Raw genomic sequence first — 144179 nt, 5'->3', positions numbered from 1 at the left:
ACAACATCCACTGCCTTGCCTTCATCAACTTTCCTGGTAATTACCTCGAAGAACTCTATGTTTGGTTAGACATGACCTACCACACACAAAGCCGTGTTGACTATCCCTAATCAGTACCTGTCTATCAAAATACTTATGAATATCTAATCCCTTAGAATACCGGCATCTGGAGAGGTGTGTTGCCTTAGAATACCTTCCAATGACTTTCCCACTACTGATGTCAGGCTCACCGGCCTATAATTTCCTGGCTTATTGTTGGTAGCTTTCTTAAACAACGGAACAATACCAGCAATCCTCCAGACCTCTGGCACCTCACCCATGGTTCAGGATGCTTTATATATTGTTGTTAGGGCCCCTGCAATTTCTGCACTATCCTCCCACAGGGTCCGAGGGAACAGCTTATCAGGCCTAGGGATTTATCCACCTTAATTTGTCAAGACAGCCAGCACCTGTAATCTGCATTGGATCCATGACCTCGCTGCTGCATTGCCTCACGTCTGCAGATTCTGTGTCCATCACTCACATAAATACAGATGAAAAGAAATCCCTTTAAGATCTCCCCCATCTACTTTGGCTCCACACATGGATTGCCACTCTGAGCTTTCAGAGGACCAGTTTTCTCCCTTGCTCTCTTTTTTGCTCTTAACATATCTGCAGAAGGCCTTAGGATTCTCCTTCTCCTTGTCTGCTAGAGCAAACTCGTACCTTCTTTTAGCCCTTCTGATTTAAATACAGCAAGTTTTCTTCGTGCACTGTTGAAGGGGGGTGAAAGTCCAGTAACGTCAACCATTGTGAGGCCCTGTGTTGGTCAGGGTCAACCATGGTTGCAACCCGGCTGTCTATGTGATACACAAGCCAGGGCAGTATGATACGGAGCGCAAGCCCATGCAGCAAGCTTTCTCTCTCCACACAACTGATGAACCCAAAGGAACGGCAGAGACCAACACAATTTGGGACCAGCAGCATCGCAGGAGTTGCCAGTCAGCATTTAACTCAACACAGGACTGCCTTGGAGATTCCAGCTCCAGATTCTTCCTTGGGATTTATTCCTGCAGCCTTCCCCGCAGCAGCAGAGGTTTGAGATCAGAGTCTTCCTTCTCTCAGGTGAGTTTCCAGCCATTGTTGACAAGCTCCATCTGCCTGGAGAGTCTGGTTTTAAGGCACCAGTAACCCACCTTTGCCCCTTCTGCTATCACCAGAATCGGTCCCACCAGGCTTAACAGGTAAGCCACACGTGAAGGTCAGGAGCTGGACTTGGTTGTCAGAGGCCTTTTGAGACACGTCCCTTTGGGAGTATTTAATTGATAGTGGGAGCTTATCCCCACTACCACCCCCAGCTATAACAACCTTAAGGAATGAGGTGTGAAGCCCAATAAAGTAAACCATTAACCTTACATAAATATATTTGTCTCTCGTACCTCCATTACGATTATTTCTAAAAAAGCTTAGTTTTCAAAGCACATTAATTATCAATGTATACTGTACACAACCTCGAGATTCTACTTCTTGCAGGCAGCCACAGAACAAAGGAACGCAATAGAATCCACAAAAAAACCATACAACAAATGCTGACAAACACCCAATGTGCAAAAAAAAAGAACAAATCATGCAATCAATACGAAAAGTAAGCAAATAACACACAATACACGAATCACAGAGTCCTCCAAAAGTGAGTCCACAGCCACAGAGCCAGTTCTAGTAAAAGAGGATTTCTGCATTTCTGAATTTGTGGGAATTTCCACTGCAAATTTCAGGTGTAATTGCAAATGATCAAAAATATTCTTACTTAAGAGATGCTTCTCTGTAATACTTACTTCGAAGTAAAATAAATAATAATCTCAAATATAGTTCCTGAACCTGCCCTGACCCACAAAATACATTATACAATTAATTAGTCTTGAACTACGATGCCCTATAAATATTTACTGATACACTGTGCTGGGAAGTGCCACGAATATCAATATGATTATTAAAAAGCTTTAAAAAAACCTGAGATGCTGTTAACCTGAAATGAAGGCATTTTCCCCTAAAGATGATGCTTGACCAGCTGAGTTCCTCCAGCATTTTGTGTGTGATTCTAGGATCTCCAGCACCTACAGATTTTCTCTTGTTCATGATATTTCGGTGTTGCCTTCCGGTGCTCGCTTGGTGCTGCCCTCTGGTGTTCGCTCTGGAAGAACAAGCTGGACCAGGACAACTCAGGGACTTGTTTTTTTTCTCTCATTGTGACTGTATATTTTTTCCTGAACTGAACAATACGTGCTATTCGTGCAACATTCAGTGTGCTGTTTGCCGCTGGTGTTTTGTAACTTGAAGGAATGCTGCTTCATTTAGGTACATTCACGTACGGTTGAATGATAATGAAACCTTAAGATTTCCTGCATCTGCAGAATCTCTTGTATTAACTCTGCTCTCCACCCTATTGCATACGTTCCCTTGGTTCTCCCCACCTCTGCAAGTAAAACCAAATTTTATTTTGTATTTGATGTTATTTAACTGCTTATCCAGTTAAAATTGTACTTTCTCCCCCAAAGTTAACAATTACAGGAAAAACCTTATATGCACTAGAGATTCCATAAAGGCTGATTTATACTTGTGCGTCAAATGTACGCCGTAGGTACGGCGTAGCGGCATACCCTACGCTGTACTCTACGCCGAACCCTACGCCGTAGTTAAACACTCACTTTTCCCAAAATGTAACTACGCGTCGCGGCGTTGCAGACCACAACAACTGTGATTGGTCCGCTTGGTAGCATCGCATTTCCTCCTACGCTGTAATAGCTTCCCACTGGGCGACTGTAGGGCAGGGAAGGAACTCTGGCTGCAATGCTTTCCTTAAAGCTTTACAGACCTCTGAAATTATGGAGGATTCTGCGCTTGACCAGTGGAGGACCAGTTTGTAACTAGGTGCTACAGCCTGTTGACTTCCACCTGAAGCGAAAACCCGAATGGTGATTGCCAGTCTCTGAGTATACTGTGCGTACCCTGACGCGAAATAAGTGGTTGGAGACGATGAACCAAATCGTCAAATCTACCTGCCGACATCCGAACATATTTGAAATGCATTTCCTCGTCCATGTCTCTCAGTGGCCGGACAAGCACAGAAAATTCACCCTCCTTCAGTTTCAGTCGCCATTGTTTGAAGTTTGAGTTTCCTCGTGTTGAGCTTAAACACAAAGAATCTCAACACAGTGGCATAGAAACCCCACTGCCAACTAGCGTTTTGGCAGTGAATTGCAGAGCGACGCAGACACACCAACGCACAAGTATAAATGATCACAACGGCATAGCCCACTTGTGTAGGCTATGGTGTAAGCTAGTATGCACAAGTATAAATCACTACAACCATCATGCTCAAAAATCAGCATGGATAACACCACTCACCTCAACGCTAAACTGTCACAGTAGCGTAGCGGGTGGTGTGACACGAATACAGCTTGGAGTTCAGAATTCAATTTTGGCATCTTCTGTTTGTAGGTTCTTCCTGTGACCGCGTGTGTTTCCTCCGGGTGCTCCGGTTTCCTCCCACAGTCTAAAGACGTGCTGATTAGCAGGTTAATTGGTCAATGTAAATTGTCCTGTGATTGGGCTGGGGTTAAATCGGTGAATTGCTGGACCGACCTGTTCTGGACTACATCTCTAAGTGAAAATACAAACTGATTCCACAACCTATGGACTCTACAACTCATGTTCTCTGTATGTACATATGCATTCACGCACGGCTTGTCTTCTTCTAAACAATAAACAATAGGTGCAGGAGTAGGCCATTCGGCCCTTCGAGCCAGCACCGCCATTCATTGTGATGATGGCTGATCATTCACAATCAGTATCCAGTTCCTGCCTTATCCCCATAACCTCTGATTCCGCTATCTTTAAGAGCTCTATCCATCTCTTTCTTGAAAGCATCCAGAGACTTGGCCTCCACAGCCTTCTGGGGCAGAGCATTCCATATATCCACCACTCTCTGGGTGAAAAAGTTTTTCCTCAACTCCGTTCTAAATGGCCTACCCCTTATTCTTAAACTGTGGCCTCTGGTTCTGGACTCACCCATCAGCGGGAACATGCTTCCTGCCTCCAGTTTGTCCAATCCCTTAATAATCTTATATGTTTCAATAAGATCTGCACATTCCCGTATAAGATGGAGTTGCTGAAGCAGAGCGATGACTTGCTGGTAGCAAACCGAACAAACGATACTGTAAATTACTGTATTCATCACACTTTTTCTCAGGTACAATGTTTGCAGTCGATAGCCTGTAACTTCCCTTATGGAGTTGAGCTTTTGAATCACCTGTACAAACTGGCACTTTTGTGGTGTAAACTGAGGTCTCGAAGGTGGAGGATGGTTGCGGCTTGGTGGTTATGGACCAAATTGAGGCTGTGGGGCCCGGGCCCAGACCCGAGAGTGGGGTATGACCCACTGTTTGGTCGATTTAAGTGCCGGGCCAAGATCAGGGTCGGGTACGGCCCGGGCCTGAAAGTACATCGAGGCGGCAGGGCCTGGGTCTGAGACTGAGGAAGGTCCCGAGTTTTGGCCAACCCAAGCACCAGGTCAGATTGAGAAGGTGAGGTGAGAATCGCGACAAGCTGATGTTCAGCTCACCGCTCTAAGAGGCCTACTGTTCTCTGCGCTGAACGGAGGCCGTGGCCTGAAACTCATGAGCCACTGGATCAGCTGCAGTGATGACCAGCTTTGTGGCTGTGGATTCACTTTCCTGAACTTCAGTTCTGAACTAGTAGAGTGGATAGGAGAGAACCAGTGGATGTGGTATATTTGGATTTTCAAAAGGCTTTTGACAAGGTCCCACACAGGAGATTAGTGTGCAAACTTAAAGGACACGGTATTGGGGGTATGGTATTGATGTGGATAGAGAATTGGTTGGCAGACAGGAAGCAAAGAGTAGGAATAAACGGGACCTTTTCAGAATGGCAGGCAGTAACTAGTGGGGTACCGCAAGGCTCTGTGCTGGGACCCCAGTTGTTTACAATATATATTAATGACTTGGATGAGGGAATTAAATGCAGCATCTCCAAGTTTGCGGATGACACGAAGATGGGCGGCAGTGTTAGCTGTGAGGAGGATGCTAAGAGGACGCAGGGTGACTTGGATAGGTTAGGTGAGTGGGCAAATTCATGGCAGATGCAATTTAATGTGGATAAATGTGAAGTTATCCACTTTGGTGGCAAAAACAGGAAAACAGATTATTATCTGAATGGCGGCCAATTAGGAAAAGGGGAGGTGCAACGAGACCTGGGTGTCATTATACACCAGTCATTGAAAGTGGGCATGCAGGTACAGCAGGCGGTGAAAAAGGCGAATGGTATGCTGGCATTTATAGCAAGAGGATTCGAGTACAGGAGCAGGGAGGTACTACTGCAGTTGTACAAGGCCTTGGTGAGACCACAGCTGGAGTATTGTGTGCAGTTTTGGTCCCCTAATCTGAGGAAAGACATCCTTGCCATAGAGGGAGTACAAAGAAGGTTCACCAGATTGATTCCTGGGATGGCAGGACTTTCATATGAAGAAAGACTGGATGAACTGGTCTTGTACTCGTTGGAATTTAGAAGATTGAGGGGGGATCTGATTGAAACGTAAAAAATCCTAAAGGGATTGGACAGGCTAGATGCAGGAAGATTGTTCCTGATGTTGGGGAAGTCCAGAACGAGGGGTCACAGTTTGAGGATAAAGGGGAAGCCTTTTAGGACCGAGATTAGGAAAAACTTCTTCACACAGAGAGTGGTGAATCTGTGGAATTCTCCGCCACAGGAAACAGTTGAGGCCAGTTCATTGACTATATTTAAGAGAGAGTTAGATATGGCCCTTGTGGCTAAAGGGATCGGGTGGTATGGAGGGAAGGCTGGTGCAGGGTTCTGAGTTGGATGATCAGCCATGATCATACTGAATGGCGGTGCAGGCTCGAAGGGCTGAATGGCCTACTCCTGCACCTATTTTCTATGTTTTCTATGTTTCTATGAATGTCATTTGCTTACTTTTATTGTTTGTACGGTTTGATTTTTTTCCCTGCACATGGGGTATCTGACCGTCTTCTTTTAATGGGTTCCATTGGGATTTTTTTTTGGGCTGCCTGTAAGGAGATAAATCTCAAGGTTGTATTAATATACATACTTCGATAATAAATGTACTTTGAACTTGGGTTGTTTGTCAGTCTTTATTTATGTATAGCTTTTCATGAATTCTATTGTGTTGCTTTACTCTCCTGTGGATGCCTGCAGGAAAGTGAATCTCAGGGTACTATATGGTAAGATAATACATTCACTTTGAACTTTGAAATGCTGGAGGCACTCAGCAAGTCTGGCAGCATCTGTGGAGGGGGAAGCATAAAATACTGGAGGGAGGGGGGGAGTTTTGCTATGCTTCTACTGGATAAAGCGTTGCGGAGAGAGCAACTGAAGGAGGAGCAGAGCGGCTGGGCTGAGTGGTGGGCTGCGTTCCTGGGGCACTTTCCGCACACTGCTCAACATTTCTAGCGTCTGCGGTCACTTAGCGTGCTTAACCCGCTGCTCTGCTGCCTTTCCACCCTCAGCTGCGGCCAGGCACAGCTCCAACTCCATTTGCAGGCCACGCAGCTATAGTTGGTATGAATTTCTGATGCGCCAGGGAGCCGTACAGGGGCGAGACAGATCAGCTGGTTGAGTGGTGTTGAAACAAAACAAGCTTGCACTTAGCGTCAGTAAGACCAAGAAATTGATTGTGAGGCTTCAGAAGGGGATGTCGGGGGAAGCTAATTCTCCATCGAGGAATTAGGAGTAGAAAGAGTGAGCAGTTTCAGATTCCTGGGTGTCAACATCCCTGAGGATTTATCCTGGGCCCAACATACAGTATTATGATTATGAAGACACGCAGTCCTCTTTTATTGTCATTTAGTAATGCATGCATTAAGAAATAATACATTATTTCCTCCAGTGTGATATCACAAAACACAGGACAAACCAAGACTGAAAAAACTGACAAAACCACGTAATTATAATATATGGTTACAAACAGTGTAACAATACCATAACTTGATGAAGAAGTCCGTGAGCACAGTAAAGTTCAGAGTTTCTCAAATGTCCCACATCTCATGCAGACGGGAGAAGGAAGAAAAACTCTCCCTGCCATGCCGACCACAATCTGACTCTGAGTCATCCGAAAACTTCGAGCTCTGATCAGCTCTCCCACAGAGTACTGAGCGCCATCTCTGCCCGAACGATTCGACCTCCTTCTCAGTCGCCAAAAGCAGACAAGGCCGGGGATTTTGAGGCCTACCCTCCGAAAGATTCACGATCACACAGTATTGATGTAACCACAAAGAAGGCGTGACAGTGGTTATATTTTATGAGTTTGAGGAGAATTTGTACCGTACGTCACCAAAGAATTGCGATTTTTTTTATAGATGCATTGTGGAGAGCATTCCAACAGGCTATATTATCGTCTTGTATGGAAGGGCCACTGCACAGGGTCGGAAAAAGATGCAGAAAGTTGCAAACTGAGCCAGCTCTATCGTGGACACTCCCGCCCCCAGCATCGAGGACAACTTCAAAAGGAGATTTTTTTTTAAAATTTCAAAATATACTTTATTCAAAAATAAAATTATGTACAATAAACCATTCAATGACTGTTTGTGGAACAATCTATGTTCCGTGCCTATTCTGGTATCTGTCCCCCACTTTTCCTTCGCTACATCGACGACTGCATTGGCGCTGCTTCCTGCAAGCATGCAGAACTCGTTGACTTTATTAACTTTGCCTCCAACTTTCACCCTGCCCTCAAGTTTACCTGGTCCATTTCCGACACCTCCCTCCCCTTTCTAGATCTTTCTGTCTCGGTCTCTGGAGACAGCTTATCCACTGATGTCTACTATAAGCCTACTGACTCTCACAGATATCTGGACTATTCCCCTTCTCACCCTGTCTCTTGCAAAAACGCCATCCCCTTCTCGCAATTCCTCCGTCTCCGCCGCATCTGCTCTCAGGATGAGGCTTTTCATTCTAGGACGAGGGAGATGTCTTCCTTTTTTAAAGAAAGGGGCTTCCCTTCCTCCACTATCAACTCTGCTCTTAAACGCATCTCCCCCATTTCACGTACATCTGCTCTCACTCCAAACTCCCGCCACCCCACTAGGAATAGGGCTCCCCTGGTCCTCACCTACCACCCCACCAGCCTCCGGGTCCAACATATTATTCTCCGTAACTTCCGCCACCTCCAACGGGATCCCACCACTAAGCACATCTTTCCCACCTCCCTCTCTCTGCATTCCGCAGGGATCGCTCCCTACGCAACTCACTTGTCCATTCGTCCCCCCAATTCCTCCACACTGATCTCCCTCCTGGCACTTATCCATGTAAGCGGAACAAGTGCTACACATGCCCTTACACTTCCTCCCTTACCACCATTCAGGGCCCCAAACAGTCCTTCCAGGTGAGGCAACACTTCACCTGTGAGTCGACTGGGGTGATATACTGCGTCCGGTTCTCCTGATGTGGCCTTTTATATATTTCTGAGACCCGACGCAGACTGGGAGACCGCTTTGCTGAACATCTATGCTCTGTCCGCCAGAGAAAGCAGGATCTCCCAGTGGCCACACATTTTAATTTCACATCCCATTCCCATTCTGACATGTCTATCCACGGCCTCCTCTACTGTAAAGATGAAGCCACACTCAGGTTGGAGGAACAACACCTTATATTCCGTCTGGGTAGCCTCCAACCTGATGGCATGAACATCGACTTCTCTAACTTCCGCTAAGGCCCCACCTCCCCCTCGTACCCCATCTGTTACTCATTTTTATGCATACATTCTTTCTCTCACTCTCCTTTTTCTCCCTCTGTCCCTCTGAATATACCTCTTGCCCATCCTCTGGGTCCCCCCCTCCTTGTCTTTCTCCCTGGGCCTCCTGCCCCATGATCCTCTCATATCCCCTTTTGCCAATCACCTGTCCAGTTCTTGGCTCCATCCCTCCCCCTCCCGTCTTCTCCTGTCATTTTGGATCTCCCCCTCCCCCTCCCACTTTCAAATCCCTTACTCACTCTTCCTTCAGTTAGTCCTGACGAAGGGTCTCGGCCTGAAATGTCGACTGTACCTCTTCCTACAGATGCTGCCTGGCCTGCTGCGTTCACCAGCAACTTTGATGTGTGTTGTCAATCCTTTACAGATGTTTCCATTCCGGTCTATACATTTCCACACTTCTAGCCACCCACGTGGCGCTCTGTTGTTTCACCTTTGCACACCATTGTTGAAGGGTATACCCGACCCCTCCCCTCAACAAGGAGGCATCCATTGCTTAGGACCTCCGTCATCCCGGAAGGATGATTACTACCACCAAGGTCGGAGTACGAGACTGAACGTGTCCAGGACAGCTCCTTCCCCTCCACCATTAGATTTCAGAATGAACAACCTCACTGCTTTGGTCTTTAATACAGTGCTGAGGCCTCCGACGGTCAGAGTTGATCAGTGGGCTGTCTGGATATGCAGACTAGGACAGGACAATATGGAGAGCAAGCTGTTGCCCATGTAGCAAGCTCCCCCTCTCCATACATCTGATGAACCCAAAGGAACGGCAGAGACCAGCAGCGTCTGAGGAGTTGCCAGTCAGCATTGAACTCAGCCTTAGGGACTCCAGCTCCGGATGTTTCTTACTCCCGAAGCCTTCCCCATGAGCGGTTATAGCCAACAGGCAGCCGAGGTTTCAGATCAGAGTTTTCCTTCTCCCGGCTGAGCTGCCAACCGCAGCTGACGAGATCCGTCTGCCCGAAGCGACTGGTTTGAAGGCGCCAGTAACCGGCCTTTGCCACTTCTCCTGTCAGTAGGAACGGTTCCGCTCCGCCACACGTGAAGACCGGGAGCCGGACTCGGTTGTCAGAGGCCATTTTCAATCGGTAGTGGGAGCTTGTCCTCATTACCACCCCCGGCTATAACTTTCAGCAACCTTGTTTGCACTTCTTATTTAAATTAAAGTTATCTGTATTTCTTACTGTAATTTATATAAACCTAATTTCAACCAATAAACCTAAAACAACACATTTCACGGCGTATCGCGGTGATATTGACCCCGATTCTGATGTCTGTCCGGGGGCCGAGCTGTCGGCTGCCCGTGTTTCCGCCGGATTGTAATCGGAGCGGAGCCGAGCCGCGGCCGGAGAGCGCTGGGGGTGGGACGTGTGCGGCGCCCGCCGTCTCTCCGCGGTGCGATGGCTCTGCGGGCTCGCTGTTCGGGGCTCCGGCTCCGGCTCCGGCTCCGGCTCGGGCTATGGGCGAACTTCGGAGCATCGCCGCCGGCGATCGGGCAGCGGGGGCCCCCGGCGGGGAGAGGCTGCGGCGAGGCGCGGAGCACGGCCGGCGTCCGGTGAGAAACTCCCCTCTCCCTCCAGGACCGACCCCCACCCCACCCCACCCTGACCTCACCCCGACCCTAACCTCAGCCCCACCACCACCCTGACCTGGCCCACCCCCACCCTGACCTCACCCCGACCCTAACAGCCCCACCACCACCCTGACCTGGCCCACCCCCCAACCCCCACCCCACCCCACCCTGACCTCACCCCCCACCCCACCCTGACCTCACCCCCCACCCCACCCTGACCTCACCCCGACCCTAACCTCAGCCCCACCACCACCCTGACCTGGCCCACCCCCACCCTGACCTCACCCCGACCCTAACAGCCCCACCACCACCCTGACCTGGCCCACCCCCCAACCCCCACCCCACCCCACCCTGACCTCACCCCCCACCCCACCCTGACCTCACCCCGACCCTAACCTCAGCCCCACCACCACCCTGACCTGGCCCACCCCCCAACCCCCACCCCACCCCACCCTGACCTCACCCCCCACCCCACCCTGACCTCACCCCGACCCTAACCTCAGCCCCACCACCACCCTGACCTGGCCCACCCCCACCTCCACCCCCACCCCCACCCCCACCCCCACCCCCACCCTCACCTCACCCGCACCCCCACCCCCCACCCAGGGGTGAGCAGTTTTTCAGCGGGATCATTTGTGGACGATCTCGCCTTCCGGAGCTTTCGGCAGCTGCCTCGTCGGTGTCAAATGCCCTTTACGAAGAGCAATCGTCCTTGCAGCTGGCAAATTAGGTCATTGGGTGGCGACTACAGCGAAAAATGTGGCAAGAAGTTTACAGACACAAAGGTTTCTGCAGATGCTGGAAATCCAGAAACAAACAAAAACAAAAACATACACATACATACATACACATACATACACACACATACATGCACATACATACACACACATACATACACACACATACATACACACACACACATACGTACACCCACACATACACATACACACACACACACACATACACATACATACACACACACACCCACCCACCCACCCCCACCCCACCTCAACAGGTCAGGCAGCACCTATGGTGAGGAATAAACAGTCGACGTTTCGGCCTGAGGCCGTTCATTCGGACTGGAAAGGAAGGGGTGAAGAAGCCAGATAAGAAGGTAGACTGGGGGGGTGGGGGGGTGTTTTAGGACAAGCTGGTAGATGATAGGTGAGACCAGGTGAGGGGGATGGTAGGTGGGGGTGGCAATGACGCGGGAAGCTGGGAGGCGATAGGTGGGAGAGGCAGGAATTGCCTAGGAGAGGAGAATGGATCTTGGGAGAAAGTGAAGGACAAGGGACACCAGAGGGAGGTCATGAGGGTGGGGGGAGGGGAAGAGAAGAGGTGAGACCCTACCAGAATGAGGATGGTAGGGATAACAGAGGGTAGTGGAGAGGAATCAATGTTGGTGCATCAGGTTGGAGGCTGCCCAGAGGCAATACAAGGTGTTCCTCTTCCAACCTGCGTTTGACCTTAGCATGGCAGTACAAGAGGGCATGGATGGAGATATTAGTGTGGGAATGGTGTCCAGGCCTTGTGGTAGTCTCTCCCCTTTGTTTGTCCCTTTATTTCTGCCCCCCCCCCATTCTTGTAGTCCCTCACCCCTTCTTTTCCCCTCCCCTGCCCACAACCTTTCTTTCTTTCTCTGCCTTCTTCCCTTAATTCCCTGATCCTCAGTGGTGGAGAGGCTCATGCCTGAGTCTGTAACCCTACACAGCCTCTTGTGATCCTGTACATTGGTGCCTCCACACCAGGCCATGACAGAAGTGGTTATAGATTGCTTTTATAGATTCCATGAGAAATATCATTTCACCTTTCGCTGTGGTAAGCTTTTAAAAGCTCTTGTCAACTCTGCAGACGGCTAAGCTGAAGAACTCTTGATGTCACAATCTGCCTTGTGCCTGCCTGCTCGTTCTCTGTAACTGTGAGTTTATTGCGAATTCTGTTTTAATTTTCCCCTGATGTACTGGTGTACGGACTGAGCTATCACAATCTCCCCTGTTAGGAGCTTACGCTTTACTGTCTGCCTGCACTGCACTTTTTCTATAGCTGTTACACTTTATTCTGCATTGTTGTTGTCTTATCTCATCTCTCTCGACGGAAGAAGCCAGAGAGTGGTAGTGGAGGATTGCTTCTCCGAGTGGAGGCCTGTGACTAGTGGTGTGCCACAGGGATCAGTGCTGGGTCCATTGTTATTTGTCATCTATATCAATGATCTGGATGATAATGTGGTAAATTGGATCAGCAAATTTGCTGATGATACAAAGATTGGAGGAGCAGTGGACAGTAAGGAATGTTTTCAAAGTTTGCGGAGGGATTTAGACCAGCTGGAAAAATGGCAGTTGGAGTTTAATACAGACAAGTGTGAGGTATTGCACTTTGGAAGGACAAACCAAGGTAGAACATACAGGGTGAATGGTAGGGCACTGAGGAGTGCAGTAGAACAGAGGGATCTGGGAATACAGATACAAAATTCCCTAAAAGTGGCATCACAGGTAGATAGGGTCGTAAAGAGAGCTTTTGGTACATTGGCCTTTATTAATCAAAGTGTTGAGTATAAGAGTTGGAATGTTATGATGAGGTTGTATAAGGCACTGATGAGGCCGAATCTGGAGTATTGTGTGCAGTTTCGGTCACCTAATTACACGAAGGATATTAATAAGGTTGAAAGAGTGCAGAGAAGGTTTACAAGGATGTTGCCGGGACTTGAGAAACTCAGTTACAGAGAAAGGTTGAATAGGTTAGGACTTTATTCCCTGGAGCATAGAAGAATGAGGGGAGATTTGATAGAGGTATATAAAATTATGATGGGTATAGACAGAGTGAATACAAGCAGGCTTTTTCCACTGAGGCAAGGGGAGAAAAAAACCAGAGGACATGGGTTAAGGGTGAAGGGGGAAAAGTTTAAAGGGAACATGGGGGGGGGGCTTCCTCACACAGAGAGTGGTGGGAGTGTGGAATGAGCTGCCAGATGAAGTGGTAAATGCAGGCTCACTTTTAACATTTAAGAAAAACTTGAACAGGTACACGGATGAGAGGTCTATGGAGGGATATGGTCCGTGTGCAGGACAGTGGGAGTAGGCAGAAAAATGGTTCAGCACAGCCAAGAAGGGCCAAAAGGCCTGTTTCTGTGCTGCAATGTTCTATGGTTCCATCTTGCTCTACCTCACCGCACTGTGTCATGAATTGATCTGTATGGACAGTATGCAAAACAAGTCTTTCATTGTACCTCAGTGCATGTGACAATAATAAATCTATTTACCAGTTCAGATTTGACAACAGAATCTTACACCTACGGCAGCCTCCCGCTATCAAGGACATATATACAGAAAGGTGCTGGAAAAGGGCCAGTAACTCAATAAGGGATCCCACCTACCCTGCTCGTGGACTGTTTGTCCCTCTCACATCAGGGACGAGGCTGTGTAGCATCTACACCAGGACCACCTGGTTCAAAAACAGTTTCTTTCCCCAAGCAGTAAGGCAGATCAACACCTCCCCACCCCAACCACCAATACTTTATCATTCCCTGTCAGTCACCTTACGTTCAGATGCTCCTGTGCCTAGTGTCACTTTATGGACATACAATCAATCCATGTGTAGAAGCTATTAAATGTATTTATATTTATTGTGTTTTCTCTTTATCATTGTGTTCTTTACTGTGATTTTTTTTTTGTGCTGAATTAGATCCAGAATAACAATTACTTCATTCTCCTTTACGTTTGTGTACAGAAAATGACTTTAAATAGTCTTGAATCTTGAACTTATACCATCTTGATAGGAAAACTGTGTTAGATCTGAAGAAGTCCTGAGACCATTGTGATGTTGCTTCTTTGCTTTATTAGGATGTATAGTGCATCAAAGACAACTGTGGAACCTGGCGAAATGAAGAAGTTTCAGGCCTTGTCACAAAAATGGTGGGACAGAAATGGAGAATTTGCAGCTCTACATTCATTGAATGATCTCCGTGTTCCTTTTATCCGGTACGATCACCTTCCCATTCACAGCTTGTGTTAGTTGTAAATGTAGGAATTGCTTGGCTCACCCAGACTCCCTATCACAGACATGTGTCCTTCCCTGGTTGTCCGTTTCAATTCTGCTTCTCGTTCCCATTCCAATTTGCCTGCTCTGCTTCCACGATGAGGCCACACTCAGGTTGGAGGAACAACACCTCGTATTCTATCTGGGTAGCCTCCATCCAGATAGCATGAACAGATCAAATAGTCCAACTTCTGGTTATTTCTCCCCTTCCCCCTTCTCTCTTTTTTCCATTCCCCCCATTCTTGCTCCCCTCTTATCCCTACTCTTTTCCTTACCTGCCCGTCACCTTCCTCTGGTGCCCCTTCTCCCATTGGCAACACTCTCTCATTAGATTCCTTCTTCAGCCCTTTACTTCTTCCACCTGTCACCTCCCAACTTCATACTTCATCCACCCACCTTACCCACAAATCTGCTCTCCCTATCACCTGGCAGCTAGTACTCCCTCCCCTCCCTCCACTCCTTATTCTGGCTCCCCCTCCTTCCTTTCCAGGCTCTCAACCCAAAACATCAACCGTTTATTCCCCTCCATAGACGCTGCCTGACCTGCTGAGTTCCTCCAGCATTTTGTGTGTGTTGCTCTGGATCTCTAGCATCTATAGAATCTTGTGTTTATGATGTGCTTAATACTTGTTGCAAAAAAGTTACTTTGTTGTATGCAAGGCCATAGTAGCGCTATTCTTTGTAGAGATTCATGTGAGAATTTATGCTTTTCATTGTTTATTTTATTAAAATGTTTTGTCTTCCATTATTTTGATTGCTTAATATTTATTGGTTCCAATAGACAAGTTTCTAACACTGTAATTTCATCTTTTTACACAACATGAACAGTGCCTTGCATACAAACAAAGATCTGTGTGCTTGTCTTACGTAAAAAATAGGACTTTACACCTTCGAGTCTGCTCCACCATTCAATATGATAAAGACTATATTACCACTCAACAATGCCTTGATGTCTTTTCCTTCTGAAAAGTTGATTGGGTGGTTGAGAAGGCAGCTGGTGTGTTGGCCTTCATTAGTCAGGAGATTGAGTTCCCGGGGTAATGTTGCAGTTCTATAAAACTCCGGCTAGACCTCACTTGGAATATTGGGTTCAGTTCTTGAAGCTTCATTCTAGAAACATAGAAAACCTACAGCACAATACAGGCCCTTCGACCCACAAAGCTGTACCGAACGTGTCCTTACCTTAGAAATTACTTAGGGTTACCCATAGCCCTCTATTTTTCTAAGCTCCGTGTACCTGTCCAGGAGTCTATTAAAAGACCCTGTGGTATCCGCCTCCACCACCATCACCGGCAGCCCATTCCATGCACTCACCACTCTCTGCGTAAAAAACTTACCCCTGACATCTCTGGGAGAATGTGGAAGCTTTAGAGCGAGTGCAGAGGAGATTTACCAGGATTAGTGAGTATGCCTTATGAGGATAGGTTGAGTGAGCTAGGGCTTTTCTCTTTGGGGTGAAGGAGGATGAGAGATGATTTGACAGACGTCTACAAGATGATAAGCAGCATAGATAGAGTGGACAATGGAGATTTTTTTTTCCCAGGCCAGAAATGGCTAATACGAGAGGGCATAATTTTAAGGTGATTGGAGAAAACTATAGGGCAAATGTGAGGGGCTGGGGTTTTACAACATGGAGAGTGGTGGGTGTGTGGAATGCATTGCCGGAGTGGTGGTAGGGACAGTTACATACATTGGGGACATTTAATAAACTCTTAGATAGGCACATGGATGAAAAAAAAATGGAGGGCTATGTAGGAGGGAAGGGTTAGATGGATCTTGGAGCGGGTTTAGAAGCTGGCACAACATCTTGGGCTGTACTGTACTGTAATGTTCTACGCTCTGTGTTCTCCTCAAGCAAATTGATTTCTGCAGATTCACACTCCCTGAGTGAAAAAACTTCTCTTCACCGGAGTCCTGAATCTCGTGCTGCAGAACCTGAGGCAGTGAGCCCTTGCTCAAGACTTCCTACCCAGGAGAAGCCAGTGCAGACTTATTTATTTTCAGCATATTTATGTTCAAACCCATAATCATCTCCTGAACTTTCAAGCTAGGTCAAATTCAGACCAAATATAATAAGCTCAACACTATTGTCATTTTGTTATCTTCTAGACTGTTCTAGGAGGTTTCAGTCTTGGTTTTATTTTGCAAAATATTGCAAAACCTATATACTGTATCACTGTAGCTATTACTTTATAAGTTGATATAAACTTTTTATTTTTGCTTAAATGTGATCAATTATTGATTATCATTTCTGAATATGGACATTTACTGTAACAAGTGTACAGTCAGAATTTGAAACCGCAGACCTAAGATATAATTTTATTTATTTTTTTTGTAATTTATTTTTTATTGAATTTCATCATCAAACATTTCCATAAGATGTATTTCAGATACTGTACATTTATATCATATAATCATATTTGTCACAAATCTCCACATAATATTTATCTGAGGTATACACTTATAGAAAGGAGAGGAAAGAAAGAACAATCGAAAGAAGAAAACTACGTACATAGTAGGGAGTGATTTTTTTTTACAACATATTCATTGACTTGTGAGAATAAAATGAGGTGATATGTAGTTAAACCATTTTTTCCAGTATGAATAACACTGTTCCAACTTATGATTAACAGATGCTGTTATCTTCTCCATTTTGTAAATGTCCATTGTAATTTCCATCCATCCATTTAAAGTTGGGCTCTCCTGAGATAACTATTTCCTGGTAAGCGTCTTTTTACCAGCCACCAGCAGTACATTCATAGAAACGTAGAAAATAGGTGCAGGAGTAGGCCATTCGGCCCTTCGAGCCTGCACCGCCATTCAGTATGATCATGGCTGATCATCCAACTCAGAACCCTGTACCTGCCTTCTCTCCATACCCCCTGATCCCTTTAGCCACAAGGACCATATCTAACTCCCTCTTAGATATAGCCAATGAACTGGCCTCAACTGTTTCCTGTGGCAGAGAATTCCACAGATTCACCACTCTCTGTGTGAAGAAGTTTTTCCTCATCTCGGTTTCATTAAATATTTATCTCTTTTCAACCATTCTTGAGGTATATACCCAAAATATATGGTCTTACTCTCTAAGGGTATTTCACATTTAAAGATGTCTTGTAGGGCATTATGTATCCCAGTCCAATAGTCTTTGATAACAGGGCATTCCCAGAAAATATAGTGGTTTGCATTTTGATTTTCACAGTTTCTTCAGCAAGCAGGGGAGTTACTATTATAATGGGATTTCTGAGAGGGTGTAATAAAATATCTTATCAAGTTTTTCCACCGAACTCCCTCCATTTCTGTGAACTGGTACACTTCCATTGATACCTCCATATTATTGTCCAGTCTTCCTCAGATATTATTATCCCTCCTTCCTTCTCCCATTTTGTTTTAATGTGTGAAATCGAATGTTTTTTAAGATTTGACAAACCCGTATAAACACTTGAAATTATTCTGCTGCTGTTGTCTGAATTATATGCTTTTCTAAATAGCTCTATCAGACATGAACTTGCCTTGGTTACATTTTTAACCCTCCTATTAACATACTGTCGCATCTGTAAATACCGGTAAAAGTCTTGTTTTTCTAATAAGTGTTTCTCTTTGAGCATTTCAAAACTGAACAGTGTTCCTTCTTTCATTATATTGCAAATAGCTGTTATTCCTTTAGCTGTCCAGTCCTTAAATCTAACATCCAGCTTATTCAGCGTAAAATCCGAGTCATATGCACACCATTTAAGAATTGCAATGTCTAGTTTTATTTTTCACATTGTTGTATTTTGAAGCTGCTTGCTGGAGAAAGGTGGTTGATTTTGTTTTTTTAATTTCTTTCTAGAGACAGATTATTAATGTACAGTGAGAAAACACATTTAGGATATCCCCTTGATGGTTTCCGGATTTTAGACGTTGGCTGTGGAGGAGGACTACTATGTGAGGTACAGAAATTGCCTGTGAAAGTGATGAACCGATTCACTGACTGTGTACAGATTACTAATATTAGTAATAATCAGTACCAAAATATCTGAATCAGATTTAATATCACTGGCAAATGTCATGAAATATGTTGTATTGCAGTAGCAGTACAGTCTAAAGCATAAAAAAAATAAGTTATAATAAGAAAGACTGCATATATAAAAATAATTAAGCAGTGCAAAACTGTGCAAAACAAAAAAGAAGAAAATCTTGAGGTACATGGGTTCATTGTCCATTCAGAAATCTGGTGGTGGAGGGGAAGAAGCTGTTTCTAAAACGTTGGGTATGTGCCTTCATGCTTCATCCTTGATGCTAGCCATGAGAAGGCAGCATGTCCTGGGTGATGGGGGTCCTTAAAGGTTGATGCTGCATTTTGAAGCATCACCTTTTGGAGGTGTCCTCGATGCTGGGGGTCGGGGAGGGGGCTGGTGCCCATGATAGAGCTGGCTGAGTTTACAACTTTCTGCAGCTTTTTCTGATCCTGTGCAGTGGCCCCTCCATACGAGATGGTGTTGCAGCCTGTTAGAATGCTCTCCACAGTACATCTGTAGAAATTTGTGAGAATCTTTGGTGACATGGCAAGACTAGATGGAATAGAGTTTGTCAACTGTGTTCAGGAAGGTTTCCTTAATCAGTGCATAGAAGTCCCAGCAAGAGAAAGTGCGATACTAATCTCCTATTGGGGAATGAGAAAGGGCAGGTGACAGAAATTTGTGTAAGGAAACATTTTGCATCTAGTGATCATAATACCAGCACTTTTTAAAGTAAATATGGAAAAATATAGGTATGGTCTGCAGGTTGTGATTATAAATTGGAGAAAGGCCAAATTTGATGGTATCAGAAAGGATCTGGCAAGTGTGGATTCAGACAGGCTGTTTTCTGGCAAGGGTGTACTTGGTAAGTGGGAGCCCATCAAAAGTGAAATTTTGAGAGCACAAAGCTTGTATATACCTGTCAGAATAAAAGGTAAAGATAACATGTTTAGGGAATCTTGCTTTTCAAGAAATGTTGAAGTCCTGGTTAAGAAACAAAAATGAGGTGCGTAGGCTGGTATAGGGAAGTGGAAACAAATGAGGTGCCTGTGGAGTATAGGAAGTGCAAGAGAACACCTGAAGGAATCAGGACGTCTAAAAGAAGGCATGAGGTAGCCCTAGCAGACAAGGTAAAGGAGAATCCCAAGGGATTCTACAGATACTTTAAGAGCAAAAGGATTGTAAGGGGCAAAGTTGATCTTCTGGAAGATTAGAATGGTAATCTATTTGTAGTCAAAAGAGATGGGGGAGATCTTAAGTGGATTTTTTGCATCTGTATTTACTTGGGAAACGGACAGATATATAGACTCCAAGTGAGGCAAAGCAGCACTGAGGTCGTGGACCCGATACAGATTACAGAGGAGGAGGTCTTTGCTGTCTTGATAAATCCCAACGGCCTGACAGGTTGTTGCCCGGACCCTGTGGGAGGCAGGTCCTGAAGCTGCAGGGACACTAGCAGAGAAATTTAAATCAACTGTAGCGACAGGAGAGATACTGGAGGATTGGAAGCTAATAGTGTTGTTCCTCTGTCTAAGGAAGGCTCTAAACATAAACCAGGAAATTATAGATTGGTGAGCCTGATATCAGTTGTGGGAAAGTTATTGGAAGGTATTCTAAGGGACCGTGCATATGAGTGTTTGAATAGACAGGGACTGATTGGCATAGTCAGCATGGCTTTGTGTATGGTAGGTCATGTCTAAGCAAACTTAATGATTTTTTCTGAGGAAGTTACCAAGAATATTGATAAAGGCAAGGGAGTGGATGTTGTCTACATGGATGTTAGCAAGGCATCTGACAAGTTCCCATATGGAAGGTTGGTCAGGAAGGTTGAGTCACTTGATATTCAAGGTCGGGTAGTAAATTGGACTAGACACTTGTTTAGTGGGAGAAGCTGGAGAGTGGTAGTAGATGGCTGCCTCTCTGACTGGGGCCTGTGACTAGTGGAGTGCCGCAGCGATCGGTGCTGGGTCCATTGTTGTTTGCCATTGATACCAACGATCTGGATGATCATGTGGTTAACTGGATCAGCAAACTTGCAGATGACACAAAGGTTGGGGAGTAGTGGACAGTGAGGAAGACTATCAGAAATTGCAGCTGGATCTGGACCAGCTGGAAAAAGGGGCTGAAAAGTGGCAGATGGAATATAATGCAGACAAGTGCGAGGTGTTGCACTTTGGTAGGACCAACCAGGGTAGTGAATGTTAGGGCACTGAGGAGTGCAGTAGAACAGAGCATTTGGGAATACGGGTCCATAATTCAATGAAAGTGGCAGGACAGGTAGATAAGGTTGTAAAGAAAGTTTTTGGCACATTGGCCTTCATAAATCAAAGTATTGAGTACAGGAGATGGGATGTTGGTGAGGCCTAATTTGGAGCATTGTGTGCAGTTTTGGTCACTTACCTGCAGGAAAGATTTAAATAAGGTTAAAAGAGAGCAGAGAAAATTTACAAGGATGTTGCGGGGACTAGTGGACCTGAGTTATAAGGAACTTTTTAATTGGTTAGTACTTTATTCCTTTGAATGAAGAAGATTGAGGGGAGATTTGATAAAGCCTTACAAAATGATGAGTGATATAGATAGGGTAAATGCAAGCAGGCTTTTTCCACTGAGGTTAGGTGGGCCCACAACAGGAGGTCATAGGTTGAGGGTGAAAGGTGAAATGATTAAGGTATGCAAGAGGGGAACCTTTTTCACTCAGAGGGTGGTGAGAGCGTGGAATGAGCTGCCAGCACATGCGAGATCGGTTTGAATATTTAAGAGAAGTTTGGCTAGGTACATGGATGATAGTGGAATGGAGGGCTATTGTCCTTGTGCGGGTCAGTGGGGGTAGGCACTTTAAATTGTTCAGCATGGACTAGATGGGCTGAAAGGCTTGTTTCTGTGCTGTTCTTCTCTCTAACTCTATTACATTCCAATTCTCCTCAAACTCCAAATGAAGTACAGCCGTTGTTGTGCCTTCTTTGTAACTGCATATGTTGGGCCCAGGATAGATCTTCAGAGATGTTGACACCGAGAAACTTGAAACTGCTCACCATTTTCACTCCTGATCCTTCGATGAGGACTGGTGTGCGTTCCCTCGACTTCCCCTCCTGAAGTCCACAATCAATTCCTTGGTTTTACTGACACTGACTGCAAGGTTGTTGTTTCGACACCACTCAACCAGCTGATTTATCTCACTGCTGTACACCTTCTCGTCACCGTCCAAAGTAGTTGTGTCGTCAGCAAGTTTATCGATGTCGTTTGAGCCGTGCCTAGCCACACAGTTGTTGAAGTAGAGAAGAGGACGGTCGGTTAAGCATGTATCCTTGAGGTGCACCTGTGTTGATTGTCAGCGAGGAGGAATGTTATTCACAGTCTGCACTGACAGTTGTCTTCCGATGACATAGTCGAGGAACCTGTTGACAGGAAGTTACAGAGGCCCAGCTTTTGGAGCTCGTTGATTAGAACTGAGATTATGATAGTGTTGAACTCGGAGCTGTAGTCAATAAACAGCAGCCTGCCCTAGGTATTGCTATTATCCAGGTGATCCAGTGCTGAGCGGAGAGCCAGTGAGACTGTATCTGCTGTAGACCTGTTGTCGGGATAGGCATTTACAGCCGGTCCAGGTCCTTGTTTAGGCAGGGGTTGATTCTGGCCATGACAAACCTGTCAAAGCACGTCATCAGAGTAGACGTGAGTGCAACTGGGCGATGGTGGTTAAAGCAGCTCACTCTGCTCTGGTACGATTGTTGCCCTATTGAAGCAGGTGGGAACTTCTGACTGTGGCAGTGAGAGACTGAAGATGTCTGTGAACACCCCTGCCAGATTGTTGGCACAGATTTTCAGTGCCCTACTACGTACACCATCAGAGTCTGAGGCCCTGCAAGAGTTCACCCTCATGAAAGGTGTTCTGACGTCAGCCTCCGAGGCAGAGATCGCAGATCACCAGATGCTGCAGGGATTTGCACAGATGTAGTTTTATTTTCCTAAGCCATTAAATAAATAAATACGTTAAGGCATTTAAATTGAAGTACAATGTATGAAGGATAAATCTGTTCAATACAGAGGCTCCAATGTGCACGATTGAAAAAAGCTGCAAGGGTTGTGTTCGTAGCCAGCTCTGGCACAGGGACAGCCCTCCCCACCAACAAGGGCATCTTCAAAAGCTGAAGAAGGCAGTGCGTCAAGAGGGCATGTCCTGGGTGGTGTGCGCCCTTAATGATGGTGACAACCAACACACGTGGATATGCTAGGGATAGCCCACAAGAGTCGCCACACATTTCAGCATCAGTGTAACATCTACGGGACAACCCAAGCAGCAGCAACAGAACAACAGCGAAACAAACCCAGTTCAGACATTGGGCCTTCGACTTCCCTAGCGGACTCGAGCCGCAATCTTTTGTGCTGGTTTCGATCAGATTTATTTCACAGAACATTAGAACATTACAGCATAGTGCGGGTCCTCCAGCCTACAATGTCCTTGTGTACTCGAAGGTCAAGTATTCCGTGCACCCACCACCACTGTGTAAAGAATTTATCTCTGATATCCCCCATATGCCTTCGTCCATTCACTCCTCCCCATATTAGCCACTTATGCCCTGGAAAAGGTCTCTGGCTGTCCACTCGATGTCGTCGTTGTGGCTATCCCTTGAGGTCGAGGATGGTGGCCTTCGTTCTGTTGATCTACTTATGGGCTCTCAGGTGGCTTATGAGCTCAAGTCATCTCTCATGCTCCTCTGCTCCAAAGGGAAAAGCCCGAGCTACCCTCATAAGTCATGTCCTCTAATCCAGGCAGCATCCTGGTAAGTCTCCTCTGCACCCTGTCTAAAGCTTCCATGTCCTTCCTCTAATGAGGCGACCAGAATTGAGCACAATATTCCAAGAGCTGCAACATTACCTTGCTTAAGAAACTTGAACTCAATTCCTTAATTCCTTAAAAAACCTGTACTAACTTAGCGAGAGACCTCCGACACCCGTCTGGTCTCATCTACCACCTGCCAGCTTGTACTCTTTCTCCTCTCTCCACCTTCTTATTCTGGCTTCTTCCCCCTTCCTTTCCAGTCCTGTTGAAGGGTCTTAGGCCGAAATGTTGACTGTTTATTCACTTCCATGGATGTCCTGATGAAGGGTCTTTCCGGTCCTGTTAAAGGGTCTGGGGCCGAAATGTTGACCGCTTATTCATTTCCATGGATGTCCTGATGAAAGGTCATTCCAATCTTTCCATGGATGTCCTGATGAAGGGTCTTTCCAGTCCTGTTGAATGATCTGGGGCCGAAATGTTGACCGCTTGTTCATTTCCATGGATGTCCTGATGAAAGGTTCTTTCCAATCTTTCCATGGATGTCCTGATGAAGGGTCTTTCCAGTCCTGTTGAAGGATCTGGGGCCGAAATGTTGACCATTTATTCATTTCTATGGATGTTCTGATGAAGGGTATTTCCACTCCTGTTGAAGGGTCTGGGGCCAAAATGTTGACTGTTTATTCATTTCCATGGATGTCCTGATGATGATTTTGACTTTTTGCTCATTCAGCCACTAGGTCGTCTTGGAGCACTGGTCGTTGGAATTGATCCTTTGGAAGAGAACATCAGAACAGCAGAGCTGCACCGGTCATTTGATCCCGTACTGACGAGACAGGTGGAGTACACTGCCTGTGCTCTGGAGGAAATGGCAATGGAGGCTACGGGTACGTTTGATGCCGTTGTAGCTTCTGAAGTTGTAGAACATGTTAATGACGTGGGGACATTTATTGGATGTGCTGCACAAGTGTTAAAGGTAAGATTTTGGGGAAAAAAGTCTTAATTGTATTCTATTTGCTCTACTCCCTTCACACCCATCACTGTGTGGCTTGGCACAGGTCAAATCACATCTATAAATTTGCTGATGACACAACCAATGTTGGCAGAATTTCAGATGGTGATGAGAGGGTCTGTAGGAATGAGATGTATCAGCTAGTGGAGTGGTGTCACAGCAATAACCTTGCACTCAATGTTAGTAAGACCAAAGAATTGATTGTGGACTTCAGAAAGTGTAAGACAAGGGAACATGCACCAGTCCTCATAGAGGGGTTGGAAGTGGAAAGAGTGAACAATTTCAAGTTCCTGGGTGTCAACATCTCTGTGGATCTAACCTGCGCCCAACATATCGATGTAGCTACGAAGAAATCATCACATGGCTATATTTCATTAGGAGTTTGAGGAAATTATTAGGAGTTTCAGGGCTGTCAGAGATTACAGCAGGACACCAATAGGTTGCAAAACTGGGCTGAGAAGTGGCAGATGGAGTTTAACCCGGATAAGTGTGAGGTGGTTCATTTTTGTAGGTTAAATATGATGGCAGAATATAGTATTAATAGTAAAACTCTTGGCATTGTGGAGGATCAGAGGGATCTTGGGGCCCAAGTCCAGAGGATACTCAAAGCTGCTGCGCAGGTTGACTGTGTGGTTAAGGTAAATTGGCCTTCATCAACCGTGGGATTGAGCTCAAGAGCCGAGAAGTAATGTTACAACTACATAGGACACTGGTCAGACCCCGCTTGGTGTACGGTGCTCGGTTCTGGTCACCTCACTACAGGAAGGATGTGGAAACTATAGAAAGGGGGGCAGAGGAGATTTACAAGAATGATGCCTGGATTGGGGACCATGCCTTATGAGAATAGGTTGAGTAAACTTGGCCTTTTCTCCTTGGAGCAGCGGAGGATGAGAGGTGTATAAGATGATTAGAGGCATTGATCATGTGGATAGTCAGAGACTTTTCCCCAGGACTGAAATGGTTATCACGAGAGGGCACAGTTTTAAGGTGCTTGGAAGTCGGTACAGAGGAGATGTCAGGGGTAAGTTTTTTTACGCAGAGAGTGGTGAGTGTGTGGAATGGGCTACCAGCAGCAGTGGTGGAGGTGGATACGATAGGGTCTTTTAAGAGACTCTTGGATAGGTACATGGAGCTTGGAAAAATAGAGGGCTGTGGGTAACCCGAGGTAATTTCTAAAGTAAGTGCATTTGGCACAGCGTAGTGGCCTGACGGGCCTGTTTCTGCTTCAGGTTTTCTATGTTTCTATGAGATTTGGTACGTCACCAAAGACATTCACATATTTCTATAGATGTACTGTGGAGAGCATTCTAACTGGTTGCATCACTGTCTGGTATGGAGGGGAAGGGCTACTACACAGGATTGATATAAGCTACAGGCAGTTGTAAAATTAGTCCGCTTCCTCCTGGGTGCTGGCCTCTGTAGGATCAAGGACATCTTCAAGGAGCGATGCCTCAAAAGGTGGTGTCCATCATTAAGGACCCCTACCACCCAGGGCTATCATCAGGAGGAAACATAGAAAATAGGTGCAGGAGTAGGCCATTCGGCCCTTCAAGCCTGCACCACCATTCAGTATGATCATGGCTGATCATCCAACTCAGAACCCTGTGCCAGCCTTCGCCCCCCATACCCCCGATCCCTTTAGCCACAAGGGCCATATCTAACTCCCTCTTAAATATAGCCAATGTACTGGCTTCAACTGTTTCCTGTGGCAGAGAATTCCACAGATTCACCACTCTCTGTGTGAAGAAGTTTTTCCTAATCTCGGTCCTAAAGGGCTTCCCCTTTATCCTCAAACTGTGACCCCCTCGTTCTGGACTTCCCCAACATTGGGAACAATCTTCCTGCATCTAGCCTGTCCAATCCCTTTAGGATTTTATATGTTTCAATAAGATCCCCCCTCAATCTTCTAAATTCCAACGAGTATAAGCCTAGTCGATCCAGTCTTTCATCATATGAAAGTCCTGCCATCCCAGGAATCAATCTGGTGAACCTTCTTTGTACTCCCTCTATGGCAAGGATGTCTTTCCTCAGATTAGGGGACCAAAACTGCACACAATACTCCAGGTGTGGTCTCACCAAGGCCTTGTACAACTGCAGTAGTACCTCCCTGCTCCTGTACTCAAATCCTCTTGCTATGAATGCCAGCAGACCATTCGCCTTTTTCACCGCCTGCTGTACCTGCATGCCCACTTTCAATGACTGGTGTATAATGACACCTAGGTCTCGTTGCACCTCCCCTTTTCCTAATCGGCCTCCATTCAGATAATACAGGAGACTGAAGACGTGCACTCAGTGATTCAGGAACAGCTTCTTCCCCTCTGCCATCCGATTTCTGAATGGACATTAAACCCATGAACACTACCTCACTACTGAATATCCCTTGGAGTACAGTTAAGTCAATCGTTAAGGAATGGAAAGAATATGGCACAGCTGTAAATCTGCCTAGAGCAGGCCATCCCCAAAAACTGAGTGACTGTGCAAGAAGGGGACTAGTGAGGGAGGCCACCAAGAGACCTTTAACAACCCTGGAGGATTTACAAGCTTCAGTGGCTGAGATGGGAGAGGTTGTGCATACAACAACTGTTGCCCGGGTGCTTCACCAGTTGCAGCTTTATGGGAGAGTGTTCTTTGGCCATTTTCATTGTGAAGTGGAATAGCCAAGATTACTCTGCTTCCCCATCTTGGGACAGTATTAGGATTAGAGGATGTTTCTGAGATAGTAAATCTGCTTGAAAGTACCGTGGTTCTGAGAGTCTTGTTTGTAATGCTATAAACAACCATTTATGGACACTGTTTATGATGAGAGACCTGTAAAGATCTTGAGCTTTCTTTTACAATTTGTAGACAGAATCAGCTTTTGTCTTGAGCTTTCTTTTACAATTTGTAGACAGAATCAACTTTTGTCTAGAGGCGAAACGAGTTAATTACATGCTTTAGGTCATTGTACAAGATGATAAGAGGCACAGATCAAGATAAGAGACACAGATCAAGTAGACTGCCGGAGACACTTTCTCAGAGCAGAAATGGCTTATATGAGGGGATGTACTTTTAAGATAATTGGAGGAAAGTATAGAGAGGATGTCAGAGGTAAGTATTTACACAGAGAGTAGTGGGTGTGTGGAGCACCCTGCCAGGGATGGAGGTAGAAGCAGATACGTTAGGCCCTAATGATTAGGGGCATAGAGAAGACCCTTGGATTGGCACATGGATGATAGGAAAAGGGAGGGCTACGTGGAAGGGATGGGTAGATTGATCATAGAGTAGGTTAAAGGATAGGCATGGCATTGTGGGCCGAAGGGCCTGTACTGTGCTGTAATGTTCTATGTAAATCATTTTTGCTCTTTGATATAGCCTGAAGGATCGCTCTTTATCACAACAATAAACCGAACGTTCCTGTCCTATGCAATGGCAATCGTAGCAGCTGAGCACGTATTGAGAATTGTACCGAGTGGGACACACGAATGGGACAAGTTCATTAGCCCTGAAGATCTGGAGACTTTTCTAACATCCAGTGAGTAATGTGAATTATTAAATTTTAGTTTTATTTGTCAGAGAAAGGCAGAAGTATAGATTAATGCAATTTAGATTGAAAAGGTTTTTATGGTTAAGGTGAAACTGTAATCACCCAACATGGTTTATTTTATTAATGGATATATTAATATCTTTTAAAATTGATGGACTGGAAAAATTCATTGGCCCTGAAGAGCTGGACAAATTTCTAGCATCCAGTGGGTCATAGAGTTTGTGCTGAACTATTAATCTGCCTCATTCTATCGACTTGCACCTGGACCATAGCCATCCATACCCCTCCATGTACCTATCCAAATTTCTCTGAAATGTTGAAATCGAAGCTACATTCACCACTTCCACTGGCAGCTCGTTCCACACTCTCTGAGTGAAGAAGTTTCCCCTCATGTTCCCCCTAAACATTTCACCTTTCACCCTTAACCCATGACCTCTATTGTAGTCTCACCCAACCTCAGCTGAAAAAAACCTGCTTGCCTTTACCCTATCTATACCTTTCATAACTTTGTAAACCTCTTTATGGGTAAGGAGGTCAAATTATTTATTGTAATTCAAGTAATGACCCAACATGGTTTAGTTAAAATGTTCAGATTCAGATTCATTTATTTATCACATGTACATTGAGTGAAATCATCGTTTGCGTTAATAACCAACACAACCTTACGATGTGCTGGGACAGCTTGCAAGTGTTGGCACACATTCCACTGCCAACATGCCCATCATATTCAGCAGGAGCACACAAAGCAAAACAACAACGGCAAAAACTTTTTTTTAAAATACATAGGCACCCGTTAGTCTCGTGAGACCATGGATTTGTGCTTTGGAAGGTTTCCAGGGCGCAGGCCTGGGCAAGGTTGTATGGAAGACCAGCAGTGGCCCATGCTGCAAGTCTCTCCTCTCCACGACACCAATGTTGTCCAAGGGAAGGGCCTTAGGACCCATACAGCTTGGCACCAGTGTCGTCGCAGAGCAATGTGTGGTTAAGTACCTTGCTCAAGGACACAACACGCTGCCTCAGCTGAGGCTTGAACTAGCGACCTTCAGATCACTAGACCAATGCCGTAATCACTTGGCCATGCACCAAACCATTAGCGATATGATATGATAAAAACAAGAAATTCTGCAGATGCTGGAAATCCAAGGCAATGCATTCAAAATGCTGGAGGAGCTCAGCAGATCAGACAGCGTTGATGGAACTGAACAAACAGGTGACGTTTTGTGCCAAGACCCTTCGTCAGGACTGGAAAGGAAGGGAGATAATGCCCAGAATAGAAAAGTGCAGGGAGGGGAAGAAGGACGGCTGGAAGGTGATAGGTGAAGCCAGCTGAGTGGGAAAGGTCAAGGGCTGGAGGAAAAGGGATCTGATCAGGGAGGAGAGTGGCCCATAAGAGAAGGGGAAGAACAGGGGGCACCAAGGAGAAGTGATAGGTAGGTGAGAAGAGGTAAAAGGCCAGAGTGGGGAATAGAAGAAGAGGAGGGAGGGAATTTTTTTACTGGAAGGAGAAATCAATATTCTTACTGAAGTTCTAATGAAGTGTTTCGCCCCAAAACGTCAACTGTTTACTCATTTTCCTGGTCTGCTGAGTCTCTCCAGCATTTTGTACCTATTACTTTGATATGCAGCACCTGCAGTTTTCTTTTGTTCATACCATCAGGTTGGAGGCTTCCCTGATGGAATATAACGTCTTGTTCCTCCACTCTGAGGGTGGCCTCGTTGTGCCACAAGAGGAGGCTGTGGACTGATATGTCAGAAAGGGAATGTTGGGAGTTCTGCTTCTGGTGGATGAAGCAGAGGTGCTTGACAAAGTGCTGCCCCAATGAACAATATTATCAAGGAGCAGAGGAGCAAGTTTTGGCTTGTTTGTCTCAAGCTAACTACAGAAGAACAAGTCTGTTTTTTTTGTCCTTTTGTTTTATTTACTCGAATGGAGTTTATGGAATGGTTTCATCGCACTGAGAGCTGAGAATGCTGAGCAAACAATTGTGAGAGACATGAAGCTGAAGATCCTTAAGAGCCACTGCAGCAGTCCTGCTATATGTAATCACTTGAATAAGCAGTACCATTTTTGCTTGGAACAGTAACATGAATTTCCTTTTTACAAATTCTTTTGGAATAAAGTATTGCAGTCTGTCAAAGCTCAAAGTACATTTATTATCAAAGTATGTATACCATATGCAAACGAGATTCATCTTGCAGGCAACCACAAAACAAAGAAATACAATAGAATCGGCAATTCTCTGCTATACTCTCCAAAGTTAAAGTAAATTCATTATGAAGGTGCATACAGTATATTTTACCATACACTACCTTGAGGTTCATTTTCTTGCATTTACAGGAAAATAAAGAAATACAATAGAATCTATACATAAAGACCGAGAAACAACCAATGTGCAAAAGAAGACACATTGTGCAAACAAAACAGAATAAATAACACTGAGAACATGAGTTGTAGGGACCTTGAAAGTGAGTCCCTAGGTTGTGGAATCAGTCCAGTGTTGAGGTGAGTGAAGTTATCCACCCCGGTTCAGGAGCCTGCTGATTGAAGGGTAATAACTGTTCCAGATCCTGGTGGTGTGGGACCTGAGGGTTCTGTACTTCCTGCCCAGTGGTAGTAGCGAGAAGAGAGCATGGCCTGGATGCTGATTTCTTGTTCAGTAACACAAACAGTTCACTGGTAATTTATGGTTATGGTGTTTCATTTATTGCTACAGGAATGTTCATCGCGTCAACATTCATATTTTATGAAAGCGAAATATTTAACTATGCTTTACTTGTCCCAGGTGGATTCTCAGTGGAAGCTGTCAATGGAATGCTGTTTAATCCGCTGTTTGGTTCCTGGACTTGGATCAGTAACTGTAGTGTCAATTATGCACTGCACGCAGTGAAAAAGAAGCAGTCAGATGTTGTCTCAGGAAGAACTAATGGCCAAGAGCATGGTTCCGACTGATCAGAATCCAGTGGTTCGCCCACAGACAAGTTGTAGAAGGAACTGTTTAATTTAATTGCCCCTCAGAAAAGCTGCTCAGCAAACAGATTATCACCATCTACATCAGGCACTAAATATTTTCCCAAGTGGCATAAAGATATTTTTACAAGGATAAAGTACCCCACCTTTTTAAAAAATATAGCTTATGGGCGTGCTGACTGATATCACGATACAAATTACTGTATTTTTGAAATCTAATCTTTAGATGTGCTTTTGTTTCAATGTGTTTATTTGAAATCTTAAATGGAACCTACAGACTTATTTCATTGTCATTTTCTCAGTCGTTCTGCTCTTCATTAAAGCCCTTTTCCTTCCTCCTCCTGTTCCTTATAACAGTTATTCCCAGAACTGTTCCGAATAAAAATAAATTATGTTTGTATATCAAATTTATCAGTAATAATGCCAAGATTACAGAATTTTGTTTATCAGGGATTATTTTAACATTAAACAACCAGTGTGGATCTGCTTTTGGGTGTTGATGTATTTTTCATTATTATGGGGATCTTTGATTTATTGAATTCTTTAAATTTGATGTATTTTTTAATAATGCTGGTAGCTAAAACTTATAATTTTCCATATGGCTAAGCTATGGCATGATACTGCATGTCCCCTGGGTACTTTGGCTCTTTATGTACCATGGCTTTGACCTCTGCACCTTTGAAGGTGGTGAAATGTCAGTTTGAGTGATTTCAGAAAGGTACAGTACTCATAAAAATTATTCTTCCCCCCCCCCCCAGAGGTTTTCATGTTTTATTGTTTTACAACATTGAATCACAGTAGATTTAATTTGGCTTTTTTGACATTGATCAACAGAAAAAGACTCTTTCGTGTCAAAGTGAAATCAGATCTCTACAAAGTGATCTGATTTAGTTACAAATGGAAAACACAAAATAATTGATTGCATAAGTACTTACCCCCCCCCACCCCCCCAATATGACACACCAAGTCATCACCGGCGCAGCCACTTGGTTTTAGAAGTCACGTAATTAGTTATATGGAGATCTATTTTCGGAGACCTGTGTGTGGTCAGGGTGTTTCAATTGACTGTAGTAAAAATACACCTTATCTGGAAAGTCCAACTGCACAGTATCAGTTGTCAGTATCCTGGCAAAAACTACACCATGAAGATAAAGGAATACTCCAAGCAACTCCGCAAAAAGGTTAGGAGATGGATATAAGAGAAATTCCAAGTCACTGAGATGTCCCTTGGAGTACAGTTGGGTTAATCATCAGGAAATGGAAAGAATATGGCACAGCTGTAAATCTGCCTAGAGCAGGCTGTCCTCAAAAACTGAGTGACCGTGCAAGAAGGGGACTCGTGAGGAAAGCCACCAAAAGACCTATGACAACAGGCTGCAGTGGTTGAGATGGGAGAGACTGGAATACGACAACTGTTGCCCGGGTGCTTCGCTAGTTGCAGCTTTATGGGAGAGTGGCAAAGAGAAAGCCATTGTTGAAAAAAAAATGCTGAAATTTCAGCTAGAGTTTGCCAGAAGGCATGTGGAAGTCAGCTGGAAGTAGGTTCTAGGATCTGACAATCCCAGAATTGAGCTTTTTGGCCATCAGACTAAACGCTATGTTTGGTGTAAGCCAAACACTGCACATCATCAAAACCACACCATCCCTACCGTGAAGCATGGTGGTAGCTGCATCATGCTGTGGGGATGTTTCACTGACAGCAGACCCTGGAAGGCTTGTGAAGATATGAAGTAAATGTAGCAAAAACAGGGAAATCCTGGAGGAAAACCTGATGCAGTCTGTAAGAGAACTGTGACTTGGGAGAAGATTTGTTTTCCAGCAAGACAATGACCCCAAGCATAAAGCCGAAGCTACACAGGAACAGTTTAAAAACAACAAAGTTAATGTCCTGGAGTGACCAAGTCAGAGTCCAGTCTTCAATCCAATTGAGAACTTGCGGCCGGACCTGTAAACAGATGTTCACTCATGACCCCCATGCAATCTGACAGAGCTTGTGCAGTTTTGTAAAGAATAATCAGGAACAACTACAGGGTCCAGATGTGCAAAGCTGATAGAGGCCTATCCATACAGACTCAAGGCTGTAATTGCTACCAAAGGTGCATCTACTAAATATTGCCTTGAAGGGGGTGAATACTTACGCAATCAATTATTTTATGTTGTATACTTGTAACTAATTTAGATTACTTTGTAGAGATCTGTTTTCACTTTGACATGAAAGAGTCTTTTTCTGTTGATCAGTGTCAACAAAAGCCAAATTAAATTCACTGTGATTCAATGTTGTAAGACAATATAAGGGAGGGGGTGAACTCACTTTTTAGGCACTGTACCTAGCAGCAGCAACATGTTTAATGGTAAGACTGTGATGCGCTTTACAGTCACTTGTTGGAGCACTGCTAACTTTATTTCAGAGTACATGTCTATTATTGTTCAAAGGTCAGAAAGGAAAGTTATTTTCAAAGTATGTTTGTGTTACTATATACTACCTTGAGGTTAATTTTCTTGCAGGCAATTACAGGTACAAAGAAACACAATAGAATTTAATGAAACTATACATAAACGATTCAGCAGATATAATAAGACTATAAAACATAGGAGCAGAATTAGGCCATTCGGCCCATTGAGTCTGCTCTGCCATTCCATCATGACAGGTTTATTATTCCTCTCAACCTCATTCTCATGCCTTCTCCCCATAACCATTGAGACCATTACTAATCAAGAACCTATCAATCTCTGCTTTAAATATACCCAATGACTTGGCCCTCACGGCTGTCTGTGACAATGACTTCCCAGACTCACCACCCACTCACAAAAGAATTTCCTCCTCTTTTTTAAATGAACGTCCCTCTATTCTGAGGCTATACCCTCTGGTTCTAGACTCTCCCACTATTGCAAATATCTTCTCCAAGTCCACTCTATCCAGGCCTTTCAATGTTTGGTAGGTTTCGATGAAATTACCTGCTCATTATTCTAAACTCTAGTGAGTACAGGCCTTGGGCTTTCAAATGCTCCTCATATGTTAACCTTTTCATTCCCAGGATCATTGTCCTAAACTTCCTCTGGATCCTTGCTGTTGTGTACTGTTCAGCCAGGTCTTCTAAATATACAGTAACAGACTGCAGCAAACACAGATTGGATCAAATTATTAGCATGTTTATTACTTGCAAGGGAAGTCTACCTCCATATGGTAAGTCATCGGGATGTGGCTTCAATCTTATGGCTCAAAGCAGATCATTTTTATATGTTTACAGATTCCAGTACTTCATCAACTTCATGTCTTTGAGGTTGTTGAATCCCTTAATTGCATTCCTGCCTTATCTCACATCTGAATTAAATGAGCCCATTTGTCTTTGGGGCTTCTTCCTTCCCCCCACCCCACCCCCACCTCCCAACGGCCGTGTTCTGTTTTCCTCTGCTTTCAATCACGCAATGTCAAAGTACCCCCTGCAGTAAACCAAACACAGTAACAAACCAGCAAAATACTCTGGGATAACACAGGTTCCATTTTGTCATATTATGTTTTACAAAAGTTATAAATTCCTAAAGACTTCGGGGTTACAGATATATTTCCACATCTCCAGCGCCAACACAAACTTTCTTAATATGGGTTCCAAAATTGCTCACAGTATGCTAAATGTGGTCCAACCAATGCCTTCTAAAGTCTCAGTATGTGTCCCATGACAGCCTGACACCAAGAGATTTTGTTTGGTAAAGTTAACAAAAGGTGTTGGGGATCTGGTTTGGAGGGGCTGAGGCGTGCAACAAGGACTGGCAGGAGCGGACTGCCAGGGTGAAACAGAAACTGGTTCTGTGGGGAGGGTGCTCCCTATCGATAACGGGCAAGAACCTGGTCATCAGGTGTGAGGTGCTCTCAGGGCTGCTGTACTTGGCGCAGGTGTGACCCGTCCCCCGCTCCTACAGCTCGGAAATCACCCGGGCTGTCTTCAGATTTGTCTGGGGATCCAAGATGGAGCGGGTGAAACGGACCGTCATGCACAAGTCCCTGGACAATGGGGGCAAGAACGTCCCCAATGTTGCCCTCACCCTGATGGCCAGCTTTGTGTGTGGCTGCATCAGGTTGTGTATAGAACCCAGGTATGTGGGCACCAAGTACCACTATGTGCCCAGGTTCTACCTGTAGCCCTGGCTATGAAGGATGGGTCAGGTCCCACTCCCGTGCAACGCCCCAGTCAGCTGGTCATTGCCGGCATACCTGTCCTTCGTAGAAAAGTTCTTCCAGGACAACGCCTTTGACCACAGGGCCATCAGGCAGTTGTCGGCACATAATGTCCTGCAGGCACTGCAGGAGAAGGACGAGATGGGCACAGTGGGGTGGTTCCCCGAGCAGACCGTCCAGTTCATCTGGCAAAATGCCTCATCACCAGATCGCACCAACAGGCACCAGGACCTCACCTGGCTGGTGATGAGAGAGGCCCTCCCCGTCAGATCCCTCCTGTACGCCCGGAACATCGTCTCCACACCCCACTGCCCACTGCCCACGAGAGGACTGCAGTGAGGAGTCTCTGACCCACCTCTTTGCACACTGTCAGTTCACGGAGAAGGTGTGGAGGAGGATGGACGGGCTAGTGTCACGTTTCATCCCCAGCAGCTGCATAACAGAGGACTCTCTGATCTACGGGCTGTTCCCGGGGACGCACATGGAGACCAACATCTGGTGCTGCTGGCAGATCATCATCTCGGTGAAAGACGCTCTTTGGTCAGCCCGAAACTTGATGATCTACCAGCACATGGAGATGCCCGTGGGAGAATGCTGCCGACTGGCACATTCTCGGCTGCAGGAGTACGTGCTGAGGGACGCACTGAAACTCGGTGCAGCCACCGCAGGGGCCCAGTGGGGAAGGACCACGGTTTAGGTCTCTTTACCGGCGGGAGTGGGAGGGGTCGGGGGGCGGGAAGTATACCCTTCAACAATGATGTGGTAAGCTGAACAACTGGAGTGCCACGTGGGTGGCCATAAGTACGGATATGTATAGACCATAAGGGAAACGTATGTAAAGGATGGAAAGTTATTGAATGGTTTATTGCATATAATTTTATTTTTGAATAAAGTATATTTTGAAATAAAAAAAAACAAGAGGTATGATACAAAGGGGAACAGTTTGACATCTGCAGGATGTATGACCTAATTCAAGCCAGGGCTAAAAGGCGCTTCCTGCAACGAGAGAGTAGACAAACTTGGGTTGTTTTCTCTGGACTGGTGGAGGCTGCGTGGTAATATAATAAAGATTTATAAGATGATGAGGGGTAAAGATAAACAGATACACACTGTCTTTCCCCAGTGTTAGAATGTCTAATACCAGAGTGCATGCATTTAAGGTGAGAGGAGGCAGTTTCAAAGGAGATGGGAGGGGCAAGTTTTTTTTCACACAGAGAGTGGTGGGTGTCTAGAACACGCTGCCTGGGGTGGGGGTAGAGGCAGAAACATTAGAGACTTTTAAGAGCTGTTTGGATAGGCACATTAATGTGAGGAAAGTGGAAGGATATGGATATAGTGTGGGCAGAAGAATTTAGTTGTGCACAACATTGTGGGCTGAAGGGCCTGTTCTATATTCTTCCTGTTCTCCAAGCAGATACAGATGAGTCATGAGTATCTTTTTTTATTAATGGATGCTGCCAAAGCTTGGAAACGAAAGCACAAATCTGGATTTTTGTATTTTAAGCCTCTCATCAAATCAGAAAGAAATTAAGTGACCCAGATAAGAAATGCAATAGATATGCAGATGCTGGAAACCCAGAGCAATTCATGTCGGAGGAATTCAGCAGGTCAGGGAGCATCAATAAGAAGCAAATAAACAGTTGATGCTTCGGGCCAGGACCCTTCATCAGGGCCCCAGATAATGGCTACTTTAGATGAGTTTTCAGAATTTATTTCCAGTACACAAGTGTTAAGGCGAATGAAATAATTGTTACTCCAGAGCTTATGCAGCGTAAAAACCAATAAGACCATAAGACACAGGAGCAAAATTAGGCCATTCGGCCCATCAAGTCTGTTCCACCATCCAGTCATGGCTGATTCCTTTTTCCTCTCCTCAACTCCCCTCCCCGACCTTCTCTCCTTAACTTTTGATGCAGTGTCCAATCAAGAATCTATCAATCTCTGCCTTAAATACACCCAGCGACCTGGCCTCCACAGCTGCACATGGCAACAAATCCCTCAAATTCACTACCTTGTAGCTAAAGAAATTTCTCTGCATCTCTGTTTTAAATGGATGCCCCTCTATCCTGAGGCTGTGCCCTCTTGTCCTAGACTTCCCCCACCATCTACATCTACTCTGTCTAGGCCTTTCAATGAGATCCCCCCTTCATCTTTCTAAATTCCAGTGAGACAGACCCAGAACTATCAAACGTTCCTCATATGATAACCCTTTCATTCCCAGAATCATTCTTGTAAACTGCCTGTGGACCCTCTCCAATACCAGCACATCTTTTCTTCAATGAGGAGCCAAAAACTGTTCACAATACTGAAGGTGATGCCTCACCATTGCCTTATAAAGCCTCAGCATCACATCCCTGCTCTTGTATTCTAGACCTCTTGAAAGGAATGCTAACATTGCATTTGCCTTCCTCACCACCAACTCAACCTGCAAGTTAACCTTTAGGTTGTTCTGCACAAGGACTCCCAAGTCACTTTGCATCTCAGATTTTTGGATTTTCTTCCCATTTAGAAAATAGTCTGTGCATTATTTCTACTACTAAAGTGCATGACCATGCATTTTCCAACATTGTATTTCATTTGCCACTTTCTTGCCCATTCTCCTAATCTGCCTAAGTCCTTCTGTAGCCTACCCATTTCCTCAACACTACCTCCCCCACCACTAGTCTTCATATCATCTGCCAACTTTGCAACAAAGCTATCTATTCCATCATTTATATACAGCATCAAAGAAGTGGTTTCAACACTGACCCCTGCGGAACACCACTAGTCACTGGCAGCCACCTGTAAGATCCTTTTATTCCCATTCACTACCTCCTACCAATCAGACAATCCTCTGACCATGCCAGGAACTTTCCGGTAATACCATGGGCTCTTGGTAAGCAGCCTCATATGTGGCACCTTGTCAAAGGCCTTCTGAAAGTCCAAATATACAACATCCACTGCATCCCCTTTATCTATCCTACTTGTAATCTCCTCAAAAGAATTCCAACAGGTTCATCACGCAAGATTTTCTCTTAAGGCGACCATGCTGACTTTGTCCTATCTTGTCCTGTGTCACTCCATAACCTCGTCCTTAACAATTGACTCCAGCATCCTCCCAACCACTGAGTTCAGGTTAACTGGTCTATAATTTCCTTTCTGTTGCCTTCCTCCTTTCTTAAAGAGTGGAGTGACATTTGCAATTTTCCAGTCCTCTGCCACCATGCCAGAGTCGAATGATTTTTGAAAAATCATTGCTAACACCCCCACAGTCGCTGCTACTCCCTCCTTCAGAACCATAGGCTGCAGTTCATTTGGTCTGGGTGACTCAGGTCTTTCAGCTTTTTGAGCACCTTCTCCCTTGTTATAGTAACTGCACCCACTTTTCTTCCCTCACACCCTTCAACATCTGACACTTTGCTAGTATCATCCACAGTAAAGGCTGATGCAAAATACTCATTTAGTTCATCTGCCATCTCCTTGTGCCCCGTTATTATTTCTCTGGTCTCATTTTCTAGCGGTCCCATATCCACTCTCATCTCTCCTTTATTCTTTACATACTTGAAAAAGCTTTTACTATCCACTTTGATATTGTTTGCTAGCTTGCTTTTATATTTCATCTTTCCCTTCTAATAATTCTTTTAGTTGCTCTCTGTAGTGTTTTAAAAGCTTCCCAATCCTCTATCTTTCCACTAATTTTTGCCTTGTTGTATGCCCTCTCTTTTGTTTTTACATTAGCGTTGTCTGCCACGGTTGTACTCTCTTGCCATTTGATTATGCCCTGAAAAATGATACATTTAGTTCACACACACAGTCCTGCTGAAGGGTCTCAGCCCGAAATGTCGACTGTACTTTTTTCCATAGATGCTGAGTTCCTCCGGCATTTTGTGCGTGTTGCTTGGATTCCAGATTCTGCAGATTTTCTCTTGTTTGCATTTGGTTTACAATTGGAAGCTATAATGAAACTTGGCAAAAGGACAATTTTGTCTCAAACAGAATAATCCTTCTGCAGTCTTCAGGAAAATAATTCACAGAAAAACAGAGGCCACCCTTGTGCCTCAATAGGAACAATAAAAGCTATTCTTAGAGCAACGAAAATGTCCATGGAGAAGATGGTAGTGGACAGCTGTCATGAGCATGCTGAAGGGCTTTTTCCCACCATGTCGGGAGTCAGAATGCTATTAAAGATGCATAAAGGATTTATTAAAGCAGATTTGAATGGACTCTCAGAGTATGATTAAAGACATAAGTGATGACATCAAATTCAGTAAGTAGCAATCATTAACTGGTACTATGAACACTGAAAATATTAAAAGCAATATGTTTATTTTGTTTAGAGATACTGTACAGCCTGCACTGCCCAATTACACCTATGTGACCATTAACCTACTAACTTGCACGTCTTTGGAGCGAGGGGGGAAACCGGAGCACCCAGAGGAAACCCATTCAATCACAGGGAGAGTGAGTGTACAATTCCTTACCGACACCGGCAGGAAAGGAACTACGACTGCCGGTGCTGTAAAGCGCTACGCTACCATGCCACCTCTAACATGGAATGATTCGAGCACGATAACCTCAATCAACTCTGTGTCTGTTTCCTTATTATCTACTGGGACTTAATTCTCTCCTCAGCCCAGAACTAGTTTAATTCATCAAAAAGCAGCACCAAGGAACTGTAGACACATTGGCAGAATCCCAAAAGGATTATCGTAGCTTTCAGTAAACATCTAGATTTGATAAATAGAGTTATATATAAAAGATCTTAAGAGTAGATTAAGGGTTGGCACAACGTTGTGGGCTGGAGGGCCTGTACTTTGCTCTAGTGTTCTATGTTCTATCAGGAATGATAAGCATAGCCTCTGGGTCTAAAGAAAGTGTTTTGCAACATTGATTAATATTCTTTGGAGGTGTTTTGGTCTACGGGGATTTCAGAAAGTAATTTGGAAAGATATTTTAACCTAATAAGATCATGGAATTGGCAGCTATTTGCCCTGGTGAGTAAAGATTTGGTTACAAAGTATTGATTATTAATGATTGTGGAAACCAGTTACCAACAACAACTGGCAGGATTCGTCGGTTCTTTAGGTTAATTACTATTTTCTATCTTTAATAATGAAAAGAGAATAAATAAGCTTTATCTGTCATACGTACACCGAGACATACATCGTTTATGTCAATGACCAACACGGTCTGGGGATGTGCTGGGGGCAGCTGGCAAGTGCTGCCACGCTTCTGGTGCCAAAGTAGCATGCCCGTAACCCTAACTGGTACTCCTCTGAAACGTGGGAGGAAACTGCAGCATCTGGAGAAAATGCACGCAGTCACAGGGAGAATGTACAAACTCCTTACAGACAGCATTGGGAATTAAAACTTGATCATCGGTGCTGTAAAGCATTACGCTAATCACTATGCTGCCATGTTGCCCCTAAGGTAATGGCTTTTATAGACAGAGACATTTTAGATTTAGTGCTTTTATATAATAAAAATGTTTGTGAATGATTGGATTGAGAATTACAGCCACGGTACTGGAAATGGAATTGATGGACTGAGATCATAGGTGCACTCTACGCAATCACAACATCTAAAGCTATTAGGTTTATAGAGCTGATACTGGGCAACAACTACTGAAAGTAGAGGCCTTGGTAAGCAACACACACAGGATGCTGGGGAACTCAGCAAGGCAGGCAACATCTATAAACTGTTGACGTTTCAGGCCGAGGCCCCTCGTCAGCACTGGAAAGGAAGGGGTAAGAAGGTGGGAGGAAAGGAAGGAGAACAAACTAGAAGGTGGGAGGTGAAGCCAGGTAGGTGGGGGGAGCGGGGTTGAAGTAGGAAGCTGGAAGATAATTGGTGGAAAAGACAACAAGCCGAAGGAGGAATCTAACAGATGAGGAGAGTTGACCGTGAGAGAAAGGGAAGAAGGAGGGGAGTCAGAGAGAGGTGATGGCAGATGAGGAGAAGGGAAGGCATGAGAGGGTAACTAGAATTGGGAGTGGAAAAAGAGAAGAGGGAGGAGGAGGAGGTAGTTATTTTACCTCAATGTACTCTTTAGAGTCAAAGAAGCATAGAAAAGTACAGCACAGAAATAGGCCCTTTGACCTATTAGTCCACACCGAACCATTCAAACTGCTTACTTCCACTGACCTGCACCAGGACCATCACCCTCATATCCCAACCATCCATGTACCCATCCAAACTTCTCTTAAATGTTGAAATTGAGCTTGCATGTAGCACTTGGCACTGGCAGCTCGTTCCACACTCTCACGATCCTCAGAGTGAAGAAGTTTCCCTAATATTCTCCTTAAACTTTTCATCTTTCACCCTTAATCGATTACCTCTAGTTGTAATCCCACCCAACCTCAGTGGAAAAAGTCTGTTTTCATTTACCCTGTCTATATCTCTCATAATTTTGTATTCCTCTATTAACTCTCCCCTCAATTTTCCACATTCCAAGGAATAAAGTCCTAGCCTATTCAATCTTCCCTTATAACTCAGGTCCTTCAGTCCCAGCAACATCCTTGTAAATTTTTTCTGTACTCTTTTAACTTTATTTACATCTTTCCTGTAGGCAGGTGACCAAAATTGCATACAATATTCCAAATTAGGCCTCACAATGTCTTATACAACCTCAACATAACATCTCATCTCTTGTACTTTTATCAGTCTTATAGTTTTTATATTCTGTGTATTTTGCCCAATCTTTCTGGTGTATTTGTGCAGAGGAGGGAGTTTTGGTGGTTGGCAATTGTGCTGCTGTTCTTCTTTTCTTCTTGGTTTCATGGCTATCTGGAGAAGAAGAATTTCAGAGTTGTGTACTTTGATAATAAATGAATCTTTGAACTGTTGGTGAGGGGAATGTTTGGGTGACGGGTATGTTGAGGGCGATTGATGTGGGGCAAAGGGAGTCAGTCAATTAAAGGGTACAAACTGGAGACAAAGAGGAGATTTTGTCCATCTTTCTAAAATTAGAGTCCATTTGGTGGTAAGTTTGAAGATAAGTGTGTCATTTAAATCCGACAATGCAGGCTATAATTAACCTGTAATTATTGGAGTTTTGTAATTCAAAGATACACGTGAATGCAAATGAACCATAGTTGCTTTGTAAACTAATTTAAATTAAATACTGGAAAACGTTTAGTCTCCCTCTGGAGAGTATTCCTATGCTCCAAGTCTCTGTATGGCCTCCCTGTGGAATGTGTGTATTTCCTCTGGGTGCTCTGGTTTCCTCCCACAGTCCAAAGACCAAGCAGACAGGTTAATCGGTCATTGTAAATTGTCCTGTGATTAGGTTAGCATTAAAATGGGGGCTGTCGGGTGTTGCTGGGGCAGCACAACATGAAGGGATGACTCTGTGCCACACCACTAAATAAATAAATAAATAGACTTATCTAGGTAAATAAATAGGACTTTATTCCTTGCAACATAGAAGATTGAGAGGAGGTTTGATAGAGGAGTACAAAATTATGAGGGGTATGGACAGGGTAAATACAAACAGGCTTTTTCCACTGAGGTTGGGTGGGACTACAACCAGAGGTCATGGCTTAAGGGTGAAAGGTGAGAAGTTAAGGGGAACATGAGGGGAAACTTCTTCACACAGGGGCTTGAAAGAGTGTGTAAGGATCTGCGAGCGTAAGTTGTGCATGTGAGCTCGATTTCAACATTTACGAGACGTTTGGATCGGTACATAGATGGTAGGGGTTATGGAAGGTTATGGTCCTGGTGCAGGTCAATGAGAGTAGGCAGTTTAAATGTTTCAGCATGGACTTGATGGGCTGAATGGCTTGTTTCTGTGTTGTACTTTCCTGTGATGCTATGACCTATAAATAAAAAAATACACAGAGAGACAGAAAAATAGGTAAATAGATAAATAAATAGACAAGTGAGGAAGAAAGGGAGGCTATGAAGCAAACATTCTTATATGTTTCGTTTTCCTTTCAGGCCCACTTCATTCCATTCATTTTCTTGCTTACAGTACAGAGAAGCACGGTAGAACCCATCAACCTTGGCTTTAAAAACACACCCAGTGACTATGGTTCTACAGCCGTCTGTGGCAACGAATTGCGCGTATTCATCACCTTGTGTTATTCGAACATTGTTCCACTATAAATGCATACGGTGTATTATTCCGCAAAGTGGATTCTATATATTGCGATTTTCCTCAGATTGCTATCAGTACATGTTTGGGGTATTCGGGTCTTCGGGGAATCGGTATGACAAGTGATGACATCATTGACGGAGTCACCGGAGGGAAGAAAACACGGGAAGACAAAGGAAGGGATCGGGAGCCAGGCCAATATGCTGCTGTTTCTTCAACGATCCACGGGTAGTGTTCACACATTTGCTCTTTCGGCAACTTATATCAACATGACATCATTACATTTCCCCGGATATCTGCAATTATCTCGGATTTAAAAGGGCGCAGCCTCTCGGGCCGACCTGTCCGATCATCGGAGAATGTACTGGGGTGTCGGGTTTGCATCGTCCCGATCATGCGTGGTTGACCTGAGCAGGAATCACAGCTTTTCCCTGGGACTGTGCGGTCCTGATGACCACTACTCCTTCTATGGGTACATAATCACTTTCCCTCTGCAGGATTACTCTCACATCATGTCAGGGCTGGGCGCGGAGTCGTGGTGGAAGAAGACGTTGTGCCTTACCGGGGGCGCCTTGCTGGCAGCGGCTGCCTATCTCCTGCATGAATTACTGGCCATCAGGTAACGGCTTTCGCCGCCGCGCCCTCTCCCTCTCTCCCTCTTCCCTTCCCACCGGGCTGGGCGCAACGGCAGCGACCTTGTCCCGCAGGCAGGAGAAGGGACGAGAGGGCTGGTGTGTGGATGAAAAGGCAACGCCTTCACATACACCTCGAGACACAGAAACAGACACATACATACACACACACACACACACTCACACAGACACACACACACTCAGATTCACGCACAACACAGATTCACACACACACTCAGATTCACGCACAACACACACACACACACACACTGATTGACACACAACACACACACACACAATGATTGACACACAACACACACACTGATTCACACACAACACCCCCACACACACACACACTGACACACAACACACATGCAATGATTCACACACAACACACACACACAGGCACACTGATTCAGACACACACGCACTGATTGACACAACAGACACTGATTCACACACAACACACACTGATTCACACACAACACACACGCGCACACACACACACACACACACACACACACACACACACACACACACACTGATTCACACACACACACACACTGACTGACACACAACACACACACACCCAGATGTGGATCTCCCCCTCCCCCTCCCACTTTCAAATCTCTTACTAGCTCTTCCTTCAACTAGTCCTGACGAAGGGTCTCAGCCTGAAACGTCGACTGTACCTCTTCCTAGAGATGCTGCCTGGCCTGCTACGTTCACCAGCAACTTTGATGTGTGTTGCTTGAATTTCCAGCATCTGCAGAATTCCTCGTGTTTGCGTTTTTAAACATACACAGATTCACACACAACCCACACAATGATTCACACACACTGATTGACACACAGCACACACACACACACACACACACACACACACACACACTGATTCACACACACACGCATTGATTGACACAACGCACACTGATTCACACACAACACACTCACACTCGCACATATACATCGGACGGGCTGAGCGAGCTAGGACATTTATTTTTGGAGTGAAGGAGAAAGAGCGGTGACTTGATAAAGGTGTTCAAAATGATAAGGGGCATAGAGAGTCTCCCCCCCCCCGTAAGGAAATGGCAAATATGCGGGGGCATGATCTTAAGGTGACTGGAGGCAGGTGCAGGGGGATGTCAGAGGTAAATTCTTTACACAGGGGAAGGAGAGCGCATGAGAAGCCATAGGAGAGACAGGTATATTAGGGACATTTAAGAAATTCTTAGGCACACGGATGATAGAAAACTGCAGGGTTATTATGTAGGGAGGAAGGGTAGATCGATCTTAATGTAGGTTAAGATTAGGGGACGAAGGGCCCGTACTGTGTAGTAAAGTTCTGTGAAACAATTAACATGTCTTCCGATTGCTTCCAGGTAAGGTCCTCTACCCTTCTCAAAGGGCGATAGAATTTAGGTAAAATATCGGCACCTTATTTGTGCTGGTATACAGTGTCCGAAATACGAATTGTAATTCATCACTAACATCACTAAGTCTTTAACCATCAGTGTGGAATGGACAATTTAAACACTGTATCATGTTTCAATATCTTTTCGTTATGTATTAGAAGACTCAAATGATTTATCATCATTTGAGCCTTAAGTCAGAAATGATTTACTTTAGCGGCGGAATCATTCATTTTATAACTAAATAACTAATTCATTTTATAGACTAAATCCACACGTGCGCACGTAAATGGAGTCATTTACCAGCGTTACCTGCGTTCCCACTGCGGGAACGTAACTGAAATACCCACTTCTCATGTCTATACGGTAGGGAAGTTCTAGGCAGCTTCTAGAGTAGGTTACGTGGTCGGCACAACATTGTGGGCCGAAGGGCCTGTAATGTGCTGTAGATTTTCTGTGTTCATCAACTTACCGTCTGACACCATAATGTGACGTCATATTAACAACACAGCACTCCCATCTGCTCCCTTTACAATCATCATCATCATCAGGTGCTGTGCCCAGTTTGAGCTTTGACTGCCATGGCCCACACACTCCTGTTTCCGGTCAAGTGGATCGATTCATTGGTATTCATTTCCAGTTCTCTGGCTGCTGTCTCCATCATCATTTGTCTTTGCCTTCCTCTTGCTTTCTTCCTTTCAATCTTTCCCATAATTACCGTACATTCTAACTCCTCTTTCCTAATCACATGTCCAATGAAGTTATGTTGCCTTTTCATGATCTCATACATTATTTCTCTTTTTGTGTTTGCTCTGTTCATGACATCCTTGTTAGATATTCGTTTCGTCCATGATATTCTTTGCATCCTCCTCAAAAACCACATCTCTGCTGCTTCAATTCGTTTCCTCATGTTACTAGATATTGTCCAACATTTTGAGCCATATAACATAACTGGATAGACGTAACATTTCAGTACCCTGAGGTGGGTTGTCATGCCTAGATTAGTATTGGTCAGTATACTCTTCATTCTCATAAAGGTGTCTTTTGCCATCCCTGTTCTTCTTTTGATGTCCATGTCGCACCTGCCATCTGATGTCACCCAGCTTCCCAAGTAGCAAAAATTCCTTTCTTCAATTGTAAATTTTTGTCTTAAGTTTTCTTCTTTAATTAATTGCAAGTAGTCAAGGGATTGTTCAGGTTTTTGCTTCTTTAGTTTTTTTAAGTTTTACTTTTACTTGACATACTACTGTGTTATGGTCACTATTACAGTCTGCACCTGGATATGTTTTGCATTGAGTCACTGAGTTTCTAAATCTTTGGTTTATAGTAATAAAGTCAATTTGATTTCTAGTGTTATCACCTGGACTCTTCCAGGTCCACAAGCATCTTGGATGGTTTTTAAAGTAGGTATTCATAATGACCTGATTATTCATCTTGCACTATTCTACACATTTCTCACCTCTTTCATTTCTTTCCTCCAGTCCAAATTTTCCTATGGTATTTCCATCAGCACCTTGTCCTACTTTAGCATTTAGACCTCCCATGACAACTTGAGATTTGCATCCATTCTTTGCTTGTTCAAGCTCTTCATAGAATTATCTATATCCTCATTTGTTCCATCTGTTGTTGGTACATATACCTGTATAATTGCTAAATCAAATGATTGTCCTCTGAATCTAACAAGGAGCACTCTTTCTGATATTGTCCAATGTCCTAAAACACTTTTTCCCATGTTTTCATCCACAAGAATTCCTACTCCGTTAGTATGGGATGTTCCCCAGGAATAAATTAGTGTTTTATTTCTATTCTGGCATGTTCCAGCACCTATCCAACGAATTTCGCTAATCCCCATGATGTTAATCTTTAGTCTTTCCATTTCATTTATCACATTGTACAATCTTCTTGCTTGATATAGGGTTCTTACATTCCAAGTGGCAATAATTTTCTTCTGTTTTACGTGAATTTTATGAGCAGTAGCTTGATGATGGTCGGGGATAACCTGCTGCCCAGAATCAACCCTACCGAGCGAAGCATCTTCAGAATTGTCCTGAAGATCCTCTTGATGCTGTTGTTGTGGAATACATTTTGTGAGTTTGACCATGGTTTTCTTAGCAAATAGATTCTAGGAAACCTAGTATCTAGCAATGGTGGTTTGCGAACTAAAGAAATCGCCATTTCTCTTCCCAAATGTTCATCTGCCTGTACTATAGCCGTTGACATTTGAGGTCCTAGCTCATCTGCCTTCTCTGTCATAAGTTCAGTTACTGAACCTACCGGATCTGCTGTTGTCCTTCGCTCGTATCCTGAGCAGGAACCCTTGCAGGTGCTACTGTTCCGGGTCAGAGCGGCCCTGGGAGCAATGAATGACTAAGGGGTAACTCCACTTTCCCCAAAGCTCTGAAAGTCCCCAATCAGAGCCTCATCACTGGTTGCAGTTTAGAGTCATACCCAGGACCACCTTTTACAATAACCATCTAAAAATGCAGTTTAGTAAAATATTATTAGACAAGAGAAGTCATTAACTACATTGACCAAAAATGAGTGGAATAAAAATCTGATGAAAATAAGACCCTAGGGATATTGGAAATCTGAAATAGAAACTGAGCAGTATCTCTGGAGAGAGAACCAGTTAATATTTCACCTCTAAGGGTATCAGGAATGGATAGGAAGAAAACAAATTGGATTCAGAAGTTGCAGATATCATTATATTTATTTATTTGATTTAGAGATTCTTCTGGACCAGGCCCTTCCAGCTCAACAAACCGCACCACCCAGTAACCCACCTATTTAACCCCAGCCTAATCACAGGACAATTTACAATGACCAATTAATGTACTAACCGGTATGTCTTTAGACTGCGGGAGGAAACCGGAGCATCTGGAGGAAACCCACGTAGTCATGGGGAGAAAGGCTAAACTCCTTAGAGGGGGCCCTGGGATTGTGCTCCAAACTCCGAACACCCTGAGCTATGACAGTCGGGCTACCCACTGCATTTACCACGGTGCTCTGGACAAGGCAAATGGAATATCTCTAATGGGGAGAGATCAGATAGGCGATTAGCTTTATTCCTCACATGTACATTCCAACATACAGCGAAATGTGTCACTTGCATCAACAACAGTTCAGAAGCGTATGGGACAGTGGCGGGAAACCCGACTGCTGGAGCTGTAAAACATTATGCTAACGGCTACACTACCCTGCCACCGCCTGCACCCTTACAGTGGCAAGGATTAAGACCATAAGACATAGGAGCAGTCGAGTTTACTCCGCCATTCCATCATGGCTGATTTATTATCCCTCTCAACCCCATTCATCTGCCTCCTCTCCGTAGCCTTACTAATTAAGAACCTATCAAAGTCCATTTTAAACATCCCCAATGACTTGGCCCCCACAGCCATCCATGGCAATGAATTCCGCAGATTCAGCACCTGGGTTGCTGCTGCATTAGAGTGCTATGCTAACCACTACTCTCCAATGCCGCCCCTGGAGACACCGTTTACGAAGCCAGTGGGGTGGGTCGTTTAAGGAGGCAGGGTGGAGAGTGAGAAGGCAAACAGCGAGATGTATATAAAGCTGTGGAATCCAGGTCAGTGCTGCTACTGAGACCTGAAACCAGGCAGAGAAGTGTGGGAAATGTGTAGCAGATCAGGCACCATTAGCAGATGGAGAACAATTGAATTAATATTACACATTATATGGCCAGCTCTGATTCAGACAGAGCTGCTGTGAATCATTGGGTCCAGAACACAGCAACATGTGCAGACACAAGATAAGGTGCTGCTCCTCAAACCTACTTCAAGCTCCCAGTTCACTGTCACTTTAAATCTCTGTATCAGAATCCGGTTTATTACTTCAAAGTTGAAAGTAAATTTATTATCAAAGTACATATATGTCACAATATACAGAAATAAATGAAATAATAATAATAATAAATAAACAATAAGTATTGAGAACATGAGATGAAGAGTCCTTGAGAGTGAAGTTATCCTCTCTGGTTCAACCATTCACCTGATGGTTGAGGGGTCATAACTGTTCCTGAACCTGGTGGTGTGGGACCTGAGGCTTCTGTACCTTCTTCCTGATGGTTGAGGGGTCATAACTGTTCCTAACCTGGTGGTGTGGGACCTGAGGCTTCTGTACCTTCTTCCTGATGGTTGAGGGGTCATAACTGTTCCTGAACCTGGTGGTGTGGGTCTTGAGGCTCCTGTACCTTCTTCCTGATGGCAGTAGTGACAGCAGTTAGAAGGGCGCATCGCCTGAGTGGTGGGGGCCCTGATGATGGATGCTGTTTTCCTGAGATAGCGCTCCGTGTCGATGTCCTCAGTGGTTGGGTGGGATGTACCCATGGAGGACTGCACTACTTTTTGTAGGCTTTTCCATTCAAGGACATTGCTGCTTCCATAGCTTTGTGGCACACCTGTGCTGATGGAGTTTATGGAGGAGAAGTTGTTGGCAATCAAAACTGAGGCCTGCAAGTGAGGAAATTGAGGATCCAGTTGCACAAGGAGGAATTGAGGACCAGGTCCTTGGAGCTTATTGATTAAGGTAATTGATTATGAAGTGTCAAGGTACTTGGAGGCACATATTAAAATTAGCCATAATAGACATAATGAGGGGTGACCTCATTGAAACCTATCAAATGGTGAAAGGCCTCGATAGAGTGGATGTGGAGAAGATGTTTCCTATGGTGGGAGAGGGTAAGACCAGAGGACATAGCCTCAGAATAGAGGGTCGTCCATTTAGAACGGCGATGAGGAGGAATTGCTTTGCCCAGTGAGTGGTGAATCTGTGGATTTTTTTTTGCCACAGGCAGCTGTGGAGGCCAAGTCTTTATGTAAATTTAAGGCAGAGGGCAGGAAGGGATGTAGTGTGAAGGCAGGAGATTGAGACTGAGAGGAAAAGTGGATTTGCCATAATGCAATGGCGGAACAGACTCGATGGGCCAAATGGCCAAACTCTGCTCCTATATCTTCTGGACTTATGGTCTGAACTTTGAGGGGATGATGGTATTGAATGCTGAGCTGTTGATGATAAAGAGCATCCTGATGTCTGCAGCTTCATGGTCCAGTTGTTCCGGGTTCGAGTGAAGAGCCAGTGAACTGGCATCTGCTGTTGACCTGTTGTGATGGTAGGCAGACTGGTGTGGGTCCAGGTCACTTCTCAGGCAGGAGCTGATACGTTTCATCACCAACCTCTCAAAGCACAGAGGGTAAAAGGTGATTGAGGCAGGTTACCATGTTCTCCTTGGACATCACTAACATTGAAGCCTGCTTCAAGCAGGTGGGTACCTCAGACTGCTGAAGTGAGAGGTTAAATATAGTCAGTGATCAGCACAGGTCTTTAGTCCTCGGCCAAGTACCCCATGGGGCCAGATATTTTCCATGGGTGCACCCTCCTGAAGGATGTTCTCATGCTGACCTCAGAGACTGTGACGACAGGGTCATCAGGGACCCTGTATCACTGCCTTACGTAGTGAAATTTGTTGTTTTGCAGCAGCAGTACATTGCAATATGTAAAATATACTGTAAATTGTAATAAGATATATACCTATACACTGTATTTTTATATATAACTTAAATAAGTAGTGCAAAAAGAGTGTAAAAATAGTGAGGTAGTGTACATGGGTTCACTGTCCGTTCAGAAATCTGATGGTGGAGGGGAAGAAGCTGTTCCTAAAACGTTGAGTGTGTGTCTTCAGGCTCCTGTACCTTCTCCCTGAAGTGGTAATGAGAAGAGAGCATGTCCTGGGTGATGGGGGTGCTTAATGGTGAATGCCACCTTTCTGAAGGTGCTGGGGAGGCTGGTGCCCATGATGGAGCTGGCTGAGTTTGCGACTTTCTGCAGCTTTTTCAATCCTGCACAGTGGCCCCTCCATCCTAGATGGCGACTGTACTTTTTTTCCATGGATGCTGCCTGGCCTGCTGGCTTCCTTCAGCATTTTGATTGTGTTGCTCGGATTTCCAGCATCTGCAGATCTCCTCTTGTTCTAGATGGTGATGAAACCAGCTGGAATGCTCTCTGGAATATATCTGTAGGAGTTTCCAAGAGTCTCTGATTTTACGGTTTTGGTGGCGCTGGTGAAGCTCAGCAACTTTGGGCTGGTGTCTGACGAAACAAAGAAAACAGCTAAACACTTTGTTAATCACACTTTTTCTGCCAGCAATACCCTGCATCTTCCTTTTGGACCTGGAGGCAATTCGATGTGGCAGAGCTGAGGCGAGGCAGCGGGACCATCACTGAGAGCGAGGAAAACCCGTGATTCAATCGATTTAAGTGCCGGGCTGATTTGGAAAGGTCAGGCATGGGCTGAATCAGGCGGCTTGGTTCAAGGCACAGAGTGTATCGAAGAGACAAAATCTGATGTTTGGATGGTGATTTAAGTGCCGGGCCGAATTGGAAAGGTCGGGATATCACTGCGCTGCCCTGCATTGAACTAAGGGTCTGCGGACGGATTCAGAACACCATTTGTTGTCATGATTTGTTCTCTCTGCACTTTGGGTGTTTTCTTTTTTAGGGTTCTTTTGGGCTTCTTTGTTTCGTGGCTGCCTGTAAGGAGACAAATCTCAAAGTTGTATAGTTGTACACACACTTTGATAATGAATTATCAAACCATTCCAACCCCCCAACCATTCTAGTTTAATGGCGTTCTGAGAGGCGGGACTGCGCAGGCGTGTGACGTCGGGCAGTGCAGCGCGGCAGATTTAAAAGGAACAGAGCCTTATAGAGCGGGCAGCGTAGTTTGCGGGCTGCGGAGTGAGCCGGGAGCAGAGTGAAGACTTAAGGGCTTCGGCTCAACGGGCTTAGGCGGAAACAGGCGAGGAAGGTTTGGCATTCATTTTCTGTTGTTATTTGAGGAGTGGGGCAGTATGAGTGTGAGGGCAGTTTGCTGTTCTCGGTGTCGGATGTGGGAGGCCCTGGAGTCTCCAAGCCTCCCGGACGTCTACATCTGTGCCAAGTGCATCGAGATGCAGCTCCTAAGGGACCACGTTACGGAACTGGAGCTGCAGCTCGATGACCTTCGTCTGGTCAGGGAGAGTGAGGAGGTGATAGAGAGGAGTTGCAGGCAGGTGGTCACGCCGGGGCCACGGGAGGCAGACAAGTGGGTCACGGTTAGGAGGGGGAAGGGGAAAGGTCAGGTAATAGGGAGTACCCCGGTGGCTGTGCCCCTTAACAACAGGTACTCCTGTTTGAGTACTGTTGGGGGGGACAGCTTACCCGGGGGAAGCGACAGTGGCCGTGCCTCCGGCACAGAGTCCGGCCCTGTAGCTCAGAAGGGTAGGGCAAGGAAGAGGAGAGCAGTTGTGATAGGGGACTCGATAGTAAGGGGGTCAGACAGGTGATTCTGTGGACGCAGTCCAGAGACCCGGATGGTAGTTGCCTCCCTGGTGCCAGGGTCCGGGATATTTCTGATCGTGTCCAAGATATCCTGAAGTGGGAGGGTGAGGAGCCAGAGGTCGTGGTACATATAGGTACCAATGACATAGGTAGGAAAAGGGATGAGGTCCTGAAAGGAGAATATAGGGAGCTAGGAAGGGAGTTGAGAAAAAGGACCGCAAAGGTAGTAATCTCGGGATTACTGCCTGTGCCACGCGACAGTGAGAGTAGGAATGCGATGAGGTGGGGGATAAATGCGTGGCTGAGGGATTGGAGCAGGGGGCAGGGATTCAAGTTTTTGGATCATTGGGACCTCTTTTGGCGCAGGCGTGACCTGTACAAAAAGGACGGGTTGCACTTGAATCCTAGGGGGACCAATATCCTGGCAGGGAGATTAGCGGGGGCTACTGAGGTGACTTTAAACTAGAATGGTTGGGGGGTGGGAATCAAATTAAAGAGGCTAGGTGTGAGGAGGTTAGTTCACTACAGGGGGATGGGAACCAGTGCAGAGAGACAGAGGGGTGTAAAGTGAGAGTAGAAGCAAAAAGTACTATGGAGAAAAGTAAAAGTGGCAGGCCGACAAATCCAGGGCAAGCATTAAAAAGGGCCACTTTTCAACATAATTGTTTAAGGGCTAAGAGAGTTGTAAAAGAGCGCCTGAAGGCTTTGTGTGTCAATGCAAGGAGCATTCGTAATAAGGTGGATGAATTGAAAGTGCAGATTGTTATTAATGATTATGATATAGTTGGGATCACAGAGACATGGCTCCAGGGTGACCAAGGATGGGAGCTCAACGTTCGGGGATATTCAATATTCAGGAGGGATAGACATGAAGGAAGGGGAGGTGGGGTGGCGTTGCTGGTTAAAGAAGAGATTAACGCAATAGAAAGGAAGGACATAAGCCGGGAAGATGTGGAATCGATATGGGTAGAGCTGCATAACACTAAGGGGCAGAAGACGCTGGTGGGAGTTGTGTACAGGCCACCTAACAGTAGTAGTGAGGTCGGAGATGGTATTAAACAGGAAATTAGAAATGTGTGCAATAAAGGAACAGCAGTTATAATGGGTGACTTCAATCTACATGTAGATTGGGTGAACCAAATTGGTAAAGGTGCTGAGGAAGAGGATTTCTTGGAATGTATGCGGGATGGTTTTTTGAACCAACATGTCGAGGAACCAACTAGAGAGCAGGCTATTCTGGACTGGGTTTTGAGCAATGAGGAAGGGTTAATTAGCAATCTTGTCATGAGAGGCCCCTTGGGTAAGAGTGACCATAATATGGTGGAATTCTTCATTAAGATGGAGAGTGACATAGTTAATTCAGAAACAAAGGTTCTGAACTTAAAGAGGGGTAACTTTGAAGGTATGAGACGTGAATTAGCTAAGATAGACTGGCAAATGACACTTAAAGGATTGACGGTGGATATGCAATGGCAAGCATTTAAAGGTTGCATGGATGAACTACAACAATTGTTCATCGCAGTTTGGCAAAAGAATAAATCAAGGAAGGTAGTGCACCCGTGGCTGACAAGAGAAATTAGGGATAGTATCAATTCCAAAGAAGAAGCATACAAATTAGCCAGAAAAAGTGGCTCACCTGAGGACTAGGAGAAATTCAGAGTTCAGCAGAGGAGGACAAAGGGCTTAATTAGGAAGGGGAAAAAAGATTATGAGAGAAAACTGGCAGGAAACATAAAAACGGACTGTAAAAGCTTTTATAGATATGTAAAAAGGAAAAGACTGGTAAAGACAAATGTAGGTCCCCTGCAGACAGAAACAGGTGAATTGATTATGGGGAGCAAGGACATGGCCGACCAATTGAATAATTACTTTGGTTCTGTCTTCACTAAGGAGGACATAAATAATCTTCCAGAAATAGTAGGGGACAGAGGGTCCAGTGAGATGGAGGAACTGAGTGAAATACATGTTAGTAGGGAAGTGGTGTTAGGAAAATTGAAGGGATTGAAGGCAGATAAATCCCCAGGGCCAGATGGTCTGCATCCCAGGGTGCTTAAGGAAGTAGCCCAAGAAATAGTGGATGCATTAGTGATAATTTTTCAAAACTCGTTAGATTCTGGACTAGTTCCTGAGGATTGGAGGGTGGCTAATGTAACCCCACTTTTTAAAAAAGGAGGGAGAGAGAAACTGGTGAATTATAGACCGGTTAGCCTAACGTCGGTGGTGGGGAAACTGCTGGAGTCAGTTATCAAGGATGTGATAACAGCACATTTGGAAAGCGGTGAAATGATCGGACAAAGTCAGCATGGATTTGTGAAAGGAAAATCATGTCTGACGAATCTCATAGAATTTTTTGAGGATGTAACTAGTAGAGTGGATAGGGGAGAACCAGTGGATGTGGTATATTTGGATTTTCAGAAGGCTTTTGACAAGGTCCCACACAGGAGATTAGTGTGCAAACTTAAAGCACACGGTATTGGGGGTAAGGTATTGGTGTGGGTGGAGAGTTGGTTAGCAGACAGGAAGCAAAGAGTGGGAATAAATGGGACCTTTTCAGAATGGCAGGCGGTGACTAGTGGGGTACCGCAAGGCTCAGTGCTGGGACCCCAGTTGTTTACAATATATATTAATGACTTGGATGAGGGAATTAAATGCAGCATCTCCAAGTTTGCAGACGACACGAAGCTGGGTGGCAGTGTTAGCTGTGAGGAGGATGCTAAGAGGATGCAGGGTGACTTGGATAGGTTGGATGAGTGGGCAAATTCATGGCAGATGCAATTTAATGTGGATAAATGTGAAGTTATCCACTTTGGTGGCAAAAATAGGAAAACAGATTATTATCTGAATGGCGGCTGATTAGGAAAAGGGGAGGTGCAACGAGACCTGGGTGTAATTATACACCAGTCATTGAAAGTGGGCATGCAGGTACAGCAGGCGGTGAAAAAGGCGAATGGTGTGCTGGCATTTATAGCGAGAGGATTCGAGTACAGGAGCAGGGAGGTACTACTGCAGTTGTACAAGGCCTTGGTGAGACCACACCTGGAGTATTGTGTGCAGTTTTGGTCCCCTAATCTGAGGAAAGACATCCTTGCCATAGAGGGAGTACAAAGAAGATTCACCAGATTGATTCCTGGGATGGCAGGACTTTCATATGAAGAAAGACTGGATGAACTGGGCTTGTACGCATTGGAATTTAGAAGATTGAGGGGGGATCTGATTGAAACGTAAAAGATCCTAAAGGGATTGGACAGGCTAGATGCAGGAAGATTGTTCCCGATGTTGGGGAAGTCCAGAACGAGGGGTCACAGTTTGAGGATAGAGGGGGAGCCTTTTAGGACTGAGATTAGGAAAAACTTCTTCACACAGAGAGTGGTGAATCTGTGGAATTCTCTGCCACAGGAAACAGTTGAGGCCAGTTCATTGGCTATATTTAAGAGGGAGTTAGATATGGCCCTTGTGGCTACGGGGGTCAGGGGGTATGGAGGGAAGGCTGGGGCGGGGTTCTGAGTTGGATGATCAGCCATGATCATAATAAATGGCGGTGCAGGCTTGAAGGGCCGAATGGCCTACTCCTGCACCTATTTTCTATGTTTCTATGTTTCTATGAATGTATTTTGAACTTTTGGACTTTGAACATAGTCAGTCACTGTTTGGCCATGATGGTGCCTGTGTACAATGCTCCCACGGTCAACATCTTCTGGACAGATCACAAAACTATTTGCTTCTCTTCTTTTATGTCCTTTACATCTGTTTTTTTGCCTTGAATGTGTTTCTGGAACCTGTGATTTGCAGTTTGGCGATTGTTTGGGTGTTCCAGTGCTCTGCGGTCTCTGAGATGATTCCGGGAGACGGAAAGCGTGATTTTGTGACGAGGAGGCTGCGGGGGCCGGTGGGGGGGGGGGGGGTCTGCGTGAGCTGATGTTCAACTCCATTTTGCCAATTAAAGTTTCCATTGTTCGCCGATTAAAGCGACTATGGATATTGAAATATCGAGGCGAATGCTGAAGGCGAGTGTCAGCTACCTGCTGTTGGAGAGGGAAGCCCGTGTGGCCTGCTGCTGTGCCCGGAGGGTGTCACCCTAGTTCTCTGCGTTTTAGATATGGATCTGGTTTTGGACTATGGACTATGGACGTTTTTTTAGCCTTATAATTTTTTATATTCTGTGTTTTTTCACCCAATTGTTTTTTTATGTGGGGTAGGAGGATCTGGAGGTTGATGTTCCTGTTCTGTTTTTTTTGTGCGGAAGAGGGGGGATTTGAGGGTTGATGTTCATGCAGCGTTTTGTGCGGGGAGAAGGATATGGGGGTCAACGTTCCGGTTGTGTTCTGTGCGGTGGAAGAGGGGTTTGGAGTTGATGTTCCTGTTCTGATCTTTGTTCATTTTTGTGTGCAGGGGAGGAGTATTTGAGGGATGACAATTGTGCTACCGTTCTTTGTTTCTTGGTTTCTTGGCTATCTGGAGAAGAAGAATTTCAGAGTTGTATACTTTGATAATGAATGTACCTTTGAACCTCTGAAATACTGTGTAGCTGCTGGTGTGACTTCTGCATAATTGCATCAGTATGTTGGGCCCAGGATAGATCCTCAGAGATGTAGACACCCAGGAACCTGAAACTGCTCACTCATTCCACTGCTGGCCCCTCGATGAGTTCCCTGGACTTCCCCTCCCTGACGTCCACCTTCGTGTCTTTGGCCTCCTCCGTTTTATCAAGCATAAACCCGAGGAACAGCACCTCATTTAAGTTTGACCCATTGCAGCCTTTTGTGTTCAAAATCAAATTCAATGGTTTCAGGTAACTCCATTTCAGTGTTTGTAACAAAACTGGTCAATGTAGAATCAGGTTTATTACCACTGACTTATGTTCTAAAATTAGTTGTTTTGCGGCAGCAGTACAGTGCAGGACATAAAAATAATTACTTTAAGTTACAACAAATAAATAAATATAACAATAACTGACACCTTAAGTGCGATTAGGATGGGCAAATAAATTGAAAGGCCAAGGTAGAGTGGATGTGGAGAGGATGTTTCCTATTGCAGGATGAGAGGGAACAGCCTCAGAACAGAGGGGCCTTCATTTAGAACTGAGATGGGGAGGAATTTCTTTAGCCAGAGGGTGCTGAATCTGTGGAATTCATTGCCATAGATGGCTGTGGAGACAAAGTCAATGGATATACTTAAAGGAGAGGCTGATAGGTTCTTGAGTAATCAAGAAAGGTATCAAAGGTTATGGAGAGGAGGAAGGAGAATGAGGTTGAGAGGGATAATAAATCAGCCATGATGGAATACTTTACTTTATTGTTGCCAGACAATTGATACTAGAGCCTACAATCACCACAGCGATATTTGATTCTGCGCTTCGCATTCCCTGGATTACAAATCAAGAGTAAATATTAAAAATTTAAATTATAAATCATAAATAGAAAATAGAAAAGGGAAAGTAAGGTATTGCAAAAAAAAACTGAGGGGCAGGTCCGGATATTTGGAGGGTACGGTCCAGATCCGGGTCAGAATCCGTTCAGCAGTCTTATCACAGTTGGAAAGAAGCTGTTCCCAAATCTGGCCGTACGAGTCTTCAAGCTCCTTATGTGTAATAGTAGCAGAGGCTCGATAGGCAGAATGGCCTGATTCAGCTCCTATGTCATATGGTCTTATGCTCTAATATCAGTCGGTTTAATCATTTGTTAGCAATGGCTAGAAACTATCTCTTCCATTTGGATTTAATCTTCAGAGGGCAGGCAGCACTAGTTGCTGTAATATTATATTGTACTGGCCTAATTCTGCTTCAATGGCTGATGGCCTTCTAAGCTGTGAGTATTTCTGGTGCTGTAGGCTATGCGGCCTCTTTGAAGGGCTCTTGCACCAGGTGAAGAAAAAATGGCATATTTCTTTCTCGAAAGGACACTGGTGAATAGTTCCAACTTCAGAATAATATGCCAGCTTTGTGGTTACAGTTTTGTTTGCAGATTTTAAAAAAAGCAACACAGATTTCAAAGAGAATCACGTCTGGTTTGAAGTCCAGTTGTCTGCATTGTTAGCCTCGGCCTCAAGACTAATTTAGTAACCTGACAGCCATACCAGTGAACACCCCCCCATTTTCACCTCATCCCATTACATCACTGCATCTCCTCCCTTTGCCCCTTCAGGTAATACTGCCATCTGCCCTTTAACTTTAACGAGGGGCATAGCTTTAAGGTGATCTGAGTGAAGTATAAGGTAGATGTCAAAAGTAGATTTTTTTTTAACACAGAGAGTGGTAGGTATGAGGAACACCCTGCTGGGATGTTGTTAGAGGCAGATACATTAGGGACACTTGAGAAATTTTTAGATAGTTCTGTGGGTGAAAGAGAGTGGAGGGCAGGCTTAGACTGATCTTGGAGTAGGTGAGAAGGTCAGCACAGTATAGTGGGCTGAAGAGCCTGTAGTGTGCTCTATTGTTCCATGTTCTGATAGGTGCATCAGTGAACCCCAGAAGGCACCATGTCCACCTCAGGAGTTTATTTCTCACTAAATCATTGCTTCTCTTCTCATTGGGCCTGTAGATAATTCTGCGAGCAGGCCTGCAGTTGTCCCACCAGTGACTAGGGAAGGCCAGGACACAGCAAACCAGCTTTCTCCTCTTTCAATCTGTTTTTATTAAGTGAATGCATTTCATTATAAGTAATGTAATAAAATATCAACACCAATACACAAGTTCAAGGTTAGTTTTATTGAGAGACAGTGCAAAATAGGCCCTTTCCAGCCTTCGAGCCATGCTGCCCAGCAAACCCCTAATTTAGTCCTAGTCTAATCGCGGGACAAATTACATCGACCATTTAACCTATCGACCGGTAAGCCTTTGGACTGTGGGAGGAAACCGGAGCACCCGGAGGAAACCCACACGGTCACAGAGAGAACGTAAAACTTCTCACAGACAGCGATGGGAATTGAACCCGGGTCGCCTGTACTGTAAGGTGAGGTGCTAACCACTACGGCACCATGCTGGCCTGTACATGCACGTGTAAATGTGTATGGCGTCATTCAACCTTACACACGTACACAGCTAAACGGAACAACGACCCTCAGGGACCAGGGTGCAAAACACAGCACATACAACACATAAAATAACATTAACACAATAATATTCTTCTCCTTAAAGACCATCACCCCTAGCGGGGCATAGGCCGCTGACAGCAGCTAGGGTATTTTTAGCTTTCTTAAGGGGTACAGGGCTTTTTTTATAGCATATGACGGATAAGCAGGAATAAAGTACAAGGATGGCCAAAGCTGGGAGGATAAAGTGTGGGTTAGGGTGTGTGTGTGTGTGTGTGTGTGTGTGTGTGTGTGTGTGTGTGTGTGTGTGTGTGTGTGAGAGTGATTGGGTGAAGGGATTTAGAATGTAAATCTATTGCACACTCCGGAGCGGAAGGTGGGGGTAATGCACCATTAAGCTGGGTGCCAACTGCCGTAAAACAAGATGAAGAAGAAGAAGAAGAAGACAGCAGCTCACTAGAGTCCTCTGTCCTGGGCCAGTCCCCAGGTGTAGCCCATCCTTTTCGTCTCCTTCCTGTCCCAGGGATGAGGACTGTGCAGCTTCTCTTGGCATTTCTGCTGCTCTGGGTTTTTACAGGATAGAGTTGCTAGCCCCTTGCCCAAACCTCCCCCTTTTACATCCGGGCTGGGGGCCATCTATGGTGCAGTTACAATAATATTAACAGATTGAAAAAGCTATTCTTTAGATGTTGAAGTTGACGTAAAGTGCAAATGCGACATATAGGTGAATACACAACATTATTACTGCGACTGGGTGGTAGCAGCGTGCTCAGCAGTCTCACATCCTGGGGAGAGAAGCTGTTCTTTCAGAAAATGATTGATGTACTATCGTTTATCCGGTGCTCCCGATGTGGCCTTCTCCACATTGGTGAGACTGGAAGTAGATTGGGGAATGCTTTGTTGAGCACCTTCACTCCATCCGCAAAAAGCAGGATTCCCCAGCGACCAACCACTCCCCATTCCCATTCCAACATGTCGGCCCATGGCCTCATCTTGATGAGCAACTGTCAGGTTGGAGAAACAATGCCTTGCATTCTGTCTGGGTAATCACCAAAGTGGTGTCATGAACACCACTTTCTGCAACTTCCGGTAATTTTTCCCACCAATTACCCATTCTCCACCCATCACTTCTTCTCTGTAACTGCCTATCACCTCCCCATGTTGACCCTCCTCCTTCCCATTCTCTCAAGGTCCACCCTCAGATGCCATCTTCTCCGGCCCTTTACCTTTTCCACCTATCACCTGTCAGCTCTGACTCCATCCACCCCTCCCCCCCACACACCTGGCCTCCCCTATCACCTGTCAGCTTCTGACTCCATCCACCCCTCCCCCACACACAGCTGGCCTCACCTGTCACCTGACAGCTTCTGACTCCATCCACGCCTCCCCCACACACAGCTGGCCTCACCTGTCACCTGACAGCTTCTGACTCCATCCACCCCTCCCCCACACACAGCTGGCCTCACCTGTCACCTGACAGCTTCTGACTCCATCCACGCCTCCCCCACACACAGCTGGCCTCACCTGTCACCTGACAGCTTCTGACTCCATCCACCCCTCCCCCACACACAGCTGGTCTCACCTATCACCTGTCAGCTTCTGACTCCATCCACCCCGCCCCCACACACCTGGCCTCCCCTATCACCTGACAGCTTGTCCCCCTTCCCCACCTTCTTATTCTGCCATCTTCCCCTTTCCTTTCCAGTCCTGATGAAGGGTCTCAGCCTGAAACATCGACTGTTTATTCCTCTCCTAAGTTCCTACAGCATTTTATGTGTGATGCTCTGGATTTCCATCTTCAGCAGAGTCGCTTGTGTTTATGATTTATGTCTTTCTTATTTTTCAGAAAGGAGCAAAAACTGGATTCTAAAGATGCAATTATATTGCATCAGTTCTCTCGGCCAGAGTGTAAGATTCCCAGCCTGTCTCCTTTCTGCTTGAAGATGGAAACGTTCCTCCGAATGGCTGACTTGCCGTACCAGGTTGATAAAATGTTTGCTCCTGTGCTTACTGTCTACTGGTCACAGTTTGTCTACTGTTGCTTGCCTCGGTTTCTCCAAGGGGTACCATGGTAGTGTAGCAATTTACAACTTGGGGCGTTCTGCAGTTTGGAGTTTAATTCCGGCATCCATTGTTAAGGTGTTTGTCCACTCTCCCGGGAGCTCAAGGGTTTCCTCCAGGTGCTCTGCTTTCCTCCCACAGTCCAAAGGTTTACTGGTTAGTAGGAATTGGTCATTGTAAATTGTCCCGTGATCAGGTTAGGGTTAAATAGGTGGGCAATGTGGCTCATTGGGCCGAAGGGCCTGTTCTGCACTGTTTCTCTAAATAAATACATTAAAGCAGCTGTCAAAAGTATTTCATGGCACATTCTGGCAGTTAGTCTTTCTGTTGATGAATGTCTAAGTCATTTTAATCAAGATAGTGAATGGAGAAACTCCTAAATTCCTGTTTATGCTCTTGGTAGTAGTTTACCAATGTAACCTTTGAACCAAAAATCCTACAGCCGTTTCAAGATTCAAGATTGTTTATTGTCATTCTTCAGTACAGGAGAAAAGTTCTAGTTTAACTTCATCAGTCCACAGGACTTGTTTCCAAAATGCATCAGGCTTGTTTAGATGTTCCTTTGCAAACTTCTGAAGCTGAATTTTGTGGTGAGGATGCAGGAAAGGTTTTCTTCTGATGACTCTTCCATGAAGATCATATTTATGCAGGTATCACTGCATGGTAGAACAGTGCACCACCAGTCCAGAGTCTGCTAAATCTTCCTGAAGGTCTTTTGCAGTCAAAAGTACAGGCCAATCTCAGAAATGTCAGCAGGGCAGATGAAAAGAGAAAAGGAATTCATTGCCACAGCTGGCTGTGGAGGCCAAGTCACTGGGTGTATTTAAAGCAGAGGTTGTTAGCTGAGTTAATTGTGTCAAATGTTATGGGGAGCAGGCAGGAGACTGGGGTTGAGAGGAAGAATAAATTGTGCTAGCATAGCTTTGATGTGACTGGCTAGCACTGAGCACTCACCTGTTGTTGGCAGCAATGCCTATCGCCGTTATCTTACAGTGTAGGGAAGTGCACTTTGAAGGGGTGAAGATACTCGGGAATCCTCGTGTAGGATTCCCTGAATGTTAACTTGCAGGTGGAGTCAGTAGTGAGGAAGACTACTCCAATGTTAGCATTCATTTTGAGAAGACCAGAATATAAAAGGAAGGATGGAATGCTGAGGCTTCATAAGGCACTGGTTTGACCACTTTTGAGTATTGTGAGCAGCTTGGGGACTTTTATCTGAGAAAGACTTGGCCAGCATTGGAGAGGGTCCAGAGGAGGTTCACAAGTATGATCCCAGGAATGAAAGGGTCAATGTTTGAGGAGCTTTTGATGACTGGCGCCCCACACAGACTTCCAATTTGCGCCTTGTAGGGCATGAAAATGCCTGACGTATGCCTCTCATGGATCGACGTTTTCCTTGATGACAGTATTCACTGGAGAATGAGGGGGATCTCACTGCATATTGAATGTCACATATTGAAAGGCCACAGAGTGGATTTGGAGAGGGTGTTTCCATAGTGGGAGAGTCTAGGACCAGAGGCATAGACCCAGAATACATGGCTGTTTCTTTAGAACAGCGATGAGGAGGAATTTCTTTAGCCACAGGGTGGAGTACCTGTGGAATTCATTGCCACAGATGGCTGTGGAGGCCAGGTCATTGGGTATATTTAAAGTGGAGGTTGATGGCTTCTTGATTCGTAAGGGTGTCAAAGGTTAGGGGGAGAAGGTAAGAGAATGAGTTTGAATGGGGGAGCAGCTTGATGGCCCAGATGGCCTAATTCTGCTCCTATGTCTTATGGTCTTAACACAACACTTGGTCTTATAAAGTGCCAACAGGACCAGGAAATATTCCAGAAGCAGCTGCAAAGAAATTATCATGCCAATTGATTAATTTTTAAAAGAATCTCGATTATGTAATTCAACTTATTCTACATTGCTTTTGAATTTAACGGTGAATAGCAGTTGTGTGAATTCATAAATATTGGATTGTGTGGTAGTTCATGGTATAAGACTCAATCTGTGTAATCCCACTTTGGAATGACGGAGGAGGAGAGGTGACTTGATGGAGCATAGGTAGAACGGACAGCCCAGTGCCTGTTTGCTTGGGTGACAATGGCCAATACCAGAGGATATCTGTTTAAGGTGAGTGGAGAGAAGTACAGGGTGATGTCAGAGGTAGATTTATACACAGGGAGTTGTGGGGGTTTGGATTGCACTGGCAATGTTGGTGGAGCAGGTGGTTTATGTATGGCTTTTCATAGATTTTATTGTATTTCTTTATTTTCTTGTAAATGCTTGCAGGAAGGTTAATCTCAGGGTAGTACAGTTTGAGCACCCCAACCTGGAATTCCAGTATCTGAAACCCTCCTGAAATCCAAAAGTTTTTTGCGCACTGACATGATGTCACCAATGGAAAATTCCACAAGTCAATGCATAAGTCTTTGAGCATCACAGACAGATCTGAGAAATGACCTCACATACGTAATGATCAGAAGTTAATGAGAAGTAGGAAAACACTGTATGAGCTGGAAAATGAAGATCTCGATCGTGTATTGAAAGAGTGGATTGATCAGCATCAGAGTGAACATATGCTGATTAACAATATATTGATGATGAAACAAGCAAAAATTTATGAAGATGAACTGAAAATTGAAGGTAATTGTGAATATTCAGCAGGATGGCTGCAGGAACTTAAGAAAAGGCACACCATGAAGTTTTTAAGGATTTAAGAACTTTTAAAGGTAAGGTGTCTGCTGATCATGAAGCAGCAGAGAAATTCAAAGATAAGTTTGTGAAGATCTTCACTGATGAAAACCTGACACCAGGACAAGTTTACAATGCTGATTGTTTTTATACCTAAAAGAAGTAAAACACAAATACAGTGTACTGTAATCAAAACATGGCATCGTAGATGGAGACTGAAAGCCTGCCGTTATTCAACAACTAATGCAGGTGTTCTCCTGATGCTCCTGTGCTGCTTTCGTTACCCTGCACACATTATGTTTTCATTATATTAATGGTATGTAATATTTTTTATTGTTAATGTGTGTTTAACAAGTGCAAGACAAAGTCTGCTTGCCAGTAGCACAAAAATTCAGAGTCAGGATTGCTGGCGAATCCCAAGCTATCTCATCATAGATTCCAAAATACGAAAAAATTCAAAACCCAAAACATTTCTGGCCCCAGGCATTTTGGATAAGGGGTACTCAACCTGTATATGGTAATACTGTATGTACATACCTTGATAACAGATCAGACATCCCACCCTGCAAAAACTCATTTCAGGGAGGTAGAACCGTCAATTTGCGGGAGACTCCCGGAACTTTCAGGAGAGGTGGGATGTCTGCAATAGAGTAGCTCCTTAGCAGCTAGTCAGCTAGTTTAAATAACGTTAGCTATGCTAATGAACAAATGACACCTGTTAAACTCACCTCAACATGTCTTTTACATTCTTAACCCACCATGGGCAACAGAAAAGTCACTGTTGCAAACAGTGCAGCGAGCAACACTGTCATTATTTTTGACCCCTATTAGGCAGGGGTACACTTTAGTGTAGTCTGGGGTGACATACGTTTTATATTTTCTGTTTTTGGAACACTCTGCCACTCTGACTTTTTTTGGAACTCTCTCGCTCTTGCTCTTGCTCTCACTCTCTCTCGTGGTCGCTCTCTGTCTCTCTCACGCTCTCTCTCGCGATTTCCGGGACATTGTATATAATTTGCGGGCATCAGGGAGCCACTATTAATATGCGGGAGACTCCCAGAACTTCCGGGAGAGGTGGGATGTCTGACAAATTAACTTTAAACTTTATATAGTTCAGCACAACATTGTGTGCTGAAAGGCCCATTCGTGCTGCACTGTTTTATGTTCTATCTGTTGTTAGGGGTGAGTGGACATATCTACGCAAGACATGGGTACAGCTCCTCTGAACTCACCCCCTCACCTCCATGGCAGCTTTGATGTCTCTGACCATCTTCCCATGGTTCATGCATTACCGATTTGGTGGCTGTCAGGATTCATTCTCAATTCAATGATCTTCTCGTTTGTGTCTGCTAAATTTGCTTTCTGTTTATGGATCACTTGATCGGACGCGAGCCCTGATTTCTCTCTTCAGCCCATCAATCTCTTTTGAGGAATACGCCACCCACAGCTTCTCGCCAGAGTCCTCAGTCTGGGCCAAAGCTGTGACTTCCACTTACACCTCACGACTTCATAATCCTTCTAGATGTTTTTGGAATTTCTGTAGCTCTGGGTTTTTACGGGATGGGGTTGTTAGCCCCATGTCCAATCCTCCTCCTTTCACAGCCGGGCTTGGGACCGTCAGTGGTGCAGTTAGCTCTCATTTAGAGCTCCTGAGAGAGGATGAACTTCAATATCGAGGCACCTGCTCTTCACAGTTGTGGGCATTATTGACCAGGCTTGTCGGTATCATTCAAAAGTGACAAAAAAGAGCAACAGAAGTGACCTGCATCTTTGGTGCACTTCCAACATGGACAATCAGAATTTTTATCTTCCAATGACCAGATGGGATTCTGAGGTGACCATAAACCATTTCAGGATAAATCATTACTACTATTACTTTTAGTAATAAGCTATTATTAATATCTATCATTTATTACCTTTATCATCATAGACATGCCCCCTTCTTGTTACTACCACCAGAGAGGAGGTACAGGAGCCTAAAGATCCATGCTCAACTTTTTTTAGGAACATCTTCTTCCTCTCCGCCAGCAGATTTCTGAATGGTCCAGGAACACATGAACACTGCCTCACTCTTCCTCTTTCTCACTTTATCTATCTGTCTATCTATTCATCTGTCTGTTCATATATAAAAGTCTGTTTGGAATATTGTATTCATTTCTGGTCACCTCATTATAGGAACTATGTTGGCAGATTTTGAGAGGGTGCCAAGGACATTTACCAGGATGCTGTCTGGTTTAGAAACCACGTTATGTGAGGAAAAGTTAAGTGAATTGGTGCTTTCTTCTTTGGACTGGAAGAGGATGAAAGGTGACTTGATAGAGGTGTACAAGATGCTAAGAGGCATAGGCTGAATGGACAGCCAGTGCCTTTCTCCCAGGAAACAAGGAACATAATTGTAAGCTGATTGGACAAGAGTACAGGAGAGATATCAGAGGTAGATTTTTTACAAAGATGCATGGAACACACTGGCAGGAGTGGTGGTAAAGGCAGATACATTAGGGACATTCATGAAACTCCCAGATAGGCACATGGATGAAAGAAAAATGGAGGGAGAGGGTTAGATTGATCTTGGAATTGGTTGAGCAATTGGCACAATATTGTGGTGCAAAGGGCCTATACTGTCTGTCTATCTATCTATCTATCCACTCTGTAATCTACAGTAGTTTTTAATGTCCTGCTGCTGCAAAACAGCAAATTTCATGGCCCGCAGCAACCTTGTGGGCTGAAGTGTCTCTTCCTGTGCTGTATGTTCCGTGTGCTTGATGGCGGTGATGGTGAAACTGATTGTGATTCTGAAACTACAGGGCTCTGTGTTACATCTCCCTCTATGCCGAGGAGGAGCAGTTACGGCTGTTAATGAACGTTGATGGAGTGAATAAAACTGCCTTGCAGGGAAAGTCCAGCTGCCCGCTGAGCCTGTCTCTCTCTCTCTCTCTGACTGCACCTCTCACAATGTGATAGGTTTCCCAGCGGCCTCCCCTCAGCTGTAGTCACATGCCCAAAGCCGTAGTCTCCCGAGTGTCGCAAAGAACTGGAAACAATCCAGTTCAATAAAACGGGCAATGTTTAGTTCTGCTCTTGCCTGCTGCTCAGCTGACAGAAACCACTGAGGTTTGGTGAAACTAGAGCTAGATATCATTGGTTAAGGATGAAAGGTGAAATGTTTAAGATGACTAACAGGCAGAACAGAACTCAGAGGGCAATGAGAGTGTGGAACGAGCTGCCAGCCGGTCCAATTTCAACATTTAGGAGAAATTTGGACAGGGACATTGATATAGCGATATAGAGGGCTGTGGTCCAGGTACAGGTTGATGGGATTGGACAGATTAATGGTTTGGTATGAACTAGAGGGGCCAAAGGGCCTGTTTCTGTGCTGTAGTGCTCTATGGTTCCATTGTATATTAAAATGCTTTTACTGTATTTCTCCTGCCTCGGGCCTTGAGCCTATCTCGATCCTCCCACTGGTAAAATAATATTCATTGACTTTTATATTCAGTGCATGTTGAGACCTCCAGCTGGCATTTGAGGGTCCCTTTGGGCCTCCGGTACTGATTCCCAACACTAAAGGCTCCACATCTTATTTATTTCAGAATCAGGTTTATTATCACTGGCATGTGACGTGAAATTTGTTAACTTAGCAGCAGCTGTTCAATGCAATACATAATATAGAAGAGAAAAAATAAAATTAAAAAAATAGTAAATAAGTAAATCAATTACAGTACACCTACATTGAATAGATTAAAACTTATGCAAAAAACTGAAATAATGAATTGGCAGAGGGGAAGGAGCTGTTCCTGAATCGCTGTGTGTATGCCTTCAGGCTTCTGTACCTCCTACCTGATGGTAACAGTGGGAAAAGGGCATGCCCTGGGTGCTGGAGGTACTTAATAATGGACACTGCCTTTCTGAGACACCGCTCCCTGAAGATGTCCTCGGTATTTTGTAGGCTAGTGCCCAAGATGGAACTGACTAGATTTACAACCTTCTACAGCTTCTTTCGGTCCTGTACATTAGCCCCCTGCCCCCATACCAGACAGTGATGCAGCCTGTCAGAATGCTCTCCACGGTACATCTATAGAAGCTTTTGACTGAATTTATTGACATACCAAATCTCTTCAAACTCCTGATGATTTGAAGATTTAGATAGAGCATGGAAACAGACCACTGTGGATCAACGAGCCCCTGCTGCCCAATTACACCCATGTGGTCAATTAACCTCATAACCTGTGCATCTTTGGAATGTGGGAGGAAACCAGAGCACCTGGAGGAAATCCAGGCGCACACGGGAAGGGATGTACCAGCTTGCTTATAGAGGATGTTGGAATTGAACTCCAAACTCCAGTGTCCTAAGTTACAATAGCTTCATGCTAACCACTACGCTAAAATGGTGTCCCATTTGTTCCTTCTCAAGATGCAAGAGACTGTAGATCCTATAATATGGGCCAAAAAAAAAAAGAAATCTGCTGGAAGAACTCAGTAGGTTGAGCAGCATCTGTGGGAAGAAAGGATTTGTTGACTATTCAGGTCCTGATGCAGGGTTTTTGATCTAAAATATTGACAATTCCTTTCCTTCCACAGATGCAGCTCGGCCCGCTGAGAGCCTGCAGCAAATTGTGTGTTGCTGCTTATTCTTTCTTACTTGACTCTTAATTAATGTCCCTTCCTCCCCTGCCAACTTTAAACCCCTCACAGGTTCTTGATAGGTTCGGACTTTAATTCCTGGAACACAGGAGAATGAAGGGAGATTTTACAGAAGTATAGAAAATTACATGAGGGTTTGTTGGTTGTACATCGAGTCTGAGAATGACCATGAAATCTGGGCAGGAGTGTTTTTAAAGTGGAAAAGACTTTGGACTGGGGCAGTTCCACTCTCTTGACTTCGGAAGCCTGGATCCAGTGGTACGAGTAGTTATCTTAAGCTGGGATCTTTCCTGGTTGCAGTGGATGACCAGGATTTCTGTGCCTCGTCCTGCCCTTTGCTCTTCAATGGAGCAATGGCCTCCCTGGCCATTGGTCACTGTTGGCCTCATCTGCCCAGCTGATTTCACATGCTAGAACAGGCACCCTGTCTCACCTGGTCCCTCAACACCAGCTCCATAGCCAAGAAAGCCCAGCAGCGTCTCTACTTTCTGCGAAGGCTGAGAAAAGTCCATCTCCCACCCCCCATCCTCACCACATTCTACAGAGGTTGTATTGAGAGCATCCTGAGCAGCTGCATCACGGCCTGGTTCGGAAATTGCACCATCTCGGATCGTAAGGCCCTGCAGCGGATAGTGAGGTCAGCTGAGAAGATCATCGGGGTCTCTTTTCCCGCCATTACAGACATTTACACCACATGCTGCATCCGTAAAGCAAACAGCATTATAAGGACCCCACGCACCCCTCATACAAACTCTTCTCCCTCCTGCCATCTGGCAAAAAGCACTCACGACCTGACTATGTAACAGTTTCTTCCCCCAAGCCATCAGACTCCTCAATACCCAGAGCCTGGACTGACAGCAACCTACTACTGCCCTCTACTGTGCCTATTGTCTTGTTTATTATTTATTGTAATGCCTGCACTGTTTTGTGCACTTTATGCAGTCCTGGGTAGGTCTGTAGTCTAGTGTAGTTTTGTGTTGTTTTTTTACGTAGTTCACTGTAGTTTTTGTATTGTTTCGTGTCGCACCATGGTCCTGAAAAACCTTGTCTCGTTTTTACTGTGTACTGTACCAGCAGTTATGGTCGAAATGACAATAAAAAGTGACTTGACTTGACCAGGTTACGAGGACTGCCAGCTACCCTCACCTGTTTTAGCCCACCTGTCGAAACGGTGTACTGGGGTGAGGCATGAGTAGATGCAGGGTTTTTCCACTGAGGTTGGGTGGGACTAGAACTAAAGGTCATAGGTTGAGGCTGAAAGATGAAATGTTTAAGGGATCTTCTTCACTAAGAGGGCAGTGAGTGTGGAACGAGCTGCCAGTGGACATGGTGAATGCAGGTTCAATTTCAACATTTAAGAGAAGTTTGGATAAGTACATGGATGGGAAGAACGTGGAGGATTGTGGGTGGGTGTAGGTCGATTGGACTAGCCAGAGACTGGGAATAGCCCTATCTGATATCTGCCTTTCAAGGCTCCAGTTGGCCCTCCCCAGCTCAGCTGTTAAGCACCCTCGTCTGCCCCAGGAAGACTCACATGCCTCTCAGTCTGTTTGTCTAGTTTTCATTCTTCATATTTTATTTTGAAACTGGGAAAGCTGTAAACTGCTTTAAGAGCATGCCCAATTTTCAAGGGCACAGCAGATGATCAGAAAATGTTGCTGTATTTTCCTGACAATGACATTTAGACATACAGTCGCACTGCCATACCTCCCACTCCTTGGTACAGTAAATGTCAGCATGAATGTACCACATGCATTGAATTTAAAATTAGTTAATGTTATTTTATTCCCAAGCTGCAGCAGACCCTATTACAATGCACTAGAGTACAAACAAAAAAGACAGCTGTAAATGACAAGCATTATATCCGACTTATGAGAGATTAGAGAGAGTTTAGCTTTATATGTCACATGTACATCAAACCATCAAAACATACAGTGAAACTTGTCAAATGAGGATTGTGCTGGGAGTAGCCCGCAGACGTCACCATGCTTCCCATCCCAATAGCTTCCTGTTAGCGACTTGCATTTCAACCTAGAGTCCTCTGTGTTCCATTCATTTGCTGCCTTTTTCCACTTAGCTAAGAACCTGATTGTTAATTGGCATGACCTCACATTTTTCTGCGTTAAACTCCATTTGCTAATTTTTTGCTCATTCACTCAAAGCATCCCACTGCGGGATCCAAATATCCTCATCACACCATGTTTGACGCAGATTTTAAATGGCTTATGCAGGCCTCATTTTTTGCATAGAGAGCAGTGAGAGCCAGAGGTGGTGGAAGCAGATATGATAGAGGCTGTTAGATAGGCAATTGAATACGCAGGGAATGGAAGGATATGGATCATGTGCAGCCAGTTTAATCTGGCCTCATGTTCAGCACAGATATGGTGGGCAGGAAGGTCTGTCCCTGTGCTGTGCTCTTCAATGCTCGATGATGATTATACACTCCAGTGTCTTCCTATTAATGGATCTTAAAGACCATAAGATATAGGAGCAGAATTAGGCCATTCGGCCCATCGAGCCTACTCCGCCATTCCAGCATGGCTAATTTATTACCCCTTTCAACCCTCCTGCATTCTCCCCATAACCTTTGACATCCTGACTAATCAAGAATCTATCAACCTCAGCTTTAAATATACCTGATGACTTGGCCTCCACAGCCGTCCGTGGCAATTAATTCCACAGATGCAGCACCTTCTGCCGAAAGAAATTCCTTCTCCACCCCATTCTAAAGAGGCGCCATTGTATTCTGAGATGGTGCCCTCTGTTCCTAAACTTCCCCATGAATGGAAACATTATTATTATTATTTTATTGTCACCAAACAATTGATACTAGAACATACAATCATCACAGTGATATTTGATTCTGTGCTTCGTGCTTCCTGGAGTACAAATCGATAGTAAATATAATAAAAATTTAAGTTATAAATCATAAATAGAAAATAGAAAAGGGAAAGTAAGGTAGTGCAAAAAAACTGAGAGGCAGGTCCAGATATTTGGAGAGTACGACCCAGATCCAGGTCAGGATCCGTTCAGCAATCTTATCACAGTTGGAAAGAAGTTGTTCCCAAAACTTCCCTTCCATGTCCACTTTATCTAGGCCTTTCAATTTTCGGTTGGTTTCAAAGAAATTCTGCCTCATTCTTCTAAACTCCAGTGGGTACAGGCCCTAAGCTACCAAACGCTACTGATACATTAACCCTTTCATTCCTGGGATCATTGTTGTAAACCTGCTCTTGATCCTGTCTAGTGCCTGCCCATCCTCTCCTAGCTAAGTGGCCCCAAAACTGCTCACAATACTCCAAGTGTGGTCTGATCAATGTCTTATAATTCCCCTTGCTTTTATATCCTAGTCTTCTTGAAGTAAATACTGGCATGCATTCACCTTCCTTTCTATTGATTCAACCTGCAAGTTAACCTTTAGGACTCATGTTCAGGATCCTCTCCAATCTCAGATAAGGGGCCTAAAACTGCTCACGATACTCCAAATGAGGTCTGTCCGATGCCTTAAACTAACAAGCTAATAGCTCCCTTCTGGACAAGAGCATCGCATTCCCTGTTTTCCAGACTGCTTGTACCCTGTTCCAATTGGCACAGAATTGCCATCGCATTCCCCTGCTCTGCATGTGGGATGCACACATGACTTCATTGTAGACTGTGCAAGTAATGCAAAATGTATGTTTGCTATTCATGAACAAAAGTCAACGTCAAATTTATTATCAAATTATGTATATGTTACAAGATACTACCTTGAGATGAATTTTCTTGCAGAAATTTACAGGAAAAATAAAGAAATACAACAGAATTCATGAAAACTACACATTGCAGCAGCCAATGTGAAAAAGAAGGCACATTGTGGAAATAAAAAGAAATGAAGCAAAGCTAATTGATGTTATCCGGCCCAGTTTTATTGTTACTATATCTCTTACAGTGATGAAACCTTTGAGTAGCTAAATTATAGCATTGTCTATGTTATTAGTTGTGACGTCACAAAGACCGACTGACTTAGAAGCTACCAACAGCTGACCTGCGTTCGGGTCCTTTGGGACTGAAAAATGTTCGATCAAGTGCTTCTCAGTGGATGAAATGTCTATTACAGTATAGAGCAGCTAAAAAATTGGCACATTGGCCTTCATAAATCAAAGTATTGAGTACTGGACTTACACATTGAATGGCAGGGTGCTGAGGAGTCTGTTAGAATAGAGGTGTCTGGGAACACAGATTCATAGTTCCTTGAAAGTGGAGTCACATGTGATAGGATTGTTAAGAGAACTTTTGGCACACTGGCTTTCATATGCATTGAGTAGATGAGTTGGGATGTTATGTTGAAAATTTACGAGGCGATGGTGATGCCTAATCTGGAGTATTGTGTGCAGTTCTGGTCACTTGCCTATGGGAAAGTTATCAATAAGATTAAAAGAGTACTGAGAAAATGTGTAATAATGTTGCCAGGACTTGAGGACTCAAGCCATAGGGAAAGGTTGAATAGGTTGGGACATTATTTCCTGGAGTGTAGGAGAATGAGGGGAGATTTAAATGAGGTACACAAAATTATGAAGGTATAGATAGAGCAAATGCAAGCAGGCTTTTTCCACTGAGATTGGGTGGGACTAGAACCAATTAAGGGTGAAAGGTCACTTTCAAGGACTCTTCATCTTAGGTTCTCAATATTTATTGCTTATTTTTAATTATTATTATTATTTCTGTATTTACAGTTTGTTGTCTTTACCACACTGGTTGAGCGCCCACTTTGGTACATTCATTGATTCTATTATGGTTATTATTCTATTATGGATTTATTGAGTATGCCTGCAAGAAAGTGAATCTCAGGGTTGTACATGCTGACAGATGTGTACTTTGATCATCAATTTACTTTGAACTTTGAAAGATTAAATGTTCAAAGGGGACATAAGGGGGAACTTCTTCACTCAGAGGGTGGGGAGAATGTGGAACAAGCTGTAGATTCACACAGAGAGTGGTGAATCTGTGGAATTCTCTGCCACAGGAAACAGTTGAGGCCAGTTCATTGGTTATATTTAAGAGGGAGTTAGATATGGCCCTTGTGGCTATAGGGATCAGGGGGTACGGAGGGAAGGCTAGTAGAGGGTTCTGAGTTGGATGATCAGCCATGATCATACTGAATGGCAGTGCAGGCTCGAAGGGCCGAATGGCCTACTCCTGCACCTATTTTCTATGTTTCTATGTGAGTTTGATTTTAAAGCTTATGAGAAGTTTGGTTAAGTACTTGGATGGGGGGGGTATGTTCTGGGTGCAGGTTGATGGGACTAGGCAGATTAATAGTTTGGCATGGACTAGATGGACTAAGTGGCCTGTTTCTATGCTGTAGTGGTTTGTGACTCCATGAATCTATGAGTCTATGACTCCATGTTGGATAGAAAATTGTAAATAGTTTCCACTATTGCACTTAGTTTTAGTATTTTGTATTGAAGATTTTGTGCGGAATGCAGGCCATTCTTGGTAAAGAATGTGATTCATTTTTACAATCCGAATCAGAATCAGTTTTGTTATCACTGACATACAGTACTGTGCAAATGTCTTTGCATATAAATATAGCTATGGTGTCTAAAACCTTTGCACAGTACTGTATTTGTCAACGTGGAGTGGAGAACAAGTTTGTAAGTATGGCAGCGTTAAGGGATGATGGGAATGGTGATGGTGGAGTGCCATAGGAGGGGGTGTGGGACAAGTGGCACAGAAGGACTGCCAGGCCAGGGGTCAGGGTGGTTGGCGTGGTTGCCGACACACCAGACAAGATCATTTGATTCCAAACAATTGGTTTGTTGGTCATTACAGAATGTCTCTCTGGTGCTTCCCGTTCTCTCCCCTCTTCCTGCTCCCTTTCCACTCTCAGTCCACAATTCATTTATTCATGTGATATGGGTGATCATGGTCTCATGGCCACGATTATCTTGGCAAATTTTTCTACAGAACTGGTTTGCCATTGCCTTCTTCTGGGCAGTGTCTTTACAAGACGGACAACACACACACAATGCTGGAGGAACTCAGCAGGCCAGGCAGCATCTATGGAAAAAAGCACAGTCGACGTTTCAGGCTGAAACCCTTCTGCAGGACTGCAAGGCGTAGATTGTCTGGCTGGCTTCAGTGGTCACATAACCAGGACTTGTGATATGCACCAGTTGCTCATACGACCATCCACCACCTGCTCCCATGGCTTCACGTGACCCTGATCGGTGGGCGGGGGGGCAGAGACGTGATCCATCTAGTCCATGCCAAACAATTAATTTGCCTCAACCAATTGGCCTCCACCTCGACCATACGTCTCCCATCCCATCCAGCTGCAAAAAAATCTAATTTCATGACATATGTGAGTGATGATAAACCTGATTCTGATAACGGCCTCTATTATGGACTAAGAGTGGACGGGGGGAAAGGAGAGGGGAATCATGGTTGGGAAAGTGGGAAGGGAGAGGGAAGCACCAGAGAAAGATTCTGTAATAATGAAGGGAAATGTAACTGGTGGTTCACAATCACCAACATTGAGTTGCAGTTCACGTAAAGAAGCTGGTCTGATGTGATGACGTAATTATATAAAGTATTTTTCTCATGCTTTGTGTTCAGCGTCTGGAGTTCAATAAATGAGTTGTTACAGCTTTTAAGCATGAAACACCTCAATTTGATGCTCTAGGACGACGCGAGAGTTATTGAACATGTTGGCCAACACAGTCGCTTTGAAACTGCTAGAGTTTTGGGGACAAAAATGCCGTTGCTTGGTTTGTACAAGCTGAGGCCCAATGTGTGCTGCGAGAAATCACCACTGATAACACCAAATATTACTACGTGATAGTATCGCTCAATCACTCCATGACTGCAAGAGTGGTGAGCCTCCTAGAACACCCGCCCAAATATGATAGACAACTACTGCTGAGGGTCCGAGTCCATAGGACACTCAAAGCTGCTGCGCAGGTTGACTCTGTGGTTAAGAAAGCATACGGTGCGTTGGCATTCAACAGTTGTGGGATTGAGTTTAGGAGCCGAGAGGTAATGGTGCAGCTATATAGGACCCTGGTCAGACCCCACTTGGAGTACTGTCCTCAATTCTGATCACCTCACTACAGGAAGGATGTGGAAACTATAGGAAGGCTGCAGAGGAGATTTACAGGGATGTTGCCTGGATTGGGGAGCGTGCCTTATGAGGATAGGTTGAGTGAACTTGGCCTTTTCTCCTTGGAGCGACAGAGGATGAGAAGTGACCTGATAGAGGTGTATAAGATGATGAGAGGCATTGATCATGTGGATAGTCAGAGGCTTTTCCCCAGGGCTGAAATGGCTAATGCAAGAGGACACAGTTTTAAGGTGCTTGAAAGTAGGTACAGAGGAGAGGTTGGGGGTAAGTTTTTTACACAGAGAGTGGTGAGTGCGTGGAATGGGCTGCCAGTGACGGTGGTGGAGGCGGATACGATAGGGTCTTTTAAGGGGCTCCTGGATAGGTACATGGAGCTTAGAAAAATAGAGGGCTCTGGGTAACCCAAGGTAATTTCTAAAGTAAGTACATGTTCGGCACAGCATTGTGGGCCGAAGGGCCTGTATTGTGCTGTAGGTTTTCTATGTTCTACGTTTTAAAACTCACCTTTTACAGACTTTTCGACTATTGGAGTCTGAACGCGCCAAACAAAGTTCAAAGTTCAAAGTAAAATTGTATTTTCAATTTACATATATGTCATCACATACAATCTTGAGATTCTTTTTTGTGGGCATACTTAGCAGTTGCTCTCCTTGCCCAGCCTCGGTGATGCTAAGCCATTGGAGCTAACGGACCACATACGGTCTCTGCTGGGAAATCACCATCCTTGTTTTATTTGTAAAACTCTTCATGCAGCAAATGCCTGATCAAGTTCACATAGCCCTCACTAATGCACCCGTGAAGGACTAGAGGGGGCTTGCTAAAATGACTGATAGTCTACACTTAGCCAGGCAGCAGTGCATCATTTCTCCTCCTCTCTCTACCTCGATAAGCCCTGTCAGCAAGGACCCCAACATAAGGATGCCCACCACTGTGAAACAGATGACGGCGGCGACTGTGTACTTACCACACTCACTTTAGTATGAACTCTAGGAAGTGCCAATCGCCTTGCAGCTTTGACAGTGCCAGTGCATCGTAATAGCTGACATCTGTGAACACTGTGGGTTCTAGCTGCCAGGGTCATCTACAGGTCATTACAGACACCCTTTCAGGCACTCAGGTGAGTGTACTGACAGCATCACCTATTGATGAAAAGGGGAAGTGTGACGAGACCTTGCTGGAGGCTGAACCAAGCCATGTTCTCCACTACATTTGTAAAGCCTGGGGTCGATCACCACTTACCTACAACTGGCCTGCCTGCGCGTGTTGACTGGACCCAGAAAAGCTGGCAACCGCAAAGGCTGAGTTTGTCAACATGGAATTGGCATTGTACGTTGGTCGAACAGCCCCTGGGCTTCACTCCTCCATATGGTCCCGAAGTCCGATGGTGGTTGCCGCCCACGTGGTGATTACCGACACCTTAATGAGGCCACTACCCCCAATCGTTACCCGGTCCCACACATCCAAGACCTTTCGGCACGTTTAGCCAGAAAGTAAATTTTTCCAAAGTTGACGTAATTTAGGGCCACCATCAGGTGCCTGTGTGCTCGGAGGACGTTCCCAAAATGTCTGTGGTAACCCCATTTGGCCTCTTTGAGCTTCTTCACATGCTGTTTGGGCTGAAAAATGCAGCACGGACCTTCCAACGGCTGATGGACTCTGTATTAAAAGAGTTAGATTTTCTTTTTGTTTACCTGGATGACATACTTTTCAATGCATCCAAATCTGTACAGGTATCTAATCTCTGCACAGTTTCCAAGTGCTTAAAGCCAACGCGGTTGAATATTAACCCTGCTAAATGCCAGTTTGTGTTGTCAACCACTGAGTTTCTCAGGATTGCATCTCTGCAGAAGGTGTGAAAGCCCTCCCATCAGAAGTAGCCGCTATTATGGATTTTCCACCACCCCACACTACTAAAAAACTACAGGAGGTTTTAGGAATGGTAATTTCTATCACCACTTCATTTCATGAACTGCTGAACTTATGCTCCCCCTGTATAGTGCGCTAAAAGACAATACCCTAATCAAGTGCTTCACTGGTCAGTGGACATGACCAGGACATCTGATGATACCAAACAAGCTCTTCCCAACATGACCCTACTGTTGCACCCGCTCCCCAATGCACCTATAGCCATTACTACTGACGCTTCAGACGATGCTGTGGGTGCTGTGCACAAACAGTTGATCGAAGGCGTTTGGCAGCTGCTCACCTTCTACAGCCGGCAGCTCCGTCCCCCCGAATGGAAATGCAGCACGTTTGACCGTGAGTTTCTCGGTCTCTATCTGGCCGTCCGTCATTTTTGTTTCCTTTTGGAGATTCACCATTTCACAGCGTTCGTTGACCACAAACCCCTCTTGCACAGATTGGCCAAGATATCAGATCCTTGGTCTGCATAGCAGCAATGTCACCTGGCCTACATATCAGAGTTCACAACTGATACACAACATGTCAAGGGGAGAAACAATGCCGTGGCTGATTACCTCTCACGGCCAGCCATTGAGGCCATACACATAGGGGTTGACTATGCCGGCATGGCAGCTGGCCAAGCTACTGACCCAGAGGTTCAGGCTTACTGAACAACAGTCACGGGCCTCTGTTTGGCTGACATTAAGTTTGGGGAAGCTGGGGTTTCCCTCTTGTGCGATGTCTCAACTGGTTGCCCTCACCCCATCGTGCCCACAAACTGGAGTCAGACTGTTTTCAATGGTCTCGCACATCCGGGCTGGAATACCTCACAGACACTGGTTGGACCAGTTTGTTTGGCTTGGCCTTAAAAAAGACAGGCATGATTGAGCTTCAGCCTGGGCATGGTGCCACTGGGCAAAACTTAACTGTCACATCCAGGTGTCATTGGCATTTTTTGAGGTCCCTGAGTGTTGGTTTGACCATGTCAATGTGGACCTTGTTCACCCCTCCCTGTGGTTTCACGTATCTCCTTACCACGGTGGTTCGTACCACCAGGTGGCTAGAGGTCGACTCTTTAGCATCGATGACGTCTGCAGACATGGCTCGGGCGTTCATGAGCAGCTGGGTTGCTCAGTTTGGCACCCAATGTCATATTTCTTCTGACCGCGGTCCCCAATTCTTATTAGAACTCTGTCGAAGGGTTTTGGCCCGAAACATCGACTGTTCTTTTTCCCACAGATGCTGCCCGGCCTGCTGAGTTCCTCCAGCATTTTGTGTGTGTTTATCAGACCTCTGGCTGCGATGGCCCAGAACCTCAGCATTAGGCTTCATCACACCACGGTGTATCACCCTCAGTCCAATGGCCTATGCAAGTGGTTTCACTGCTTCTTAAAGGCTGCTCTGAGAGCTCCTTGACTGATGAGTGTTGGCATGATTGTCTCCCATGGGTCCTGCTGGGGCTCAGAACATCTCCAAAAGATGACCTACAGTTGTCTGTGGCTGAGTTGGTATACGGGCAGTCGTTACGAGTGTCAGGTGATTTTATTCCTGACGCCACGCCTGCCTGGTCAGCTTCTCAACAGCGTTCCACCCTCTTCTGTAAATTTAATTCCTTTGCATTTATTCCTACCTCCCATCAAAGTGTACATCACTGTTGTGTTTCTGTTGACCTACATTCCACCTCGTTTATTTTCGTCCGCCGGGATCCACAATAACATCCCCTTAGGCCCTCTTATGATATCCCGTTCCTCGTTTTGGAATGCAGAGGAAAGACATTTTATCATAGATAGAGGGGTAAACCTGAATGTTTCGGTAGATCGCCTTAAACTGACCAACCAAGATAGGGAAGATTCTGCTACCACATGACCTTGAATGTGTCAACACACTTCTGGACGAGCCAGAGACAGCTGCTGTTCCTCCACCTGTGGAGCACGGGACCTGAGCCGGGCAGCTCATATGAGCTCCAGACAGGCTCACAATGCCGGTTTTAGTGAATTCTGGGGGCGCGGTCTGTGTAGGGTGATGTAATTAGTGGAAATGTACATCATTCACAGCCACCGACATTGAGTTGGGGTTCATTTCAAGAGCTGGCCTGACATGATGGCGTAATTACATAAAGGGCTTTTACTGCAGTTTGTATTTCAGATTTTTGGAGTTCAGTAAATGAGTTGTACATTTTTTTCTTAAACATAAAATGCCTCATGTTGTTTCATTTGTGAAAACCTACAATAAGACCATTAGAAGTAGGAGCAGGAGTAGGCCATTTGGCCCATCGAGTCTACTCTGCTATTTCATCATGGCTAACCCATTACTGATCAATAAACCAATTGTTTGGAATCTAAAGACCATGCCTGCTGTCTCAGGGTCTGTACCAGCCCCAGCACTCCTTTTCTGCCAGCTGTCACACACCCCTCCCGTGGCGCTCCACCTTCGTTGTTCCCAACATCCTTTCCACCTGCCAGATTTACAAACTTATTCTCTGCTGCATGTAGACAAATACAGTACTATGCAAGGCCTTAGGTTCCCTGGCTATATATATATATATATATGTACCTGCGACTTTTGCACAGTACTGTAGGTCGTGAAATTTGTTGTTTTACAGTGGCAGTATAGCGCAATACAGAACAATAAAAAACATAGGTTACAAGAAGTATATATTAAAATTTACACCCCAGAGAATTGAAAGAGGTGGATGAAGAGATTGTGGAGCCATTAGTCATGATCTTTGTAGAATCAATGGTTTTGAAGTATCAGAGAGGCTACAGGAGAACTTAGACATATTAGGAGATTGGGCAGTTAAGTGGTAGAATACAGTGTCTGGAAGTGTATGGTCATGCACTTCGGTAGAAGAAATAAAAGCCTAGTCTATTTTCTAAATGGGGATAAAATTCAAAAATCTGAGGTGCAGAAGGACTTTGGAATCCTTGAGTCAGATTCCCTGAAGGTACATTTGCAGGTTGAATCGGTAGTGAGGAAAGCAAATGCAATGTCAGCATCCTCTTGAGAGGGTGAGAATATGAAAGCAAGGATGTAATGCTGAAGCTTTATAAAGCACTGGGTGAGGCCTCACTTGGGGTATTGTGAGCAGGTTTGGGCCCCTTATCTCAGAAAGGATGTGCTGATATTGGAGAGGGCTCAAAGAAGGTTCACAAATATGATTCCAGGCTTGTCATATGAGGAGAATTTGATGGCTCTTGGCCTGTACTCACTGAAATTCAGAAGAATGAAGGATGACCTCATTGAAACTTATCGAATGTTGAAAGGCTTTGATAGAGTGGATGTTGGGAAGATGTTCCCTATGGTGGGAGAGCCTAAGACAAGAGGACCCAGCCTCAGATTAGAGGGGTGTCCTTTCTGAGCAGAGATGAGGAGGAACTTCTTTAGCCAGAGAGTGGTGAGACAGTAGAATTCATTGGTACAAGTGGCTGTGGAGGCTGAGTCATTAGGTATATTTAAGGCAGAGGTTGATAAGTTCTTGATTAGTCAGGGCATGAAGGGATATGGGGAAAAGGCAGGAGATTGAGGCTGAAAGGGAAAATGGATCAGTCACGATCAATTGCAGAGCAACTGGATGGCCCGAGTGGCCTTATTCTGCTCCTGTATCTCATGGTCTTATATAAGTAGTGCAAAAAGAAAGGAAGAAATAGTGAGGCAGAAAATGAATCTCAGGTAGTATTTGGTGACATACATACTTTGATAATAAGCTTACTCATGTCTCCACATTGTAATGAATAGCATCAAAAACAATTAAGTTTGAAAATAAAAAAAGAAGAAAATATTTCTTCTACAAATAAATTACATTGGAGTTTGGAACTTGACAGTTTTGTGCGTAGGGTGTGCCCACAGACTGGGGGTTTGTACATCGGGGCAGTCTCTATTGAAGTTTTCACACTGTTGGCAAGAAGCCTCACATATCAGTTCAGCAGAGAGGAATATTTGTATTTCACAAGCCATCGGAGAGCAGAATTAGGCCATTCAGCCCATTGAGTCTGCTGTGCTATACCATCATGGCTGATTTATTATCTCATTCAAACCCATTCGCCTGTCTTGTCCCTGTAACCTTGGATGCCCAGACTAATTAAGAACCTCCACTTGAAATATACCCAATGAGTTGGCCTCCGCAGCCATCTTAGGCAATGAATTCCACTGATTCATTACCCTCTGACTGAAGAAATTCCTGCTAATCTCTGTTCTAAATGGATGTCCCTCTACTCTGAGGCTGTTCCATCTGGCCCTCTCCACGTCCACTCTAACTAGGTCTTTAAATATTTGACAGGTTTCAATGAGTTCCCCCCCCACCACTCCTGCCAATTCTTCTGGACTCTAGTGAGTACAGGCCCAGAACCATCAAACTCTCCTCATACATGAGCCCCTTCTTTCTCAGAATCATCTTGACCTCAGACGTGCCGCCTTGAGAAGGAAAATTCCCCGCTGACTATCCAGAGTTAAAAATTGATCTCAGTAGAGCAAAGGTCATCTTCCATGATCTGCCTAAATTTTACCACTTCCCACAAAAGCCATTCTTCAGCCCACTCAGAATGTAAGTTTGATACAGATTTGGCAAGCACTATTATGTCTTTTTAGCAACAATATGAATCTTTCAGAAGCTTCATGGTCAAGTAAGTTATGGGGTCATAGAACAATACTTAAAACAGGCCCTTTGGCCCAACTCATCAATGCTGACTAAGGCGCCAAATTCAGTTGGTCCCAGTTGCCCACGTTTGGCACATATCCTTCTAACTCTGTCCTAGACATGGTGATCTACCTTCTGAAAACTGATTTTTACAGACCAAAGTCTCTTTTTCAAGAAATCAGTTTCATTCTAAAGACTTAAAAGGAGGAAGGAGTATTCTCAAATAGGAATGGTTTACTGGGTATTTATAATTAGAGTGACAAGGAACAGGGTAAAAAAATCTTACTCGTATGGGATACAACACAAAAATATTGAGGAGCCTCTGATGTGCGACGCTTGACTGTTGAGCCCATCAGTGCATCATACAGCAGGGTTGCCTGTTGCAGCCGCCCAGGGGAGGGGACACCAAAGGTGGTGTGGGAGAGAACAGAGGTGCGATGGATGTTCTAGAGCCCTTGCTGGCTTGGGGCTGGCCCCTCCCATTGGTGCTGCCCTCCAGTGTGCACCCAGTGGAAGGACAAGTTGGAATGTGTCTGCACTTGCACGAGATGAGGAACTGCTGTGTGCTTGCTCTTGCAGAAACATGGTTCCAGGCCAACATCCATGCATCATCTATCTACAGGCCAGGACACTCAGGGACTTGGGCTATAACATTTTTTTGTGACTCTGTGTTTTCCTGCTATTGTATTTATATGTGCTTTTTGCTATGTTTGACTGTTGCTGTTGTATTTTGCATCTTGACTGCAGACAAATGCTGTTTTATTTGGCTGTATTTATGTGTATGGTTGAATGACAATTAAACTTGTAGATGGTGGCTAAGTAACCCTAATAAAAAATGTAGTGCTGAGTCCTGTGCAGTAACAGTGCTAATAAAAAGAATCTGTATATTGGTTGTGCAAGGCATTTCAAAAGCACCTTTCCATTTTCTTTCAGAATTATTTCGACGGCAAACTCTCTCCTCAAGGAAAGATGCCTTGGATTGAATATAACCATCAAAAAGTATCGGGCACAGAATTCATTATTGATTTTCTTCAAGATAAACTGGGCGTTAACTTAAATAAACATTTGGATCCCAGCGAAAGAGCAGTTTCAAGGGCCATCACAAAAATGGTGGAAGAGCACTTCTATTGGTGAGTCAATAAAAACAACTTCAATGAAGATAAGAGCTTTCATTTTGGCATATTGCAAGAATATTTTTGTTATTTAATAAGAAACTGAAAGATCAAATGAATGATAAGTCTGAAGTAATGCGGCACGTTAGATTGTGGAGCATAATCTGCTGATGTTGTGCGCTGCTGGTTTTCAGAGTGCAATTTCAGAATCAAAGGCCAAAGTTCAAAGTAAACTTCTATATGTCACCAGATACTACCCAGAAATTCATCTTCTTGCAGGCTTTCGCAGTAGAACAAAGAAATTCCAGTGGAATCAATGAAAAATTAGACACGTAGACAGAATCAGAATCGGGTTTACTATCACTGACATATAGACATAGATAGATAAATTCTTACTGCATTGAAACAGGTCTTTTAGCCTAATGCTGACTGTGTTATGCAGGGTACCAGTGCTGTCTGCCCGCATTTGGCCCAAGACCCTCTAAGTCAGGGTACTTACCTGGATGGCTTTAAACACTTGCTAATGTGCCTGCCTTAATCACTACTTCTGGCAGCTCATTACAAATAGCTAATAGAAACCATAGAAACCATAGAAACTACAGCACAGAAACAGGCCTTTTGGCCTTTCTTGGCTGTGCCGAACCATTTTCTGCCTAGTCCCACTGACCTGCACACGGACCATATCCCTCCATACACCTCCCATCCATGTATCTGTCCAATTTATTCTTAAATGTTAAAAAAGAACCTGCATTTACCACCTCGTCTGGCAGCTCATTCCATACTCCCACCACTCTCTGTGTGAAGAAGCCCCCACTAATGTTCCCTTTAAACTTTTCCCCCCTCACCCTTAACCCATGTCCTCTGGTTTTTTTCTCCTCTTGCCTCAGTGGAAAAAGCCTGCTTGCATTCACTCTATATATACCCATCATAATTTTATATACCTCTATCAAATCTCCCCTCATTCTTCTACGCTCCAGGGAATAAAGTCCTAACCTATTCAACCTTTCTCTGTAACTGAGTTTCTCAAGTCCTGGCAACATCCTTGTAAACCTTCTCTGCACTCTTTCAACCTTATTTATATCCTTCCTGTAATTTGGTGACCAAAACTGAACACAATACTCCAGATTCGGCCTCACCAATGCCTTATACAACCTCATCATAACATTCCAGCTCTAATATGCAATACTTTGATTAATAAAGGCCAATGTACCAAAAGCTCTCTTTACGACCCTATCTACCTGTGACACCACTTTTAGGGAACTTTGTATCTATATTCACAGATCCCTCTGTTCCACTGCACTCCTCAGTGCCTTACCAGTAACCCTGTATGTTCTACGTTGGTTTGTCTTTCCAACGTGCAATACCTCACACTTGTCAGTATTAAACTCCATCTGCCATTTTTCAGCCCATTTTTCCAGCTGGTCCAAGTCCCTCTGCAGGTTCTGAAAACCTTCCTCACTGTCTACTACACCTCCAATCTTTGTATCATCAGCAAACTTGCTGATCCAATTTACCACATTATCATCCAGATCATTGATATAGATGACAAATAACAATGGACCCAGCACTGATCCCTGTGGCACACCACTAGTCACAGGCCTCCACTCGGAGAAGCAATTCTCTACTACCACTCTTTGGCTTCTTCCATCGAGCCAATGTCCAATCCAATTTACCACCTCTCCATGTATACCTAGCGACTGCATTTTCCTAACTAACCTCCCATGCCGGACCTTGTCAAAGGCCTTACTGAAGTCCATGTAGACAATATCTACTGCCTTCCCTTCATCGACTTTCCTGGTAACCTCCTCGAAAAACTCCAATAGATCGGTCAAATATGACCTACCATGCACAAAGCCATGTTGACTCTCCCTAATAAGTCTCTGTCTATCCAAATGCTTGTAGATTCTGTCTCTTAGTACTCCCTCCAATAACTTACCTACTACTGACGTTAAACTCACCGGCCTATAATTTCCTGGATTACTTTTCGATCCTTTTTTAAACAACGGAACAACATGAGCCACTCTCCAATCCTCCGGCACCTCACCTGTAGACAGCGACATTTTAAATATTTCAGCCAGGGCCCCTGCAATTTCAACACTAGTCTCCTTCACGGTCCAAGGGAACACCCTGTCAAATCCCAGGGATTTATCCACTTTAATTTTCCTCAAGACAGCAAGGACCTCCTCCTTTTCGATCTGTACAGTTTCCATGATCTCACTACTTGTTTCCCTTAATTTCATAGACTTCATGCCAGTTTCCTTAGTAAATACAGACGCAAAAAACCTATTTGAGATCTCCCCCATTTCCTTTGGTTCCGCACATAGCCGACCACTCTGATCTTCAAGAGGACCAATTTTATCCCTTACAATCCTTTTGCTCTTAATATACCTGTAAAAGCTCTTTGGATTATCCTTCACTTTGACTGCCAAGGCAACCTCATGTCTTCTTTTAGCCCTCCTGATTTCTTAAGTATTTTCTTGCACTTCTTATACTCCTCAAGCAACCTTATTTACTCCCTGCTTCCTATACACGTCATACAACTCCCTCTTCTTCTTTATCAGAGTTGCAATATCCCTTGAGAACCAAGGTTCCTTATTCCTATTCACCTTGCCTTTAATCCTGACAGGAACATACAAATTCTGCACTCTCAAAATTTCTGTTAGGTTTTGTAACTCCAAAACATAGAATTAATTGAAGGGAAAACAAAGGAGTCTGAAATGCAAGTTAACTTTGAGTTTATTTTCAGTGGGACAGGCACTTATCATGTGGTAGTGTCATCACATCAGAATCAGAATTTATTATCGCCAAGTATGTGAACACATACAGGGAATTTGATGCCGGTTTCCCTGAGCTCTTGCTGTACAGAATCAAAAAGCAAACAAAACAATAGTGCAAATAATCGTGAACTATATACAATGAGGTATACCTGTGTATGTACAGGTGGACTCAGTTTATAATAGACTAAAATTCAAGTGTTCATAAGACTGATGGCATACGGAAAGAAACTGTTCTTGTACCTATTTGTCCTGGCATACAATGATCTAAAGCGCATGTACAATTCACTTATTTTTACATATAACTTGTAATGAATTATATAAACAAACAAGAATGCTTAATCAAACAATATATTTACAATATTACTCAAATACTAGAAATATTAAGTATACAACACCCCGCCCTGCTTGGCTATAAACTCCAACTCAATAGAGAATGCATCTCAATTATATACACAGTATATATATTACAACTACTATGCAGACATCCACAGCATAGTGAATTTTAAATTGTCCCATTCAGGCCTAAAGATTTAATCACAGTGAGCAGAAGATTTAATCCAAGATGCTTAACACCTCTTGCTTCTTAAATCTGATTTGCTCCAGAATATTAATGTACCCTTCTCTGAAATCACTTTTCAACATCTTTCTCCTTGGAGTATACAGACTCCAAAACAATGTATGTCGTGAAATATATTTTGCTGCAGTGGTACAGCCTGGTGCATAAAATTACTATAAATTACAAAAAGGATACATACAAAATAAAGAGTGCAAAAGGAGAGCAAATTAGTGAGGTAGTGTTCATGGGCTCATGGACCGTTCAGAAATTCGATGGCAGAAAGGAAGGAGTTGTTCCTAAAAAGTTGAGTGTGTGGTTTGAGGCTCCTGTAACTCCTCCCTGATGGTGGCAATGAGAAGAGAACACGTCCTGGGTGGTGGGGTACTTAACGGTGGATGCCGCCATTTTGAGATGTTCTCAGTGGTTTATAACTTTCTGCAGCTTTTTCCAGTCCTGTGCAGTGGCCCCTCCATACAAGACGGTGTTGCAGCCAGTTAGAATGCTATCCGCGGTACGTTGGTAGAAACTTGCTGGAGTCTCTGGTGATATGGATATAGCAAATCTCCTCATCCTGCTAATGAAATATACTAGCGGGAGTGGCCTCCTTGTCATTCCATCAGAATTTTGAGTGTGTCACTGTGCTGTATCTCCAAATAAATATATTATCCCCTTGTGTTCAGTGAGCAATGTCAGTTCACACACTGCTTTCTTATAATAAGACTCAGAAACATATCAATTTCAGCCCCGAATATGATCTTCAATATTGTCTGTGATCGAGAATTCCTGAGACTTTTTTTTCCTGGTCAGTACTGATTGGCTAATCTTGAGATTGCGATCCATGGTTCCAGACTCTTCAGCAAGGGTATGGATGAACTGATAAAAGAAATAAATAGCATTTTACACCACCTTAGTGCAGCCCCCCTGGCCACCCTCAGGGTCGCTCGGCTCGCTGTCGTCTAGGGAAACAGCCTCGGCCCCGCCAAACTGGGTAATTCGTTTGTGTGGATGCTGTGTGAGGTACCCCACCCCACCCAAATAACAGACATTACACCAGATGCAATTAAATGATTTACAGTTTATAGATATTACTGGAACTATATAATTAAAAGAGAATAAAATATAAAAGGAAAATAAAAGGTGCCACACTTATCAAAGTTCAATCTCTTCGTGCACAAAAACCGTTGGAGCTCAAGGACCTTCTTCTTCACCCTGCGACCCCCTCGGACCACCTCGACCGGCCGCCTGGGACCAACAACGGTGGTCGACCAGACGCTCCACACGAGTCCGTCTCCGTCTCCTCGCCGAACGTCCCGCTCGGGGTCCGACCCCGTTAGCGGACTCACAGCACCTGGTCCATCCTCTGTCTCGCTCTCCCGCCTTCTGCCCCAAAACCCCGCACATACAGTATCTTCAAATACACCAAAACCATAACAACTATCCCAATTGGTTAATAGCACCCTCTTATCACCCTCTAAACCACAATAAGCTGCTAGCGCAAACTTTCTCAGCGTTTAACACAACAAAGCCGCATTCCCCAGATTAACATAAAAAAAACGCCATTTTAATTGGCCTCCGCAGTAACATAAAAATCGAAACCCCCTTACGTTAGCTTTTAAGATCTCACAGGTCCTTCTGTCCCTTCAAGCTATGCCACCAGCAACCCACTGATTTAAGCCTAGCCAAGTCATGGGACAATTTACAATGACCAATTAATCTACTAATTGGTCTTTGGACTGTGGGAGGAAACTGGGGCACCTGGAGGAAACCTACGTGCACACGGGAAAGAATGTCCAGGCTTGCGTAGAGAGGACGCTGGAATTGAACTCCCACACTCCGAGCTGTAATAGCATTGTGCTAACTGCATGCCCATAAATTCTCTCAAATTGTACTGTTATTTTAATATGGTTTCTGGACAGTTAAGTCAGTGCTGAGCTAACTACGCTTGAACAGAGCAGACAGACACAATATGTGGAAAGAACTCAGCAGGTGAGGCAGCATCTGCGGAGAGGAATAAACGGTCAAACGTTTTGAGCCGAGACCCTTCATCAGGGCTGGAAAGGAAGGGGGCAGAAGACAGAATAAGAAGGTGGGGGAGAGGAAGGTGTACAAGTTGGCAGGTGATAGCCGAGACCAGGTGTGGTGGAAGATAGGTGTGTGGTGGTGGGGGGAGGGAGAAAGGATGAAGTAAGAAGCTGGAAGGTGATAGGTGGAAAAAGTAAAGTGCTGAAGAGGAAGGGATCCAATAGGAGATTATGTGGCTTCAGAGCTGGGGATCAACAGACACAGAACACTGGAGAAAATCAGCAGGTCAAAGTTCAAAGTAAATTTATTATCAAAGTACATATATGTCACCATGTATAACCCTGAGATTCATTTTCTTGTGGGCATACGCAGTAAATAAATGAAAGACTGCACCCAATAGGACGGGCAAACAACCAATTTGCAAAACATAGCAAACTGTGCAAATACAAAAGAGAAAACAGAAAAATAATAATTAAGCAATACATGTTGAGAACATGAGATGAAGACCATCTGTGGAGGGGAATAAACAGTTGACAGTTTAGGCTAAGAAGATCCTTTATCAAGACTGCAAAGGAAGCGGGAAGAAATCAAAATAAGAAGGTGGAGGAGGTGAACGAGTAAGATGCTGCCATTAAGTTAGATACTGTATGACCTGCTGATTTCCTCCAGTATTGAGTGTGAGTAGCTCTGGATTTCCAGTACCTGCAGTAACTCTTGCGTTTATACTGTAGCAGATGTAGGTCACGAGTGAATACAATGCAGCCAAGATTTGTGAATTTGGGTCACTGTGGGATCTGTTATATTAAAGCTTAGCAAATGTGAATGACTGCATCAAGACAACCTCCAGGTTGGTCAGTATGCTCCCAAGATACTTCTTAAACGATCATTTCTCTGATTCGGAGAAGTTTTTATTTTTATTTAGAGATACAGCAGGGTAATGGGCCCTTTTAACCCAACGAGCTAGTGCCGCTCCGTTATACTCTCAGGAACAATTAACCTACTAACCCAGACATCTTTGGAATGCGGGAGGAAACTGGAGCACCCAGAGGAAACACAGGCAGCCTCAGAAAGAACCTACAAACTCCTCACAGAGAGTGGTAAAATTGAACCTGGGTTGCTAGCTCTGTTATAGTGTTTCGCTAACTGCTGTGCTACCGCACTGTCCCTAATTTATTTTTATAGAGTTGATAAAAGATCATCTGCACCACCAGGTTCAGAAACAATTATTAACCTACAACCATCATTTCCCACAGCACCAGGTTCAGGAACAGTTATTACCCTACAACCATCATTTCCCACATGACCAGGTTAAGGAACAGTTATTACCCTACAACCATCAGGTCCCACATGACCAGGTTCAGGAACAATTATCACCCCTCAACCATCAGATCCCACAGCACCAGGTTCAGGAACAGTTACTACTCTTCAACTATCAGGCTCCTGAGCCAGAGGAGATAACTTCACTCAACTTCACTTGTCCCGTCACTGAACTGTTCCCACAACCTATGGACTCACTTTCAAGAGATCTTCATTTCATCTTCATGTTATTTATTGCTTATTTATTATTCTTATTTCTTATTTTTCTTCTATTCATTTTTGTTCTTGCAGAGTTTGTTTTAAATTTTTTGCACATTAGTTGTTGTCCGCCCTGTCGGATGCAGTCTTTCCTTGATTGTATTGTGTTTTTGTATTTACTGTGCATGCCCACAAGAAAATGAATCTCAAGCTAGTATATGGTGACATATATATACTTTGATAATGAATTTGCTTTGCACTTTGATCTTTTAACTCTGAGAGATTATTGATGGAAATTAAACAAAACTCTATTTTGTACGCCATTACATTCGGGGCTGCATCAATGAAGCAGGTGACAGTCCTTGTTGGCTTTGTGCAAAGTCAAGAAATCATTCCCCATGATCCTCTAGGTCTAGTGAATTCTCCATAGGCCAACAGCCTTGTGCCTTGTTACTGGCAAGAAGGAGGACTTCTTTATGTCAACTGCTGTTGGAATCTGGAATTTCAGCACCTGGTAACAAGCTTAATGCGGCTCCAAGAGGAAAATAGATATATACAGTAGAAGGAAAACTTAGAAATATTTGAAGGGGGCAAAGGGTGAGTTGCTCTGGTCAGTAACCTGGCTTGTTGGATGGAAGGCTCAAACTGGCTTTGCAGATGAGTTGTTCAGCAGACAGATTAGTTACCAGGCTCTTACTTTCTCAGGATGGAAATAAGTTCCTTGATGCTTAAGGCTTATATATGTCAGCCATTGGCTGCAAGAAATCGGGGCCAGAGTATATACTTTGCCCCTCAGACCTTTTGCACCTTCAAGGATAATTAACGGCACACGGCAGTGTAATGGTTAGCAAAGCACTTTTACAGCACCAGTAACCCAGGTTCAATTTGCGTCGCTGACTGTAAGGAGTTTGCAAATTCTCCCCACGACCGCATGGGTTTCTTCCGGGTGCTCTGACGGAGGGTTAGGGTTAGTAAATTGTAAGCGTGCCATTTTGTTGCGGGAAGCATGGAGCCACTCAGGGGCTTCCCCAAGCGCATCCCTGGACTGTATCGGTTGTTGATGCAAACATCGCATTTCCATGTACGTTTTGACTTTTTGAAAAGATCTTTAACCATTAATGGTTATTGGAACCTAGAATTGCTTGTGCAATAAACTAGGACAGAAAAATCTTTCCTACCAAATGCAAAGCATATACAATAGTTCATCCTCGTGCGACAGGAGAACACATATCATAGTACAATAGTGTCTGTTTTATTATTTCGTACATTATGATTTCACATTGGTAAATTATTATTGTGTATATCATTATTCTGTACTTTATTATTAGTTAAGCCTGCACACTGCTAAGTGGGTTTTTAAATGTTGCGAAAGAATTTTGCACTGGGGATCCATAAAGTACTTATTATTATTCTTATTAGATGGTGTGATGGAAGCTACGTGTACTCTGATCCTTGGGGAGAGCAGGACAAGGTGAAGTTCTGATGTAGAAAATGTACTCTTACAAAACAAAAATGCAAGAGATTCTGCAGATGCTGGAAATCTAGAGCAGTACACACCAAATGCTGGAGGAACTCAGCAGGTCAGGCAGCATTTACGGAGAGGAGTGGATAGTCAACGTTTTGGGCTGAGACCACCAGAACCTTCAATAGTCCTGATGAAGGGTCTCAGCCTGAAATGTCGACTCTTAATTCATTTCCGTAGGTGCAGCCTGACCGTCTGAGTTTCTCCAGCATTTTGTGTGTGTTACACTTACGAAGCAAGATGTTAGAGATCGGTTTTACTTTGGGTTAGAGCTCTGCACGAACTCTGGTTGCAATTGACAACAGAGGACGCATTCAAAACACCTCGGTAGTTGTATTTCAGATGAGAATGTTCAAGGTGAAATATGTCAGGGGAGTGATTATCAGGCACCAGAACTAGCTCAAGCTCAAGTTGAATGACTGTAGCCATTCAATTGTACACATGTACAGAGCTAAATGAAACAACAGTGCTCTGGGGCGAAGGTGTAAGACACAGTACATATGGCGTATCACAAACAGCACATAAAATAATATTTACACATAATGAAAAGAAAAAAAAATTCTGTAGATGTACAAGTTGACATTAAGTTCATGTACGACACGTAGTTAAATATACAACAGTATGATGTTACGGCTCTGCCATAAATAACGGGTGCTGGGTGGTAACAGGGCGTTCAGAAGCCTCACGGCCTGGGGGAAGAAGCTGTTACTCATGCTGACAGTCCTTGTTTTTGTACTGCGGTATGGTAGGTGGTCAAGCAGATTGTGGGATGGATGGGAGGGCTCCTTGACCATGCTGGGGGCTCTGCGAACGCAACACTTCTGGCGTACGTCCTGGACAGGGGAGAGGGAGAAACCCCGAGCTAAACTGCCAGCGGGGTACGGCAAGCTAACCGGAAGATGTCATCTGCCCATTTCCTAGTTAGAGATAAGACTGTGGCTCAGTTACTAACTTGCGACACAGAGCTGTTGCGGGAGAAGAGTCAAATACTGCTCTGAACATGTCTGTCTCCATTCCCCATTCAGCATTATCCATTTCATTTCCCACTCCATACCTGCTGCAGGGTGACACATCTTTAATACACAGCTGTACTTCCACTGGGGCGTGAATAAATCTACCAAGCTGTTTGCGAGCTAATCACACATCTAATTTTCTCTATCCTCTCTCTCTCTGCCATCTCCTCAAACTGTCCCAGTATATACTGTCACTCCAGTCACTGTCCTCAACTTTCCACAAAGTGACTTCATTTCTCTCTACCCTGACTCCCCTTCCTCCGTTAGAATATCTTGCAAGAATTTGCCATTGCCCCTGGCTGAGGTTGGGAATTAACCTCAGAAGTGTGGCTATCACTCCCTGCCTACCTCTGATGGTGTTTCTAGATCCTGGTGTATAACAGACAGAGCCAGAATTGAACTCATGTCGCTGTAATAACATTGCACTAAATTTTAAACTGCCGTGCAACCCTGAAGGACATTTTGACGGGTGCATGGATTGGAAAGGCTTCAGAAGGTTGTAGACCAAGCACTACCAAATGGGGCCAGCTTAGAAGCCATTTTGGACAGCATAGACCAGTTGGGCCGAAGGACCTGTTTCATGCTGTACGTCTACAAGTGGAGGAGGAATTTTCTGGGCAACACACACAAAATGCTGGAGGAACTCAACAGGGTGGGCAGCCTCTATGGAAGCCAGGGTCTTGACCTGAAATATCGACTGTACTCTTTTCCATAGATACTGCCTGGCCTGCTGAGTTCCTCCAGCATTTTGTGTGTTTTGCTCGGATTTCCAGCATCTGCAGATCTTCTCTTGTTTGTGAGGAATTGTCTGGAGAATTTTGCCCCCAATTTCACAAACTTCCACTGCAGCAACATTTAATATGCCTTAGAGTCGAGTCTAAGATCCTCTTTGAAAGAGACTGCATAAATTTCCCAAACAGTGGATCAATGGGTTTGTCTATGTGTAAGTTCTAAAGCTGTCCATTCATAACCTGAGATGCCAAACACCATCTCACCAGCACTCAGTGATACCTTGTCTCCAATAAAGATCGGGGGGGGGGGGGAAGGAATGTGCACAAACTCCTTATCCATGCTTCAAATGATTGTGATTCGTGAGGGTGACTTTGTTTGTTTACTGTTATAGGGCCATTGTGTACTGTCAATGGATCGACAATCTCCACAAGACTGGAAAAATATTGTCTGTCTCAGGTCCATTCAGTGGCTTTCTGAAATGGATACTGTGTCACCTAACAAGAGGAATTGTTAAGCGGGAAATGTACGGTCATGGCATTGGCCGCTTCTCAAAGGAAGAAATATATACCCTCATGGAAAAGGATATGCGAGCACTTTCGGTCATCTTGGGTGAGACAAACCTTTATTTTAGTGTCATATATTACTTATGAAATAGTTCACAGAAACAGCTTTTGAGCAATATTGGTTTGCTTTCAGGTAGATGTGAAAGATATAAGAGATTCAAGATTCAGGATTGTTTCATGTAATTTCCAGTACGCAAGTGTAAAGGAGAACACAATAATTGTTACTCCAGACCCGATGCAACACATACAAACAAAATAAGATAAAGAACACAATAACAATATATAAGATAGCTTATGTACTTTGATTGTATGTACAGTACATAAAGTGACCCTAGGCACAGGAGTATCTATAAATAAAGTGACTGACAGGAAATGATAAAATAGTGGTGGTAGGTGGAGGTGTTGATCAGCCTTACTGTTTGGGGAAAGTAACTGTTTTTGAGTCTGGGGGTCCTGGTGTGGATGCTGCATAGCTTCTTCCCTGATGGGAGTGGGACAAACAGTCTGTGAGATGGGTGGGTGGGATCCTTAATGACATTACTAGCCCTTTTCCAGCACCTATATATATATATAAACACACACACACTTTATTTTACTTTACTTTATTGCCGCCAAACAATTGATACTAGAGCATAGAATCATCACAGCGATATTTGATTCTGTGCTTCCCGCTCCCTGGAGTACAAATCGATAGTAAATATTAAAAATTTAAATTATAAATCATAAATAGAAAATAGAAAAGAGAAAGTAAGGTAGTGCAAAAAAAAAACGAGAGACAGGTCCGGATATTTGGAGGGTACGGCCCAGATCCGGGTCAGGATCCGTTCAGCAGTCTTATCACAGTTGGAAAGAAGCTGTTCCTAAATCTGGCCGTACGAGTCTTCAAGCTCTTGAGCCTTCTCCCAGAAGGAAGAGGGACGAAAAGTGTGTTGGCTGGGTGGGTCGTGCCCTTGATTATCCTGGCAGCACTGCTCCGACAGCGTGCGGTGTAAAGTGAGTCCAAGGACGGAAGATTGGTTTGTGTGATGTGCTGGGCTGTGTTCACGATCACACACACACACACACACACACACGCACACACATCCTTGATAAAGATTTTGTGGAACAATTTTGAATACGAGGGAGCGTAGGGTTCTTGCTATTCTGACTAGTATTTCTCCATCACTCAATATACATTATCTGATCATTAACATATTGCTATTGTTGGTTCATTTAAATTGTTTGTGGTAATGCCTTTCAGACTCTTCGGTAGGAGTTCTATAAATGCAGTTAGAGCAGTGCGGTACAGAAACAGGCCCTTCAGCCCGTCTAGTCCATGCCAAACTATTATTCAGCCTAGTCCCATTGAGCGGCACCTGAAGCTTCAACCCCCTCCCATCCATGTACTTATTCAAATTTCTGCTAAATGTTGAAATCGAACCCGAATCCACCACTTTGGCTGGCAATTTGTTCCACACTCTCACCACTGTCTTGAGTGAAGAAGTTCCCCCTCAAGTTCCACTTCAATATTTCACCTTCCACCCTTCCTCTATGCCCTTTAGTTCCTGTTTCTCAGCACATTAGTTGTTCTACATCTTGTCTACTGACAGGTCTCCACATCTCCCAGTGATCCATTTGTGAGTTATTTAGCATTATCTGTTTGTAGGTTGTGAATGGGTCTTTTGGAAGACCTCTAATGCACTGCCTTTTGAAGATGTCCTCGATGGCAAGGAGGGTTGTGCCTGTGATGAAGCTCGCTGAGTCTACAACCTTCTGTAGCCCCTTTCGATCCTGTGCATTGGAGACTCCATACCAGATTGTGATGTAACCAGAGCATATATAGAAATTTCCAAGTGTCTTTGGTGACATACCAAATCTCCTCAATCTTCTAATGAAGAAGGGCCTCAGACATGCCTTCTTCATGATTGCATCAATATGTTGGGCCCAGGATGGATCCTCTGAGATGTTGTCACTCAGGAACTTGAAGCTGCTCGCTCATTCCACCGTTGACCCCTCAGTGAGGACAAGTGTGTGTTCTCCAGATATCCCCTTCCTGATGCTCGCAATCAACTCCTTGGTTTTGCTGACTGTAATTGCAAAGTTGTTGTTGAGTCACCTCAACCAACCGATCTCCCTCATTCCTGTACACCTCCTCATCGTCACCTGAGGTTCTGCTCCCTCATTCCTGTACACCTCCTCATCGTCACCTGAGGTTCTGCTCCCTCATTCCTGTACACCTCCTCATCGTCACCTGAGGTTCTGCTCCCTCATTCCTGTACACTTCCTCATCGTCACCTGAGGTTCTGCTCCCTCATTCCTGTACACTTCCTCATCGTCACCTGAGGTTCTGCTCAGAACAGTGCTGTCTTCGGTGAACTTACAAATGGCCTTTAGGCTGTGCTTAGCCACACATCTACAGTGGATTCCAGTTAATTGGGCCATCGGTTAATCGGGACAACAGCTTATTTGGGATACTCTAAAAGAACAAAAACGAATCGAAGACATGGCCGGGATTCCCTTCATTTATTTGGGTTGCTACGCTGCTTAATTGGGGCAGGAGACTGTTGCCAAACAGTTTCGGACTAGCGTCTGTCATGTGTGCTTTGTGAGGCTGCTGGACACAACATTGTACTTCGAGCGAACAGTTTTTAAATAGTGTCAGTTGTATGTGTTTGTGTTCAAAAAGCAGCGATTTTTGTCACTGAAAGATGGTGAGAAATAAGCAGTAAGACAATTCAGAACTGTTTTGCTCACTGCAGTTTCAAGTATTCAGGCTTGCAGATGCCAGAAACGATTGGGAGTGAAATGAAATGATTTCACTACTTCAACAAGTTAGGAGCTATGAAGAATTTGAAGGGATTGACAATCATCTTGAATGTTAAAATGAAAATGAAGATTTGGAGGATGCAATCATTCACAGTTTGTATGAAAGCAGTCTATTATCTGCATTGGGTGTCTGCGCTGATTTTGTTCATTTACAGTCAAAAGAATGTGACGTGGACGAATTCCTTCAACAATAAGTATTAGGAACAAATGCACAGTTTTGTAGTACTGCAGTAGTATTGGTAGTGTTCTAATTTGTTCTGTATTTCTTTTAAATAAATAATTTGTTACTCAGTTTGTCTTTTCTATACCTTTCTAACTATTTTCATGAAATTTGGCTAATTGGGACTGCTTAAGTGGGCCAGAATGTACTGGACCCAATCGATGTGTCCCAATTAACGGGAATCCACTGTAAGGAATTTGCTGCGCCATGTGGCATGACATGCAACAAAATACAACATTCAATAATGATAAGAATAAAGAATTGTATAAAAGTAAAGTTAAAGTACAGGTATGGTATAACTGTACATAAATACAATTTAAACAGCATTATAAAAAGTGGTTTAAAGTGGAGACAGTGCACTGCAGTGATTGAGGATGGGGGTGGGAGGGCTAACTAGAATGGTTGACCAAGTTAACTCCCTGGGGGAAGAACTATTTAAAATGGTGTGAAGTTTTTGTTTTAAAAGCCCTATAGCATTTTCCAAAAGGGAGCTTTTGGAAAAGGCGGTTTGCTAGGCCGAGCAGAGCACACATCCTTGACGAGTGCTTGTGTTGACTGCGTTATGTTAGCAATGGGCAGACAGATCTAAATGGATAGTAAAATGTGAAGATGCTGGAGATCCGCAGCAGGTGACAACTGTGGAGAGATTAATGTTGGCGTTACGGATTGAGACCCTTCCACCAGGAAGCTAAAGTGATTCTGTTTGATGTTTCTAGGTGATAAGAAGTACTTCATGGGCCCTAGGCTGTCCACAGTTGATGCGGCTGTGTTTGGGCAATTGGCTCAGGCAATGTGGACTCTGCCTGGAACGAGACCGGAGAGGCTGATCAGAGGTGAGAAGTATTCAGATTCAGGTGTATTTATCACATGTACATCAAAACATACCATGAAATGCACTGTCTGAGTTAACAGCCAACACACCAAAGGTAACGGCAAGTTCAAAGTACATACATATTCTACCCTGAGATTTATTTTCTTGTGGGTATTCACAGTAAGTACAAAGAACAACAGTAGAGTCAATGGGAAACAGCACACAACAAGACAAACAGCCAATGTGCAAAAGACAACAAACTGAAAAAAACCCCACATTATAGTAAGAAATAAATAAGCAATAAATATCAGATGAAGATTCCTTGAAAATGAGTCCATAGGTCATGGGAACAGCTCAGCATTGGGGTCTGTGAAGTTGAGTGGCGTTATCCCCTCTGGCGCAAGAGCCTGACGGTTGAGGGGTAATAACTGTTGTAAAAGTTTCCCCACACCTACTGGCGCCAACCCAGCATGCCCACAACATTCAGCAGAACACCACAAGCAACAAGAACGACCACACTGACAAAACAAAAACAAGACAAGGTCATCAGCTTTGGGATAAAAATCCACAGGACTGTAGCTAATGTTATAGCTGAAAGAGCCTATAGATTGTACAGTGCTACTGGTTGGAAAAAAGCATTGATCCCTGTGCTACCCCTATAATCTTAGCCTGCCAACCTGGAAAAAGTCTCTGTCGGTACAAACTCAGTGAAACAATTCTCAATTCATGTAATAGTGACGTGAGATTCCTCTGGTCTATCTTGTTCGCCAGCCTCCCTTCTTACTGAAAACCTTTTGAGGATCCAAATGCACCAATCCACTATTTCCCCTCATTGGCTCAAAACATAGAACACAGAACAGTACAGCACAGGACAGGTCCTTCAGCCCACAATGTTGTCCTAACCCAATCAATTAGTAATAAATTGGCCAACTAAACAAGTCACCTCTGACTACACAATGTCCATGTCCTTCCATTTTCCTCACATTTATGCGCCTATCTAGATGTCTCTCAAAAGTCTCTTATGTTCCTGCCTTCACCGCCACCCCAGGCAGTGCATTCCAGACACCCACCACTCCCTGTGTAGAAAAATCTTGCCCCTCACATCTCCTTTGAAGTGACTCCCTCTCACCTTAAATGCACGCACTCTTGTATTAGACATTTCAAACCTGGGGAAAAGATAGTGTCTGTCTACTCTAGCTATGCCTCTCATAGATCTCAATCAGATCTCCTCTCACCCTCCACTGCTCCAGAATAAACAACCTAAGGTTTTAGAAACATAGAAACATAGAAAACTTACAGCACAATACAGGCCCTTCGGCCCACAAAGCTGTGCCGAACATGTCCTTACCTGCGAAATTACCTAAGGTTACCCATAGCCCTCTATTTTTCTAAGCTCCATATACCTGTCTAGGAGTCTCTTAAAAGGCCCTATTGTATCTGCCTCCACCACCGTTGCCAGCAGCCCATTCCACGCACTCACCACTCTCTGCGTAAAAAACTTACCCCTGACATCTCCTCTGTACCTGCTTCCAAGCACCTTAAAACTATGCCCTCTCGTGCTAGCCATTTCCGCCCTGGGAAAAAGCCTATGACTATCCACACAATCAATGCCTCTCATCATCTTGTACACCTCTATTAGGTCACCTCTCATCCTCCACTGCTCAAGGGAAAAAAGGCTGAGTTCACTCAAACTATTCTCATAAGGCATGCTCCCCAATCCAGGCAACATCCTTGTAAATCTCCTCTGCACCCTTTCTATGGTTTCCACATCCTTCCTGTAGTGAGGCGACCAGAACTGAGCACAGTACTCCAAGTGGGGTTTGACCAGGGTCCTAAATAGCTGCAACATTACCTCTCAGCTCCCAAACTCAATCCCACGATTGATGAAGGCCAATGCACCGTATGCTTTCTTAACCACAGAGTCAACCTGCGCAGCAGATTTGATATCCTATGGACTCGGACCCCAAGATCCCTCTGATCCTTCACACTGCCAAGAGTCTTACCATTAATATTATATTTTGCCATCATATTTGACCGACCAAAATGAACCACCTCACACTTATCTGGGTTGAACTCCATCTGCCACTTCTCAGCCCGGTTTTGTATCCTATCAATGTCCCGCTGTAACTCTGACAGCCCTCCACACTACCCACAACACCCCCAACCTTTGTGACATCAGGAAATTTACTAACCCATCCCTCACTTCCTCGTCCAGGTCATTTATAAAAATCACGAAGAGTGGGGGTCCCAGAACAGATCCCTGAGGCACACCACTGGCGACCAACCTCCATGCAGAATATGACCCGTTTACAACCAATGTTGCAAAATTGAAGTTAAAGTTTAAAGAAATCCTGGTTTACTATAAACTTAGAAAGGTATAGCACTGTTGTCCCTTTAGCCGATGACGTTGTGCCGAGTTTAACCAAGATCGATCTCACCCTTCCCTCCCACATAGCCCTCCATTTTTCCTTCATCCACGAGCCTACCTTTTAGGCCCTCCATTGTTTGGGGACAGCCTTGGATTTTGCATCCCGTGATACGCAAGCCAGGGCAGTACGATATGGAGAGCAAGCTGTTGCCCATGTAGCAAGCTACCTCTCTTCACACAACTGATGGATCCAAAAGAATGGCAGAGGCTGGTACAATCAGTGGTGTTGCAGGAATTGTCAGTCAGCGTTGAACTCAATGCAGGACTGCCTTAGGGACTCCAGCTCCCTCGGAGTTTACCCCTGAAGTCTTCCCCATGAGGGGGTATAGCTGCAAAAGGCAGCAGAGATTTGAGATTAGTTTTCCTTCTAGAGAGAAGGCATCACAGTAGAGAAACAGTTAGTATAACACGTTTGGAGTTAGGATTTAAATCCTGGCATGCTGTGTAAGGAATCTGTACATCCTCACCGGGTGCTCCAGTTTCCTTCCACAGTCCAAAGATGTACCGGTTAGTAGATTATTGTAACTTGTAGACCAGGGTTAAGTCAGCGATCGCTGGGTGGTGAGGTGAGGCTAGAAGGGCCGAAAGGCCTATTCTGTGCTCTGTCTCTAAATAAATAAAGTATATCAATGAGCCCAACTGCTCGAAGCGACTGGTTTTAAGGCGCCAGTGACACACCTTTGCCCCTCCTCCTGTCAGCAGAAATTGTTCTGCCGGCTGAGCAGGTAAGCCACACGTGAAGGCCAGGAGCTGGACATGGTTGTCAGAGGCCATTTGAGACGCACACCACTGGGAGCATTTAATATTTAGTGGGAGCTCATTCCCTCTACCCCAACCCTGACCCCTTAGCTATGAAAACATAAAGAACGCTGCCTCAGAGTTTCTTAAATGTCTCTGATGTATCTGCCTCTACCACCGTCCCTGGCTGCCTGTTCTGGGCACTCACCACTGTCTGTGTGAAAAAACCTACTCCTGATTTCCCCCCTATGCTTTCGTCCAATCACTTTAAGTCCATAAACGCATAAGACATAGGAGCAAAATTAGGCCATTTGGCCCATCGAGTCTGCTCCACCATTTCACCATGGCTGATCCAGTTTTCCTCTTAGCCCCAATCTCCTTCCTGAAAAAAATTCAACAGGTCATTCGAAACGTTGACTGTATTCTTTTCCTAGATGCTGCCTGGCCTGCTGATTTCCTCCAGCATTTTGTGTGTGTTGCTCGAATACAGTCCCAGAGCCATCAGTTGGTCTTTATATGACAAGCTGCTTAATCTTGGAATAATTTTTTGTGGGCCTTCTTTGAACCCTCTCCAGTTTCAGCCCATCCTTTCTTAAATAAGGTGCCCAAAACTGCACACAATACTCCAAGTGAGGCCTCACCAGAGCTTTATAAAGTCACAACATTACATCTTTGCTTTTATATTCTCGTCCTCTTGAAATGAATGCTAACATTGCATTTGCCTTCCCCACCACAGACTCAATCTGCAAATTAACCTTCAGGGAATCCTGCACAAGGACTCTCAAGTCCCTTTGTGCCTCAAATTTTTGAATGTTCTCTCCATTTAGAAAATAACCAACCCTTTCATTTCTTCCATCAAAGTTCATGCCATACACTTCCAGAAAGTTGTGCTCTCTCATATTAGCCATTTCAGGCCTGAAAAAAAGTCTCTGACTTTCCACTCCATCAATGTCTCTAATCATCTTTTCACCTCTATCAAGTCACCTCTCATCCTCCTTTGCTCCAAAGAAAAATGCCCTAGCTCGCTCAACCACTCGATGAAAATAACTTTAACTCATACCAAAATTTCCTTAATCTCTTGCATTAAAAATGGACTGATACCAGGTTTCTGCATAAATTTTTCAGAAACTTTGAGATTATTAATGTTTTCACTAAATACTAGTTTATTTAATTTGCATTAAATAAACATCATAATTACAAGGAACCTTTACACTTGTCCAGAAGACAATATTGTATTGATGATGCCATTTTCGAAGTGTCTTCTTCAGGCAGTTAATCTGATCCACCATTCCAATTAGCTCCCCCCCATCCAACTACTTTTATCTATTACTTCAGTCACTCTTCTGCATTGTAAAGACTTCAAACAACTTTATATAATGATATTTACATTGTAAATGCATAATATACTAGAATTATGCACCTTTTATTCTATATCTGTACTTAAACCTCAATTTATTTGTATATAATTCTTTATTCTTTATAATTGATGAATTTTGTTTTTGTTACATGTCATGCCAACACACCACAGCAGATTCCTAATACATGTAAATGTCTATGGTGAATAAAGTTGATCCTTGATCCAGGTTATCAGATTACATGCTGAAAAACAGAGGCCTCTAGTGGCAAAACTGAGTCATTGCCATTATTATCCAGTCCCTGAAATTCTCCGCATCTCTACAAGGTGGTGCTTCAGCAAAATAGTTTGGCTTTTGCCGACGTGCTCCAAGGAACTCCCAGATCTCTTACAATTTGAACAATAATGTTGAAATTACATTATACACATCGCTAAATTTGAAATGAAACTTCCAACAAGTTTCATGACCTATGCTGGTGATATTAAACCTGGTTTTGATTCTGATTGTGAAGTGCATTGTAAAACTGAATCAGCTGAAAATAACCACATTATGACATAAGATGCACAGAATTGGAAGCAGGTTTATTATCAACATCTCATGTGACATGAAATGTGTCATTTTGTGGCTATAACAAAGAGAAATTATTATAAATTACTAAATAAATAGTGCAATATAAAGGAATAGTGAGGTAGTATTCGTGGCTTCATAGACTGTTCAGAAATCTGATGGTTGAAGGGAAGAAGCTGTTCCTGAAACGTTGAGAGTGGGTCTTGAGAGATGTCTCTAAATTTATGTATTTATAATTTCTATGTGTATAATCTACAAATTAAAACGGGGTTTGCTGGATGCCAACTGCCATAAAACAAGATACAGACAGACAGAAAATGGGGTTTAGAAGTTGTTTAATTTGTTAAAAAAATATGGTTAAGTTTATTTTATAAATCTCTGAAACCACATCCACTTCAGAAATATGAGGACTTTTGTTCCTCCTTACAAACTGAGGCAAAATATTTTTCAAAATATGAGCTTTAAAACTATTTGTAATCAGTTCCTTTAATAAGCTGTTGGTATTGGTGAATGAGAAATTTTGTGTTGGAATATTTATTTAAAGTCTTGATGTTATACCAACCTGACATAAAGAGAGATCTGTCACTGGAAAACTATATATGAACAAAAACTGGCAAACTACCAATGCGTTTAGCTATTCAAAGTTCAAACTAAATTCATTATTAAAGTACACAAATGTCATCATATACTACTTTGAGATTCAATACAGCCAATGTTTATCTTTATAAATGTCCTGAGGATGGTGGGCAGAAGGATCTGTCTCTATCCTCCATGACGCCCTGATTCTAAGACTGACCAGCAAGGGAACAACTATAGAAATGTGTTAACGTATTCTTCCTCCATTGCACCCTGAGTATAACTATGGGTGTATGGGGTGTCAGGGAGGGGTAGCACCTCTGGTGGGGTAACATGTCGCGTCCTTTTCAGGGCCGTTAGTCCACCTTTGGTCCCCACCTGGCACTCAGCTCTCACCTGTGGCTCCCCGTAGCTGTTTGCATGCGACAGCGGCCACACCCCGGGCTACGGCTTCGACAAGCCGGCTAAACCAGGTGAGGGTAGCCGACGGGTCTCAAACCCTCGGTGAGATAGGGAGTTGTCTATCCCAGCATGTGAAGACAGACTCCGGCGGATTGAGCGGACGAGACCTATGGAAGGTCCAACGGTCAAGAAGGCGGTCTCTGCAAGCGTCGTGGAACGTGTAGAGCAGCGCAAGACACAGAAGACGTCCTGGTCATCCACTGCACCTAGTCCCATCTCCAGCCGTCTCGACTCTGTCTTGCCACTGGATCCAGATGGGAATTGGGAAGAGAGAGTGAGGCTGACGCTGCGCAACTCTCCCTCACTTAAATCCAAGTCACGCGCTAGTCTTGACACCAACATTATGGTGTCGAGGTCCTCATCGACGTCAACGATGGATGAACAACAATAACTACTTGATGGCTTTTGGACTGAAACATCACTGTTCCTTTCTCTGATGTACCAAGTGTTTGACAATATTTTTGAATTTATAGTATTTAGCTTTCATGCATTTCTTTTAAGTTAGTGTAATGATATAATACCATCAGACATAGGAGCAGAATTTGGCCCATGAAGTCTGCTCCATGGCTGATTTATTATCCTTCTCAACCTCATTCTCCTGTCCTTTCCCCATAACCTTTGACACCCTTACTAATCAAGAACCTATCAACCTCCATTTTAATTACACCCAATGATTTGGCCTCCACGGCCATCTGGTAGTGATTTTGCCACTCGCTGGTTCCTCCTCATCACTCTCCTAAAGCGATGTCCTATTCTGAAGTTCTGATCCTAGGCTCCCCAACTGTAGGAAACATCTCCACATCTACCACTTCCACTGGCAGCCCGTTCCACACTCACACCGCCCACTGAGTGAGAAGCCCTCAGTCAGCATAGAACTTAGGACATTACAGGATGGTACAAGTCCTTTGTCCCATGATGTCGTGTGTGCCATTACATGCGTGTAATATAGAACTTCATTTCCCAGTGAGTAAGGCGAGGGGTTTACCCGGAACCAGAAGCTGCAATGGTGACTGGGCTGAGCAGCAGTTCAGTAATACTTGTTACATACATCTGTTAGGGTGCATTCTCCAGTTACCGTAAACCCACGTCAAACTTGCCTTTGTTAAAAACAAATGTAACCGTGCCGACTTTGTAACTTAATATCAATGTAACCGTTCCCTTCTACATAGCACTCCAGTTTTCTATCATCCATGTGCTTATCTAAGAGTTTCTTAAATGCCCCTAATGCACCTGGCTCGACCATCATCTCTGGCAGAGTGTATTACCTACTCATCACTCGCTGAGTAAAGAATTGTATCTAATATCCTCCAATCACCTTAAACTTATACCCCCTTGTAGACATAAATGCCCAGGGAAGAAGTCTCTGGCTATTCACTCCATCTATGCCCCTTATCATCTCATCAAATCACCTCTTCTGTTCCTTCGCTTCAACGTGAAAAGCCCTAGCTCTCTCAACCTATACTTATAACTCGTGCTCTCTAGTCCAAGCAGCATCCTGGTAAGCTCTCTAAAGGTTCCACATCCTTCCAGAACCGAACACAATATTTCAAGTGTGGTCTAACATTTCCTCACAGCACTTGAACTCATCCTCAGATTTAATGAAGGCCAACGCAGAAGGCCTTCTTAGCAACCCTAGATTGTATGCCATTCCCTTTTAGATGCATATTCCCCTATCATAAACTTTTTCAAAGGGGATATGATGAATTCTTGATTGCAGAGAGATTGTGATCATAGACTCACTATGTGTAAGGCCACCTGCAAGAGTTTCTGATCCCATATTCACTACCTGTGAAGGTGTTGGAAACTGAGTCAAACAGCCTTTGAAAGGGAACTAGAATGGCACAAAGGAAAATATTTGGTTGGTTTCTGGAAATGGAGCACTATGTGCTGAATGGGCTGAATGGCCTTCTTTGATAATAATATTTTGATTCTAAACGTCATCTTTGCTTTAGCTCAAGTTAAATTCAAGTTCAAGTTCAATTGGCATTCAAACATCACATGAATACAGCTGAATGAATCACTGTTCCTCGGGGCTCAAGGTCAAAACACAAGTACATATAGCTACACACAGAACGTGTAATTATGATCCAACACATACTGTCACCAAATAATATTAACACAAGTCCGAGTGGCCTGTAGACTGACGGTGCATGGGGTAGTGAACTGGAGCCGTGTTTCTCTAAGAACAAGCATGCAGCAGTTTCTCATCTCATGCTGGATCAGCCACAGAGAAAGGCAATCCAGGGCGTGACCACTGGACAGCAGCACCGACAGGAGAGCCAGCCTGCAGAGTTCAACCTGCAACCCAGCACGGATCCCAGCTGCGCATCTGTGCTCTCCCACACTGCCTACTCCCTTGGGTGGCTGCAACAGGTGACACCGCGGCCTGAGAGCCTGGCCCGCACAACAACCCGAGGCCACGCAACTCCTCTGCTGTCAGTCTCACCAATGAACTAATAAACCAGACCTACAGTAGCACTCTTCCTTCAGTTAGTCCTGACGAAGGGTCTCGGCCTGAAACGTCGACTGCACCCCTTCCTACAGATGCTGCCTGGCCTGCTGCGTTCACCAGCAACTTTGATGTGTGTTTGTTAGAATTTCCAGCATCTGCAGAATTCCTGTTGTCTACAGTATTTTGTATCACCAATGTCCAACAGAATCAGGTTTAATATCATATCATATCATATGTCAGGAAATTTATTGTCGTTATCTCAGCAGTACAATGCAAAGCATAATAACAGAAAAAATGTAAATCACAGTGGGTACATATATATAAATAGTTAAATTAAGTAAGTAGTGCAAAAACAAAAATAAAAGAAGTAGTGAGGTAGTGTTCATGGGTTCATTGTCCATTCAGAAACCTGATGGCGGAGGGTAAGAGTCTGTTCCTGAATCACTGAGTGTGTGCCTTTAGCCTTCTGCACCTCCTTCCTGCTGGTAGCAATGAGAACAGGGTGTGACCTGGGTGATGGGGGTCCTTAATGATAGACACCGCCTTTCTGAGACATTGCTCCTTCAGGATGTCCTGGATACTCTGGAGACTAGTGCCCACAACATGCTAAGTTTGCAGCTCTCTGCAGTGTGCTTCGATCCTGTGCAGAGGTCCCCTCCCCACCCATACCAGTTAGAATTCTCTGCAGGGTACATCTGTAGAAATTTGCAAGTGTCTTTGGTGACAAACCAAATCTCTTCAAACTCCTAATGAAATATTGCTGCTGACGTGCCTTCTTTGTAGCTGCATCAATAGGTTGGGCGCAGGATAGCTCTTCAGGGATATTGAAATTGCTCACTCTCTCCACTTCAGCTTCCTCTATGAGGACTGGTGTGTGATCCCTGGTCAGCAAATTTATAGATGGCATTTGAGCTGTGCCTAGCCACACAGTGATGGCTGCAGAGAGGGTAGAGCAGTGGGCTAAGCACATAGCCCTGAGGTGCTCCAGTGTGATTGTTAGTGAAGTGGAAAAGTTACTTCCAATCTGCACAGATTGTGGTCTTCCGGTTCGAAAGCTGAGGATCGAATTGCAGAGGGAGGTACAGAGGCACAGGTTCTGGAACTTTTCAATGAGAGCTGTAGGAATGATTGTGTTAAATGCTGAGCTGTAATCAGTAAGCAGCATCCTGGCATAGGTATTCTCCAGGTGATCAAGGCCGTGTGAAGAGCCAATGAGATCTGTAGAAGATGGGCAACTTGTAGTGGCCTTGTGATTCCAAGAACAAGATTTAAAACAATCAAAGTATCATTTACAGCCTTGAGATTCATCTTGCGGGCAGTCGCAAAACAAATAACTACAGTAGAATTAACAAAAGCCCCACACCGTACATTAACGATAGTCATACATCCAACGTGCGAAAAAGAAAGAACAAATTGTTCAAACAAACAAATAATCCACAGGACATGAACTGCAGAGTCCCCAAAAGTAAGTCCACAGCCACATAGCCAGTTCAGTGCGACAGCTGGTCCAGGAGCCTGATGGCTGTAGGCCCAGGGTTGCCAATTTTCTCACTCCCAAATAAGGGGCAAAAGTAGCAGTCAAATACAGGACACTTGTGTTTACTCTGAGAAAGACTACCATGACCACGAAGCCTTGCGCGGGCACCTGTGTGCGCATGCGTGACGTACGCATGCGCGTACGTGCCGATTTTTTCCCCACAAATCGGTTTTGCCTTCATCTTCCCGACTATACAATACATTATTTCTACTTTATATAGGCCGTGTATTTATCATATCATTCCTGCTTTTACTATATGTTAGTGTTGTTTTAGGTTTTATGTGTTATTGGTATGATTTGGTAGGTTATTTTTCGGGTCTGGGAACGCTCAAAAATTTTTCCCATATAAATTAATGGTAATTGCTTCTTCGCTTCACGCCATTTCAGCTTACGAACGGTTTCATAGGAACGCTCTACTTTAGCAGGGGAAATACGGGACAAGGGCAGTCCCGTATGGGACAAACCAATTTAGCCCAATATCCAGGATATCTCGGCTAATACGGGACAGTTGGCAACCCTATGCAGGCCACAGCCCCAGAGCCACGTTCAGTGCTGAGGCGAGTAAAGCCTCCCAGAGTAGTGAGTCAAACGCTGGTTTATCCTTCACCTTCAGCCTCAGCACTTTAATCTGGCTCGTTATCCACTCGCAGGCCCAGGCCCCGCTGCTTCAGTCTGGGCCCGAGTCCGCTCCAGCAACCTGCACACTTGAGAGTCCAGTTTGCTGAATGTTTCAGGGTACCACAAAAACGTGTTTTTGTAGTATCCTGAATCATTTGCACCAATAGTTGGACCTGGAACAGCCATTGCAACTGGCGCCCGACCATTCTACCGGAAGTCAAATGTTCTGCATGCAATAGCAAGTAATCCCATTCTTGCAAATCTCCTCTGGAAACTTGTCAGAACCTTGTGTTCTAGGCTACTGTAAGCGGTCTGAATGACAATACTTGTTCTGGGTGAAACCAGGGTCTGTTTTCAATGCTGGACTGCTGCAGAAAGCAGAGTAACACCTTTTTTAAAATCTTGTTTTACAGATGAGCTGGTCAATCTTGCGATGTACTGTGAGAGAATTAGGCGAAAGTTCTGGCCTGAATGGACAGAAGAGAGTGAAGATGCTTCATACAGTAACGAAGATGAAACTAGTGAGGACAGTTTGACTCCCACACCGCTCCAAGACTTCAGTTTGTACTCGCGCACAGAAACTTTTGACGAAGAATTAACTGAGAACAGTGTTTCCTGTTCACAAACTCCAGACACCGATCAGACCGGTCATTCACTTTTTGATTCGGATGTGGAAATGGAAGAGTACACAGATACCGAGCTGGTCAAATGAAACATACTAAAGGGTTAACTGTCCCTTCTGCACTTTAAGCAGTCAAACTGATATATTCTGGAGGTCACTAGGAATCACCCAGTACAAGTATTGCCATTCAGACCAATGTCAAATCATCACCTCCTACAGTAGCCTAGAGCACAAGAGATTCTGTAGTTGCTGGAAATCCAGAGTGGCACATGCACACACAAAATGCTGGAGGAACTCAGCAGGTCAGGCAGCACCCATAGAAAGGAATATGAAGGAGTGGTACTGATGAAGAGTCTCAGTCCTAAACTTTGATTCTTTATGTTTCTCCATAGATGTTACCTGACCGGCTCATTTCCTCCGGCGTTTTGTGTGTACTATACCCGATAGTCTCGTCTTACAACAGTAAAGTCTACTCTTTTAAATGATAGGATGTAGATGCTCAATGAGCAGAACCGTCATAATTGTCACTGTGTAGTAGCCCCATGTGCCTAACGCATCCGGTTTTCCGGTTTTGACGCTACATCTCTGTACAAAGTGCTTGCCCTTCGCTCATTTTTGGCATTTCCAAAGTTCCATGCCTCTGAGCATGCTCAGCAGTCACTTCATACACCTGTACTCCCGATTGTTGATGCAGATCTCTCATCGGCCAATCATGTGGCAGCAACGCCATGCGTAAAAGCACGCAGACGAGCGGATCAGTAGTAGTTCAGGCCAGACATCCGAATGGGAAAGAAATGCGATCTGTGTGGCTTTGACCGTGGAATAATTGTTCCTGTCAGACAGGGCGTTCTGATCATCTCCGAAAATCCTGATCTCCTGGAGTTTTCCCGCACAACAGCCTCTAGAGTTTACAGAGAGTGGTACAGAAAAAAAAGGAAAAAAAGCAAGCAGTGGGTGGCATTTCCATTGGTGATGATGCCTTTTTAATAAGAGAGGGCAGAGGGGAATAGTCAGACAGGTTCAAGCTGGCAGGAAGGCAACAGTAACTCAAATAACCTCATGTTACAACAGTGGTGTGCAGAAGAGCATCTCTGAATGCACTGTTGGATGTCAGACCTTGAAGTGGATGGGTTACAGCGGCAGAAGACCATGAACATAAACTCGGTGGCTACTTTATCAGGTAGGGGAAGTACTTAATAAGGTGGCCACTGGGTGTATGATAGACTATTTCAATGACAAATCGTGGTTCGCCACAGTATGAATAAGGCATTCATTGTGGAGACCCTTCTCTGGCCAGCCAACTCCCAGAAGTTTCCCTGTGAAAGGCAAACATCCAGTCACAGATATAGAAATCTCAATTCAATGAGGCAAAGATTTAAGGTGTGCACGGGCAGCAGCAGGTGTACTTAAATTATATCCGTACTTTACAACCATTTATGAATCGATGGAAGAATATTACATGGAGGTTCTTTCTTGGCACTTTAAACTTTGTTGCTTTTACAGTGTGTGGAACGGTGGTAAACATTGTGCTCTTGAACTTCCATTAGTAGTTTGTTTGGACCTCTTTGTTATAGTTTGTTTGGACCTCTTTGTTATATTTTATTTCTACCAAGTCGTGACTTGAAAAGAATTGTTATTGAAATATTTCATCACACTGTTGGAGAAGTCCCTTGTAGTCAGTCTGTTGCAATTGCCCTGATCAATTTGGGGTGGGACAGTAGCAAAGCTACTACAGCACCGGTGGCCCGTGTTCATTTTCTGTCGCTGTCCATAAGGAACCTGTACCTTCTCCCAGTCACTGCAGAGGTTTCCTCCGGGTGCTCTGGTTTTCTCCCACATTCCAAAGGCGTACAGGTCAGTAGGTTAATTGGTAACATGGTTGTAACTGGGCAGCATGGGCTCGTTGGGCCGAAGGGCCTGTTATTGTGTTGTATCACAGAAATTAGACACGATACAAAGTAGTGCTTCCAGAGCAAAAAGTATACATTCCTATTTTGCTGAAAAATGGTGAAGAATTGTCAACATCTTTATTTTCAATATCCTACGGTGCAGAGAGTTTTGGAACCTGTTACCTTGATGGTCACAGAAGTTACATTCGGTTTCATAACAAATTGCACAGAAGCAAAAGTAGCATTAGGAATACATTACCACTTTCTTGAAAAATGCTACATGGTAAGTTGTTGTGGCCAACTTTATACTATGTGTTCCACGATCCTGATGATTACACATACCTTTGCATGACAGTGCCAGTTATGTCTGAAAGGTTATATGCACTTGCTTCACAGAGAGTACACACACACACAACATAATGCTTCCAGAGCAAAAATAATTCATTTCTATTTTTCTCAAAAACACGAAGTGGAAACCTGTTGTAAACATTTTTATTTTCAGTATCCCATGGCAGAGAGTGTTTTGGAACCAGTTATTTCCATGTGCAACCTAGGCCATGGAAGTTACATTCAGTTTTATAAGAAATTGCACATAAGTTATGCTAGTGTTACCAAAGCAAAAGCAGATATTGCCACTTTACTGGAAAATGCTATGTGGTAAGTTATTGTAAACAACTCTATTTTACGTATTCTATGGTCCTGATGACTATACGTGCATTTGCCTGACAGTACCAGGTAAGCCTGTAGAGTTATTTGCTATTGCTTCATAGAAATTGCAGAAAATAATAAGTAATGCTTCCAGAGGAAAAAGAACTCATTTCTATGTTTCTCAAAAATACAAAGTGATGATTTATTGTAAACATTTTTCTTTTTAGTATCCCATGGCAGAGAGAGTTTTGGAACCTGTTGTTTTCATGTGCAACCTGAGCCATAGAAGTTACATTCAGTTTTATAAGAAATTGTACAGAAGCGACAGTAGCATTACCAGAGCAATGGGAATACATTGCCACTTTGCTGAAAAATGCTACGTGGGAAGTTGTTGTGACCTACTTTATTTTATGTATCCCATGCTCCCGATGACTATACATGCATTTGCACGACAGTGCCGGTTAAGTCTGAAAAGTTATATGCACTTGCTTCACAGAGAGCACACACAAACAATGTAATGCCTTCAGAGCAACAAGCATACATTTCTATTTTGCTCAAAGATACAAAGTGCTAACTTATTGTAAATATTTTTATTTTCAGTGTCCTATGAGGTAGAGTCATGCGGGCATGTGGCCAAGTGGTTAAGGTGTTCGTCTAGTGATCTAAAGGTCGCCAGTTCGAGCCTCAGCTGTGGCAGCTTGTTTGTGTCCTTGAGCAAGGCACTTAACCACACATTGCTCTAGTGTCTGTGCGAGGAGTGGCGCCCCACACAGACTTCCAATCTATGCCTTGTAAGGCATGAAAATGCCCGACGCAGGCCCCTCATGGTCTGAGTCAACGTTCCCCATAGGACACTGTAGCCCAGGCCATAGAAGTTACATTCAGTTTTATAACAAATTGCACATAACGTTACCAGAGAAAAAGACATATATTGCCACTTTCCTGAAAAATACTGTGTGTGTATTGTGTATGTGTGTGATTGTGTTGTGTGTGTGTGTGTGTGTGTGTGTGTGTGTGTATGTTGTATGTGTGCGCATGTGTATTGTGTGTGTACGTCTGTGTGTGTGTTGTGTGTTTTGTGTGTACGTGGTAGGTATGTGTTGTATGTTTCTTTTGTGTGTGTGTGTGTGTGTGTGTATGTATGTTTGTGGTGTGTGCATGTTTGTGTTGTGTGTGTGTTTTGCACATGTGTGTTGTGGTTTGCATATGTTTGTGTGTCGTGTGTGTGTATGTATGTGTTGCTTGTGGTGTGTGTGGTGGTTTGTGAATGTGTGTCGTGTGTGTGTTTATGTGTTGTGTGTGTATTGTGTGTGTCTGCATTTTGCGTGTGGCATGTATGTATGTGTTGTTTCTGGTGTGTGTGATGTATGTGTGTGTTGTGGGTGAGTTGTGTGCATGTTGGGTGTATGTTATGTGTGTTGGGTCTGTGTGTGTATATGTGTTGTGGGTGTGTTATGTATTGTGTGTGTGTGTGTGTGTGTCTGTGCACTGTGTTTTGTGTGTGTTGAATATGTGTGTGTTATCGTTGTGTGTGTATTTTATGTGTGTTGAGTCTGTGTGTGTATTTTATGTGTGTTGAGTCTGTGTGTGTTCTATGTGAGTATTGTGTGTGTGTTGTGAGGGTGTTATGTGTACTGTGTATGTTGTGTGTGAGTGTAGTGTGTGTCTGTTGTGTGTTATGAATTATGTCTGCATTGTGTGTGTGTGTGTATGTTGTGTGTTGTGTGCATGTTATGTCTATTGTGTGTTGTGTGTGTGTTGTTATGTGTATTGCTCTGCGTATCTGTGTTACGTATGTGTGTAGTTGTCTGTGTTGTTCTGTGTATGTATGTGAAACCACTTTTTACTAGGGGTCTCTGGAAATGTGGTTCGTTAGCCCCTCGCTAACAGCCACTGGACTCCATGGTGAGAAACCCACCCTTTCCAGGTTTTGTACATCTAGGGTGTATATGACCTTGGTCCCACCAAAGCCATGAGGTTGGGATGTCTCACCCAGCCAAACCCCAGTTTATGTGAATGCTGCGTGATTTGCTGCCACCTGCAATTGCCCATCGACAAGAAATAACAGATCGTACATTTCATACAATTATAAAGAAAGTATGTTTATGAATGTTAATTTAACCAAAGAGTTATTAAAGAAAAGAAAGAAAAAAATAAAAAGGGCCCATTATAATTAAACGGTCAACTATGCACATAAGTTGGAGCTCAGCTTGTACTTGTCCTTAACTCGGTCTGCATGAAAACACACACCACCTTCCAAACGTCGCTTGAAGTCCATCTCGAACACACGGGTCTCCCATGGGAGGATTGGTTCTTCCTTCGTGAAGCCACTTAGCTGCACAAAGCTCCTTGTGCAACATGGATGGCATCCTCCACCATTCTCCTTTCTGTCTTCTCCCAGCTCCCACCAAAAACACCTCTCTGTCCAGCATTCCCTAGAACCTTCTCCCAATTCCACCATCCTGATTGGCTGACACCACATTCCTAAGTTGAACAAGAAAGCCCCTTACTTCTGCTCAAACCTAAACATGCTGAAAGCAGAACAGACTGCTTTTACAGAACTGCTAAAATGAAATACAGCATAGCAGTAAAAATCTTAACCATGCTGCTACATAAGTGTGTTGTGTGTGCATTGTTTGTTGTGTGTCTTCTGTATGTGCTGTGTGTGTGGGTGTGTGTGTGTGTGTGTGTGTGTGTGTGTGTGTGTTGTGTGCCTTGTGCATGTGTTTGTGTGGTGTGAGTTTGTTATGTGTTTGTGTTGTGTGTTGTGTGTGTATTTTGTGTTCTGTATGTTGTGTGTGAGTGTAGTGTGTGTGTTGTGAGGGTGTTATGTGTACTGTGTGTATATATGTGCTGTAGGTTGTGTGTTGTGTGTGCGTGAGCTGTTATGTGTGTGTTGAGTGTTGTCTGTGTTGTGTGTAAGTGTAGTGTGTTTATTGTGAGGGTGTTATGTATACTGTGTGTGTTTTGTGTTTGTCTGCTATTTGTGTTGTGAGTGTGTGTGCTGTGTGTTTGTGTGTTTTGTTTTGTACGTGTGTGTCTGTGTGTTCTTGTGTGTGTGTGTTTCTGAGCTTGTGTGTGTCTGTGTGTATGTGTGTGTGTTGTGTTTATGTTTTGTGTGTGTGTATGTTGTTGGTGTATACCTAGTGTGAGTATGTGTACGCATGTTGTATGTTGTGTTTTGTGTGTGTGTGTGTGTGTGTGTGTCTGTGGTGGTCCAACCCCCAGACTCTTCCGAGACCAATGGCTAATGGGAAGGCAGATTTTGGCTTCAGGTAACTCAAAGCCTTTGGGAGACCCTGTCATGCCTTCAACGGTGGACAAGCCAGCTCCAGTCAACAGGACCATGTAAGTCCCGACAATCTGTAGTCGGAGGTATGCTGGGTCTGGAGAGGGGTGCCCAAAAATTCTGGTGCCTTAGCAGCCGAGCCTGAGGGAGCCAGTCACCAGGTCCTGCCTGAGGGAAAAGCTCCTAAACATAGATCCTTGGAGCCTAGCCCCAGGAGGACAAAGACTACTGTTGCTGTCATCCGAGGATATGGTTGACGATTTGGATCTAAACGTGGATCCTTGGAGCCTAGCCCCAGGAGGACAAAGAGGCATGCATCATCTAATCTGGTGGGAATTTCCTCCAGCTACAAGGATTTGGAAGAGGTCTTCAGCAGGGAAAGGCCTGGACTCTACAACAGCACTGGGCCTATGACTGTGCAATAGATCTTCTGCCTGTTACTTGTCCTCCACGGGGTCAATTGTACGTGCTCTCTGACCCGGAGAGATGTGCTATGGAGGAGTACATAGAAGAGGCACTTGCTATGGGATCCATTTGACTCTCCACCTCACCAGCTGGCGCACACTTCTTCTTTGTACAGAAAAAGAATGGAAGCCTTCGGCCTTGCATTGATTATAGAGGACCAAATCACATAATGGTGGTCTCTTTTCTGAAACTAGTTCAGTTTTGTTCTGACCTATTGACTGGTGTCAAAGAATCAAAAAATTGGATGCTTGTCTCGTCAGTTTGATGAACCCAGAAAAGAGGAGTAGCCGACCACATTTTTGCCCCAAACTAAGGAGGTAGCGCCAATTCGTTGGGGAATCAATGTGCTTGTTCACAAAGCACAGGAGCAAGGGGAGATTCCCAAGAACAATCCTCCGGGTTGCCTGTTCGTTCCAAGTTCTGTCATGTCCAAAGTCCTTCAATGGTGACATGCATCCAGAATGACCACTCACCCAGGGGTTGCCAGAAGCCTCGAGGTCATTAGGAGGAGATACTGGTGGCCTGGAATGGCTAAACAAGTCCGACAATATGTGCAAACCTGGAACAAGGAGAGCTGCACCCAACCTCAGGGGCTCCTTCACCCTCTACCTGTTCCGGATAGACCATGGGCACACATTTCCATGGACTTTGTTATGGGTTTTCCACCTTTCAAGGGGAAGATCATTGTCATGGAGATTGTGAATCACTTCTCAAAAGCCTGTAAATCCATAGCACTGGACAAATCATTAACAGATGCCTGTGTGAGGGTGGTTGACGAATTGTCCAATCAGCAATGTGTACCGCTAGATGATTGCTCCAGTTATGACTAGTAAGGCAAAGAGGAAACTGGCCTTTATTAGTTGGGGCATTAAGTAGAAGGGCATTGGTCAGACCTCAGATGGAGAACTGCAGGAACATCTGGTCACCAAACAACAGGGAGGGTTGTGGTAGTACTGGAGAAGGTGCAGGGGAGATTCTGTAGGATGTCACCTGGGTTGGATCAGTTCAGATACGAGGAAGGATTGAAAAGGCTAGGTCTGGATATCTATAGGAGTGTCCCACCCATCCACATGCAGGGGTTCTCCATTGTCCATAAACCCAACAGGGCCCCCATGGGGAGTTTCAAGAGTAGTAAAAAAAATTAGGCTTCCGTAGCTTAAAAAAAAAGTAGCAAAATTGAAAGCCAAGCCTTTCTAAAACATTGGCCAGGCCACATTTGGAGTATTGTAAACAGTTTTCAGCCCCACGTACGTAAAAGGAAGTGTTGGCTTTGCAGAAGGTCCAGAGGAGGTTTTCAAGAATCATCCTGGGAGTGATAGGGTTAGTGTACGAATAGCAGTTGGTGGCTCTGGGCCTGTGTTTGCTGTAGTTTAACAAAACGTGGGTGGACCGCATTGAAACTGACTGAATATTGAAAGGCCTATACAGAGTGGGCGTGGAGGGGATATTTCCAAGAGTGGGAAAGTCCAGAACCAGAGGGCATAGCCACAGAATAGAAGAATGTACCTTTAGAATAGAGATGAGGAGGAATTTCCTTACCCAAAGGTGGTGAATCTATGGAAATTTTTGCCACAGTTAGTTGTGGAGGACAAGCGATGGTATATAGAAAGCGGATTAGATTAGATTAGATTAGATTATTAGACTATGAGGACACACAGTCCTCTCTTATTGTCATTTAGTAATGCATGCATTAAGAATTGATACAATATTCCTCCGGTGTGGTATCACAAAACACAGGACAGACCAAGACTGAAAAAAATAACAAAACCACATAATTATAACATATAGTTACAACAGTGCAACAATACCATAACTTGATGAAGAACAGTCCATGGCACAGTAAAAAGTTCAAAGTCTCTCGAAAGTCCCACATCTCACGCAGGCGGGAGAAGGAAGAAAACTCTCCCTGCCATGCCCGACCACAGCCCGACTCTGAGTCATCTGAAAACTTTGAGCCTCCAGTCAGCCTTCCGACAACGAGTACCGAGCACCATCTCTTTCCGATGATTCGACCTCAATCTTGGTCGCCAGCAGCAGGCAAAGCCAGGGATTTTGGGGCCTTCCCTCCGGAAGATTCTCGATCGCCCAGTAACAGCAGCAGCGAACCTGCGTTTCAGAAATTTCTCCAGATGTTCCTCTGTGCTTTCAAGTCTGTCTCCATCAAATCAGAATTGTCCACGGCCCCTATTTAACGGATACGATATCATTTTCACCGGAGAGCTGCACGCGCTCTGCGCACTGCTCTCTCTCCTCCCGTTATCCAGTAAGGGCATTAAAGGTTACAAGCAGAGGGCAGGAGAATTGGGCTGAGAGGGAACATAAATCATTGAACGGTAGAGGAGACTCAATGGTCCAAATGGTGTAATCATGTTCCTATGTCTTATAGTCATATGGAAAAATGTTGGAGATCGAAGAGAAAGCTGTTGGAGGAACTGAGTGGGTCAGGCATCAAATGAAGGAGGTTAAGAGGAGACATGAATGAAGTATTTAAAACTATGAAGGATATAGATTAGGTAAACCGCAGGAATCTGTTCTATATCTATATAGTGCACGACTTGATAGACTTCATGATCAATTATGTAAATTGGTTTCATCACCAGGCATATGGAGTATTGTTGGATGTGCCAATCACACTTACAATGAGGACATAGAATTAGGGCAAGGATAAGAAACTTGGAGGAGATCTAATTGGGACCATTTTCACCCAGACAATGGTGAGTACCAGGAATGCACTGTCAGAGAGAGAGTGGTGGAAGCAGAGTCACAGATAGCATTTAGCAAGTGTCTGGATGACCAGTTGAATCACCTGGGCATTGAAGGATATTGCTCAAGAGGTGGAAGATGGGATGAATACAGAGTGGTTTATAGTGGTTGACAAGGAAATGGTAGGCTAGATGGCCTGTTTCCTCGTTGTCTAAGTCTACATTCTATAGTCAGTTTTAGGAGACCATAAGATCATAAGACTATAAGATATAAAAACAGAATTAAGCCATTCGGCCCATTGAGTCTGCTCCGCCATTTCATCATGACTAATCCATTTTCCCTCTCAGCCCCAGTCTCCTTCCTTCTCTCCGTATCCCTTTGTGTCCTGACTAATTAAGAATCCATCAATCTTTGCCTTAAATACACCCAATGATTTGGCCTCCACAGCCACCTATGGCAACGTATCCAACAGATTTATCACTCTCTGCCAAAAGAAATTCCTCCGCATCTCCATTCTAGATGGATATACCTCTATTCTGAAGCTGTATCCTCTGGTCTTAGGATCCCCCACCAGAGGAAACACCCTCTCCACATCCACCCTACCGAGACCTTTCAACATTCGATAGGTTTCAATGAGACCCCCTTACATTCTTCTGAATTCCAGTGAGAACAGGCCTAGGACAATTAAACGCTCATCATATGACAAGCCTTTCAATCCCAAAATCATTTTTGTAAACCTCCCTTGAACCCTGTCCAATGTCAGGACATCCTTTCTTAGATAAGGACCCCAGAACTGCTCATAATACTCCAAGTGAGCCCTCACCAGTGCTTCATAAAACCTCAACATTACATCCCTGCTTTCACTGCATTTGCCTTCCTCATCACTGACTCAACCTGCAAATTAACCCTTAGGGAATCTTGCACGAGGACTCCCAAATCCCTTTACACCTTAGATTTTCGAACCTTCTCTCCAGTTAGAAAATAGTCTGCACCTTTATTTCTTGGACCAAAGTGCATGACCATATACTTCCCAACACTGTATTCCATCTGATACTTCTTTGCCCATTCTCCTAATCTAGCTAATTCCTTCTGTAACCTCTCTGCTTCCTCAATGCTACCTGCCCCTCCACCTATCTGTGACGAGAGGCCAAGACAAGGATGGTAAAGACCCAAGTGCTGGAGCATCCAAGACTAGAATCGAGCCATGACTTTGAGATTGAGACGAGAACAGGGTTCTTGACCAGATGCTAGATGAGAATCCAAATGAGATGGAAATCCTAAATGCAATTGCAGACTGAACCAACGTTGATCTGATGATTCAGCATCAGACCTGAGTTCAGGTGCTCTTCAAATATCCAAATTTTGCTGCCAATTATCGAGCAGGACAGAATCTTTAAGGGACTGTGTCAGCTTTCCATACTCTGGAGAACTGGAGCATTAAAACTCTGGAGGCTGACACAGTCAGGCGTGTACAGTAACAGGACCCTATGCCAACTCCTGACAGCCCTGGCTGCTCAGGGTGACGTTGACTGTGATTGTGGATCGGTGCAGGGTCCAGTATGTCCCTTCCTGGAAGCCACTACCGCTCCTTGGGTCCAAAGCCTACCCAGTCGACAACACACTGCCAAACACCCTGAACAGTTCATGAATCCAAAGGTTTCTTTACGAAATGAACAGTCGATATTTCAGGTTGAGAATCTTCATCTGGACTGAAAGAAAACAGCCACTGACTAAATCTTTCCTACTTATCAGTCCAGGTGAAGGGTTTCAACCCAAAATGTCAACTGTCCTTTTCCCTCTATAGATTTTTCCGGACCCACTGTGTTCCTCCAACTCCAGATCCCGGCATCTGCCACCTCTCGTGTCTCCCTGTCCTTGTGAATCTAGCTGCTGAGATACTGACCAACTGAGTACTTCCATTTCTCCTGTTTCTTGCCTTTCCAACAGTCACAAGTAGAGGGGGATAAAGTTTTATTTTAAAAGTTAAAGAAACAGAGCATTAACAGCAACGGGGCCATTACAAATTTGCAAAGTGCAGACTCGACAAGTTCAGCTCAGTTCAAGTCAGACCATCCTGGATGTTGTTAGTTCACCCATTTATCTGTTCAAGTACAAGGGTTAGTTCTCCTTCATTCTCTGTCACTGTGAGCCTTTCTCCCCAGCTTCATTAACTCACAGTAATACAGCAGTGATCTTCTATTAGAAGTAGAGTTTCCAAAGGCATTCAGTAAATGGGCAGGTACACCATCAGTCTTTGAGTTATTTTAAATCACTCTGGAGGGAAAAGTTTAAAAACAACTGATTATTGATGAAGCCAATGCTCTTGCTTTCAATTTCACCATTCTCTGATGAGATGAGATGTACTGCAAAAGGTGAAGAATGATCTTTTTGTTTTAACTGCACCTCAGCACTGCAAATTTATCTCCTGCCATAGTCAACAACAGCTTAATTGCTGCGTCTTCCGTTGGACAGAGAGGATTTACTGAAGAAGGAAGGGCTTTGGGAGGAGCATCCTGCCCTGTATAACACAGGCCTGGCAATCGCATCTGAATTAGTTTACCGAGAACACACGAACATGACTTTTCTATTTCTCTTTAGCAATATTTATTTATTTGTTGATTGGTTGATTGATCTGTTTGTTTTTTGTTTATTATTTTCTAGTAAGTTAGTAATTTTTATGTATTGCAGTGTTCTGCTGCCACAGAACAACAAACTTCAATAAAAAGATATCAGAAGAGATGCTGGAAATCAAGAGTAACACAGACAAAATGCAGGTGAAACTCAGCAGGTCAGGCAGCATCTACAGAGAGGAATAAACTGTTGACTCTTTCAAGCTGAGTCCAGCTCCCACTCTGGACCCTAAATATCTTTGCTAAAACATGAACCCCTTCCCCTCCATCCCAGACAGAGATGTTTCCAGAGTTCAGTAACCAAAGTTTCATGCTGAGCTTGGGTGCTGCTTGTTGGAGTCTGTGAACTCTCCCTGACACCAGCTGGGCTTCCTCCTGCTGCTCTGATGTCCTTGTGGAGCCCAAAGCCATGTGATTTAGTGGTTTAATTACCCCCTGTGAATTGCCCGTCCTGTGGGTGGTTGACAGGAGGATGTTAAAGGTCACAGGGAAGTAGGCATGGTTTCCTGATGAAGGGTCGCAGCTCAAAAAGGTCGACTCTTTACTCCTCTCCATAGATGCTACCTGGCCTGCTGAGTTCCTCCAGCATTTTGTGTGTGTCAATAAAGAATTCTCAGAAAGCATAAACCACATGAGGGTCAAATGAATGTAGACCCACAACAGGCTCCATCAAAAGAGTGCTGGATACGGACTGGCATTTCTCTTTGCTGCTTACTGATTGCTTTGCAGAGTTTTGAATTTCCATCTCTATTATACTTTGATAATGTTTTAAAATATTCAGTTTGTACTCAAAATGTTTCATCCACCATCCATTAGTATAAATCTTTGATGTCCTTTTTATTGTACTTTGTCCCCATTAGTCCATATGTATGTGAACTCGTGGAACAGACACTTGTGTATCTGTATGTGCTATTTATATGCTGTTACATCAATAGGTTGGGGAGTCAGACAACAGACCATGGCACTAAGTGCAGTGGGCTTCCTTACCGTGGGGCAGTACGGCAGCGTAGTGGTCAGCGGTCAGTGGAGTTACAGCACTACCTGTAACTTAATTCCAGCTGCCGCCTGTAAGGAGCTCGTGCATTCTTCCCTGTCACCATGCTGGTCACCTCTGGGTGCTCTGGTTTCCTCCTAAGTTCCAAAGGCGTACAGATTGGTAAGGGTTAGTAGAGTGTGGGCACACTATGTTGGCGCCAGAAGCAGGACGACAGTTGCCGGCTGCTCCCAGCACCTTCTGAACGCGAATAATATTTTTCACTGTATGTTTTGATGTACATGTGGCAAACGCAGATGATCTTTATTGTTTTATCTTTATAAAAGTTGGAATATCTTTGGCTATAGGTCCTCTGTCCTCTAAGTACTGTAAATCCGGCTGTAATCCTTAAGGTACATAACAGACAGTTTGCTGCTTGTCTCTAAGTTGCTGTGGATGTCTCCATGGTACAAACTAATCTAGGCATGGAAACCCACACTCTGGCCTTGTGAACTGCTGAGTTTGTGTCACATCCTTTGGCCAAAAGATGACCACATAAACACTTTTACCAGGAGGTATTCCTAGTTGCCAGACTGCTGGGACCTTGTCCTTTCCTCCCTTGGTGGAGACAGAGCAAAGTTGGTCCTACTGCAAAACACCACCACCTTTTCTCCCCCCAAACATACAAAAGTTTATTCGCTCACATGCAAAAATCAGGGGTTCACAAAACCATTAAAAATTTCAAATTGTTAATAGGATTACTATTGAAACACCCTGGTTTCCTTGGCTGTCTAAGTTCAGGGAAGACAACCTCTGGCCCCACTAAACTTGTGAGATTGAGGTGCGCTCAATCCCATCCGAAAGCCCGGTTAGTGTGGATGCTGTGCCATTTGCTACCCTGTTACAAATTAGTGCCATGAAATAACAGACATCACACTGCATACGATTAAAGGAAATATATTTATGAACCTTAACTGAAGGGTTAGTGAAGAATAGCAAAAAGAAAAACTAAACAGTCAAACGTGCGCAAGTTGGAGCTCAGCTTGAACTTCTCGGTCACTCACACGCTGGGCCCTTGGTCAATGTGAAAGCATACACCACCTTCCGAACGTCGCTTGCAAACCATCTTGAATAAACAGGTCTCCCATTGGATCATATGCTACGAATGGTTCTCTCCAGCATCTTCTTTCTTCATCTCTTCTCAAACAAAAGCCCCACGCCCAACTTTGGTGTCTCTCACCAGAGAGACCTCCCCTTAACCCAACCATCCTAACTGGATGGCACGCAATTCTCCTCATCTCTTATCTCCAACAGTAACCAAACAAGCATGAAAACAGAACAGGCTGCTCTTAGAGAACTACCAAAATGAAATACATACAGCATAACAGTAAGAATATGAACCAGGTCGTTACACTATTATCTACAAAACATTCAATTCACCGGGGTGGGGGGTGGTGAGGGCACCATATCTAGAACTTCCCCATTGCGCCCATAAGGACCATGTACTATTTCTCCAAGGACACACAGGCACCAACATACAAGAGGACAGGCAGTCAACTCATGCAGAGCCCTTGTCTGTCCACCATCTGGACCCACAATGGGCACGTGCGCAAGGTCCAAGAGCAGGCTGACCAGTAGATCCCCCAAGCATTCCACTCCTCTCTGTACCGAGTGACCGTCGATCAGGAGTGTGCCTTCCTGCGTCCCACCGTCTGTTGTCCCTCTCACTTTGCAACAGTGAAAGACAGCTCAGGTCCTCATCCAGAGTCGACTGCTCCTTATAAGCCAAACAGGTTAATGTCATGGCTCTGGCACTTTCTCTGCAGCTGCCACACTATATTCTGCAGTCTGCTTTTACTGCCTGGGTGTACCAAACTGAAGTTCTTCACTGTATCAGCATCAGATTTATTATCACTGGCATACAGTATGTCATGAAATTTGGTGTTTTGTGGCAGCAGTACAATGCAATACATAAAAGTTACAAGAAAAATGGAGAGCTATGTAGGAGGGAAGCATTGGAATGATCTTAGAGTAGGTTAACAAGTTGGCACAACACTGAAGGTCTGTTCTATGTTCAAAGATGAATAAATGAATAAATGCAAAATAGAAATAAAAAGACAGAGTTCCGGTGGACAAACATTTTAATTCCGATTCCCATTCCTGTTCCGACGTGTTGGTCCATGGTCTCCTCTAAGATGAGGCCTCCCTCAGAGTGGAGAAGCAACACTTTATATTCTGTCTGGGGAGCATCCAACCTGATAGCATGAATATCGATCTCTCCATCCAGTAAAAAAAAAGTTTACTTCCCATTCTCCTCTTCTTCTACTCCCCATTCTCCCCTTCTTCTACTCCCCATTCCCCTCTTCTTCTACTCCCCATTCTCCCCTTCTTCTACTCTCCATTCTCCCCTACTTCTACTCCCCATTCTCCCTGGGTCTCCTCCTCTTTCTCTTTCTCCTATAGTGCACTCTCCTCTCCTATCAGATTCCTTCCTCTCCAGGCCTTTACCTTTCCTACTGTGTATTGGAAGGTTGCGGATGCTGTTCCTTTATTCAAGAAAGGGAGTAGAGATAGCCCAGGAAATTATAGACCAGTGAGTCTTTCTTCAGTGGTTGGTAAGTTGATGGAGAAGATCCTGAGAGGCAGGATTTATGAACATTTGGAGAGGTATAATATGATTAGGAATAGTCAGCATGGCTTTGTTAAGGGCAGGTTGTGCCTTACGAGTCTGATTGAATTTTTTGAGGATGTGACTAAACACATTGATGAAGGAAGAGCAGTAGATGTAGTGTATATGGATTTTAGCAAAGTATTTGATAAGGTACCCCATGCAAGACTTATTGAGAAAGTAAGGAGGCATGGGATCCAAGGGGATATTGCTTTGTGGATCCAGAACTGGCTTGCCCACAGAAGGCAAAGAGTGGTTGTAGACGGGTCATATTCTGCATGGAGGTCGGTCACCAGTGGTGTGCCTCAGGAATCCGTTCTGTGACCCTTACTCTTTGTGATTTTTATAAATGACCTGGATGAGGAAGTGGAGGGATGGGTTAGTAAGTTTTCTAATGACACAAAGGTTGGAGGTGTTGTGGGTAGTGTAGAGGGCTGTCAGAGTTTACAGCGGGACATTGATAGGATGCAAAACTGGGCTGAGAAGTGGCAGATGGAGTTCAACCCAGATAAATTCAACCCGGTTCATTTTGGTAGGTCAAATATGATGGCAGAATATAGTATTACTTGTAAGACTCTTGGCAGTGTGGAGGATCAGAGGGATCTTGGGGTCCAAGTCCATAGGACGCTCAAAGCAGCTGTGCAGATTGACTCTGTGGTTAAGAAGGCATATGGTGTATTGGCTTTTATTAATTGTGGAAATGAATTTAGGAGCCGAGAGGTAATGTTACAGCTATATAGGACCCTGGTCAGACCCCACTTGGAGTACTGTGCTCAGTTCTGGTCACCTCACTACAGGAAGGATGTGGAAGCCATAGAAAAGGTACAGAGGAGATTTACAAGGATGTTGCCTGGATTGGGAAGCATGCCTTATGAGAATAGGTTGAGTGAACTCAGCCTTTTCTCCTTGGAGCGGAGGAGGATGAGGGATGACCTGATAGAGGTGTATAGTCATAGTCATAGTCATAGTCATAATTTATTGATCCTGGGGGAAATTGGTTTACGTTACAGTTGCAGCATAAATAATTAAATAGTAATATGTAAATTATGCCAGGAAATAAGTCCAGGACCAGCCTATTGGCTCAGGGTGTCTGACCCTCCAAGGGAGGAGTTGTAAAGTTTGATGGCCACAGGCAGGAATGACTTCCTATGACGCTCTGTGTTGCATCTCGGTGGAAGGAGTCTCTGGCTGAATGTACTCCTGTGCCCACCCAGTACATTATGTAGTGGATGGGAGACATTGTCCAACATGGCATGCAACTTGGACAGCATCCTCTTTTCAGACACCACCGTGAGAGAGTCCAGTTCCATCCCCACAACATCACTGGCCTTACAAATGAGTTTGTTGATTCTGTTGGTGTCTGCTACCCTCAACCTGCTGCCCCAGCACACAACAGCAAACATGATCGCACTGGCCACCACAGACTCGTAGAACATCCTCAGCATCATCTGACAGATGTTAAAGGACCTCAGTCTCCTCAGGAAATAAAGATGGCTCTGACCCTTCTTGTAGACAGCCTCAGTGTTCTTTGACCAGTCCAGTTTATTGTCAATTCGTATCCCCAGGTATTTGTAATCCTCCACCATGTCCACACTGACCCCCCTGGATGGTGACAGGGGTCACCGGTGCCTTAGCTCTCCACAGGTTTACCACCAGCTCCTTAGTCTTTTTCACATTAAGCTGCAGATAATTCTGCTCACACCATGTGACAAAGTTTCCTACCGTAGCCCTGTACTCAGCATCATCTCCCTTGCTGATGCATCCAACTATCAGAAAACTTCTGAAGATGACAAGACTCTGTGCAGTAGTTGAAGTCCGAGGTGTAAATGGTGAAGAGAAAGGGAGACAGGACAGTTCCCTGTGGAGTCCCAGTGCTGCTGATCACTCTGTCGGACACACAGTATTGCAAGCACACGTACTGTGGTCTGCCAGTCAGGTAATCAAGAATCCATGACATCAGGAAAGCATCCACCTGCATCGCTGTCAGCTTCTCCCCCAGCAGAGCAGGGCGGATGGTGTTGAACGCACTGGAGAAGTCAAAAAACATGACCCTCACAGTGCTCGCTGGCTAGTCCAGGTGGGGGTAGACACGGTTCAGCAGGTAGACGACAGCATCCTCAACTCCTAGTCGGGGCTGGTATGCGAACTGGAGGGGATCTAAGTGTGGCCTGACCATAGGCCGGAGCAGCTCCAGTACAAGTCTCTCCAGGGTCTTCATGATGTGGGAGGTCAATGCCACCGGTCTGTAGTCATTGAGGCTGCTGGGGCGCGGTGTCCTCGGCACAGGGACGAGGCAGGACGTCTTCCACAATACAGGAACCCTCCGGAGCCTCAGGCTTGGGTTGAATACATGGCGAAGTACTCCACATAGCTGAGGGGCACAGGCTTTGAGCACTCTGGTAGTGACACCATCCGGTCCTGCAGCCTTGCTTGGGTTGAGACGTTTCAGCTGTCTTCTCACCTGTTCAGCTGTGAAGCCCACCATGGTGGTTTTGTGTAGGGAAGGGGTATAGTCATGAGAGCAGGGTGGGGGACTGTGAGGAAGGGTAGGAGGGGAGAATGCAATATGTGTTAGTTGGGGGCCGACAACAGATGGCTCATGTGGGGGATGGGCAGGGACCACAATGTCAGATCTGTTAAAGAACAGGTTAAGTTTGTTGGCCCTGTCCACACTGCCTTCAGCTCCTCTGTTGCTAGTTTGCTGGAACCCAGTGATGGTCCTCATCCCACTCCACACCTCTCTCATGTTGTTCTGCTGGAGTTTCCACTCAAGCTTCCTCCTATACCTGTCTTTAGCCTCCCTGATCCTGGCTTTCAGATCCCTCTGTATTGCCCTCAGCTCCTCCCTATTTCCACCTCTAAACACCCTCTTTTTAGCATTCAGATGATGAGAGGCATTGATTGTGTGGATTGTCAGAAGCTTTTTCCCAGGGCTGAAATGGTTACCACAAGAGGACACAGGTTTAAGGTGCTAGGGAGTATGTACAGAGGAGATGTCGAGTGGATAAGTTCTTTACGCAGAGAGAAAAGTTCTGAATAAAGGGTTAAAATATCTGAGTTCCCAACACTCTATAACCACCTTTAATTAACAAACAATCTACCTAATGTTAGCCTCTAAGGCGTAGGGCGTAACACACTGCGTAAACAAGATCAACAACCTATCTTTGTGAATTATGGAAATACCAGGAGCTGTGGGACAAGACAGATTGTCTCTTGGCTGATGTCTCTCATATTCTGTGAAATGCAATAAGTCACACAGGATTAGTCTATAAGAAAGGCTGTGACTATTGCTCTTTGGATGAACATGAGAAATAAGAGTAGGAGTAGGCTATCTGGGCCGTCGAGCCTGCTCCACCATTCAGTAAGATCATGGCCGATCTGACCATGGACTCATCTCCACCTACCTGCCTTTTCCCCATAACCCTTAATTCCCCTACTATGCAAAGGATCAATCCAACCTGCTGAGATCCCCTAGCATTTTATGTGTGTTGCTTTGGATTTCCAGCATCTGCAGACTTTCAATAGTAGGTTCTTTGTGAGTTAATTCCAATTCCAATGTCCCCAAACTAACTCTGTATTGTAATTGATTATTATGATGCCACCAAGCTGCATTGCCCAGCAAGGTCATGGCTAAGATTTAGCTGGGTTCCTAAGTTCGTAGGGATGGATTTGGGAACATTTGCCAGAGTTAGGGGTCAGGTTGGAGTTTAGGGACAGGAATGAGGGGAAGGAGCAGAATCAGAATTGGGTTTATTATCACTCACATATGTCGTGAAAGATGTTTTGTGGCAGCAGTACATTATATAAAAATAAATAAGTTCTGCAAAATGGGTGGAAGAAAATAGAGGTAGTGCTCATGGACTCATTGTCTGTTCAGAAACCTGATGGTGGAGGGGAAGAAGCTGTTCCTGAAGCATTCAGTGTGTGTTTTCAGGCTCCTGTATCTCCTCCATGATGGTAGCAATGAGAAGAGGGCATGTTCTGGGAGATGTACGCCGTCTTTTTGAGCTATCTCCTTTTGCTGGTGGTTTCGATGCCGGGGTGGCTAGAGCCCGTGATGGAGCTGGCTGACTTTACAAAGCTCTACACCTTTGTTACGATCCTGTGCAGTGGTCCCTCCACACCAGATGGTGATGCATTCAGTGAGAATACTCTCCATGGTACCTCTGGAGGAACTTGCAAGTGCCTGTGCTGACATACCAAGTCTCATCATATACCTAATAGTCACTGTCATGCCTTCTTTGTAATTGAATTAATAAAATGTGCCCAGGATAGATCCTCAGAGATGCTGACACCTTGGAACTTGAAACTGCTCACCCTTTCCACTGCTGATCCCTTGAGGAGGGGGTGTGTTCCCTTGACTTACCCTAGCCCTCAGCAGACTACAAATCTCCTGGTTCATCCATGGCTTTTGATTTGGGCATGCATATTATGTTGTCATAGGCTCCTACTCACCCACACAGGTTTTAATGAAGTCAGTGACAGCTGTGACGTACTCATTCAGACTTGAAGATGAATCCCGAATATATTTCAGTCCACTGACTTATAGCAGTGTTGCCAGTGCTCCTGGGCCTCCCTTGTCCATACCTTCTTGGTCCTCACTACTGGTGCTGCTGTCTTCAGTCTGCCTATACTCCGGGAGTAGAAGTACAGCCAGGTGATCAGACTTTCCAAAGTGTGACCGTGGGACGATGTGGTAAGCGCTCTGGATGGGAGTATTACAGTGGTTCAGTGTGTTGTCTCCTTTGTGTTGTGGTAGTTAATGAGTTAATCCTATGCCACTCTGTTAACCTCCCTCACATAGGAGAAGTGCAATTATGGATATTATGCCTTCAAGAGATTCCCTTTTGGCATCTCATCCTTGATCTCTTTCAGATGAGGATGAACTATATTTTGGAGGGACAGGAAGGAGCAGTCTTCCACATGGATGGTATACTCATTTTCTCTCATGTCTGTAAATCCTCCTGGGAGGGGGGAGAAGATGGCGCGACGACAGCATGCGCGGCCACTTCGGTGATGAATATCTGTTATTTGTCAAGTAGGGGACCGTGCACAATCCTGATTTGATGGAGACAGACGTGAGAGCACAGCGGAACATCTGGAAAACTTCTGAAATGTCTGCTTTGCTGCCGCTGCTACTGTGTGGTAACCTGAATCTCTGGAGCTGAAGGCCCCGAAATCCTCCGCTTTGCGTGTTTCAGCGGCCGGCGCGAGGTTGAGGGCACTCGACAGAGGATGGCGCTCGGGATGCTGTATCGGAGAGGCTGGTCGGAAGCTCTGAGTTTTCGGACGGATGGACTCAAGGTCGGCTGAGGTCGGCTGCTTCCAAGGTATCAGCAAGTTGACGGTGCCTGGAGGTTAATACTAGGGAGTTTCTCCCTTTTGCTGCCTGCTATCGGGGACTCGGGAGTCAATCGACTCGGGACTTTGAGACTCTTTTTTACTGTGCCTATGGTCTGTTCTTTGTCAAATTATGGTATTGCTTTGCACTGCTGTAACTATATATTATAATTATGTGGTTCTGTCAGTGTTAGTCTTTGGTCTGTCCTGTTTTCTGTGATATCACTCCGGAGAAACATTGTATCATTTCTTAATGCATGTATGCATTTCTAAATGACAATAAAAGAGGACTGAGTGTTCTCATAAACTAACAATTCCCTTTAATCCTCTGTAATATTGATACATCTGACTTTAGCTTCTCCTTCTCCATTTTCAGAGTGAATTTGATCATATTATGATCACTCTCCCCTGAGGTTTCTTTTACCTTAAGCTCTCTAGTCAAGCCCAGTTCATGGCACAACAGTGTATCCAGAATTGCTGATCCTCTAGTGGGCTCAACCACAAGCTGTTCTAAAAAGCCATCCCATAGGCATTCTAGAAATTCCCTCTCTTGAGATCCAGCACCAGCCTGATTTTCCCAATCTACCTGCATCTCGAAATCTCCCATGTCTATTGAAACATTACCCTTTTGGCATGCATTTTGTACAAGCATTATTATCAATAAAGTTCAGTTGAAAATCCTGCATGCTGCTGGCATCCTTGTGGTCTTTGCACTGTTCAATATCAAACACAATACTTTGGTTCCACGTGTGATAGGTTGGTGATAATTATTTAGACTTTTTGAAGCTGGCCTGGTTAAAATCCCCCATAATAATTGGGAAGGATTCAAGGTGCACTGCTTCATGCCTGTTGATTACATCGCTCGGTTCGTCTAGACCCTGTTTGACACAGGCCTGAGGTGGGATGTATACCACCACCAATGTGAGGGTTGAAAACTCCCACGACAGATAAAATGAACAACACTTGATCGTGAGTTGTTCCAGGTTGGGTGAGCGGGACTGGGACGGAACCATCATATTTGTACACCACAAGAAGATAATTAATTTACTACCTTGGTGGTGAATGTGAAGCCAGCGTGCTGTATTGCTGCATTTGGAATAGCAGGGTATATCCAAGTCTCTGAGAAACACAGAGACCCTGATGGCCCTTTGATACAGCAATCTTCCTTGAGGTGTGCCAGTGTTGGTTGTCAGTGAGGAGGAGATGTTATTTCCAACCCGCACAGACTGTGGTCTCCTGGTGAGGAAGTCGAGGATCCAGTTGCAGAGGGAGGTACAGAGGCCCAGGTTTTGGAGCTTGTTGAGAGTATAATTGCTTTGAATGCTGAGCTGTAGAAAATAAGCAGTAGCCTGACACAGGTATTACTATTGTCCAGGTGATCCAATGCCAGGTGGCGAGCCAGTGAGGTTGCATCCACCATAGACCAATTGCAGTGGTAGGCAAATTCCGCAGACCCAGGTCCTTGCTTAGGCAGGACCTGACCAACCTCTCAAAGCACTTCATCACAGTCGATGTGAGTGCCACCGGGCGATAGTCATTGAGGCCGCTCACCCTGCTCCTCTTGAGCAGTGGTATGATTGTCACCTTTTGAAGCAAATGGAAAACTTCAGCTGCAGCAGTGAGAAATTGAAGATACCTGTGAACACTCCCACCGGCTGGTTGACATAGGTTTTAGAGCCCTACTGGGTATATCATCTGGGCATGAAGCCTTGTGAGGGTTCACCCTCTTTAAAGGTGTTTTGACGTCGGTCTGCGAGACAGAGATCACAGGGTCACCAGATATTGCAGGGATTTGCACAGGTGTAGTTTTATTCTCCCTTTCAACGTGTGCATAAAATAGGCTGAGATGATCTGGGAGGGAAGATTCACGGTTATTCATGATGCTAGGTTTCACTTCTAGAGTGAGAGGTCAGGTCAGAGTGCTCCATCATCCAGTGATCCCCATGGTCAATGAATGAGGTCCTTGGGCCCCATGAACAATTGCTGGTGATCTCCCAGGTGGGTGACTCCCTCCAGGTAGGGAGATCCCGGGGATGGAGTTCCGTGTGGGCTTGAGGTACGAGGACTGGTGATCCTTAGGCCAGCAAGTCCAAGTAATGGACATCGTGCATCTGCAAGGAAATCTGGAGTTTAGGGTCCTGTCATCTTCTTTCCATTACTTATTATATATATATTCATTCACAAGGCATGAGAAAATTATCTCCACTTTAAAAACACTAGACTAGGAGATTAATTTCCCTTTACAACAATGGCGACAGCTAAGGAAAATGTTGCAAAGATTGAATTGCTCAGTAAATACGAGAGAAAATGTGTCTTTTCACCGGCTAAAGACTGTGTTCAGTGGGAACATGACACTATCATACTCAAATGTATTTAGGAGACGGATTTTGGAAGAGCTTGATAGTGAACATTCTGATACAATGAGCTTCAAAGCCAGAAGGTTTATTTGCTTATTTAGATAAAGTTCCTGAAGGGCCTGTTGATATGTGTATTCTGCATCAAGCCTGTAGAGCGATATCACTGAAAAAGTACCTTCATTAGGATGGCACCAGGCAATAGGATGATGATGACGAGGTGTACATCACCCCTATTGCCTGGTGCCATCCTAATGAAGGTACTTTTTCAGTGATAAATCAGCCAGTTGAGTGGTGTCTCAACAACAACATTGCACTCAATGTCAGCAAGACCAAAGAACTGATTGCAGACTTCAGAAAGGGGAAGTTGTATGAACACACTCCAGTGCTCATGGAGAGGTCAGCAGTGGAAAGGCTGTGTAGTTTCACGTCCCTGGCTGTCAACATGTCTAAAGATCTATCCTGGGGCCAGTGAAGAAGGCAGGTCAGCAGTTATATTTCATTAGGAGTTTGAGGAGATTAGTTATGTCACAAAAAACTCTTGCAGATTTCTACAGATGTATCCTGGAAATAACTATGGCCGGTTGAATCATGGTATGGAAGTGCCAATGCTAAAGACTGTAAAAGCTGCAGAGTGTTGCAGTGGATAAGCAGCATCCAGAAGAGTTGGTCATTTGGCAGATCGGTTTACCGAGGTACAGTGAAAAACTTCATTTTGAACACCATCCGGACAGGGATGAACACAGAAGATGCTGATAAAAAGCCAATAACAAATACAGCGATCAGCACAGAACAAAGGAACAGAGCAAAGTGGAGTGATGTGAACTGAAGCCGGGCACAAAGGAATACTAAAGTGACAAAAGCTGAGGAGGCAGAATTAAAGATCGAGAACATGGCAGCACCACTTGGAAGGGGATGTCAAAGGGGTGACTGGTTCCGAAGTGTGAATTGAATTGATTTTACTTCTTACGTCCTTCACATACACGAGCAGTAAAGATCTTTACGTTACATCTCCATCGCAAAGTTGTTGTGAAATTGTTCTTAGAAGATAATATAGAGCATTACAGCCCGATACAGGCCCTTCAGCCCACAATGGTGTGACACCCTCTTAACCTAATCTAAGATCAAACTAACCCTCATAAACCTCCATTTCTTCTATCATCCACATGCCTATCTAAGAGTTTTGTAAATGTCTCTAATGTATCTGCCTCCAACACCACCCTCAGCAGAGCATTCCATATACCCATCACTCCCTGTGCAAAACCGAGCCAAGTGTAGTGGTGCAAACTGAAACAAGGCAAAAAGAAACGCTGCGTGACAATACCTGAGAAGGTAGAATTAAAGATCAAGAACAAGCCAGCACCACTTGGCATCCCCCCACTATACTTTCCTCCAATCACACCAAAATTACGTCCCCTCACAGTAGCCATTTCTGTCCCGGGAAAAAGTCTCTGGCTATCTACTTCATCTGTGCCTGTTATTGTCTTGTATACCTCTATCAAGCCCCCTCTCATCCTCCTCCAATACAAGGGAAATTAATAACAGAACGCAGAATAAACTGCAACAATTGTTGAGATATTAAAATATAAATGATACCCAATTTTTACAAGAAAAAACACAATTAGAACTAAAGGTGGTCCACCGTATTGTAATCACAAACAAGAGAAAATCTGCAGATATTGGAAATCCAAGCAACACGCACAAAATGCTGGAGGAACTCAGCAGGCCAGGCAGCATCTCTGGAAAAGAGTACAGTGGACGTTTTAGGCCGAAATCCTTCGAAGGGTGTTGGCTTGCCTGTGGATTTCCTGCAGCGTTCTGTGTGTGTCGTTCACTGTGGTGTAAAGTGATCAAAGTGGTGGCAGTGTTGCGATACTGAGGGAGTAATTAAGGTTGTGCCAGTGGCTCAAAGACCGAATGGTGGAAGGGAAGTAGCTGTTCTTGAGCCTGGTGGTGTACAGCCTCAGGCTTCTGTCGACGGCGACGACAAGATAATGTCAGGGTCCAGATGGTGGGGATCGTTGATGATGGATGCTGCCTTGAGAATTGCTAAGGAAGATTTGACATCCATCTTCTTATGTGCCTATTATATCATCAACTCCTATGCTAGGAAGAATTTACAGTGGTGGTAAACCCTACCGATTTGAATATCTTTGGGAAGTTGAAGGATGAAACTCATGCAGTCAGAGAGAATGAGCAAACTCCACACAGACTGTTCCTGAGGACAAGGCTGAATCCATAAGACCATAAGACATAGAAGCAGAATTAGGCCATTTGGCCCATTGAGTCTGCTCCGCCATTCAATCATGGCTGATTTGTTTTTTTTTCCCCCTTCTCAGCCCCACTTGCGGGCCCTCTCCCCGTAACCACTGATGCCACTTCCAATCAAGAACCTATCAAGCTCGTCAGAACCTAAATACACCCAATGACCTGGCCTCCACAGCTGCCTGTGGTAATAAATTCCACAAATTCACCACCCACTGGCTAAAGAAATTTCACTGCATCTGTTTTAAATGGATGTCCCTCTTGTCCTAGACTCCCCCACCATAGGAAACATCTTTTTCACATCTATTCTGTCTAGGCCTTTCAACTTTTGAAAGGTTTCAGTGAGATCCCCCTTCTTCCTTCTAAATTCCAGTGAGTACAGACCCAGAGCCATCAAACGTTCCTCATATGATAACCCTTTCATTCCTGGAATCATCCTTGTGAACCTCCTCTGGACCCTCTCCAATGCCAGCACATCTTTTCTTAGATGAGGAGACCAAAACTGTTCACAATATTCAAGGTGAGGCCTCACCATTGCTTTATAAAGCCTCAGCATCACATTCCTGCTCTTGTATATTGAAATGAATGCTAACATTGCATTTACCTTCCTCACCACTGACTCTACCTGCAAGTTAATCTTTAGAGCGTCCTGCACAAGGACTCCCAAGCCCCTTTGCCTCTCAGATTTTTGGATTTTCTCTCTGTTTAGAAAATAGTCTGCACATTTATTTCTTCTATCAAAGTGCCTAAGCATGTATTTTCCAACACTGTATTTCATTTGGCACTTTCTTGGCCCATTCTCCTAACCTGTCTAAGTCCTTCTGCATCCGACCTGTTTCCTCAACACTACCTGCCCCTTCATCAATCTTCGTATCATCTGCAAACTTGGCAATAAAGCTATCTATTCCATTATCTAAATCATTGATATACAGCATAAATAGAAGTGGTGCCAGCACCAACCCTTGCAGAACACCATCAGTCACTGGCAGCCAACCAGAAAAGGATCCTTTTATTCCCACTTGCTGCCTCCTACCAATCAGCCAATGCTCTAACCACATCAGTAACTTTCCTGTAATACCATGGGCTCTTAACTTGGTAAGCAGCCTCAGGTGTGGCACCTTGTCAAATGCCTTCTGAAAGTCCAAATATACAACATCCACTGCACCCCCTTTATCCATCCTACTTGTAATCTCCTCAAAGAATTCCAACAGGTTCATCAGGCAAGATTTTCCCTTAAGGAAACTATGCTGACTTTGTCCTATCTTGTCCTGTGTCACCACGTACTCCATCACCTTGTCCTTAACAATTGACTCCAACACCTTCTGAGTCACTGAGTTCAGGCTAACTGGTTTATACTTTCCTTTCTGCAGCCTTCTTCCTTTCTTAAAGAGTGGAGTGATATTTGCAATTTTCCAGTCCTCTGGCACCATGCCAGAGTCCATTGATTCTTGAAAGATCATTTCTAATGCCAGCACAATCTTTACCACTCCCTCTTTCAGAACCGTAGGCTGCAGTTCATCTGGCCCGGGTGACTTATGTACCCTTAGGTCTTTCAGCTTTTTGAGCACCATCACCCTTGTAATTGTAACTGTACGCACTTCTCTTCCTTCACACTCTTCAACACCTGGCACACTGCTAGTGTCTTCGAGGTCACTAAGGCTGTGAAGCAGTAGTTCAAACTGGCTGCATCATTGTGCTGCCAATTCCAACCCTGAAACAACTTGAAACAAACTAATGTCTACTTGACTTATTTTTTATATCCTTTTGGCATTTGACTAATCTCCCTATAAATCAGATCTATTTGACAAACACAACCTAGGTTGAACCTGACTGCTAAAGTGAAAGGCACTTTACCAACCGTCTCTGGTGGTTTGAAGGCAAATCCAATGCAGATTTCAACATGCAAATTCCCATTATTAGTAAATGAATTTACACTCAGTGGCCACTTTATTAGTACACCTACAACTTGCTCGTAAACACACATATCTAATCAGTCAATCCTGTGCCAGGAACTCACTGAATAAAAGCATGCAGACATGGTCAAGAGGTTCAGTTGATATTCAGACAAAACATCAGAATGGGGAAGAAATATGATCTAAGTGACTTTGACCATGGAATGATTGCTGGTGCCAGACAGGGTGGTTTGAGTATCTCAGAAACTGCTAATCTCCTGGGATTTTCACACAGAACAGTCTCTAAAGTTTACAGAGAATGGTGCAAAAAAGAACAAACAAACAAAAACATCCAGTGACCAACAATTCTGTGGGCGAAAATACTTTGCTCATGAGAGAGGTCACAGGAGAATGGCCAGACTGGTTCAAGCTGACAGGAAGGCAACAGTAACTCAGATAACTTGAATCCTAGGGGGACCAATATCCTGGCAGGGAGATTAGCGAGGGCTACTGAGATGACTTTAAACTAGAATGGTTGGGGGGTGGGAATCAAATTAAAGAGACTAAGAGAGAGGAGGTTAGTTCACAACAGGGGGATGGGAACCAGTGCAGAGAGACAGAGGGGTATAAAATGAGGGTAGAAGCAAAAAGTAGTAAGGTGAAAAGTAAAAGTGGCAGGCCGGCAAATCCAGAGCAAAAATCAAAAAGGACCACTTTTCAACATAATTGTATAAGGGCTAAGAGAGTTGTAAAAGCGAGCCTGAAGGCTTTGTGTGTCAATGCAAGGAGCATTAGTAACAAGGTGGATGAATTAAAAGTGCAGATTATTATTAATGAATATGATATAGTTGGGATCACAGAGACATGGCTCCAGGATGACCAAGGATGGGAGCTCAACATTCAGGGATATTCAATATTCAGGAAGGATAGACATGAAAGAAAAGGAGGTGGGGTAGCATTGCTGGTTAGAGAAGAGATTAATGCAATAGAAAGGAAGGACATTAGCCGGGAGGATATGGAATCGATATGGGTAGAGCTGCATAACACTACGGGGCAGAAAACACTGGTGGGAGTTGTGTACAGGCCACCTAACAGTAGTAGTGAGGTTGGGGATGGCATTAAACAGGAAATTAGAAATGCGTGCAATAAAGGACCAGCAGTTATAATAGAAACATAGAAACATAGAAAATAGGTGCAGTGGGCCATTCGGCCCTTCGAGCCTGCACCGCCATTTATTATGATCATGACTGATCATCCAACTCAGAACCCTGCACCAGCCTACCCTCCATACCCCCTAATCCCCTTAGCCACAAGGGCCATATCTAACTCCCTCTTAAATATAGCCAATGAACTGGCCTCAACTGGCAGAGAATTCCACAGATTCACCACTCTCTGTGTGAAGAAGTTTTTCCTAATCTCGGTCCTAAAAGGCTTCCCCCTTATCCTCAAACTGTGACCCCTCGTTCTGGACTTCCCCAACATTGGGAACAATCTTACTGCATCTAGCCTGTCCAATCCCTTTAGGATTTTATACGTTTCAATGGGTGACTTCAATCTACATATAGATTGGGTTAACCAAATTGGTAAGGGTGTTGAGGAAGAAGATTTCTTGGAATGTATGCGGGATGGTTTTTTGAACGAACATGTCGAGGAACCAACTAGAGAGCAGGCTATTCTAGACTGGGTATTGAGCAATGAGGAAGGGTTAATTAGCAATTTTGTCGTGAGAGGCCCCTTGGGTAAGAGTGACCATAATATGGTGGAATTCTTCATTAAGATGGAGAGTGACATAGATAATTCAGAAACAAAGGTTCTGAACTTAAAGAAGGGTAACTTTGAAGGTATGAGACGTGAATTAGCTAAGATAGACTGGTAAATGACACTTAAAGGGTTGACGGTGGATATGCAATGGCAAGCATTTAAAGATCGCATGGATGAACTATAACAATTGTTCATCCCAGTTTGGCAAAAGAATAAATCAAGAAAGGTAGTGCACCTGTGGCTGACAAGGGAAATTAGGGATAGTATCAATTCCAAAGAAGAAGCATACAAATTAGCCAGAAAAAGTGGCTCACCTGAGGACTGGGAGAAATTCAGAGTTCAGCAGAGGAAGACAAAGGGCTTAATTAGGAAGGGGAAAAAAAGATTATGAGAGAAAACTGGCAGGGAACATAAAAACTGACTGTAAAAGCTTTTATAGATATGTGAAAAGAAAAAGATTGGTTAAGACAAATGTAGGTCCCCTACAGACAGAAACAGGTGAATTGATATGGGGAGCAAGGACATGGCAGACCAATTGAATAATTACTTTGGTTCTGTCTTCACTAAGGAGGACATAAATAATCTTCCAGAAATAGTAGGGGACAGAGGGTCCAGTGAGATGGAGGAACTGAGTGAAATACATGTTAGTAGGGAAGTGGTGTTAGGTAGATTGAAGGGATTGAAGGCAGATAAATCCCCAGGACCAGATGGTCTGCATCCCAAGGAAGTAGCCCAAGAAATAGTGGATGCATTAGTGATAATTTTTCAAAACTCTTTAGGTTCTGGACTAGTTCCTGAGGATTGGAGGGTGGCTAATGTAACCCCACTTTTTAAAAAAGGAGGGAGAGAGAAACCGGGGAATTATAGACTGGTTAGCCTAACATGGGTGGTGGGGAAACTGCTGGAGTCAGTTATCAAAGATGTGGTAACAGCACATTTGGAAAGCGGTGAAATCATCGGAAAAAGTCAGCATGGATTTGTGAAAGGAAAATCATGTCTGACGAATCTCATAGAATTTTTTGAGGATGTAACTAGTAGAGTGGATAGGGGAGAACCAGTGGATGTGGTATATTTGGATTTTCAAAAGGCTTTTGACAAGGTCGCACACAGGAGATTAGTGTGCAAACTTAAAGCACACAGTATTGGGGGTAAGGTATTGATGTGGATAGAGAATTAGTTGGCAGACAGGAAGCAAAGAGTGGGAGTAAACGGGACCTTTTCAGAATGGCAGGCAGTGACTAGTGGGGTACCGCAAGGCTCAGTGCTGGGACCCCAGTTGTTTACAATATATATTAATGACTTGGATGAGGGAATTAAGTGCAGCATCTCCAAGTTTGCGGATGACACGAAGCTGGGTGGCAGTGTTAGCTGTGAGGAGGATGCTAAGAGGATGCTGGGCGACTTGGATAGGTTAGGTGAGTGGGCAAATTCATGGCAGATGCAATTTAATGTAGATAAATGTGAGGTAATCCACTTTGGTGGCAAAAACAGGAAAACAGATTATTATCTGAATGGTGGTCGATTAGGAAAAAGGGAGGTGCAACGAGATCTGGGTGTCATTATACACCAGTCATTGAAAGTGGGCATGCAGGTACAGCAGGCGGTGAAAAAGGCGAATGGTATGCTGGCATTTATAGCAAGAGGATTTGAGTACAGGAGCAGGGAGGTATTACTGCAGTTGTACAAGGCCTTGGTGAGACCACACCTGGAGTATTGTGTGCAGTTTTGGTCCCCTAATCTGAGGAAAGACATCCTTGCCATAGAGGGAGTACAAAGAAGGTTCACCAGATTGATTCCTGGGATGGCAGGACTTTCATATGATGAAAGACTGGATGAACTGGGCTTATACTCATTGGAATTTAGAAGATTGTGGGGGGATCTTATTGAAACGTATAAAATCCTAAAGGGATTGGACAGGCTAGATGCAGGAAGATTGTTCCCGATGTTGGGGAAGTCCAGAACGAGGGGTCACAGTTTGAGGATAAAGGGGAAGCCTTTTAGGACCGAGATTAGGAAAAACTTCTTCACGCAGAAAGTGGTGAATCTGTGGAATTCTCTGCCACAGGAAACAGTTGAGGCCAGTTCATTGGCTATATTTAAGAGGGAGTTAGATATGGCCCTTGTGGCTACGAGGATCAGGGGGTATGGAGGGATGGCTGGGGCGGGGTTCTGAGTTGGATGATCGGCCATGATCATACTGAATGGCGGTGCAGGCTCAAAGGGCCGAATGGCCTACTCCTGCACCTGTTTTCTATGTTTCTATAACCACGTGGTACAACAGTGGTGTGCAGAACAGCATCTCTGAATGCTCAACACGTCGAAGTGGAAGGGCTGCAGCAGCAGAAGACCATGAACATACTGGCGGTACCTAATAAAGTGGCCACTGCGTGTAATTACATTGACCGATGTACTAAACACACCTAGCTTGAACAGATCGACTGTGAAAACAGAACTGAAACATGCATATTACCCATTGGCTTTACGTATAAATCACAATCATTAAAAAAAACAGGTTGCTTTTAATGCGGTGATCTGCAAACAAATGCTGAACTAATGGTGAATTTGAAGCGTGTCCTTCAAACTTTTGTACCGTAAAGAAATTGTTAGCATTATTAAAACATTAGCCACAACTTAGATGTACTGTATAACCCTCTCTCACAATCTATTCTCACACTTCAATTAACCTTAACGTTATTTTAAGATTGAAATTTGGAAACTCATCTCCGGTTTCCAGCCCACTGTAATTCATTGAAATTCATTGGAATAAAAAAGTGTTGCTTAAACCAAACGTCTGTTTAATAGAGAAGCTCCTCGTGTTACAAATGGCCTGACTTAAAGATATCTGACTTTACACTAATTCTTCCAGATAAATTAAAGCATTTTCAGGCTAGTGGTAATAATAAAATGTTTTATGCTCTTCATTAATGGGTGGATACAGTGTAGATCCCATTAGATTAATTAGTGTTAGGGCAATTATTCAATTACAGCAGGTGTATACAGAGCAATATGATATTAGTAGTAATAGAAAACAGATATTTCTGACTTATAGAGAAACCACTTTGCAGAGAGCTCTCAGGAACAGAACCCCAATGTAACCCGGAAACTGCTTGTACCAGATGAAGGGTCTCAACCTAAAACGTCCACTGTCCATTTCCTTCCACAAGTCCTGCCTGACCCTCTGAGTTCCTCCAGCAGTTTGTTTTTTAAATTGCTTGTACTGCCTATTTGCCACCACACACGAGACAGATTTCTTCCCTGACATTCCCTCCATTTTAGACTATCCTTTGCTCACCTTCCTCGCTGTGCTGAACTCAGTACCTCTTCACAAAATCAGGGGGAGAGAGGACAATTAAACTAAAAAGCATTCTGTTACCGCATCTCTCCCCACCACCACTCACGATTCCCACTGCCTTCCCACATATCCGGCCAATATGCAGCCTGACTCAGGTAATAATACAGGGAGGTGTCTGCCCTCAAGATGCAGGGCAAGATGACCCCATTGACTTGGGGTGATGTTGTCAATGGCAGCAGTATTACAGAGTTTAGAAGAATGAAGGGTGATTTTAACAAAACATATAAGGCTTGGGAGGGTAGATATTAAGATGCTAAAATGAGGGGGGAATCTCATTGAAACCTATAGAATATTGAAAGCCTTGTTAGAGTGGACATGGAGAAGATATTTCCTATACGGAAGGAGTCTAGGACCAGAGGGCACAGCCTCAGAGTAGAAAGATGTCCCTTTAGAACAGATATGAGGAACAATTTCCTTAGCCAGAGGGTGGTGAATCTGTGAAATTCATTGCTACAGATAGCTGTGGAGGCCAGGTCATTGGGTATATTTAAAGCAGGGGTTGGTAGGTTCTTGAGTAGTAAAAGCATCAAAGGTTATGGGGAGAAGGCAGGAGAATGGTGTTGAGAGGGGTAATCACTTATTATAGAATCGCAGAGCAGACTCAACAGGCAAACCAAATGCTGGAGGAACTCAGCAGGACAGGTATCATTTATGGAGGGAAAGGGACAGTCGTGGAGACTAGATCGCCGGAGCGTTTTAAACAGGGAGTAGGTATGCTTTTGACAGATTGGAGAAATGTGGGCAATGGGTACCTGGCCCAAAGAGATGAGACCTACAGCAGATCAGCCATTGAATGACAGGGCAGGCTTGAGGGGCCAGGTGGCCTACTCCTGCTTCTATTTACATAAAACACAGAGGAGTACAGCACAGGGCAGCCTCTTCTGTCCACAGTGAAGTGCCAACTCGTTAAACCAGAGACTCCTAATTAATCTAATTCCTCTTCCCTCGCTTCCTATCATATTCTTTTGTCTATCTAAGGCTTTCTTAAATGTACTGACACTCTCTGCCTCTACCACCACATCAGGCCCCATCACTCTCTGTGTAAAGAACGTGCTCTGAACATTGCCTTCGTATTTTCCCCATCTTAGATTAAATACATAAATACATTTCAATCCTGAAAGATACTGCTGTCTTTCTATGCCTTACATCACTTCACAAACTTTCCTCAGCCTCCACTACTTGAGGGAAAATGGCCCCAGCTCGTCCAAACTCTCTGTCCTTACGTTCTGACGATTGTAAAGAGGAAAGTAGAGGAGACTAGGCCCTCTCCAGCTCCGACATTCTACCCCATCAGAAATCTGGGGATTTCCACGGTTTTATAATGGTTGGCCTTTTAAAATTCTGACATGGCGTAATGTGCTGACCGCTTCCCAATTTCTCTCAGTGTGGCATCATATTGCTGATGTATGTCCCCTCACTTATGGCATTGGTATCGGTTTATTACTGTCACATATATCAAGATACAATGAAAAGCTTGCCTTGCATTCTGCTCATACTGATTAGCTCGTTACAGAGTGCATTGAGCTGGAATAAGCTGAATCTATAACAATGCAGAATAAACTACCGAGAGAGTGAAGTGCAAGATTGTAACGAGGTTGATTGTGAGACCGACCGTCCAGCTTATTGTACAAGAGGTCCACTCTAGATTCTGATACCAGTGGGATAGAAGCTGTCCTTGAGCCTGGTGGTCTGTGCTTTCAGGCTGTTGTACCTTCTGCCCAGTGGGAGAGGGGAGAAGAGTAGGGTTTTAGTTATGCTGGCTGCTTTACTGAGTTAGCGAGAGTCCACGGAGAGGAGGCTGGTTTCCGTGACGTGCCGAACTGTGCCCATAAGTTTCTCGTGGTCACGGGCAGAACAGTCGCCATGCCAAGCTGTTATGTATCTGCACAGAATGCTTTCTGTGGTGCATCAATAAAAATCGGTAAGAACAAAACCAGGATACTGCAGCAAATGGCTATCCCTCCTCCTTACTCTGCATCTCACCCTTACATCCTTGGCCTGACTGCTCTCCCTGAGAGAATATTGCTCCATCATTGATTTTATCCTCTTACACTTCTGTTTATTTTCCCAATATGACATAGACCGCTCACATTGAACCCCATAAGCAAACAAAGTGATCAAAACAAATCCAACAGCACTTTTCATGTGTTCTGCAGGTGCAAACCTTGTTCAGAATGTTAATAATTTGTCCTGGTGGATTCAGTGTTAGGAGGAGTGCAGCAGTGATAAAGTACCTCCTGTCTGGAAAGTCATTTGCCTGCCCGAGTGTATCACTTCTGGAGCACGAATGAAGAAGAGTTGATTGACCATATTGCAGACCCTGAAGTGAGATGGGACACCTTGCTAAAGGCCAGTGACGTGGACACGTGATGAAGGACAGCCGTGGATGTTGGATTGTCTCAGGTCATTGGGTCAGATGTCCATGTGAACAGGAGGTACGAGGGCTGGAGCTTGGGGTTCAAGGGTCAATACCAAAGATCGATCAGAAGCCAGAAGTCAAAGACCGATAGCTAAAGCATGGAGATTGGAGACTTAAGACTGGAGGCCCAAAGGCCTGTCCTGGGATTGAAGGACTATCTGTGCGTGTGAGTTGGTGGGAGGG

The 144179-nt window shown here is 44.4% G+C and overlaps 2 protein-coding genes across 2 annotated transcripts; both read left to right on the top strand.

The window, feature by feature from the left end:
* Positions 1 to 10094: 10094 nt before the first annotated feature.
* coq3 (coenzyme Q3 methyltransferase) lies at positions 10095 to 31157 on the top strand. The gene is made up of 6 exons (XM_072245696.1): positions 10095 to 10340; positions 14195 to 14332; positions 18223 to 18322; positions 23902 to 24144; positions 27532 to 27691; positions 30487 to 31157. Exons 1-6 carry the CDS (start codon positions 10186 to 10188, stop codon positions 30651 to 30653), a joined length of 963 nt encoding a protein of 320 aa, XP_072101797.1. The 5' UTR covers positions 10095 to 10185; the 3' UTR covers positions 30654 to 31157.
* Positions 31158 to 43278: 12121 nt separating this feature from the next.
* On the top strand, positions 43279 to 109438 carry faxcb (failed axon connections homolog, metaxin like GST domain containing b). Its single transcript, XM_072277601.1, has 6 exons — positions 43279 to 43538; positions 61171 to 61306; positions 83279 to 83475; positions 93986 to 94203; positions 97899 to 98015; positions 109140 to 109438. The coding sequence occupies exons 1-6, from the start codon at positions 43279 to 43281 to the stop codon at positions 109436 to 109438; spliced, it is 1227 nt and encodes a 408-aa protein (XP_072133702.1).
* The last annotated feature ends 34741 nt before the right edge of the window (positions 109439 to 144179 follow it).

The sequence above is a fragment of the Mobula birostris genome, chromosome 2 (genome assembly GCF_030028105.1).
Source record: "Mobula birostris isolate sMobBir1 chromosome 2, sMobBir1.hap1, whole genome shotgun sequence".
NCBI classification, from domain to species: domain Eukaryota; kingdom Metazoa; phylum Chordata; class Chondrichthyes; order Myliobatiformes; family Myliobatidae; genus Mobula; species Mobula birostris.
The sequence above is the reverse complement of the archived record's forward strand: the minus strand, read 5'-3'. Positions and strand labels throughout refer to the sequence as shown.

What these genes read in the sequence shown, in the direction of transcription:
- coq3 (XM_072245696.1), top strand. Translation starts at nt 10,186, where the DNA reads ATGGCTCTGCGGGCTCGCTGTTCGGGGCTCCGGCTCCGGCTCCGGCTC. An exon ending in GTGCTGCACAAGTGTTAAAG is followed by an intron (nt 24,145 to 27,531) that starts GTAAGATTTTGG and finishes TCTTTGATATAG; the next exon opens with CCTGAAGGATCGCTCTTTAT. An exon ending in GGAGACTTTTCTAACATCCA is followed by an intron (nt 27,692 to 30,486) that starts GTGAGTAATGTG and finishes TACTTGTCCCAG; the next exon opens with GTGGATTCTCAGTGGAAGCT.
- faxcb (XM_072277601.1), top strand. Translation starts at nt 43,279, where the DNA reads ATGTACTGGGGTGTCGGGTTTGCATCGTCCCGATCATGCGTGGTTGAC. An exon ending in TGGCTGACTTGCCGTACCAG is followed by an intron (nt 61,307 to 83,278) that starts GTTGATAAAATG and finishes ATTTTCTTTCAG; the next exon opens with AATTATTTCGACGGCAAACT. An exon ending in GTGGAAGAGCACTTCTATTG is followed by an intron (nt 83,476 to 93,985) that starts GTGAGTCAATAA and finishes TTACTGTTATAG; the next exon opens with GGCCATTGTGTACTGTCAAT.